The sequence below is a fragment of the Prionailurus bengalensis genome, chromosome B4 (assembly GCF_016509475.1).
Source record: "Prionailurus bengalensis isolate Pbe53 chromosome B4, Fcat_Pben_1.1_paternal_pri, whole genome shotgun sequence".
Lineage (NCBI taxonomy): Eukaryota > Metazoa > Chordata > Mammalia > Carnivora > Felidae > Prionailurus > Prionailurus bengalensis.
In genome coordinates, this window is record NC_057358.1 from 64711225 (window position 1) to 64819950 (window position 108726).

The 108726-nt window shown below is 38.5% G+C and overlaps 2 protein-coding genes across 11 annotated transcripts; one reads left to right on the top strand and one right to left on the bottom strand.

Moving 5' to 3' along the window:
• The first annotated feature begins 12726 nt into the window (after positions 1 to 12726).
• DNM1L (dynamin 1 like) lies at positions 12727 to 60209 on the top strand. Of its 10 annotated transcripts, XM_043562994.1 has the most exons (21): positions 12767 to 12995; positions 29491 to 29638; positions 33217 to 33255; positions 34731 to 34777; positions 35175 to 35246; positions 37592 to 37678; positions 39138 to 39300; positions 42675 to 42795; positions 44547 to 44678; positions 45574 to 45780; positions 48927 to 49047; positions 49278 to 49433; positions 49670 to 49759; positions 51351 to 51443; positions 54046 to 54102; positions 55014 to 55091; positions 55408 to 55440; positions 57198 to 57374; positions 57734 to 57843; positions 57976 to 58135; positions 58392 to 60209. In XM_043562994.1, exons 1-21 carry the CDS (start codon positions 12894 to 12896, stop codon positions 58446 to 58448), a joined length of 2250 nt encoding a protein of 749 aa, XP_043418929.1. In that variant the 5' UTR covers positions 12767 to 12893; the 3' UTR covers positions 58449 to 60209. The 10 variants fall into 10 exon arrangements, with proteins under 10 accessions (XP_043418933.1, XP_043418937.1, XP_043418932.1 ...); XM_043562997.1 differs by lacking the exon at positions 33217 to 33255 and having other exon boundaries at positions 12759 to 12995; XM_043562995.1 differs by lacking the exon at positions 55408 to 55440.
• YARS2 (tyrosyl-tRNA synthetase 2) lies at positions 59462 to 80752 on the bottom strand. Its single transcript, XM_043563005.1, has 5 exons — positions 79939 to 80752; positions 78981 to 79148; positions 63646 to 63801; positions 63174 to 63344; positions 59462 to 61658 (listed from the first exon to the last, which is right to left on the bottom strand). The coding sequence occupies exons 1-5, from the start codon at positions 80715 to 80717 to the stop codon at positions 61499 to 61501; spliced, it is 1434 nt and encodes a 477-aa protein (XP_043418940.1). The 5' UTR covers positions 80718 to 80752; the 3' UTR covers positions 59462 to 61498.
• Positions 80753 to 108726: the final 27974 nt, after the last annotated feature.

A 108726-nucleotide genomic window follows, 5' to 3' on the forward strand; every position in this document is an offset into this window, starting at 1 on the left:
TGTGTGTGTGTGTCTCTCTCTGCCCCTCCCCTGTTTGCACTCTGTCCCTCTGTCTCTGTCTCTGTCTCTCTCTCTAAATAATAAATAAACATTAAAAATAATAATAAATTTAAAAATTAAAAAAAATTTTTTTTGAGAGGAAGAGAGAGATCAGAAGCTGGGGAGAGGCAGAGAAAAAGGAATAAAGAATCCCAAGCAGGATTCACACTGCCGGCGTGGAACCCAACAGGGAACTCAAATTCACCAACCGTGAGATCATGACTTATACTGAAATCAAGAGTCAGACACTTAACCCGGTGAGCCATCCAGGCGCCCCCAAAAGTCACATTTTAAAATGTATGAGGGTTTTTATTTTTTGTTTGTTTGGTTGTTTTTTTGTTTTTTTAAATCTGGAGATATAGGACTCCTAGAGCAAGGAGGTTTTGTCAAATTGAAGGTCAAGAGAGTGGAGTTCGAATCCCGTCTCTGCTAGTAACTGGAGCTATGAACCTGGGCAGATCATTTTACCGCTTTAAGCCTTTGTTTTCTTATTTGTAAATCACTAAATTGGACTAAAATTTAAAATGATGAAATTGTTAATGTTCCTTTAGATTCTAGTACTGTAAGTTTTTTTTCCAAAGTCAGTTTTTAATTTTTGTACGGTTTTTAATTAATGAAATTCCAGCATAATTAATGTACAGTGTTATGTTAGCTTCCGGTGTACAATATAGTGATTCAACAATTCTATACAGTACTCAGTGCTCATCGTGATAAGTGTACTCTTAATCCCCGTCACCTGTTTCACCCATCCCCCACCTCTCCCATCTCCCCTCTGGTAACCATCAGTTTGTTCTCTGTAGTTAGAAGTCTGTTTTCTGGTTTGTCTTTTTTTTAATTTGTTCATTTGTTTTGTTTCTTAAATTCAACATATGAGTGAAATCATATGGTATTTGTCTTTCTCTAACTGACTTCACTTAACATTATGCCCTCTGGATCCATCCATGTTGTTGCAAATGACAAGATTTCATTCTTTGCAAGATTCTTATTATGTTTTTTGTTATTCATTGTCCCCCTGATTCTCCTTGCTTTTTTGAAAGCCTGTATTTGGTATCATATACAAGTATAATTTATTGTATGTATAACTATGCATAGTCACTTCAATTTTTTAAATGTTCTATAGTGCTTCTCTCCATTCTTGGCTTCTCTCTATTCCTGTTCATCTAGAAGTCTAATTTCTCAGCCAAAGCCCCTGGGCATAGTGAACCCTGTGAGCACAAATAAGGTAGCTGGTGGGCTCAGCATTAGTGTTGATAAGCACATAGAAATCTCCACTTCAAGATTCCAAGTTTTATGCAGGCAGATAGGCTGGGCTGCTTGTCAAATAAGACACTGTAAGTGCTGCACTTGGGCACCAAGGAGGCATTTGTAAGGACCATTTTTTTTAAGTGTGCTTGTTTTATTTTATTTTAAATGTTTAGAAAAAGAAATAAAGGGCCAATATATGCAAAATTTCACTAATAATTAAATGCAAACAAAATGATTGCTTTTTTACCTATTAAACTGGCAAAACTAAAAATATGGACACTACCCTAGGGTGGGTATGAGGAAATGGATACTCCCATATACTCTTACTACAATTATAAACTGGCATACAGTAACTATTTAAATTTTAATGATGCATACCCTTTGACTTAGCAATTGCATGTCTAGGAATCTACCCTACTGAAATAATAATATAAATATGAATATAATTGACTCTTGAATAATGCAGGATTTGGAGCACCAACCCCTGCACAGCTGAAAATTCCACATATAATTTTTGACTCCCCCAAAACTTAACTACTAATAGCCACTGTTGACCAGAAACCTTACCAATAAATAAATAACACATATTTTATTGTTATATGTATTACATGATGTATTCTTACAATAATACCTAAATCTTTCTTAATTTTTTCAGTATTTTTAGGCTACATGGTTCATCTGTGAGTTTTTTCAAATTGTCACAAATTTTCTGCAACATTGTCCAGAATAAGAAATTTGAACTGATCTATCATCTGTCAAGAGAAAAACTTAAGTAAACTTAAGTAAATCGTCACACTCTTTACAACAGAAGACTATGCAGCCATTTGAAAGAATATTTTCAGGGGCACCTGGGTGTTCAGTTAAGTGTCTGACTCTTGGGTTAAGAGTCCAACTTGATTTTGGCTCAAGTCATGATCTCATGACTTGTGAGTTCGAGCCCTGCATCGGGCTGTGTGCCAACAGCACGGAGCCTGCTTGGGATTCTCTGTCTCCCTCTCTCTTTGCCCTTCCCCTGCTCAGTCTCTCTCTCTGTCTCCAAAATAAATAAATAAACATTAAAAAAAAAGAAAAAATATGTTGGGATTTGTATGTGCTGATATGGATGATGTCTATAATATAGCAATAAGTGAAGAAAAATTATAGGTATAGCTATAGGTATAGTGTGATCTAATTTATATTATGAACAGTAAAAACATAAACAGTAAAAAATATGAAGAACAGAAAGAAGCTACTAACTCTCCCATCTAGAGAGTATGATCAGAAGAGCTCTCCATATTTTATATTATTCATTCAATGATACTGTCATGGACTGAATTGTGTCCCCTCCTGCCCCAAAGTCATATGTTACAGCCCTAACCCCCAATGTAACTATGTTTGGAGATAGGGCCTGTAAAAGAAATAGCACAGTTAAATGGTCATAAGGGTGGGGCCCTAATCCTATCGGATTGGTACCCTTATAAGAAAGGGAAGGGAAACCAGATGACTTTCTCTTTCTGCTTGTTCCTAGAGGAAAAGCTATGCATGAACACAATAAGGCAGCCATCTCTAAGCTAGGAACAGAGGTCTCACCAGAAACCAATCTTGCTGGCACCTTGATCTTGAACTTCTAACCTCCAAAAGTGTGAGAAAATAAATGTTGCTTAAGCCACCCAATCTGTAGTAACTTGTTTTATCAGCTTGAGCAGACTAATACAGATATGTAGGGATTTTTGTATTCTTCTCCTTGAATATTCTTTGTTGGGAGAGGTGCACCACCCTCCCTCCCCCCCGCTTTTTGGCAGATGCTTTAAATTTTTTTTAATGTTTATTTATTTTTGAGAGAGAGAGAGAGAGAGAGACAGAGTATGAGCAGGGGAGGAGCAGAGAGAGACACAGAAACTGAAGCAGGCTCTAGGCTCTGAGCTGTCTGCATAGAGCCTGATGTGGTGCTCGAACTCATGACCTGTGAGATCATGACCTGAGCCAAAGTCAGATGCTCAATGTACTGAGCCACCCAGGCACCCTGGCAGATGCTTTAAAAAGTCCATTTCAGGACATAAACTGAACTCCAGGATGGGAACTTTTCCAATAATCTGCCTGTCAAGGTTAGGCTGCTGTATTAATGAAGATAACTAACACCAACTGCTGCAAACAGACCTCTAAATCTTAGTGTCTCTAAACCACAAAGATTTATTTCTTGCATATGTTACATGTCTAATATGTTTTGGCAGGGGACGCTATTCTATGTAGACACTCAGGCTGACCAAGGGTTGACCTTTTTGGTTCATCATTCTTTCAACATGTGTCTTCAAAGTCTGTCAAATCAGGAAAACGGAGCTAGAAGGTTGAGCAAGGCTTCTCACTGACTCAGCTAAGAAGAAATCCACACCACCTCTGCTCACAGCTATTTAGAGAAGTAGTCACATGACCTCAACCACACTGCAAAGGAGGCTGGGAAATCAGAACCATGTGAATATTTAAGGAATACTAAATGTTCCTGTCATATTCCTTGTTATGGATTGAATTGTATTCCCCCCAAAAATAAGTTCAAGTCTTAACCCCCAGTACCTCAGAATCTGATCTTATTTGGAAATAGGGTCTTTTTAGAGGTAATCAAATTAAAATTCCTTTGAGTTAAAATCCTTACTCTGTCTTCTCTTAATAAGAGGTCATTAGAGTGAGCCCTAATCCAGCATGACTGGTGTTTTCAAAATAGGAGGACATTTGGACACAGAGACAGACATGCACAGAAGGAGGATGTTGTGAACATATGCAGGGAGCAGATTGCTATGTGAAGATTGAGGCAGAGGTCAGAGTAATGTTGCCACAAGCAAGAAACACTTGGGGTCACCAAAACCTAGAAAAGACGCATGGAACAGATTCTCCCTCACGGCCCTCAAAGGGAACCCATCCTGCTGACAACTAGATTTTGGATTTCTAGCTTCTAGAATTGTGAGACAACAAATTTCTATTTTTCTTTTTTTTTTTTAAACGATTTTTCTAAGTCATCTCTACACCTAACATGGGCCTCAAACTCATGATCCCAAGATTAAGAGTCATAAGCTCTATCAACTGAGCTAGCCAGGCACCCCACATTTCTATTTTTCTAAACCAATGAGTTGGTGGTACTTTGCTATAGCATCCCTAGAAAATGAATACACTCCTCTAACAAGTTTATGCAGAAAGAGATTTGATACATGGAATTAGATGCTTATAAATCTGTTAGAATGACTGGGAAATGGGCTCTAGGCTAGACATCCAGATCCAGGAATTACTCCCAGAAAAATTGGGGCACCAAGAATTACTAACACATTTATCACAAGCAGGAGCTGGCTCTCAGGGTCTGCTTACCTCAGCCACTATCTGAAAATCAGAAAGTATTACCAAAACCATTAACTCCTGAACCATGTCATGCCTCCTATATCTGCACAAGCAAAATGGATGCCTTGTGTAACACTTACATCTTTTCATAATTTTGAACAGAATTTAAGCCTTGAGTGAATGTACCTGTTTTATGGAAATAAAATTATATATGGAACACTTCGTTGAAAAGATATTGAGAAATATAGTTTTTTTTTAGTTTTTAAAAAATTTTTAATGTTTATTTATTTTTGAAAGAGAGAGACAGAACATGAATGGGGGAGGGCGAGAGAAGAAGTGGGGAGACACAGAATCCGACACAGGCTCCAGGCTCTGAGCTGTCAGCACAGAGCCCAACACAGGGCTCAAACTGTGAGATAGTGACCTGAGCTGAAGTCGGACACTTAACCAACTGAGCCACCCAGGCGCCCCTGAGACATATAGTTTTTAGCTTCTGAAGCAAGAGAAGCCCACAAGAAGGAGGTTAAAATACATTTTGGGGGTGCCTAGGTGGCTCAGTCGGTTGAGTGCCCGACTTAGTTCAGGTCATGATCTCAGGGTTCATGAGTTCAAGCTCCACATCAGGCTTACTGCTGTAGGTGCAGAGCCTGCTTCAGGTCCTCTGTCCCCAACTCTCTTTGCCCCTCCCCCACTTGTGTGTGCACTCTCTCTCAAAAATAAATTAAAAAAAAATCTAAAATACACTTTGAACAAGCCATTCTTTTTTATTTTTCCTTTTATGTTTTTTGGTTACTATTTTATGGTTCCTTGTTCTAATATCCTTCTCCTGCTCTCCTTTTAGATGTTCTAATTGCCCATTCTGCCCTTGGCCATTTTTTTTTTCTTCATATTACCTGCACAAGTTCATCTATTCCAAATTTGTCCAGATGTCTCCACCTTCATTATTACCACCCTTGTATACATTACCATCATCTCTGACTTGGATTACTACAGCACTCCCTGTCTGATTTCACATTTTCTGTTACCTTGTCTCAATCCAGGGGGATGTGGCTCATGTTTATACAACCAGTAAGATCATATGTCTCTTTGCCTACTCTTCTGATCTTCTCCCTTGCCTCTAAGATTCATCTCTAGCTCCTCACTCTCATGACTTCACCTCTGACTGACCAGCTATTAGCCCGGCCATTCACCACTCTCTCACAGACCTTTATGCCTACATTTAGCCACACTGAACTCTTTAAAGCACCTAGAATTCATCATGTGCTTTCTTTCCTCTTCACTTTTGCACAAGCTGCTCTTTCTGCTTGGTTTAGAAGTCCTTTCTCTTCCTCTTTGGTCAACTCCTATTCATCCTTAAATCCAGGAAGCCCAGGCTAGGTCTCTCTCCTATGTGCTGATGTGTATGAATTCTGCCCACTTGCCAAAAGAGAAAGAAAAGAAAGGAATTTTGAGGATGCCAATGGGTGTGTTTTGTTCACTTTTGTACCTTTAGTACCTGACATAGTATTTAATAGTTTTTTCTGTTTTCATTTTTATTTTGTTTACTTTGTATTTGCTACTGGTGTGAATAGTGGCACACATTTGAAACTGCTGTTTGGATTTTGTGGCACACCATTTTCTTTTTCTTTTTTTAAAAAATATTTTAATGTTTATTTATTTTTGAGAGACACAGAGTGTGAGCAGGGGAGGAGCAGAGAGAGAGGGAGACAGGGAATTTAAAACAGACTCCAGACTGTGAGCTGTCAGCACAGAGCCTGTTCGGGGCTCGAACACAAAGCCTATGAGATCATGACCTGAGCTGAAGTGGGCTGCTTAACCGACTGAGCCACCCAGGTGCCCCAGGGTACACCATCTTCTATCTTTCCATTAACTTACTAGTACTGCTCATTCTATTTAAAAATTTACTTCTGTTTGGGTAGTAGGTCACATCCTTAATAGTTATATTATTATTCCTATTTCATAGATTAGGGGTTGGGAGTAAGTAAGACTTCTCAAAGAGGTTGATTAATTCAGAACTTTTTCCTCACACTTTTCTAGTTCCAAAGTAACTTGTTAGTCTCTGACTAGCCTATATGAAGTGTATTTAATATGCAAAACATTTATTCAATCATTCACTCATCTGTCCATCTATCTATTGATCTATTTAGTCAAAATTCCATAACTGAAGGAGACAGAATAAAATCCATCAGAAAGAAACAGAAAGTCAGCTGTTGGATAAACCTTTATATATATTATAAATACTTTTTGATATACTGTCTTATTCACTAATTTTACTAATTGTGTCACTAATGTATAAGTTTTATCATCACAATTGTGTGGCATTTTTAGAAAATTGGTTCTTATAACTTAAACTGACTCATCCTACTGACTGCTGGTTAGATGGACCATGGACCGTTTGGGCAATTAGAAAGGAAAGATGTTCAAAGTCTATACTAGGCCTGACTACCAAAGGAAGAAATCCAGAGTGGATGTCCTTCTGTTTACCACAGTGTACTGGTGAGTCTTTGGATATGCAAAGGTAGCTTAACCAAGGGCTGAAAAGCTAAATTCCTCTTCACCAAAAAGTGTGAACTAATTGAGTTGGTATAGGGAAGACACAAAGGAAGTCTGAGAAACAGAGGAAAAAGGAGATTTGCAGAGCATCTAAGAAAGGCAAACAACATCTTGGGGACCTGTGATGCAGTTGTTAAAAAAAAAAAAAAGGCCAATGAAAATTTCCCAGAGACAAGGTAAGAAAGGTAGTTTAAGAACAGGGATGTCTAATATGTAATTTTCAGTTGTTGGCATTACCACGATGGAAAGTCACTCTATATCTCAAACAGTTAGTGATATACACGTGTTTTGAGGGTGAGAGGATTAAAAAAATAAGCAAGTTCCATTGGTGAACGGTATGCAGCAAAGAAAAGAAAACTGGCGAGGGAGAAGAGTCAATGCTATTACTCTTAATTGTGTTGTTACACTGCCCTCTACTGGGTTGTCAGAATCCCCCTAGATTTAATGACTGGCTGTCGAACCAGCTGACCGGCCCCATCATCTGTAGACAATTTCCTGCACCTGCTGACAAAGTATGTGTTAAGCTTGAGGCCTGGGGAGTAGTGCAAATTGATTAAAGCTGTTTACTTTACCATCTTTGCAAACTACAGGCAGTTTCCAAAATATAACAGAGGCTTCCCCATCAGAGGTGTGTGTGTGTGTGTGTGTGTGTGTGTGTGTGTGTGTTTTGTTTTTTGTTTTGTTTTGAGAGGGACTGAGACAGAGTGAGTGGGGAAGGGCAAAGAGAGAGGGAGAGAGAGAGAGAATCCCAAGTAGGCTCCACACTGTCAGCACAGAGACCTATGTGGGGCTCAAACTCACCAACCATGAGCCAAACCAAGAAACCTGAGCCGAAACCAAGAGTTGGATGCTCAACCAACTGAGCCACCAGGCGCCCCCAGAATTGTGTATTTCATGTTAACATTAGATCTGCACGTTCCACTATGATTTGAAGGCATGGATAGTGGCAGCTTCGTTATGATTAGTGATCAAACACTGGCAGAAAATGATACCAGACACTGATGCTATAAAGAAAGTCTGGATGATCTTCTGCGAGAGCTATTAAAATAATTTCTAGTTATTAATTTAATTCAAAATAAACTTTCTTTCGGGATATTAAGTTAGAACAAAGCCAACTCACTCCCTACCAAAATAACTTGGCAGCTATTCTGATGAAGACTTCTGTGTCAGTGTAGCCTCATATGTTTTGCCTGGGTTTAACTGCAAATCCTAGTTACAGTTGTACCAGTTTAGACCTGCTTAAATCCTTTCGAATCCTGACTCTCCAATAAAAGGAAAACGGAAGTTTACTAGAGTGGTACTATATAACCAAGCATCATGCTAGGTAGTGGAGATAACTAGCTACATAAGATGCCACTTCTGCCCTCCGTGGACTCAATGTTGACTACGGGGGAAGGACATGCTATTGTCCGTAGTACCCCCTCCCTTTAGCAAATATAGTGCCTGGCTAAGACCCATATGCCTAATAGGTGCTTGATAAATGTGTGTTGAATAAATGAGGGAATGAATGAAGAAACGAGGCGGCATATGCAAAGGTTAGGAGTCTGCCAAATAGCCTGTTTTGATCACAGCTCTGCTACATATTAGCTATGTAAATAAATCACTTCACTTAAATCCCTGGAGCCTCAGTTTCCGTATCTGTACACCTATCCTGCAAAGCAACTGCAAAATGCTTAGCACACTGCTTCACATCCAGAAAGCACTCAATAAATGTTTAATGTTATAACGTGAAAAGGGCAAGAAGGAAAAGGAGTGATTAAATATGGGGATTAGAATTCCTAGATTATGTCTATATATGTACATTTAAAAGTATAGGACAATGTTGGATTTGGGAAAATTTTTAATGGTGAATAAGAGATTGGTCTCCAAAACCAATTTATTCATGTGGTAGGAAACTTGAACCCTCGTGACAGTGACTCACATGCTTATAGTTCCACAGGCAGAAAGAGAACATTCTCTGGTTAGGTCAAGTTAAAAAATTCTGAGGGAAGGTTTCTAAATGGCCCTGCTTGGGTCAGGTTCATCTTAACCTGATGTGGTACAGACTTTGGGATGGGAGGTTGTCCTGGGTGGTCCAGGTGGGCCAATTTAATCAAGGGTTCTTAAAAGAGAAACTTTCTTGGCTGTAGTGAGAGATATGATGACAGAACAAGGGTTAAAGTGATGGGACATTGTTAGCCTCGAAGATGTTGGATGGGGAACAAGAGCTAGGAATGTGAGCATTCTCTAATCTGCAAATGGCAAGGGGATGGACTTTTCTGTAGAGGCTCCAGAAAGGAATGCAGTCCTGATGATACCTTGATTTTAACCAGGTGAGACCCACATTGGACCTCTGCCCTACAGAGCTGTAAGATAATACATTTTTACTTGTTTTAAGCACAAAATGACTTGTTAAGACAGTAATAGGAAACTCATATACCAGGGAAACGGGGTGGAAACCTACTTTCATTTCATCCCACATATTCACTCAACATCGTCGGCTCTGAGGCAGCTTGCTCAATGAGGTACCTGTAGCTTCCACCACTGCCTGCTCACCTCATCCATAGGAATAGATTGATTTGAGAGGATAAAGTAGATTATGTAGAGGGAAGCAGAGCCAAGAAGTAGAGAGAATTCTGATGCTACCTGAGCCGTCAGTTCCAGTTAATTTTGAGGCCAACGTCATGCTTGCCCTTTGGTTATACAAGCTAATCAATCCCTCTTTTTGAGCTAGTTGGTTTGAATTAAATGTCTGTGACTTGCAACTAAATGATCCTGTCTAAATCATAAATCTATGGTAAGGAAGAGATGACCGAAGGAGAAGAGTGTTGTTTTGTTTGGTTTGGTCTTTAAAAGCCTTTGGAGACAGTACCTGATGATGGCTTAATGCGATTCCATAGCAACCCACTGAGAAACATGTTATCCCACTTTAGATGAGGAAAGTCATACTTCTTAGCTAAGTGGCTTTCCCACAAGCAAGAATATTCTGAATTTAAAACGTGAAAACCCATATTGGTTTGCTTTGTTTGTCTCCAGTGAAACACATTGCACATAGAGTATCCTGCCTTATGTTTTTTCTTTTTTTTTTTAAAGTTATCAAAATAGAGCCACATTGTTTCGAGGCCTCTCCACTTCCTGTTTCTGCAGCCTCAAACGGTTTTCTTTTCCTCTGCATCCGATAAACTCAATGCTCTAGAGTCTAGAGAAGTACTGGACAAAGCTGCTTAAACCTAACTGGTGGCGGTGGTGATAGGAGGACTTCTTGTGCACTGGCCATGCGGTTATTTCTCCTAGAAAAAAGATAGAATTAAAAAGCAGACACTATTATTCCTGAAGCGCATTAAAAGGATCTGGATGTTACCTCCCAAAAGATATTTTATAATTTAAATGGAAATATAGAACGCCACACAAATTCATGACATTTGTCTTTCTGGAATATTGTATGCTTGTTATTTTAGTTTTGCAGATAGAAAAAGACTATGTCTATTGGTGCCACAAATTAGGGAACAACAGGTGTAGTTGCATCATTTTGGCCCCAGGGCACCTTGCCCCTATGAAGCGGTTACTGATTATGCCCATGGAGCTTTACCATGAGCCTACCCCTCTGTCTTCTTGGGTGGAATACGGACTGCTCACAGAAAAAGAAGAGATGGAAATCTCTATCAGTAGAGGGCTGAGAAGCAAAGTGGGTAAACTCTGACTACTATATCATCTTGGTAGAAAATAAGAGGATTTAGAATAAATATCTTGTCTGCTCTTCATTTTTTTTGCAGTTCTGAAGTTTTTGTGTTTAAGAAAGAGAAGATGGGGGTGCCTGGGTGGCTCAGTTGGTTAAATGTCAGACTTCGGCTCAGGTCATGATTTCATGGTTCATGAGTTTGAGCCTGCATCTGACAGCAGAGAGCCTACTTTGGATCCTCTTCCTCTCCTCCTCTCTAAAAAATAAATAAACATTAGGAAAAAAAAAAACAATGTTCATAAAACTTGGTAAGATGTTAGAACACTACTCATGGACCTTCAGGTCTTAGCTTACATGATATTTTACTCATTTGGCCCCAAATATTTATTGAATACTTACCATGGGTCCTACTGAACAAATCAAGCATGTTCCTCGGGGCTACTGTGTAGGGCTGTGCAGGTGAATAGTACCTAGTGCTGTTGTGTAGTGCACAACTTCCACTATTACAGGTGTTTTTACCCTCCTGGAGACTAAATCTGGTGACTTCTAGAAAGTCTTGCTGGAATTTTCACTCTTCCCCCTCAAAGTAGAAAAGGTGCTCCTATTATGTGTTCTAAAATACAGTCAGTCATAGCACTTTACCCATTTATAATGAATGGTGTCATCCTGTTAGATTGTAAACTCAGATGGGACTGAGATTGCATCGACAGAAAAACCTTGGATTGCAAGTAACTTGTTCTGCGAACGTTCCTCAAGACGAGTAAACATTTCTAATAAATGTTAACTTGATAAACAAGCAATGTCTTGAAATACCAGTAGTACATGAGCAGTGTCTTGTAATATGAGTTGTACTTGATGCTGAATGTCACATGATCACAACTGAGCCAATGGTTCTTGAAATTCACTTTGATATACGAGTGCTTTGGATTACAAGTATGTTTCCAGAACGAATTATGCTCGCAAACCAAGGTTTTGCTCACAAACCAAGGTTTTACTGTATCTTGTTTATCACTTTCTAGGGGCTAGGGATGCATCGGTAAATTAAACAGTCAAAAAACCCTGGCTTCTAGAAGCCAATAAACTAGCAAGAGCAGAGAGTAAATAAGTTCAATATCTAGCATGCAAGATGGAAATTAATAGTATGGAGAAAAATAAAGCAAGGGGGCTTTCTTTTCACCTACTTTATGTTTTTGCTCAACTGTCACCTTTTTATACTTTGAGATAGGAAAGATTTGGAGGTTTGGAGTAGAGGAGAAATATGATCTTGCCTAAAAAAGAAAAACAACATTTAGGAATGTAACAGGCACACTTAGCAAAAAGCAAGTAAGGTAGTTATCAGATCTCCACTTTGTCAGGAATCAGGACACAGCAAATAAAGTGTTATACAGAATATAGAGAACAAGGGCTCAGCCTTTCCCCTCCAAAACTCTTGACATAAGCTTCTTCCACGACACGTTTTTACAAAAATCTTGGGAGAACCTGCATGTTCCAACCGGGGCTGGGTGTTGTATTTTTGCAAAATAGCACCCCACGCTTTCTAGTATCAGCCTACAGACCCTTTGCACCTGGTTGGGGTGTCTGAGGCTCTGAGTTATTCTTTAAGTCTCTTCAACCCGTCCTTATTGAGCAGGCAGCTTCATAAGGAAATAACATCTTGGATAATCAAGATACTACGCTCTGCTAATCACATCCATATCTGGCATTTTCACACCCGTTACGCTCTGAATACAGGCGTAAGTGTATTTTCCCTCCTACTCTTAGGGCTTCGCTCCGAGGGCTTTTGACGAGAGCCTGAAAACCACGCCCTCCCCAAGCACCTTCTCCCCGGCTCTCCACCCGCCCAGCGCGGCGTAGCTTTCTGGAATCCGTAGGCCTCTCTTTCCTCTGCCCCAGAACTACAACTCCCGGCAGGCTCTGTTTCTCTCCACCTTCCTCTTAGCGCATGGCCTGCCGGGAGGGGGCAGGTAGCGCGGGCGGGGTCCAATGGGTGCCGGCTCCCGAGGAGAAGGCGGAGGAGAGGAGGAAGGAGGCGGACTCTGGGCCCCGGCCCCATTCATTGCCGCGGCCGGCCGGGCGGGGGTCCTGTGTTTTCGGAGCCATGGAGGCGCTAATTCCAGTTATCAACAAGCTTCAGGATGTCTTCAACACGGTGGGCGCCGACATCATCCAGTTGCCTCAGATCGTCGTGGTGGGAACGCAGGTAGGAGACGAGGGCGGCGTCCGCCCAGGCCAGAGCCCGGGGCGCGGGCCTGGTAGGGGCTGCGGCAGGGCCAGCTCCGAGCCGGCCTTTGCGGCCTGTGGGAGGAGGGCGCTGCTGGGGGCACCCGGGCTCTTCGGGCTGTGCCGCGCCTTTCCGCCCGGGGCAGGTTACTTCGGGCCTGGGAATCCGGGCCGGGTCGGGAGGCGAGGGGCGGAGCCGGCGCGGCGGGTCCCGGGGGCGGGCTAGTCGGGGGACGGACCGGCGAGCGGAACTGGAGCCCGCGGAGACCGGGCGCGGCTTGCCCTGCGGGCCGCTGCTTGGAAGGGCACCTGGGGGACGCGCTGGGCACGTGGGGCCACACTGGGCTCATGGCGGGCCAGCTAGCCCTTCTTCGGTTGGTTTTAGGGCGGCAGGGTTTTTATTCCCCTTCTTGCCTTGCTCAGGGGCTCCGGAGTCAGTTTTGGAACCGCGGGGCTGGGGTTGAGAAGGCCGCTACTGTGTGGTACCTGAATGTTTTGCTGCAGTGCAATCCCTTCATGTTTTGAGGACGCCGAAGCAGTTAATAAAAAGCAACCCCCCTCTCCCCCGCCCCAAACCACCTGTATCTGGGTGTTAGGAAGGAATAACCAGTTTTTCTGCGTTGGCTGTGGTTTTTGTCTTCCATCCAAATTGAGCATCAGGTTCTCTGGTCTTTTCATATTGAGTGTCATAGATAACATAATTTTTTATATGCAGAAAATGTTGAAAAAATAAATTATTTTTAGAGTGACAGAAGTACAAGTTTCATTTTCTCTGCCTGCTGATTTTCTTGGTTTTAAAAGAATCGTAGGACTTTTATTAGAGTTCAGAGAAACGCATCTTAGAGCTTAGTATATTGATTTTAAGTGTTTTCATTTCTCAATGATCTTTTCTGTTGAGAAGGGGACGGTTTCCTCATTTTCTGTCGCTACATCTTGCTACAGTATTTTAGTGTAGAGTATAAATATTATGACAGGGAACTTAACGTTCGGAGTACCATGGAGCATATTCAAACCTTGGAAACCATAGACATCTTGTACTTTTTCTTGCTTTTAAATAAAGTGGTAGAAATTATTTCAGAAACACATATACTTGGTCTGCTGTAGGATTGGTATAGATTCTGCTCACTCCTGCCTACATATATTGTAGTATTTGTAACGTATTTGTAATGATTGGACACTGAATCATCAATATAATATTAGGAGCGGTATTTTTATTTCACATATTTTGTTCACTGCTGCGTTCCTGTTCCTAGCTCTGTAACAGTCCCGGGGCGTGTAGTGAGTGCTCCATAAATACTTTGAATGAATGGATATTGTTCACTGTAACCAGATAATATTTTAAAACACTGGTCCTTCTATCATCAAATGGATCTGTTTTTGAAAATACAATGAAAGGAGACGAACTAAGTCTTCTTTGGTAGTAATTTGGAAGTGTTTCCTATCTGTGAACCAGAAACTTTCCATATACTTTTAAGAGATTCTCCATGCTTTCTAAGCTTGGAGAAGTAAAAGAATCAGGGCTATTGTGTGTCAGCATAAATAGTTTAAAATCAAGAAGGATTTTTCTTACACAAAATTGAGTTTCCCTTTTTTTTCCCCCCCAAAGTTTGTTTATTTAGAGAGAGAGAGAGAGAGAGAGAGGCAGACAAAGAGGGAGAGGGAGTATCCCAAGTAGGCTCTGTGGGATCAATGTGCAGAGCTGGCTGTGTGGCTTGAGCCCATGAAACTAAGATCATGACCTGAGCCAAAGTCAAGATTTAGGCACCTAATTGACTAAGCCACTGAGATGCCCCAAAATTGAGTTTATTTCCGTGAGTAAACCTGTTGGCAGAATTACTCTTTGGAGTAGAGGAGTAAAGATCTCACTGTTAGGAAAATCATTAACGTTGTGCTAGCAGAAACCATCCTAGTAGTGATACATGCCATATTTGCGTGTTGATGTTTGAAATTGCTCAGTAGGGAAATTAAGTTTGTGTGTGTGTTTTAAGTAGGCTCTCTGCCCAACATGGAGTTTGAACTTATAACCCTGAGATCAAGAGGCACATGCGGTACTGACTGAGCCAGCCAAGTACCCAGGGAAATTAGTTTTTAAAGATTTAATGAAGGTTATCTCCATTTGCGTCTTTATTAGCTGTACTTCAGTCCTTTATTATTCAGGTACAGAATTAATAAATAAGGTTAGAAACAATGTCTTCCCCCCCCCCCCAAATCACTTCTGTTTGACTTGAATACTAGTATACCACTACTTTGTCCTCTGTGCCATTTAATGTTTTGTAATATACAGCACATGCATTACATTCACATTTAATGGAGTAGTGTACGATATTATCCAAACATAATAATAAATGTTCTGACTGGTAAACTTCTCAGTGGCAGTGATGATGTCTTCATAATACGGGTAGAGCCTCTCTCTTACACATTAACTACACCTTAAGTGGCTGTAGGTCCCATTTTGTTGAACTTTTTTTTAGAAGTGATTTGCAAACTTAGTATATGTAAGAATCACTTTGAAAATAAGTTCCTAGATTCCATCCCCAGAGATTTTGATTTTCAAATCTAGGTTGGGCCAGGCACTACAGGTGATTCTGATGCAGATGATTCATAGATCCCAATTGAAAAGTGTATTAGTGAGTCTTTGATTTTAAAATGCATGAAACTAGAAAAGATAGGGAAGCTGAGCCTAAGGGCATACCACCATTGAGTAGCATGTTGATATATGTGGCATTCTTGCTAATGTTTTAAATTTTGATTTGTTAAATTGCCCAAGTAATCCTTCTTTCAAGCCTATAGAGTTGGAAGAGTTGAGGAGAAGGAATCATGTTTATAGCTGTAGATCATTCACAACTTTAATGGTTTTAGCTAAATAGTTTCTTGTTGTTGTTTTTTTCTTTAACTGAGATCATCTGTGTGGAAAGAACAGAAGAGGGGAGAGAAAAGGTTGATACTTTTAGACCATGGTGTACTTTGCAGGTGGAGAGGAGATAAGACTTAAACAACTTTTGTGACTCAACTTGGGAAATTTAATCACTATTTTTTTAAGTTGAGAATAAGGGGGTGCCCTCCCAGGTATGTAATCTAAACCAGCACCCAGGGGCGCCTGGGTGGCTCAGTCAGTTAAGCGGCCGACTTCGGCTCAGGTCACGATCTTGCGGTCCGTGAGTTGGAGCCCCGCGTCGGGCTCTGCTGACCGCTCAGAGCCTGGAGCCTGTTTCAGATTCTGTGTCTCCCTCTCTCTCTGCCCCTACCCCGTTCATGCTCTGTCTCTCTCTGTCTCAAAAATAAATAAACGTTAAAAAAAAATTAAAAAAATTAAACAAAAACAAAACACCAGCACCCAGTATAGGAATCCTAGTAACATGACATTAACCTGAGACTCAAGAGTTGCTAGTAATGAACTTTTCACTTTACCTTTCATTTCAGTGATTTCAGCATTCTACCTTTAGGAATTCAGAAAGGAATCTTGGGTTTTAAATGACCAGTTTGCAAACCAACATTTTTTTTCTAACATTTTAAAATATAATTTATGTAACATAAAATCATCGTTATAGAATGTACAGCTCATTGGTTTTTAGTATATTCACAAGTTGTGCAACCATCACCATCTAATTCCAGAACATTTTTTTTTTTCCAGAACATTTTTATTATGCAAGAAAGAAACTCTGTACTCATTAGCAGTCATTCCTCATTTCATCCTTCCCCTGTCCCATCCCCTGGCAACCACTAATCTACTTTCTGTCTCTATGGATTTGCCTATTCTGGACATTTCATATAAATAGAATCATACAATATGTGGCTCTTTGTGTCTGGCTTCCTTTGCTCAGCATGATGTTTTTAAGTTCATCCATGTATTAATACTTCATTACTTTTTTTTTTTTTTGAAAGAGAAAGGGAGCTTGTGTGCATGGGGGGAGGAACAGAGGGAGAAGGAGAGAGAGAATCTTAAGGAGGCTCCACACCCAGCAAGAGCCTACATGGGGCTCCATCTCACGACTATGAGATCACGACCTGAGCCAAAATTAAGGGTCAGATACTTAACAAACTGAGCCGCTCAGGTGCCCCAGTACTTCATTACTTTTTATGGCTAAATAATATTCCATTGTATACATATGCCACATTTTGCTTATCCATTCTAGTTGATGAATATTGGGTTGTTTCCATTTTTTGGTTATGATGGAGAATATGAACATTGTTTGCAAGCTTTTGTCTGGACATGTTTTCAGTTCTCTTGGATATACAGTAAAACCTTGGATTGCGAGTTACTTGTTCTACGAGTGTTCCATAAGACGAGCAAACATTTCTAATAAATTTTAACTTGAAAAATGAGCAGTGTCTTGCAATATGAATAGTATGTGAAGATGAAAATCGCATGATCGCAACTGAGCCAATGGTTCTTGAAATTCGCTTTGATATATGAGTGCTTTGGATTACAAGCATGTTTCCAGAAAGAATTATGCTCTCAAACCAAGGTTTTACTTAGGAGTAGAATTGCTGTGTCATTTGGTAACTCTTGTTTAACTTTGAGAAACTGCCACATTGTTTTCCAGTGCGGCTGTACTATTTTACATTCCTTCCATCAGTGTTTGAGGGTTTCAGTTTCTGCACATCCTCACCAACTCTTGTTATTATCTTTTTATTTTTATTTATTTTTTTAATGTTTATTTTTGAGAGAGAGAAAGTGACAGACTGTGAGTGAAGGAGGGACTGTAGAGAGAGAAGGAGACACAGAATCTGAAGCATGCTCCAGGCTCCTTGCTGTCAGCACAGAGCCCGACGTGGGGCTTGAACCCATGGACCATGAGATCATGACCTGAGCTGAAGTCAGATGCTTAACCAACTGAGCCACCCAGCTGCCCTGTTATCATCTTTTTTAAAAAACTGCTAAATCATCCTAGAACTCTTTTACTTTAAAAAAAGCATGCCCTGCCCCCAGCACTGCTGTCTACATTTTAGTTCCTGAAATCTTGCTCTCTCCTGCTGGATGTGCCTTCATTTGTCCTGTGTTCTTAGAGGTGATAATTTCATGAAGTTTAGTAATTTGGTGCTAAATATTGATCATAGATTTCATTCCTGTATTGTTTTCTTGTGCATGTTCTTAGGTAAACTTATATATTTTCTCTTTTTTTTTTTCTAGTTTCTTTGTATGGTTCATGTGCTGCTTCCCTTTTTTTTTAAACTTAAAAATGAGGTGAAATTTCTGTAACATAAAACTTGCCATTTTAGAGGGTACAGTTCAGTGGCATTCAGTATATACATAATGTTGTGCAATCACCATCTCCTTCTAGTTCCAAAACATTTTTACCACCCAAAAGAAAATTCCATGCCCATTAAGCAGTTACTTCCTGTTCCTCCGTTCCTCCAGGCCCTGTAAACCACCAATCTTCTTTCTGTCTCTGTGGATTTACCTATTCTGGCTATTTCATAGAAATGGAATCATAAAATATGTTACCATTTATGTCTGACTTCTTTCACTACAGATAAAAAATGTTAAAAAGATAAGAAAAATAGGTGCACCTGGGTGGCTCAATTGGCTAAGCATCTGACACTTGATTTCAGCTCAGGTCATGATCTCACTGTTGTGAGATTGAGCTCCATGTTGGGCTCCCCATTAGGTATGGAGCATCCTTAAGATTCTCTCTCTCCCTTTCCCCCTCACCTGCTTGCTTGCATGCTTTCTCTCTCTCAAAAAAAAATATTAAGAAAAATAAAGAAAAATCACATTTATCTGTTGTATTAATATCAAAGAATTAAGAAGCGTCTCTTATAAAATGAAAAGTGAAAACTTAGTAAAAATTGAATCAGTTTTGGGTAATGTGTCATGAATGAATGTTTGCTACTCCCAACTGATGGTGGTTATCAGAGAGAAAACACTAAAAATATGACAAAACCTTTTCAGTGAAAGGCTCAATCTCACAGTATAAATCCAAAGTACTGTAGATTTCAGTACAGTACAATTCGGAAGAAACTAAAAGATGACACTGAGACCAGGCACACAAATCTCTAACCCTTGAATATATAGATATTGCATCGATTTGAGGATTATGTGAGGATGAAAAAAGCAGAAGACATACGGGTGCCAAGTGGATCATATTTTCAGAGTAAGCCACCTGTGACTTGCCATACTGGAAGTTCTGTAGCCACTTACCTTCCTAGAATGAGCGCAGACATTGGTTGTTTAAATCACCAGGGGAAAACACGCACCGATCTAGCCAGTTGTAGAGGAAGCCAATATTATTTATAATAGATAAAAAATGAGAACCTATAAACATGTTTGGTTTGTTTGCGAGTCTGTTGACATAATTTTTGTAATTGAAATATAATTGGCATATAGCATTGTATTAGTTTCATGGGTACAACATAATGATTATTTATATATATATGTATATATATATATGTGTGTGTATATATATATATATATATATATATATATATAGTGAAATGATCACAATAAATCTAGTTAATACTCATCACCACACATAGTTGCATTTTTTTCTTATGAAAATGTAAGATTTACTCTCTTGGCACCTGTCAAATATATAGTACAATATTATTATCTGTAGTCACCATACCGTACATTATATCCCCAGGACTTACTTCATTAGAAGTTTGTACCTTTGACCACCTTCACCCATTTCACTCACCCCTTGCTTCTGAGAGCTGCTAAGCTGTTCCCAGTATGTATGACTTTCTTTTTGCCTTTTTTTAGATTCCACATGTAAGTAAGATCATATGATATTTGTCTTTGGTTTATTTCACTTGGTATAATGCTGTCAGAGTCCTTCCATTTTGTTGCAAATATCAACACTTCTTTCCTTTTTTATGGCTGAATAATATTCCATTGTGCAGATGTATATATATTAGAGTAGTCTTTTAAGATCTTTTGTATTTCTGTGGTAACAGTTGTAATATCTCTTTTATTTCTAATTCGAGTTCTCTTTTTTTGTGGCAGGTCTGGTTAAAGGTTTGTCTATTTTTTTCTTTTCAAAAAAGCAGCTCTTAGTTTCACTGATTTTTTTTTCTTCCTGTTGTCTTTTTAGTCTCTGTTTCATTTATATCCACTTTGATCTTTGATATTTCCTTTACTAATTTTGGATTTACTCTTCCTTTTCTAGTTCCTTGAGATGTAAAGTTAGATTGTTTATTTGCTATCTTTTTTGTTTATTAATACAGGCATTTATCACTATGAAATTCTCTGTTAGAACTGCTTGTGCAGTTTTGGTATGTTATATTTCCATTTTAATTTGTTTCCAGCTATTTTTTAATTTTTTTTTTCATCCATTGGTTAATAGCATGCTTTTTAATCTCCACATACTAGTGAATTTTTCAGTCTTGTAATTGATTCCTGGTCATAGTATTGTAGTTGGAAAAGGCGTTTGATATAATTTCAGCATTCTTAAACTTACTAAGAATTTAATTAGGCCACTATTTTTGTGGCCTAATACATGATCTATCCTGGAGAGTGTTCCATGTATGCTTGAGAAGGGTGGGTATTCTGTTGCTTTTGGATGGAATGTTCTGTGTGTATCTCTTAAGTCCCATCTGGGCTAATGTGTTTTTTTCCTTAAATTTTAAGTCGAAGACACTTAACTTACAGTGTTATAATGTCGTTTCAGGTGTATAATACACTGATTCCACAATTCTGTACATTAGTGCTCATCATGACAAGCGTTCTCTTAAACCCCTTTACCTATTTTGCCCATTCCCCCCCGCCACCCACCTCACACCATGGGTTCTTTATATTTAAGAGTATGTTTCTTTGTTTGTCTCTTTTTCTTTGCTTCGTTTCTTAATTCCACATGTGTGTGAAATCATATGGTATTTGTCTTTCTCTGACTTATTTCATTTAGCATACTCTTTCCATGGCGTGTGTGTGTGTGTGTGTGTGTGTGTGTGTGTACGTGTACACCTCTCTCTGTCTGTCCGTCCTGTCTCTGTCTGTATCCATTCCTCTATAGATGGTCACTTGGGCTGCTTCCATAATTTTGCTTTTGTAAATAACGCGGCAGAAAATGAAAGGGTGCCTATGTCTTTTCAAATTAGTGTTTTTGTATTCTTTGGGTCAATACCCAGCAGTGGAACTATTGGATCATATAGCAATTCTATTTTTTTTTTATTTTAAAAAGTGTTTTTTGATGTTTACTTATTTATGAGAGAGACAGTGCGCATATGAGCCGGGGAAGAACAGAGTGGGGGGACAGAGGATCTGAAGGGGGCTCTGCACTGACAGCAGAGAGCCTGACGTGGGGCTCAAACTCACAATCGTGACCTAAGCCGAATTAGACACTTAACCTATTGAGCCACCCAGGCATCCCTTGCCCATTCTTAAATTGGATTATTTGCTTTTTTTTTTTTTTTGGTGTTAAGTTGTAGAAATTCTTTAGATTTTTTGGATACTAAACCTTTATCGGATATGTCCTTTGCAAATATCTTCTCCCATTCAGTAGATTGTGTTTTATTTTTGTCAACTGTTTTCCTTTGCTGTGCAGAACTTTTTATTTTGATGTAGTCCCAATAGTTTATTTTTACTTTTATTTCCCTTGCCTTAGGAGACATGTCTAGAAAAATATTGCTATGACAGATGTCAAGAGAAATTACTGCCTGTGCTCTCTTCTAGGATTTTTATGGTTTCAAGTCTCACAGTTAGGTCTTTAATCCATTTTGAGTGTATTTGTGTGTATGGTGTAAAATAGTGGTCCAGTTTGATTCTTTTGCACGTAGCTGTTCAGTTTTCCCTACACCATTTGTTGAGAAGAGACTATCTTTTTCCAGCTGCGTATTCTTCCCTTCTTTGTTATAGATCAGTTGACCATCATGGATTTATTTCTGGGCTCTCTATTCTGTTGATCTTTGTATCTGTTTTTGTGCCAGTACCATACAGTTTTGATTAGTACAGTTTTGTATTGTATATTGAAATCTGGGATTGTGATATTTCCAGTTTTGTTTTTGTTTTTGTTTTTGTTTTCCCCAGATTACTTTGGCTATTCAGGGTCTTTTGTGGTTCCATACAAATTTTAGGATTATTTGTTCTAGTTTTGTGAAAAGTGATGGTATTTTGATAGGGATTGCATTAAATCTGTAGATTGCTTTGGGTATATGGACATTTTAACAATATTTGTTCTTCCAATCCATGACCACAGAATGTCTTTCCAATTGTTTGTGTCATCTTCAGTTTCTTTCATCAGTGTTTTATAGTTTTCGGAAAGCAGGTCTTTTACCTCTTTGGTTGTTTATTCCTAGGTATTTTATTATTTTTGGTACAATTGTAAATAGGATTGTTTTCTTACCTTCTTTCTGTCGCCTCGTTATTAGTGTATAGAAATGCAACATATTTCTGTATATTGATTTTATATTCGGCAGCTCTCCTGAATTCATTTATTAGTTCTGGTAGATTTTTGGTGGAGTCTTTAGGATTTTCTATGTATAGAATCATGTCATTTGCCAATAATGAAAATTTTACTTTTTTCTTACCAATTTGAATGGCTTTTACTTCTTTTTCTTGTCTAATTGCTGTGGGTAGGACTTCCAGTACTATGTTGAATAAAAGTGGGGAGGTTGGACATCCTTATCTTGTTTCTGATCTTAGTGAGCTTTTCCTCATTGAGGATGTTGTTAGCTTTGGATTTTTCATACATTGCCTTTATTATGTTGAGGTATGTTTCCTCTAAACCTACTTTGTTGAGGGTTTTTTTTTTTTATTATAAATGGATGTTGTACTTTGTCAAATGATTTTTCTTTCTCTATTGAAATGATCATATTATTCTTATTGTTTGTTTTGTTGATGCGATTGATTGATTTGTGGATATTGAACTACCTTTGCATCCCAGAAATAAATCCCACTTGATCGTGGTGAATGACTTTTTTTTTTTTTTAATTTTTTTTTTCAACGTTTATTTATTTTTGGGACAGAGAGAGACAGAGCATGAACGGGGGAGGGGCAGAGAGAGAGGGAGACACAGAATCGGAAACAGGCTCCAGGCTCTCAGCCATCAGCCCAGAGCCTGACGCGGGGCTCGAACTCATGGTCATGGACCGTGAGATCGTGACCTGGCTGAAGTCGGACGCTTAACCGACTGCGCCACCCAGGCGCCCCTGAATGACTTTTTTAATGTATTGTTGGATTCAGTTTGCTAATATTTTGTTGAGGCTTTTTACATCTATGTTCATCAAAGATATTGGCCTATAGTTTTCTTTTTTTGTAGTGTCTTTATCTGGTTTTGGTATCAGGGTAATGCTGGCCTCAGAGATGAATTTGGAAGCTTTTCTTACTCTTCTATTTTTTGGAATAGTTTGAGAAGAATAGGTATTAACACTTCTTTAAACGTTTGGTAGAATTCACCCTTGAAGCCGTCTGGTCTTGGACTTTTGTTTGTTGGGAGTTTTTATTACCAATTCAATTTTGTTACTAGTTTTTTGAGAGGGGAGGAGGTGCAGAGAGAGGGGTGGGGACAGAAGATCTGAAGCAGGCTCTGCACTGACAGCAGTGAGCCAAATGTAGGGTTCGAACTCAAACTGCGAGATCATGATCTGAGCTGAAGTCAGACACTGAACTGGCTGAACCACCTTGGTGCCCCAGTTCGAACACATCCTTAAAAAGTAAAGCTTTTTTATTTCTTCCTCTATGTTTTGTGTATATGTTGTCATATTTTATGCATAATTTTCTTATTTCTAATAATGTCCTCTCCCACTCCCCCCCACCCCCATTTATAGAAGTCACTTTATCACTTTTTATAAGGCTGGTTTAGTGGTGATGAACTTCTTTAACATTTGTCTGAGAAACACTGTATCTCTCCTTCAATTCTGAATTGACCTTGGCAGGTTGAGTATTTTTGGTTGTGGTTTTTTTCCTTTCAGCACTTTGAATATATCATGCCATTCCCTTCTGGCCTGTAAAGTTTCTGCTGAAAAATCTGCTGATAGCCCTATGCAATTTCCCTTCTACATAACTCTTTTCTTCTTTCCTGCTGTTCTTAAAAGTCTCTTTAATTTTTGCCATTTAAATTGTTATATTGTCTTGGTGTGGCTTCCTTGAGTTCATCTTATTTGGAACTCTTTGGGCTTCCTGAACCTGGATGTCTGTTTCCTTCCCTAGGTTAGGGAAGTTTTCACTTAATGTTTCTTCACATCATTTTCTGCCCACCCCTTCCTTCCTTCCTTCCTTCCTTCCTTCCTTCCTTCCTTCCTTCCTTCCTTCCTTTTTCTTTCTTTCTTTCTTTCTTTCTTTCTTTCTTTCTTTCTTTCTTTCTTTCTTTCTTTCTTTCTTTTCTTCTTCTTTTGGGACCCCCATAATGTGAATGTTTATTTGCTTGATATTATCCAAGAGATCCCTTAGCCTTTACCATTTTTTAAAATGCTTTTTTCTCTTTGCTGTCCAACTTGGGTGTTTTCCAGTACCCTGTTTTCCAGATGCCGATCTGGTCTTCTTTATGTACTCTAATGTGCTGTTGATGTTTTCTAGTGTATTTTCCATTTTAGTTTCTGTTTTTTTCAGATTTGATTGGATCTTTTTTGTATTTAGTTTTTCTGAGGTTTTGCTTTTTTCTTTCATTCAGAGCATATTCTTCAGTCTCTGATTTTGCTTGACTTTGTAGGTGTCAAGCTACTTTTGTAGCTTGTAGGTGTGACAGCTACTTTTCCTAAACTTGAAGGAGTGGTCTTGAGTATAATTGTACCCTGTGTACACTGTGTGTGCCAGGTGACTTTGGCTGGCTGGAGCTGTATCTGGAGTGGGCTGGGGTTCCTGGGGCACTCTGTGCTGGGCTGCCCTGGAAGGATGGCCAGCATGGAAGTGGGCATGGGATAGGGTGGTTCTGGGGCTTTCCACTCAGAGGGTGTCCTGGCAGGACAGCTGAAGTTGAGGGGAGTACAAGCTAGAGGGTCCCAGATCTCTCTTTGCAGAGGGTGCTCTGGTGAGACAACTAAAGCTGAAGTGGATGTGGGCTGGTCCCTGGGTTCTCCACACAGATGGTGCCCTGGCTAGATTGCTGAAGCTAAAATGGGAACAAGCTGGTATGTCTGGGGGTACTTAGTGCCGAGGTGCCTTGGCAGGGCAGTTGGAGCCACGGCTTGTGTGGTCCATGGTGTCCTGTAGTGCTCTCTGCCAAGAGTGCCCTAGCAAGCTGTCTGGAGCCAAAGTGGTATGGGCCTGTAGTGTTTTGCAGTGCTTTGTGCCTATGTCATGTTGACACGACAGCTGGAGCTGTAGTGAGTGCCCAGCAAGGGTTCCTTGCAGTTGTGACACACTGGCGCTGCCTGGATGGGATGGCGATGGTTGGTGTGGGTTAGGGACCCAGTGCTCTCTGAGGCAGTTGGCTGGCTGTGGCACCTGGAACCCTACTCCCTTTTGCACTATCAAGGTGGAGGATGGATGTAAACCGTGGCACTTGCCAGCCCCTCCCAATTGGAGAGAGTTCCGGGAGCTCCTCCATTATTTGGTGGAGTTGTATGCTGGATCTTTTATATACTAATTGCTTTTTTAAACCACAGCTTTTTCCTGTGCCCCAGGGCAGAACAGTCTGCTCTTGTATAGTCCCTTCATACTATCCCTCCCCACTTCAGTTCACAGCATTGGAGGTAGGGGTTCTCTTCCTTACAGTGTCTGGTTTCTCTGTCTCTCTTGTCATTTTCTATGTGTTCTGTGTTTTGTTGTGTAGCAGCTACTCAGTCAGCCCTCAGTTCTTTGGAGGAATTGCTATATAAGTAAGTGTAGATTTGGTGTGTCTGTTGAGGGGGAAAGTTCAGCATCTTCTTAAGTTGCCATCTTGGACAGGACCCTTACTTATTGTCACATTTTAAATTTGTGGTATCTAATTGTGTTTTTTATTATATCTCCCTGATTACTAATGAATATGATCATTCTAAATTTTTTCTTACCCTTTGTGGTGCTGTTTTTGTGAGTTTCTGTTCCTATCTCTGCACATTATTTTCTAATTATTCATCTTTTTCTCACTGATTTGTGGAAGTTACTTACACATTTTGCTTACTAGTTCTTTGTGAGTTAGAGGGATCACAAATATTTTCCTCTAATTTTTTTGTATGAGTAAAATAAATTTTAATTTTACTGTAGTTGGACTGTCACTTTTTTTTTCTTTAGTTTGTACATTTTATGTAGTAAGGAGTCATTCTCTATCTCAAAGTCAGGAAAGTATACTTTAATATTCTCTAATTAGTAAAGTTAGAATTTTTAAAATTTGTAATTCATCTTGAATTTTTCTCCTTTATTTTATTTTTCCATGGTTTTATTGAGGTGTTGTTTTTATAATGTGAAGTTTACCCACGTGAAATGTATAATCACTCGTTTTTAGCATGTCTGTAGAGTTTTGCAACTATCACCATAATTTACTTTTAGGTATTTCGTTACCTTAAAAAGAGACCTTGTATCCATTAGTAGTCATTTCCATTTCCCTCTGCCCCTAGTGCTTGGCATCCACTTAATCCAATTTCGTGTCTGTTCTGGACATTTCATATAATCAGGATCAGATAACATGTGGTCTTTTGACTGACTTCTTTCACTTAGCATAATGTTTTTGAGGTTTATCCATATTGTAGCATGTATCAACACTTTATTTCTTTCTGTGACTGAAAAACTGGGCAGGGTTTTGCACACACAGATAATAGGTGAATGAGAGAGATCTGTGGTAAAGTCTTAAGGGACTGGAGAACCTTCATGAAACTTTGAAAACTAACCAAACAAAGCTCCTTTCTAAGACCAGTTCTCGCAGTGAGAAGCAACTGAGAATACAACTGACCATCCCTGAAGAATACAGACAAAGGAAAGAGAAGATCCAGATAAAAGTGGTAGAGAGGAACAGAGACATGTTACCAGAAAACAAAGAACTATATTTTTGAACACTATATGGAGACAAAAGGGAGTTTTAGAGTGTAGAGTTAGAATTGTTATTCTAGGCCAAGTTTTTTCCTAAAGTTTAGAAAATGACTGTTGTCAAATCTCATACAAAGTTTTTTAAAGAAAAATGAGACTCAGAATAACATTCTTGTTGACAAGAAAGTATACCAGGAAGACATGTTGGCGAAACAGATGAAAACAACTAGATATTAAGACAAAAGGCAAGATAAGGCATTAAATAACAAGTGTGTATAGGAACAAATAAGAACTAGGTGGTAGAACTTACTGAAGTATTAGAAATGAAAGGAAATTTATTTTAGAAATGAGGACAGCTTAGAAGTAAAACAAGAACAAATAAACATAACATATAGTACCTTGAGAGAGAAAGATGTTGAAAAGGAAGAAACATTAAAAATAAAAAGGGTAGGGAAGAGGTGTAAAAAAGAATTTGATAGAGGGGCTCAGTCGATTAAGCATCTGACTCTTAATTTCAGCTTAAGTCTTGATCTCACACACAGTTCATAAGATTGAGCCCTGGGCGGCTGGCTCTGCACTGACAGCATGAAGCCTGCTTGGGATTCTCTCTCACCCTCTCTCTCTTTCTGCCCCTCCCCCACTTGCTCACATACTCGCTCTTTCTAAATATTAGGGAAAAAAATTGGGGGGTGGCTTCTGGGTGACTCAGATGGTTAAGTGTCCAACTTCGAATCAGGTCATGGTCTCGCAGTACGTAGGTTTGAGCCCTGCGTTGAGCTCTGTGCTGACAGCTCAGAGCCTGGAGCCTGGTCAGATTCTGTGTCTCCCCCTCTCTCTGTTCCTCCTCTGCTCACGCTCTGTCTCTCAAAAATAAACATTAAAAAAAATAATTTGACAGACATTGACATATTGAAAACAGGCAAAGAAGATCCAACATGTATATAATAGGAGTCCCCCCCCTCCCCCCCATTATTTAGGATTTTTGCCTTTGTGGAAAATATGAAAGTAAAAGTTGTACTAGTTGTGTCTAAGGAAAAGTGTAGTACAGGAAAAACAATCTATACAGAAAATACTAAATATAAAGTTAAGACGAAATTTATAAGCATTTAAGATGTATAAATAGAAATTAGGGTTTTTATATATTATTTGATTATTTATAATTTTTTTTAACGTTTATTTATTTTTGAGACAGAGAAAGACGGAGCATGAGTGGGGGAGGGGCAGAGAAAGAGGGAGACACAGAATCTGAAACAGGCTCCAGGCTCTGAGCGGTCAGCACAGAGCCCGACGCGGGGCTTGGACTCACAGACCGCGAGACCATGACCTGAACCAAAGTAGGACACTTAACCGACTGAGCCAGCCAGGCACCCCTTGATTATCGATTTACTAGTCTAATATCTGTGTTAAATTTCCTGAGGGTGATCATTGAATATGGTTGTATGGAAGAATGCCCTTGTGCATGCCCTTAGAGACAGATATGCTATATTTTTTAGAGATGAAGTGTCATGGTGTATGTAACTAACTCAGATAGGACAACAAAAGAAAAAGGTGTGTGTGTGTGTGCGCGCGCGCGCACGTGTGTGTGTGTAGAAAGAGACATAAAGCATATGTGTCCAATGTTAATATTCAGTGCATCTTTGTTAAGATATGAGCATTCACTGTTAATATTCTCAAAGCTCTTGTGGCTTTGAAAGTTTCAAAATAAAAAGTTGGGAAATATTCAGAACAAAAGTGAAGTACTTATGGATAAAGAAGCTTTATAAGCTAATAAGAAATGTAAAATGCCAGCATTTGAACAATCACTGAAAAAATACAAAAAACCTTTAAACAAAATGATCCTTGACTTCAATAATAAAGTCATGTAAATTTAAACGAGCTGTCAGTGTTCATCTATCAAAGTAGCAAAGATTCAAAAAAGTGATAATGCCCACTGCTAATGGGGCTGCAGCAGATTGAATGGGAAGTGTAGCTTGGTTCCTGCCTTCTTGTGTGTAGTCTGACAGCATCTGTGAACGCTTCAAATCTCTGTGCTCTTTAATCTTTAGCTCTTTAGCAATTTCATTTAATGAACTAAATCCAGTGAAGTAATAGGATAAGTGAGTAAGGTTATATGTATAAACCATGTGCACTGTAGCATTGTTAATGGTAGCAAAAACCATTTAAATGTCCAAGTCAAGTTTGGCTTTACACACTGTAGAATACTATTTGACCATTAAACACAGATGTTAGTATATTGATATGGAATATTATCTGTGATTGCTACATCAAAAATAAAAGCCGGTTAGAGAAAAATACATGTAGTACTACCCCATTTAAAGTAATATATTCTCATAGACATAACATTACGTGCCAGTATTACAGGTCTTGAAAACCTGGTTGGGAGAGTATCAAAAAAAGTAGGAAAATTACAGGAGAGTGGGACTTTATTTGGGGGGGGGGGTTGGGGGGAGAGTAGGACTTTAATCTCTCTTTTTGGAGTTTTTATTTTAAAGAAATAAAGATCATATAATAGAAAATAAAACTAAACTTTCATTTTAAAAGTCTTTGCAGTAATTTTTTCTTTAATTTCTTTGTATGGTGCTTTGTCAGTGTAGTCTTTTTAAGTTATTTAAAAAATCTATGTAGAAACTCATTTTGCTCTTGTGTATTCTGTTTTCAGAGCAGTGGAAAGAGCTCAGTGCTAGAAAGCCTAGTGGGGAGGGACCTGCTTCCCAGAGGCACTGGTATTGTCACCCGGAGACCTCTCATTCTGCAGCTAGTCCATGTTTCACCCGAAGATAAGCGAAAAACAACAGGAGAAGAAAATGGTAAATTTTAGAATCGGAATAAGAATTATTTAAAAATTCTTCATTTTTGCTTGAATCTTAAAAACACATTAGACCAGATTAGACCAGAAATTAGTGGTTATAACAAAAGCAGAATTCCTGTGAAGAGAGGTGGAATGCATCATTTCTCATGTAAAGAAAAAAAAACAGTAAGTTTTGAGGACCATAAGTAGAGTTGTTTGGAATACTACCTTTTTGGTAGTTCAGCTTATTAGTAAACTGTTGTTAATGTTTATGGAGAATTTAGTGAGATACTCAGTAAATAGAAATCAGTTATTTTAAAGAAAAATTTTTGTGTCTTTTGGAGTGTTTTAAGCTTTTTTCCCCTAGTGTTTAAAAACTGTTTTTACTTTTTTACTTTGATTTAGAAATTTAAATCATTTAGATTCTAGTTTAAAAATTTTAAATACACTTAAAATGATTTTGTTTTTTATTACAGCAGGGTTATCTCACCTTCCCTTTTCTGGTGTCACCATGTACTTGCTAATTTTGAATCTTTTGCCCTTCAAGCTAAGATGAATATTATTTTTAGAAAGAGTTTTGGTTTTTTATTTTTATCTTTTTTACTGTCCTTCTCTTGCCATGCTTACCTACATAGCACATACTATTTCGGTTTTAAGATCCACCCACTCCTCCAATAGCAAATGTGGAATATTAAAATGAGAAAAACATGTACTGTACTTTATAGCAGTTCTTTGGTTAAATTGAAAATATTTTGAGAAATGTGGTGTCTATCAGTGGCTATTAAATTGCTTATTAAGCGTGTGTCCTATTTATATTTATTTATATTAGTGAGGTTGGAATGTTTGACGAAAATAATATATTTAATCTTCCTTTTTAGTTCAGTGTTTGGCTCAGACTTTCTTATTTATAAGTCTGTAAAATAACTAATTACATTGGCAGCAGAGTACCATGTTTGTTACTCATCTGCAGAGATCTATTTTCAATGCAGTTTCATTCTACTTAGATTCTCATCTAAGAAGGGATGATAGTATTGATGAAATTGAAGTTACTTTAATTATTTTTTCTATTATTATAGGAGTATTGGTAGTGATAGCTTGTTTTTTTTTTTTAAGGAGAAAAAAAAAAAACCTATCATGAGCATCTGCAATGACTATAGAAAGTTAATCACTGAAGCAAGTTAATGAAGTTTAGATGTTAACAAGTAGTATTTTTGGATAGACTGCCAGAGGATATGTGGGAGCCTATTAATTAAGTGTATTAGGTAGCTTCTTGGTATATTATTCATCACTTTGTATTTCTATGATATTTGTTTAGTATTGAAATTCTAAGCCTCGAATTTAATCATGTTGAACTAACCTATGATTCAGCTTCAAATATATAGAATAATACTTAAAATTTCATTCCTACTAACTTACATCATGAAGTATACCAGAAAACTTAAAATCAGACATTAAGAAACTATATGGCATTAATTAGGTCTCTTTCTTTTAACCCTTTATTTTCTTCAGTCATCATGAAAAGGGCAAATGATAGATATCCTGTCTCTTAGAAACTGTAGATGTGGGTAGTGTTTGTAGAAAAAGGGGACATTTCAGCCACAGAAGTGTCAGTTCCTCAGTATCTCTGCTCATATGTTCACCATGTTTTGTTGATATCTCTCATCTTAGTGGTTGGTCAGCAAATCTGCACATCTTATCTATATATATATATATTTTTTTTTTCAAAGCTTAGTGTTTACATTTTATGTAAAAAAAAACCGCACAATATTTTGTATTACTTAAGACACACTTAATCCTCACTTAAAATGACAACTCAGCTACCCAGAACACAAACTAGATTTCATAAATTTTGAGTATTAAACTTCATGTGTATTATTAATAATTAGCATAGTTCCTTAGTTTTCTCATCAGATCCTCTTTATACTAAGGTAACCAATCTACCTGGCCATGAATCATTGTAACCCAGAGAAAATTAGAAACAAAGAAACAGATAAACATTTAGTTAGCCAGAAGAGTATGAACTACCTGACAGTCTGACAAACCAGAGAGGAGAAAGTAAGGAAAACATAATCAGACAGGAAAACTTAAAAGAAAGAAAAAATCAGTTTCTAACCATTTTGGATAGGGATTTATAGCCTCAGAGGGCTTTGTTATGTAACAAAGGCCGAAGTTTGCAATAATAGGCTGATTTAGAGCAGTATATTTTAGGATGACATGGAGCAGAATAATCAATCCATTTTATTTTTTCATTTTTTATTAAAATTTTTTTTTTTAACATTCATTTCTGAGAGACAGAGACATAGCATGAGCGGAAGGGGCAGAGAGAGAGGGAGACAGAATCCAAAGCAGGCTCCAGGCTCCAGGCTCCAGGCTCCAGGCTCCAAGCTGTCAGCACAGAGCCCAACACAGGGCTCAAACCCATGAACCGTGAAATCATGACCTGAGCCAAAGTTGGACACTTAACCGACTCAGCCACTCAGGCGCCCCAGAATAATCCATTTTAGATACAGGTCCATCAAAACTGACTAAAATAAAATATCTTAATGTTTAATATGTGTAATTATCAGGAAATTTTATGTAATGTGGAATCCTTCATTCTGTCAGCCAAGTAGGATAATTGAGGTGTCAGTATATTTATATAGTATTTCTCAGCTTGCTCCCCCTTTTGCCAGTGTGAAAGAATTTTCTGATAAAATCTTACTAAAAATAGATTCATACTGATTTAGTTTGAACTTTCAACTTCACATTTATCTTTCATATATTTTTAAGAATCCGTCTTTTTTGGGGCGCCTGTGTGGCGCAGTCGGTTAAGCGTCCGACTTCAGCCAGGTCACGATCTCCCGGTCTGGGAGTTCGAGCCCCGCGTCAGGCTCTGGGCTGATGGCTCAGAGCCTGGAGCCAGTTTCCGATTCTGTGTCTCCCTCTCTCTCTGCCCCTCCCCCGTTCATGCTCTGTCTCTCTCTGTCCCAAAAATAAATAAACGTTGAAAAAAAAAATTAAAAAAAAAAAAAAAGAATCAGTCTTTTTTCAGATTTCCTTTTAGACAAAATCCAAAAATAGCATGTTGATTAAAGACCAAAATTGTTTTTATGGTGTTCTTTTTAAATTCAGTATGTATTTTAAAGAAAATAATCCCTTATAAAAAGCTCATTCTTCATGAATAGGGTAAATACTCATATATATTTACTTTTGAGGTTTTGGAAAATGTGTTTGGTATGCTTTGTAGATTTTTTTGTGCCAGGCAATTTATCTTTTCCTACATATCAAATATTTATGGCAGATTTTTCGAGAGTGAATCAATTTTAATCCGGTTGTGTTAGAACTAGAAACCAGAAGTAATACAATTAGCTGTGATGGAAAATACCAGCAAATTATGGCACGTGGTATGCTTCATTTATATCACTTAAAACATATATATCCCTTTAGGTATTTACTATTAATTGTAATGGGAATTACAGTTGTAAATTTTGAAAAATTGGATGCTCCGTGCATTTGAAATGTGTTCAGGTTTCTGCAGATTTGACTTTTTAAAAAGATTTAAAATACTAGGGTTAAGCATTAAACTTATCATTCTGTGCTGTTTCTCTTTAACTGCAGACCCTGCTACATGGAAAAACTCAAGACACCTTTCTAAAGGTTTCCTTTATCCATTGTTTTTGGCCCTTTTTTTTCTAGTATGCCTGCATGTGTGCTTACGTACTCTTACAGGCTGTGTGCATTATTTTTCTTCCATTTTTATTTGCCTATCCACATTGATTGTAGGTGGTTCTTGTTACCTTTTGGCATTGCATCAGAATGCAGGGGTTTTTTTGGTGGTGAATGTAATTTATTTTATTTTTATTTTTAAAAACATGCTTGTTAAGCCAGACCTCTTTTAAACGATAAGGTAAATTAACCCCCCCCCCCCCCCTTTGGTACGTAGTAGCTGTCTCTGTGAGTTCTGTTCACCTAGATTACTCCAGTCCTCCAATGAGACTTCTTGGAAGAAGGTACTAAGCTTCAAGTAGGTGAGCATTTTATTAGCAAAAAGGATCCAGTTTTATTTACTTATTTCCACCAAAGAATTGAATCACTTTTTCTTCAATATTTATTTAACTATCTTTTAGTCATTTTTATTTTGATTTCAGGTGACCGATAAGAGTTATTCATGAACTCAGTCATTAGGATACTTAGAACTCTGAATTTGGCAAAAGAATAAAAAGCACAGAATAGCTGTGCTTAGGGGAGGCAGTTTGGTTACTTTTCTACAATTAAATGTTTCTAGTTTTTCTGAGAAAAATAAAACAAAACTTGCTCGCCAAGATTTAGACCACTTGAAACAGTGCCCACAGTGAATTATATTTTCCTTTTTTTTTCAAGAAGTGCAGGAAGAACAGACCTATTACTGGAAACTCATGGAGAGTAGCGACTCCATACAGTACATATGCTAGGGTCTGTCTGTCTCCTCCCACCCACAAACACTCATTTCATTGCTTTCTAACCTTCATTTCCAAGGGAAAACATAGTCTTGGCCCTGGTGGGAAAATCACCTTGAAAGTACATATAAGTTACAGGATAATTTTGCACTACTGAGAGAACTCTTTAAAGGAACAGCAAATTGTGACTTTATAGGTAACCAGCAGGAAACCAAATTTAAAAGAAAAACGTTTCATTTACATATTGCAAATTTTTACCTTGAGTTATTTGTGTAAATCTATTACATGTGCTTTTTGCATTACTCAGTAGGATTCTTAGTTTTTCTTCTGTTAGCCATTTGCTTGAGTTACTTTCATTGTATAAACTGCTTTTATGTGTAAGATATTTAAAAACAAAGCATATGCTTTTACCATAATATAATTACATACAAAATATGAAGAGAAATGAACAATTTTATTTTCAGACTCTAGATTTCAAATCTAGATTTCAAAAGGAAGATCTGTGAGTAACTCTCAAAAGTCATTTTTTGAAATATATGATAGTTTTTAAAATATGAAAGTATAATTTAGGAGGTCTTAAAATACTGCTTGTCAGTGGCAAAATAGGAACAAATAATATCGTGTTGCCTTTTTGAATTCCTAAGATAAAAAGGTAATTGCTATAGTTTCCAATAAATGGAGTTTTTCTTTTTCTAGGGGTTGAAGCAGAAGAATGGGGTAAATTTCTTCACACCAAAAATAAGGTAATCAATCACAAGAATATTATGAAGAGATAATATGTTGATACATTTTTTTGTACAAGTAGTTGATAATTTAGTTTCTTACGATTGGCAGTGTGTTAGGTTATCTTGAAGCAACTGCTCCTTGTAAAATAAATCTTATTTCTAACCATAGCAGTTTATTTGGAAGACACTTTATGTTGAGCCTTATTGTAATGTGGAAATTAACTGTTGTGGGGTCAGGCAGCTTTGAAAAGCTCATGTAAACTAAGACTCCTTGGCTTAGAAAATACATGTATATATTAGAATTTACTAATTCTCTGAAGCAGATCTGTAGACATCCTTGAAATTTATCAACCCCTCACTTAAGAACTATTGATCTTATCATGAACGTTGTCCTTTTTGTTTCAATAATTTTTAGCTTTACACGGATTTTGATGAAATTCGACAAGAAATTGAAAACGAAACAGAAAGGATTTCGGGAAATAATAAGGTAGGCATCTTTTTAGAGTTAGAATGTATAAACCTCAGTAAATATATCATTGAGAGTATTCTGTGTATAATGTGTTATGGGCATTGTAAATTCATAGTCCTGGTCTTTGAAACTAATGGAGTATTTTCACAAGTATATAAAAACCTTACTTAAAATCCCTTTTGTTTCTTAGAGCTTTCATATACTATCAAATATTTCATTTAGATGATTGTTTATCTTGTGATTTATATATCACTTATATAATTTTTGTATTTAATATTGCTATAGTAAGTTATTTTTTTCTGATGGATTGATTGTACTCTAACTCAAGAAGCATTATGTAACTTAGGAGATTTTGAACAGCTCTCTTACCTGAGTAAGGCTAGATTTACTTACGAAAGTAAAGAGAGAAGTTTTCTTTGATGAAAATGAAAACTAATGTTAACAACTTAATTCCTGTTTTCTAACATTGTGAAAATTAAAAAAAAAAAAAAAAATGTGTCTAAGATGCCATTAATCTTGACACCAAGCACTATCACTGCTTCTCATAAATGCTCTGTTTTCTCTCCTTTCTTTATCCTTAACTATCTTTCTGTTTCCTTCCTTTTTTCTTTTCTTTCTTTTCTTTTTTAACCTCCATTCTTGTATTATCCAAAGGCTACTTAATCCAGCAAGTGGGCCCTGGCCTAGTACTAATATTCGACAAGTATTCACTGAGCCCTTTGATCTGCCAGATGTTGTGCTGAAGAGGTTGTCCTGACACAAAGGCATTTTTGAGCCACGTCAATTCTTTATGTCTAGTCAGGATATTTATCTCTCTGACTAAGCTTTGTTCATTATTGAACTCTGGCCTGGTAACCTTTGAGTTACTGCTGCTGCTGCTACCATACTTCCCTGAATTTCTAATGATTGTGTTGTATAGAAGAGGTAGAAAAAGTGGCAGCAAACTAGATTAGCTTGTTGTCTGTCCTGTAATTATATCAGGGATAATTTTAACTTCGGGGATGTTATTAATCGTAGTACCAGTCTGAATTCTCTCCTGTGTCCCCATGGATTTACTGAACTTAGGAATTGGTGGTAATTTTACATAGGGCTAGAATTTATAATGGATGTGACTAGTGTTTCAGAAAGGAAAATTTTAGTTAAACTAGACTGAATGTCATGAAAGATGGAGTCTGTATACCAACAAGATGTTTAATTTATGGTGGGGATGTGATATACTTACCTAGCAGGTTTTCTCACCCACAGTGTCCAAAAGATGAGAAGTCCCCTACCCCCAAATCTGTGAAAAATCTCTTCTTTCCTAAATCATGTTTGTAATGAAGTAAATGATATTTTGATCTTATGTAAGTAATTTCATATGTATAAATATCTAAATGATTCCATATGCCTAACATAAAGCCCTGAGGGATTTAAAATATTTATGAGATTGGAGTTGTAAAGGCATTTGAGCAAAGCTTTGTATTGGACATGAGAAGGGAATGCCTGAGAAGTACACAAGCTGGGTAGGTATGCTGAATATCAGCACATGACTTTGGAACACTGATGTGTTTGAAATAGAAAAGTAGTTTGGAGTTATCTAATATAACTTAGAGTAAAGGATGTTTCAAAAAAGCTTTCTGTGAAATTAAAATTTTCAGTGGGTGTGTATGAAGGAAGATAAAAGGTAGGTAGATGAGAGGACATTTTAAAGGATAAAGAAGGGCATATGCAAAGACGAATGCACATTTTCTATGTGCCTTTTTACATGTAGCTGACTCAGCTCTAAAACTTGTAGAGGGCCAGTGGTGAAGAGAAGGCAGTGTGTATAATGATCTCAGTCTAGGGAAATAAAGGTATCTCTCACTATCCAAATTCTACTATTTGAATTCAGGAATCTGAAGATGCAGATAAATTTTCTGAGGAGTCTCTTAGAATATATGTTTTTGCTACCTGATATTCAAAGATTAGGAACCAAGTTGATGTGGATAACTTGTTACCTATGCCTCACTGTCTACTCAAGAACCTCATAAATTTGGATAGTGACACAGTGTTCTTTTGTTCAGCACTAAGTCTATTAAACGTACTTAAGAAATTGTATCTGTCTAGAACCAGAGAAAAGAATGTGGAATAATAAAGGAGAAATAAATTTTGTATATTAATGTTACAGGATTGAGTAAGCTTATAACCTGCTATATGGCTGGCTGGCTGCCTTACTTCCCATGGGTTTCATCAGGTTTTGATTGCTGAAATGTTTTAGGGATCATGGTTTAATTTGTATCTGAAAGCATCTAGAGTCTATCTACTTGAAATGAGATGTACTTTGCATTTTTATATTTCAATGAAATTTTAATGTGATTTTAATGTATTTTAAAACTTATTTTTAGGGAGTAAGCCCTGAGCCAATTCATCTTAAGATTTTTTCACCCAATGTTGTCAATCTGACACTTGTGGATTTGCCAGGAATGACCAAGGTAAAGATTAGTTGTTACTCATCGTGGATTTGGTCATGTTTGTTTTCACTCGAACAAATGTGGTTTTTACTTGACCTTATATGAGAATAATCAGCCTTTTTTTTTTTTTTTCCAGTCACCTTGATCTAGCAGCATTGATATAGTTGAGCCCTCCCTTCTCCTTGAAACAATTTCTTTACTTGGCTTCCACGACACCATACTCTGCAGGTTTCTCTCCAGCATCACTGTCCACTCCTTCTCTGTCTCTTTTGCTGGTTTCTTATCTTCCCAGTGTTAACAGTGAGTGCCTAGAGCTCAGTTTTTAGACCTCTTGTCAAGTGGGTACACTTACCCCCCCCCTTGATGATTTCGTCAAAACTTATGGGTTTAAATACATGAATGTCTGTATGTTGACAGCATTTAAACATCTCCAGACTTTTGTAACTATTTGGCATGTCCACACATGTGTCTAGTAGACGTTTCAAACTTGTTATGTCTCGTGCTAAATTTCTGACCTGTCCCTCAAGCTGACTTGATCCTGCTATAATCTCCCCCAACTAAATAAATGGCAACCCTCTTCTGTCAGTTGCTTAGCCAAAAAGTTTGTAGTCAGCCTTGATACTTTTTTATTCCACACTACTCTGTGAGCAGATCTTTTTGGCTCTCCTTACATTTAAAATATATCTAGAACTCTGTTGTATATACACATTTGTAGCTACATCCTCATCTAGCCACTATCATCTCACCTGCGTTACTGCAACAGCCTCCTAACAGGTCTTCCTCATAATCTGTTAAGTAATCAGCCAGAATGATGCTGTTAAGGTAAAAATTAGATTGTGTCATTCCTTGGCTCAAAATCTCTCCATTGGCTTCTCATTTCATTCACAGTAAAAGCTTAAGTTCTAAAAAGAGATTTAAAGTATCCTGTTACTCTTCTCACTCCTTCTGTTCCAGTGTTCTGACCTTATCATTCATCTTGCTGGAATATTCTTCCACTAGATATCTGCATGTAACTCTCCCTTATCTCCTTCAGTTTCTGGCCATTCTCTCAAATGTCATTATCTGAGTGAGTTCTTCCCTCATTATTTAAAAGCATAATCTGATTTCAAATAATTATCAGTCTCTTTTTTCTTAATGACTACCATGACATATGTGATGTAGAACAGTGCCTGAAATATATTAGGCTGCCAATAAATATTTGGTAATTGAATGAATGAATGAATGAATGAATGAATGAATGAATTTGTCTCTAGGAATTAGCACTGACCAATCCTTCACACAGTAGACTTCTGATATTTGCAAGAGGCACATTTTGAGGCTTTCACCTATTACCAAATGCATACATACCACTACTAGTAGTATGTATATACTTTCTTCATTTTAACTGTAAATGGAGTAATGCCTACATTCTGTAGATTAAGTGAGGGGAGGCTGAGTTGATTTTTATTACTAGTTCCTTCTTCATTTCTCTTCGGTTCAGGTGCCTGTGGGTGATCAACCTAAGGATATTGAGCTTCAAATCCGAGAGCTCATTCTTCGCTTCATCAGTAATCCAAATTCCATCATCCTTGCTGTCACTGCTGCTAATACCGATATGGCCACATCAGAGGCCCTTAAGATTTCAAGAGAGGTAGATCCAGATGGTAAGGACAAATGTTTATATTTAATGAGATATGGTTGGTTAACAGTGGTAAATCTACCCTCAAGAAAGGAATATTTTTAAAAGGAATATCAAACTGTTACTACAGATTTAAAAAACAATGTGCTCCTATTCTGCTTATAATTACAAATAGAGATTCGGATGGAAAATAAAGTTTTAATGGGTTAGTTGCTGTATAGTCAAGGCAAAAATACTTAACATAATGTCCATATTTGTAATGGTTACCTGATGACTTTAAAATTATAATATGAGGGGCACCTGGGTGGCTCAGTCAGTTAAGTATCTGACTTCAGCTCAGGTCATGATCTCACAGCTCGTGGGTTCGAGCCCTGCATTGGGCTCTGTGCTGACAGCTCAGAGCCTGCAGCCTACTTTGGATTCTGTGTCCCCCTCTCTTCTGCCCCGCCCCTGCTCATGCTGTGTCTTTCTCCCCTTCAAAAATAAATAAACATTAAAAAAATTTTTTTTTAAATAATAAGATGGCTTTTCAAGGACGGTTTGTTTTGTAGAAATAAAATGATTTAGATTTTTGACTAGCTGACTTCTAAGAATAATTAACTCATAATTGATCATTGTCGATTATGATACAGTAGCTAATTGTGGTTATCTACATTCTGCAGAGGTAGAAAACATTTAGACAGACATAAGGCAGAGGAAATTCTTAGAAATAAAGGTAAAATCCTTTTATGAAGTATTCATAACCCCAAGGATTAGTTCATACTCTGGATCATTGTATGATAGTTGACTAATGCTGTGATATACATCTCATAGTATATATACAATGGCAGCTTATAAGAGAGTAATTATTATTGCTGCTAATAAATGTAGCTTTGCTCCACATAGGATCTAATTTTTTTACTGTAGTATTTGGGGGTTCTGTGGGCTGTGTCCTGTTTTCTTTTTTCTTGCTTTGAAGAAGAATTTGAAATAAAAATTTGGTAGGAAAAGTTAATGCTAAGGCTACTAATTAAAATTCCCATAAACAGTAATTTTTAAAAGTATTTTTATTTAATTTAAAGCTTTTAAGAAGTTTTTTTTTTTAATTTTTTTTTTTTTTTAACGGTTATTTATTTTTGAGACAGGGAGAGACAGCATGAATGGGGGAGGGTCAGAGAGAGAGGGAGACACAGAATGTGAAGCAGGCTCCAGGCTCTGAGCTGTCAGCACAGAGATCATGACCTGAGCCGAAGTCGGATGCTTAACCGACTGAGCCACCCAGGCGCCCCGCTTTTAAGAAGTATTTACTACATGTTCATTTTAGATTGGAAGATAAGCTCTAGGGGCTCCTGGCTGGCTCAGACGGTGGAGCATATGACTCTTGATCTCAAGGTCATGAGTTTGAGCCCCACATTGTGGGTAGAGTTTACTTAAAAAATAATAGTAAGAAATAAATTAATTAAGCTCTATCAAAAGGTTTATTTAAATTTTACATTTATCATTTAAACTATTAAGCATTTTATATGCATTCGATTTTAAACTGAACTTTGAGCCATAAATAGGATCATACTTTTGATCTAGTAATTTTTTTTTTTTAAGTTTATTTATTTTGAAAGAGAGAAAGTGGGATAGGGGAAGAGAGAGGGAGAGAGTGAATCCCAAGGAGGCTCCACACTGTCAGCACAGAGCCCGTTGCGGGGTCGATCTCACGAACTGCAAGATCATGACCTGAACCACAGTCAAGAGTCGACTGAGCCACCCAGGCACCCCTTGATCTAGGAATCTGAATCCGGTCATATATTGTAAAGAAATAGTCCCATCGAGTATTATTTATAGTGTCAAAAAATTAAATTCAACTTAATATATGGCCCATAGTGGGACTGATTAAGATTATAATAGATTAAGATAATAATAGATTATTAAGGTAGTGATGGGTAGGGAATCATTAAAAAGAATGATTTTGTAGATGTGAAGCAATGTTGAAAATGCCGTATGTAAAATTAGACACTGTGCAGAGCAGCTGCGGTTCTTACACATTACTGGTGGGAATGGTACCGGCCACTTTGAAGCGGTTTGTCAGTTTCTTAAAAAGTTCAGTCAGTACCACTCCTAGACATTTACCCATGTTAAATGAAAACCTATTATTTGTATCTCCTAAAACTGGAAACAACCCAAATGTTTCTCAAAGTACCAAACTATAGTATATCCGTACCATGGAACACTGCTTTGCAATGAAAAAGAATGAATTATTGATATATGCAACAACACGGATGACTCTCAAGTGCATTATGTCAAGTGAAAGAAGCCAGAGTCAAAAGGCTATATATATGTATATGATTCTATTTATGTCATATTCTGGAAAAGCAAATCTAGGAATAGAAAAGGGGTTTGAGGGGCACCTGGGTGGCTCAGTCGGTTGGGCCTCCGACTTCGGCTCAGGTCATGATCTGGCGGTTCGTGGGTTTGAGCCCCGTGTCGTGTTCTGTGCTGACGGCTCAAAGTCTGGAGCCTGCTTTGGGTTCTATGTCTCCCTCTCTCTCTGTGCCTCTCTCTCTCCCTCTGTCTCGAAAATAAACATTGAAAAAAATTTTTTTAAAGGAAAGGGGTTTGATTGGGTGGTAGTACAAATAAATTTGGGGGGAAGTGATACAACTGTTTTGTCTTGAGGTGGAAGTGACATAACTCTTTTGCATTTATCAAAACTCCTGGAACTATACAACAGGAGTGAGTAAATTTTAAATAGATTTTTAAAATACTTATAAAAAATGAGCCCTAAGAGCTAATAAAAAACACTATATGTGAAAAATTTTTTTAATTTTACATGATGATTAAAATAAGTTATTTTTTATAATTTTCTATTTTTTTAAAAGTTTATTTATTTTTGAAAGAGAGAGAGAGAGAAAGAGAAAACAGGGGAGGGGAGGGGTGGAGAGAGAGAGAAAGAGAGAGAATCCCAAGCAGGCTTGAGCCCAGTGCAGAGTTCGAACTCATGAACCACGAGATCATGACCTGAACTGAAATCAAGAGTCAGATGCTTAACTAACTGAGCCACCCAGGTGCCCCTAAAGTAAGTTTTTAAAAAGTATTTGTGGGTTAAGCATCCAACTCTTGATTTCAGCTCAGGTCATGAACTCGTGGTTTGTGAGATGGAGCCCCGATTCTGGCTTGGCACTGACCCCACAGAGCCTGCTTGGGATTCTCTTACCCTCTCTCTCTGCACTTGCCCAGCTTGCCCTCTCTCTGTCTCTGTCTCAAAGTAAATAAACTTTAAAAAGTATCTATAAGCAAAGGCTGGAAAAATACTGCCCAAATGATGACAGAAGTAACATTAAGGAGGGATTATAGATGAGGATTTTTCTTTATTAATACTGAATAGCTTTATTTAATGGATCAATATCTTTTCTTTTTTGCATTTACCAGGTCGCAGAACCTTAGCTGTAATCACTAAACTTGACCTCATGGATGCGGGTACTGATGCCATGGATGTATTGATGGGAAGGGTTATACCAGTCAAACTTGGAATAATTGGAGTAGTTAACAGGTTAGCAATCAAGAATGGGATAATAATTGCAGCATTCCCATTTCAGAGCAAATCTGAATTTTAAAAAGTAATCTAAAATGTGATATGATCCCTCTTTTTCCCTTTTTCTGTAACTGTGGTATTGTTAGGAATTCAGTGCTCTAAAGGGAGAAAAGATCCACTAAAGCCTCCTGTGGGTGTTTGTAATGGAAAGGATTTTTAAAGTAAGCAGTGCTATAAAGTGGAAGAAAATTTAATAGCGAGGCTTGAAAAATTCCTGCCTATTGTGTTATGTATGAGGAGTGCACTGGATAAGAAAAAAGAGTATTATTTAAATTTGCATGCAATCAAGAAAGAGTTTAAGATGGTAGGATTTTAATAAATTGGCTTAACACCTCTGGCATTAGTGATTGATCCTTTGTATTTGCCAGGATGTGACTTGGAGAAATTTTATTAAAGGTATTCTAATAATGAATAGCTGGTATTAAAAATTGTGGAAAGGAAACTACTACTGAGTGTCTAATTATGTTTTAGAGACTTTACTGTGAGCAATTTGCAAATGGTATCTCTTTGAACCCTTACAACATCGCTGTGAGGTAGGTGTTGGTGTCTATTTTATAATTAGAAGGCTCAAGTTTTATATCTCCCAAAGTCACATGGTGAAAGCAGATTTCAAATGAAGCACTCTCTTAGTCCAAAGCCTTTATAAAGTAGGCAGCACTGAAATTAACAGGAGATCTGGGTTCTAGTCCTAGTTTGTCTCTAAACTAGATATATAATGTGGCCTTAAATGACACCTAACATGTTTGGGTTTTAGGCCTTTTAAAATGATACTGCTTTTCTCTTCCTCAAAAAGTAAATAAATAGATAAATAAAGGGATGCCTGGGTGGCCCATTTTGTTAAGTGTCCAACTCTTGATTTCAGCTCAAGTCATGATCTCACAGTCGTGAGATCGAGGCCTGAGGTTGGGCTCCATGCTAGGTGTGGAGCCTGCTTAAGATTCTCTGTCACCCTCTCTCTCTGCCCCTTCTCCACTTGCACTTGCATGCCCTCCCTCTCTCTCTCTCTCTCTCAAAAAAAATAAATAAATAAATAAATAAACAAATAAATAAAATGAAAATGTTTTTACTAAGTGATATCCAAGATCTCTTTCAGTTGTCTGCTTTATTCGTATGTCCTAACTCTCTTATACTTTGATTTCTCTTTTTGTTTTCTGTTCTTTTGTGTGTGTGTGTGTGTGTGTGTGTGTGTGTGTGTGTGTGTGTTTAATTCCCACTCTCTTTTCATGCGAGCTCATGGTATAAAACTGTTGCATTTGTAGTTGACTGCTCTTCAAGTTAATTATTTTTGGTAGAAATCCATTGCCTGTCCATGGATAAAATATACAGCTGGCTATCATGCTTTTACTTTTTTCACATGTCTATCCCTGTTACTTAAGAGTACTGCTTTTGACTATAGTGAATGGTAGTTATGAGTCCTAAACAATTCAGGCATTATTTACTTACAAGTCACAGATTGAATACAGGCTGAAGTACTTAACATGTGACCTTGGGTAGGTTAATGTCCCTGAGCCTCAGTTCCTTTGGCATAAAATGGAATAATACCTACTGCATAGTATTACTGCAAGAATTAAATAAAACAATCCGTATCAGGCATTACAAACAATGCTTGGTGCTATCATCATCATCATCATCATCATCATCATCATCCAAGGTATGTAGAAGACCTCAGTTGACTTTAGTTGAAAGGTTTTGTTATTTTTCAACCTTAGGAGCCAGCTAGACATTAACAATAAGAAGAGTGTAACTGATTCAATCCGTGATGAATATGCTTTTCTTCAAAAGAAATACCCATCCCTGGCTAATAGAAATGGAACAAAGTATCTTGCTAGGACTCTGAACAGGTAACATTTTTACCTCTTGAAAAATGAGATTTTGTTGGTTTGTTTGTTTGCTTGCCAGTAGGTGTCTGAGAGCTCTCATTTTTAGTTCTTTATATTTTCATAATGTTCTTATGTATATAGTTTCAGGTCTTGTTTCTTGTAGGTTCTTGTAATATAGATATCTTTTTTTATTGGGGTGGTTGGCATTAAATTATGGAGTTTAGAAATGCGCAAGGGAATTTTAAGACATCTTAATTATGAAGTTCTTGACAGTCATTTATTTTTGGTACTAGAACTAGATAACAAATGACTTAGTTTCCACTTGGGATTTCAGGAACTTAATTAAAATTTATAATTTTTCACATAATCTAGTCTTATTTTTGGATGCCTTCTATTATTCATAAAAAGAATTTAAGGTATGTACCTTGAATTTCTTAATACCCACTGATGGTAGAGGGACTGGAAGACCTTTTTAGGTAATTTATAAATGACTAAAATGAAAGCTGTTTTTTCTTTTGTCTTACTCTGTAAATAAAGGCTGATAGACTTGGATCTTAATAAGATTGATTTTCACTCTGCTAAGATAAGTCAGAAACAAAAATCATCTAGGTGGAATTATATTGAGTAGCTTACTTTCTTTGAGGTAATTGTAATTAATATAGAAATAATATGTTTCAGTTTATATTTGATTCTCTTAACAACTGCTATAATTTTATGGGTTGAAGGCAAATTTAAAGTGTCAATCAAGTTGTCTTTGTTCAGACTAAGTATTTATTTCTAGCCTAAAACTGCATTATTTCCTGCCAAGACAAATTATTTGACAGCTTTCACCATTATTGGCATTTTAAAAATTTGAGCTGTTTGGGGCTTCAAAATACACAGTTTTACTTTAAATCATTTTTCTAACCTTTGTTAGGTTACTGATGCATCACATCAGAGACTGCTTACCAGAGCTGAAAACAAGAATAAATGTTCTAGCTGCTCAGTATCAGTCTCTCCTAAATAGCTATGGTGAACCTGTGGATGATAAAAGTGCTACTTTACTCCAGCTTATTACCAAATTTGCCACAGAATATTGTAACACTATTGAAGGAACCGCAAAATATATTGAAACTTCAGAGCTGTAAGTAAAAAAAAATTTTGTATGGATTTGGTTACCTGAATTGCTAGGTTACGTTAATTTTTATAATAGTGACTTTAAATCTGAGATGATCTGATTGTGATTTATACTACCTGTAAAGTAGTATTTTGCATAGGATGATGTCTGATGTATGTGTAAAAATGCTCTGTAAACTATAAAGCACAGTAAAAATTTCAGGTTTTTTTTTTTTTTAATAAAACTTGGATAAATCTTTAAAATATTTGGTAACTTCTTAAATGTTCATTTCTTTAATATACACACTGTAATTATTCATGAAAAAAAGGAAGAAAATGCAGATAAAAAGAATATATGACAAAATTACTTAATTCCACTAACTAGAAATACTCCCTGCTAATTTTGGCATGAATCTAGACATTTTTCTATGCATTATAAATGCCTGTATTACACATCTTCAAAAATCAGATGCTATACATGCTATTTTGGAATCATTTTGTAAATCAACATACCACAAACAACTAATATTACTTATACATTTCTATTATCAATCTTAAAATTTACATAGTATTTTATTTTTTAGGTACACTCTCATTTCTTAAACCAGTACCTTACTACTGATACGTTGTTTTCATTTATACACAAATATAAAAAATGTTGTGATGGACTGTTTCCAGGGCATGTATCCAAGTAAACCCTTAGGATAAATTCCTAGAATGGAATTATTATGTCAAAGGTTATAACATCCTAAAAGCCTCTTACTGTTGCCATACTGTTAATAGATTGTATTAGCAATACATAAGAATGTTCATTTCTCTAAATTCTCACTTAAAAAAATCTTCTCATTTTGAAATAATTATAGACTTCCAGGAAGTTGCAAATAAATGTACAAGTAGGTCCTGTTAATCCTTCACCCCATCTTCCCCAGTGTTGATATCTTGTATATAGTACAGTAACAAAATGAGAAAATGGACATTGGTACAACCCACAGAGCTTATTCAGATTTCACCACTCATGAAATTATACATGCACTTTTGTGTGTTCTGTGTACTTTTGTGTGGCCCAGGTGGCCTTATATAAGTGAGTTAATCCCATAAATTGTTGGATGGTTGGTTATTATATTTATAGCATATTGAGGGAAATAAAGATTACTAAGATGAATCTTTAAAGAGCTCAGTGGGGGCGTGCCTGGGTGGCTCAATTGGTTAGGTGTCTGACTTCAGCTCAGGTCATGATCTCATGGTTTGTGAGTTCAAGCCCTGCATCAGGCTCTGTGCTGACAGCTCAGAGCTGGGAGCCTGCTTCGGATTCTGTGTCTCCCTCTCTCTCTGTCCCTCCCCTGCTTGCTCTCTCTCTCTCTCTCTCTCTCAAAAATAAATAAACATTAAAAAAATAATAAAAAAGAGCTTAGTAGGTAAGGTAGATCCAGGTAACCTGAGGCACAATTGTGTGGCAAACAGGAGTATAATCAAGTATTTTTATTTAAATACTTATTAAATACATATCCAGAAACATGCATATAATATATACGGGGGGTTTTATAAATAGTTAATAAAGTAAATACCTGTGTAACCACCTATTCAAGCCTTTAGGACACTGAAAAGACACCATTTACATTTCTCTCAGGGACTGGGAGAATGCCGTAGTTAGAATGTATTTGGGTTGGGCTCTGAATAGAACTTTGGGATGCAGTAAGTAGAAGAGTATTTTAGGCTTTGAACAGCGAAGAATAATGCAGGGTGTATTTGCAGAATGGTATGTACAATGACAAGACATAACAGGAGGTAAGGCAGCAAAGGCATCTAAAAACAAGACTGTGGAAAGCCAGAGATCTTCAGAATTTGGAAGACTTCTTGCTGTAACAGACAAAACACTTCTGGTCAGAGGAGTACCCATTTTAGAAGTATAATTATGGTGATTTTGAAAAATTATTTGGAGAAGGGAAAGGTTGAAGGCAGACTGGTCATTTTAACTGGTAATTTTAAGTATAATTTAATGGCATTAATACAGTCACAATATTGTCTAACCATCAAATGGTGTCTATTTGTAAAATTTTTTATCACCTCAACAGAAACTCTGTATCCATTAAGCAGTATCTCTTTGTTCCCTCCTCCTCCTCTCTAGGAACCTCTAATTTGCTTTGTCTCTATGAATCTGCCAATTCTAGGTATTTCATATAAGGGGAATCATACAGTATTTGTCCTTTTGTGTCTGCCTTATTTCACCTAGCATAATGTTAGGCTAGTTCACCTTCTGCCTAGACAACTGTAAGAAAGTAGTGAATAGTAGAGATTTCTTTAAATTTTTTTTTCTTTTTTTAGTGTTTATTTATTTCTGAGACAGAGACAGAGCATGAGTGGGGGGTGGGGGGGGGCGGAGAAAGAGAGAGGGAGACACAGAATCTGAAGCAGGCTCCTGGCTCTGAGCTGTCAGCACAGAGCCCGACGCGGGGCTCGAACTCCCAGACTGTGAGATCATGACCTGAGCCGAAGTCGGTCGCTCAACCGACTGAGCCACCCAGGCGCCCCAGTAGAGATTTGTTTAAAGCAGGAGTAGGCAAACTGTAGCTCACTGGCTAAGAATGATTTTGATATTTTTAAATAGTTGAAAAAAAATTCAAAGAATATTTCATGACATGAAAATTATATAGAATCCACATTTCTGTGTGCCTGAGTTTCACTGGAATACAGCTATACTTATTATATTTTGTCTGTGGCTGCTTTTGTGCTCAGTGGTAGAACAGAGTGGTTGTGACAGACTGGATGGCCTGAAGAGTCTAAACTACTATCTGGCCCTTTACAGGAAAAGTTTATTTATCTCCCCTCTAAATTGTGAATAGACAGAAACAAATAAGATACCATTCCTGGTCTTTTCAAAAGCTTATAGTTGAAGAAAACTAGGGAGAGAAAAGATGTTCAGTAGTTCTTAGTTGACTGTGTTTTGACAGAACAGCTCTGTGTGCACACACACATACACATGTGAATGCCCTTCTTCTCCATTAAAAGAAAAAAATAGAGAAACTGGTTCATAATGGAGTTAAGAGCACATGAAAATGATCTAAATGTAATCGTTTATCTGAGACGTTCTCAGAAAATAAGACCTTAAAGACTTCTAACTTGCACCTTCTTTCCCTTTTAGTAATAAGAGGAATCATATACTTGATTGCCTTTCAGATGCGGTGGTGCTCGGATATGTTATATTTTCCATGAGACTTTTGGGCGAACTTTAGAATCTGTTGACCCACTAGGTGGCCTTAACACTATTGACATTTTGACTGCCATTAGAAATGCTACTGTGAGTATGCTCGGCTTAGAATTTTTTTAAACAAGAGGTTAAAGGTTTATTATAATTTTTAACCCATTAGCTATATCTTTTTAAATGAACTGTACAGCCTCTTTGCCCTCATACTTGATATTAGGAAGCACTTTTCATGAAAAATACCAAACAATGTGATTTATTTTAACCTAGGCAAGAGCTAAAATTGTCTATAGCTATAATAAGAGCTCAACTTTTTTTTTTTTTAGGGTCCTCGTCCTGCTTTGTTTGTGCCTGAAGTTTCATTTGAGTTACTGGTCAAGCGGCAAATCAAACGTCTGGAAGAACCCAGCCTGCGTTGTGTGGAACTAGTGCATGAGGAAATGCAAAGGATCATTCAGCACTGTAGCAATTACAGTACACAGGTAACAGACAAATGTAACGGGTGTCCGATTCAGTAGTAAAATACGGAAGTGGTGGTTTCATGGGATGGGAGGAAATCTGTAAGATGGGTTAACAGTAAGTTCAAATCTGTAGCTTCCTTTTCTAAAAGTGCTTTGAAGTAGCCAGCTTACATGTAGCTTAAAATCTATTTCATTAATTATTTAATTTTCCTTTAAACAAAGTAGACTTCTGTGTTTCTTTCTTCCATCATATTTAGGAGTTGTTGCGGTTTCCTAAACTCCATGATGCCATAGTTGAAGTAGTGACTTGTCTTCTTCGTAAACGGTTACCTGTTACAAATGAAATGGTGAGCTGTTATTTTCACAAGTCATCATTGTAATCACTGTTGAAGCTTTTTGTACAGCAGTATGAGTATTTTAGAGTTCAGGCATATTTTCCAGTATAGTGGCAGGAAAAAGATTAGTGAACTTCCATTATTATTTCAAAGGAAACTTCAGTAATTCTGGTATAAAGTAATTTTTCTTCATGTTTTCATCATCGTTAGCCTGCAGCCACAGGTTTTCATGAGAATGGAGTTCCTCTTGAGGATTGTGAATAGTTTTGCTCTATTACGTAGCACCACTGATCTAATGGAAAATTAGCTTTGTCTTCAGCCCCAGTAAACTGAGCCTTTAGAGCAAGCTCTTATTTTAACTCTGGCACATGACAATAATTTGGCCACTTCTAGTTTGCTTTTGATGGCCCAGTACTGTAATGTCATGGTTGCTTGCTACTATTCTGTGGGTTGCTGCTATCCTTAAAAATGCTGAAATTGGCAAAAATGTGGGATAAGCATTTGAAATTGCCTTTATGTCTCTATTTGTTGGTTGTTTTATTTACCTTCCTGGTCACTAAAAGTGCATTTGGGATGGTGGTGAGCCCCAGTGGAGGTTTACTAAGAGTACAAGACCATCCTTGGAAGTGGAGAAGGTAATCCCTGCCACTCGGTTGTTTCCCTTGTGAGCGCAGCCCCCAGAATGAAAGGAGTAAAGATATGTAGTTCACCTGGTCTCAGGGTCCACCTAGTGAGATGACAGAATCATTGGAATTTCATTTGAATAGATCCTTTTCACCTGGTTTTGACGTTTTAATGCTGTTCTAATACCTGAGATTTGTTGGAACGGTGCAGATGAAGGGGTTAGTTAAATCTCTGCAATACTGGAGGAATTAATTTCAGCTTTCCTTTTTTTCTTTTTCCTTTTTTTTAAGTTTATTTTGAGAGGGAGAGAGCTAGTGAGGGAGGGGGGGCAAGGACAGAGAGAGAATTCCATGCAGGCTCTGCATGGCCCAAACTCATGAACTGTGAGATCATGACCTGAGGTGAAATCAAGAGTCTGATGCTTAACCGACTGAACCACCCAGGCACGCGCCCCTTAGCTTTCCTTTTTGATTATTGTCCCGTTAGGATTTCAAACCACGTATAATATTTAAACTAGGTTTGTCATAATTAAGGCTCAGGTCTTTAAATGTATCCTTTACTCAAAGTTAACATCTTTGACTTTATCTGATTATGAAATATTTTCTTGTTGAAACTGAACTGAAACGTTGATGTGCAATAGCAGATGATCTGAAGTTTTAATAGCAAGGTTACATAAAGCCTTCGAACTTAGATTTGCATTGGGTAAATTTTTTTTTTTCTAACAAAATACCTCTAACTACCTTAAGGTCACTATCTCACCCCCTTAGAAATGCAGTCTTAGATGATGAAATATTAATAAAAGATAGAGCAAATTCTAATATGGCATAACATGTATTAGTTGCAGTATAAATATTGAGTATTTATTAAGGCATCAGTTTCCCATACTGCCTTTTTTAGAACTATTTAGTAAGTTGTGTTTCCTAAATTAGAATTTGGTTGACATGTTTTAGTATATAGCCTAATTTAATTTTTTTTCTAGGTCCATAACTTAGTGGCAATTGAACTGGCTTACATCAACACAAAACATCCAGACTTTGCTGATGCTTGTGGGCTGATGAACAATAATATAGAGGTAAATACAATTTGAATTGTCTCTTTTGAGAGAGAAAATCCACTGTAAATCAGTTGTATCAAATTTACCAAGCATGGCATAAGTATAAAACATACAGATACCTATTGTTGTCTGTTACTTCCCAGGAAGTATGCTAAGGGCATTACATTGTTATGTTAAATTGAATTCTCAAAACCACCCGGAGGCATTATTCTCATTTTCTCTTTCCGAAGCTGTAACTCAGAGGGGATCTGGGATTCACTGATTTAGTGTTGAAGGACTGCCTGGCTGGCTCTCTCTCAGTAACTGTTGTAGTTTATTCAGGTTGAAGAGTCAAAAAAGTGAATGTTTAAAATTGCTTTTATTTGGCTCTAAAAGCTGGGAAGGAAACATTCCAAGAACTACCTAAATTAATGGTAAATTTTCACCAGTACTGGGGTGGCTGCATTTCATGGCTCTTTTTTTCCATTTGAGGTTAATGTTGCAAGTTGCAGAAGATCTCACATGGAGCCAAGGCTGGTGGATAAAGCAATGCTACTTTTATCCAAGAATAGTAAATTTTTCTGCTATGCCTTAATCCAGTAAGACCTCAGAGTTCCCTTCTATATAAAATTTCCTTTCATGCAAATGGATGGAGAGAAAATTGTAAACATTGAATTTGGGAACTGGAGAGGACCCAAGGTCATCATCAACTTCAGTCCTTTGGTTAAATAGATGAAGAATCTCAGGCTCACAGATGATTGTTATCTTAGTGCTTATTTTCCTGGGTGCTGTTAAAAAGAAACAAGCATCTTTAACAGGTATAGGGAACTATTTTTAGCTACATAGCTGGGGTAAGTTAGTGTCAAAAAAATTTTAAAAATGCACGTAAGTAAGCATTTTAAAGCACTTGGAAAGTGCACCAGATAACTGTTACATGAAAAATGCATGTCGATCTTGTTTTAGGACTAGGATTTAGTCCTTGTAACACTGAAACGACCTTCATGGAAAATTTATGTATGGAACAGTTTTTGTAATACTGACAAGGTAATTTATAATTTTTTTTTTAATGTTTATTTTTGAGAGAGAGAGAGAGAGAGAGAGAGAGAGAGCATGAGTGGGGGAGGAGCAGAGAGAGGGAGACACAGAATCTGAAGCAGGCTCCAGGCTCTGAGCTGTCAGCACAGAGCCCAACGCGGGGCTCGAACTCACCAGCCATGAGATCATGACCTGAACCAAAGTCGGACACTTAACTGACTGAGCCACCCAGGCATCCTGACAAGGTCATTTATGATGGGATTTCAGCTAAGTTTTGTTTTGTTTTGTTTTAAACAAATGAGTAGGTCTCTGTTTTTAATGATTCCATGACAAAGAACTTTATTTGAATATTCTACTTGAATCTTTACAACTCTTTGAGGGTAGATAATGTTAACAAATGACAAAACTGAGGGCTTAGGAAGAGTTGGTAACCTCTCTGGTCAACAAAGCAAATAAGCCAGGATGCTTTCCAGGACCCCTAAGGTCATAACAAGTTGGTAACAGACTAGGATGAGAATTTCTGGGTTCCAGATTCTGCTGCCCCCCCCCCCCTTTTTTTTTTTTTTTGCTTTGTGTCCCTCTTCAAAACGTACATTTTAATATGGAAAACTTTTTATTTATTCTGAAGACTGTTAAAATCCACACATTTTTATCATGTATTTTTTATCACTGGACTACCTCATAAAAAAAAAAAAATGAAAACTGGTCAAGAATCTGTCAAAAGAAAGTCTTACCCATAAAAGGTCAATATGGAAGCTTTGTTAACATCTTTTTTTGCAGGCTTGAGAATGTTCATGAAATGGTTTCTACTTAGGAGCAGTTTTGACTTTATTGAACCTAAATGCTTTTCTGTGTATCTGTTGCTGCTGAGAGAGCCGTTAACACATACATCTCACTCTTGAACCTGTCCTGGTGCTCTGACATACAGTAGGTGTTCACCACCTGTTGATTTGAATGTCAGTTTCTTAAGCTTTGTACCAGAGTTACCTGATAACAGCAAAGTAGAAGAGTGGGTGGTCCATCAGTCTGTTAAATTAGGTTACAGAAAGGACTGTTTTCACTGCTCCATTTATTTCTGGGAGATAGTAGAATGAAGGAAACGGAACATCCTTAAAGGATAACCTCCACCACAGATACCTCTTACGGTTTTGTGTGTGGGGGTTGTGGGAATTTCACATAGATGTGTGCAGGTTAGAGTGAGGTTTAAAGGCTTAAGTATTCTGTCATCTGTGCACTTAAGATTCTACATGGTATGCTGAAGGCTGATGTACACATTTATGTGGGACAGTTTCAATCTGTGATTTTTAGTGGGGAAAGCAAAGATGTCAGTCCATTGCCCCTCATTTGAGAATCCCTGGTTTAGGGAGCCACTGTCACTGACGTTGTATTGTATCCTTCAGGTGTGTTGGGCAGAAAAAAAGATTGAGAAGCATTGGGTTAAATGATTTCTTGTTTGTTTTAAAATAAAATTATGGCATGAGTCCCAACAGTGAGAGGATATACTGTAAGTCATTCCACACTTTTCAATTCAGCTGAACATTTTTTAGTAGGCTTGTATCTCAGTGCTCTGATAATTACTTTGGTTTTGTTTGGTTGTGTTTTCTAGGAACAAAGGAGAAACAGGCTAGCGAGAGAATTACCTTCAGCCGTATCACGAGACAAGGTAAAAAACAGTATTTTTAAAGCATATTCCCAACATGCAAAGATGGATTGGTAAGCCTCAGTTCTAGAGTCATTTTTTTTTCTCTCTTCACTATTCCATTGGAATTATTTCATTGTTTGAGTGAAGGTATTTCAAGTTGAAAAATAGGTTTTTTTTTTTAAAGCCTATTTATATTATGAGTGAGCGAGAGCGCATGTGTGTATATGCACGCACAAGCAGGGGAGGGGCAGAAAGGGAGAGAGAAAATCTAAAGCTGGCTTCACACTGTCCATGCAAAGACTGACATGGGACTCAAACTCACAAACTGTGAGATCATGACCTGAGCCGAAAACTAAGAGCCGGATGTTTAACTGACCCGAGCCACCAGGCCCCCTTAAAAATAGGTTTTGAGTAATTTAAAGTTAATGGTATCTTGAATACATTAGAAAAAATGCTTAAAGTTGGATTTTAAATATCAAGCTTTTAAAAGTTTAAGGTGACTTTCTCAACTCTGTACAATTAGTTGAAATGACCAATGGATGACTTTACTATAAAACAAGAAGGTATTTTAGAGAGGGAAAAATAATATGCATATAATGGGTTCTGGTTACCTGTAATAAGTTGCATACATTAAAATGTGTGTATACAAATCTGTTATCTTAAATCCTTTACCAAAAAAGATCTTACCAGATTCCAAAAATAAAAACGATTTGGATTGTCCTTAGGTACTCATTGCAGAAGGCTTTTAACAAAGTGGTAACAGTATAAGAAATAAGGAAGAATAAAAAATAATTTTATGTCCCATGGTTCCTTTTGTTTCTCATGTTACTTTACTAATTTGATGCAGAGAAGAAAAATTTACATGTATAGAATGTTTTCTGAATGCATTTTTGGCATCCTTGATTTTCTTTCCCTGCATTTTTTACCTTTAGTCTTATAAAGTTCCAAGTGCTTTGGCACCTGCCTCCCAGGAGCCCTCCCCTGCTGCTTCTGCTGAGGCTGATGGCAAGGTCTGTTCTGATTCTTAATCTAAGCCTGCATGCCTGGTTGTTTGGTGCAACATAATCATCTGGAAACAACACACTGTACACTGAATAGAATATTAATTTGGGATATTGTGCTAAGGTTAGATTTAGTCTAACAAGAATTCTGAATTATGTAACTGTATACTTCATAAATTATTGTTGACATGCCTTTGCTTGCCAGATAGCAGAAACACACAGAAAAATAATTTAAAGAGGAAATTATCCTGCAGTTTTGAAATTCACACCATTGGTATTTAAATTTTGCTTGTTAAACTGCATGTTTTAACATATCTTTTAACAGTTAATTCAGGACAGCAGAAGAGAAACTAAAAATGTGAGTCTCTTGCTTCAGAATGGAAATGTACCTTTGGTTCTCACTGAAACACTGTCTTCAAAATCACTGAAGAAGCTGTTTGTGCAGTAGCATCTATCTCTTGTCTGTGTTCCATTTTTTATTGTTTTTCTTTTCTAATCCTTTTAAGATGGCATTCGTTCTAGTTTTAACATTTCTTTAAATAACAACAATAGGCTTTCCTACTAGTTTCGATTTTAATATTGTGGTAGGAAATTAAGATTCCAGAGGTGGAAGTTGTTATATGTTTGGACATTTCCTCTTTAAAAGTTCTGACATTGGTCCAGTACTAATGGATAATCCCCTCCTGCAGCTTCCTTATGCTTCCATTCAGTTTGCATTGTCACCTCAATGTGTAGCTTAAAATGTGCCTCAACAGCTTAAGCAAATTCAAAACAAAGGGGACTGGGAGAGTTTGAGACTGTCAATTCTTGAGAACTTTTTTTGGAGAAAATTATTAATCATTAAACTATTCAGACCCATCCATATTTAGTTTTTTCTGCATTTAGCTCCTTTCCTCACTGTCCAGATTTAAGGTGCTGAACCTCAAAACTTTATAAATGTTTTACCTCTCTCAGCCCCCTGTGCTCAGGTTTTAGAGACCATCTAAATCATTGCTTTGGGTTTTACTTCACTCATGGCATCACCCTGAATTTGCTTAGTTTCCTTATAATTTCTATCATTCATGTGTAGTTAATAGGTATTTAAAGTATAATTACTCATTTTAAAATCAGTGTATAAATATACTGCCTGTATTTAGATATGGCCTATCTTAACAGACATATTAGAGACAAATTTGGGCCAGTGTTTTAATTCAGAAAGATACCCCATTCGCAGTGACTTTTTAAAAATATGTTTCAGGTCTACAAATTATAATTTGACACCTGTATACACTTGTAATGTGATCGCCCCCAAAAGTCTACTTAACCAGTTGTCACCCTACAATTGGTCTTCAGATCTGTTATCTATGAGCTTTAAAAAAAAAAAAAAAAGACATTTTTAAACAGTTGCCATAACGCATTTCTGTTAGAAGTTTGGAGGTCATCTTAACTCCATTTTAGATTAGAAGATCTTTTTAAAGAGCGTCTAAAAACATTGCTTAAGTGTTGATGAGTTACTGTTTTTCCCATTATCCTAAACATTTTTTCTAACATATCCTAGAAAAGAAAGTGCAAGAGCACCTGTGGTTAATGGTAGTGCTAGATTCCTTTCAGCAGATCTTTTCTCAAGAGTATGGACATGGAGGAAAGTTACATTGTGTTTATGTCACATCCTATGTTTTAGGCAGTTTAAAGTCACATCAGCCTAAGAATCGTGAGTGTGTTACAGAGTTTGTAGGTTTATCCTATGGTATTTTGTTGACTGTTAAACTCTGAAGTTTTGGAAACAGGAGTTCACAGAACTTTTGGAGAGATCACAGTTCAACAGTGTGTAAGGTTCCTCTGAAAAAAAGCTGAATGGCAGCTGTTTTGTTTTTCATAGTGGTAGAGGAGTTGGAGAAGAGGAAGAATTTTAAAGTTAGCAAACGATAAAAACTAAATCTCTTGGCTGACGCCTGGAAATTACAACAGAACCTCTTAGCTCAGGGTTCCAGTTATACATGCCACCCGCCATCTCTTTCTGACCCAGTTATCTGTCTGACTAGATGAGATTCCAGATGGGTACAGGATGTGTGTTCTTGACTGCTGTCAAGGTCCGATAGGATACGATTGGAACAGATTTTGGAACGTTTTTTTCAGGTTGCATCTGGAGGTGGTGGGGTCGGAGATGGTGTTCAGGAACCAACAACAGGCAACTGGAGAGGAATGCTGAAAACTTCAAAAGCTGAAGAGTTATTAGCTGAGGAAAAATCAAAACCAATTCCAATTATGCCAGCCAGTCCCCAAAAAGGCCATGCTGTCAATCTGCTGGATGTGGTAAGCCACGCAAATAGGTTCAGCACTAGTGAGATAACCCTGTTATTCGGAGAACACTTTAAAAGACAAAAGAAACTAAAAGTCACAAAAACTGAACTTAAACATTTATTGTTGAGAGCATGCACGCAAGTAGGGGAGGAGCAGAGAGAGGAGGAGACAGAATCCAAAGCAGGCTCCAGGCTGTGAGCTGTCAGCACAGAGCCCAACGTGGGGCTCAAACTCACAAACTGTTATGTTAGATCATCACCTGAGCCGAAGTTGGACGCTTAACTGAGTCACCCAGGCGCCCCAAACTTACTGAACTTTTATTTGAAAATGGCACAAAAACAAAGTTTCTTTCTTCCCTTCACCCCATGTAGCCAGTTCCTGTTGCACGAAAACTATCTGCGCGTGAACAGCGAGACTGTGAGGTCATTGAGCGACTCATCAAATCGTATTTTCTTATTGTCAGAAAGAATATTCAAGACAGGTTAGTACTAGAAATCAGAGCATATGTATACTGCTGGATAACTCCATAATCAGTTTTGAAAATACATGTATTTAAAACATTTTTAGGCTTTGATTTTAAGTTAGTGGATCACCTGATGGTTTTATTTTACAGTGTGCCAAAGGCAGTAATGCACTTTTTGGTGAATCATGTGAAAGATACTCTTCAGAGTGAGTTAGTAGGACAGCTCTATAAATCATCCTTACTGGATGATCTTCTGACTGAATCCGAGGACATGGCACAGCGCAGGAAGGAAGCTGCAGACATGCTAAAGGTATCGCAAATGCTTCTGAATCTTCACACCCGGGGCTGGGTTGTAGATATAAACATTAATAAACATTACATTCTGATCCCTGGAGATAAACAGTCATCACAGGATGGCTAGTCTATTTTTTTGCATAGTACTTGATTAGATTTTTAGACTGAAGGTACTAGTTGTATAGATCTGCCACATATAAAGGGGAGAGATTACTTCCACATAGTTCAAGATTTTTTGATATCATAATTTTTTTTTATCTTTTTTAATGTAGGCATTACAAGGAGCCAGTCAAATAATTGCTGAAATCCGAGAGACTCATCTTTGGTGAAGAGAACTATATAACACTGAGACTTTGTTGACTCGAAATTTGCTAGTTACTGCCTACTTGAGTAGAATTTTATTTATGAACTCCTGTGTATTGCAATGGTATGAATCTGCTCATGTGAAGAGACTGGCTATAAACTGAAAATCGTACTCTGTATCACAGAACAAATCATACATTTAATCCAAATAATAAATGGCTGTTTCTAAAGTTGCCCCGTACATATAAAGTACACATAAAATACATCAAGTCTTTCTTGTGACAGTTTCATTTGAACTTAAAAAGAACTGTTCATGTTCTAGTCGTACAAGCAGTTTGCCTGTGGATAAGATGACCTGTGTTAACCTGTGAGCAGTCTTAAAGCTGCTGCCATAGTCCTTGGAGAAGAACGCACGAAGACAACATTTCATACAACTATAATGCATGCACACTATAAACTGGTCTGGCTTTGAAAGGTGTGAGTTGACAAGTTACTCACAGTCACTGTAGTCCACCTATCCTTCGAGATCTACTTTTACTGAGCTTCTTTGCAACCTCTGATGTGTTAGTAAGAAAGCTGAAGGCACAAGAAGATCTGTAACACTGACGGTGATGTGCATGAGGTGTAGCTATTGCAGCCCTTCCACTTCCGGGTCCACGCTGCCCTAGTGCATTAAACATCTAAATTATCTTTGATTCTTTCTTAAACCTGCAAGCATGAATTCTACTTTCCTGCATTAAAAACAACCATCTAGACTTGATTTTCAAATATAGTAGTAATTCCAATGCATCTTTAAATTAGGTCACTCATAACATGCTCTAAGATTCACTTGGAGGTGAGACTTAAAACCAAATACTGTGCTGGTCATCGAAGTATATGTCTCTATTAGTTGGTAACAGTTACTTTTGCTTCACACCAACGATACATTAGATTACAACAGATAGGAAAATACTGATGGAGCCTTATTATTTAAAGAAAAACATCTGGACAGACACACCTAAAGGCTTTTTACTACTAAAATACATTCAGAGTTTTGGGGTGAGGTTTAGAACATACTCCCATTTTATTAAAATTCCCCAAGCGATTCTTGGTATGAATTACATAAAAATTTTAAGATATGGGTCAAAATCCTTAAGGCATCTAGCTCCATCTCTAAAAGATCATATCAGCAATACAGAATTTACTGAACATGTTAACATTTCTGTTACAACAGTTATGAAGGACTACTGGCAGGAACAACGTGTTGGTAACGTGAGCTTATGGTACCCACGTACTAGCAAACAACGGGCTCAGCAACTGATCTCAAACATAAAAAACCAGAATCAATCTTAATGGTACTACTTTGAATCTGTTCATAGTACCTTCTTGACAGAATACATACTACCTAAATGCTCATTAGCACACACTTTAAAATCACTCTGCCATTATTCAATATCAGTACAGCCATCCCTGATTTACTCACGTCAGATACATCAGATGACTACCATCCCAGTCTTTTGAGTTTGTAAGGGGGGAGAAACTTACAGTGTACCATTCCCCAGCATATCAAACATAATTTCAAATTGAAAACGTTACCTTTACAACTGAGGTGATGGTAATGTACTTGCTGGCACTACACACCTTGTACAAGAAAAGCAGAGGCAAGAAAGGTATGTAAAGTTTCAGAAACCCTTCATTTATTGGCTCAAACTGAGTGAAGCTCTGAAATGTGGCGATGATCTCTGACATTTACCACGGACGCCTGTATGTTCTTGCTATGTAAATAAAATTGCTGGTACGAAATGACATTCAAGTTTTGTCAATAAGTCAATTCTTCCTAACTTTGCTCCCAGGGAAAAATTTAGATCTACTAGCTTTTTAACATATAAATCTAATTGGAACATAAGACAGCTTATGCTATATGAAAAGTTTTGCAACTTTTTTCCTACGCAATCTCACAATTCACAAAGCTACGATTACATCTCCATTTTTACATATCAGGCTACTGATTTGTTTCAAGTATCCCAGGTAGTAAATGGCTAGAATTTGAACACTAAAGCCATGCTTTGCTGCCTGGAAGGTTTTCAGGAAGGAACCGGATTGTGAACCATTTGTATTTATGTTTCACTTGGTCCTCAGGGAAACAGGGATGATAACTACCTTGATTTTTCACATGTAGAAACAGTTCTGAGAATTGAGTTGCCTAATGTATGTACAGCTTAACTAGGTCTTGTTATAAATCCTTTAAGTGTGACCTGAAGACTTCCCTTACCAGAAGAATTACTTTGATATTCTCATATGATGGGGTATTTGATACTATATTTGCCGCTATTTTCTCTCTAGTTACTTTTCAGTTTATCTCAAGTTGTAATCTGCTTAGGGACAGAAGCTGGAACTTAAGTTTCCAAATTTATAAAATACTGCTACCTTAATAATCTGGCAAAACAAGGCTGTGAGTAAATTTATACTGAAACACAGGAAAGAGACTGGAAAACTGAACTGGAAACTTTCTCAAAAGTACTGGTTTTTGTTCTTTGAAAAGAAACTTTCCACTGTAATTTCTACTCCCAACTAGGGCTTTGTGTAATACTTTTCTTCTTAAGGAGAACTGTATCTGCTTCCTAAATGGCAAAAAATTCAGAAATCTACAGTTTCCAATACCGTATTTCACATCTCTAATGTGACTACTGCGGATGCTGCTGGTGTTAGTAAGGTCAGGAAGATAGACACTTGGATATAAAAGTATCCAAGAGTCCTTATTCTGCCCTCTTTTTCACCGTTCTTCCTCATCTCTAAAAAGAGCGCAAGAAGGATACAATAGTTATTTCATGAAATAGGATTTTTAAAAGAGATTATCCTTGGCAATTATGGTTTTCTATGGTAGTCCTTAATACCTGCAGATCAGGAAACAAAATACCCCATCATTACACATTAATCAACCTATATAAATAATGAAATTACTCACACTCTGAGGCCTAAAGTATACTCCATTCTCTGTTGTTTGGCTTGTGTGAACGAAAGTATAAGTTCTGGAGCCAACCTTTGGTACATCTTGAGAATGAGATGGATACGTCTGAACCACCAGAAGGATTTTTCATCATAGCTGAAGCCATTTTATAATGTAGAAATTCCTTTTTCCTATTTTAAGTAATGAAAGTCCATTCTTAAGAATATGTTGTCCAACGACTAAAACACTCTCAGGATTTGTTACTTGTCTGTGATTTATACTGACTCCACCTTCTGTTATCATCCGATACCTAAAAATAACAGTGTTTTAGTTAGATAAATCCATCACCACTCACCTCTCCCAATGATATTTCATTTATATTTCAGAGGCTGTCCAACTAAAACCACTTAGCACTGAATTGTTACCTTTATGTTCACTCTAGATATCTGCCCCCCTTAAATGCTCTTCTAAAGGAGATTTAAGGCACAGTTTCTTACTTAGAGAAAAAGCTGGGATATCCCACAGCTCTATATAGAACTATTCAGTTGGTAGTGATTTAAAAATGAGTAACAGAATCACTTTCTCAAGCCAATTCCCCCCCTCCCCACACTTTGAGTAGGGGCTTACAGAAAAGAAGCCTCCCCACAGAAAAAGGGCAATGCTGCTTTTAATGAGCTTCCATGAGCTACAAGTCACAACTATATATGCTATTACAAAAACCTTTAGAAAACTTGCTTATGAAACTGGAGGAACCTTGGAAATTCTATTCTGAGACTATGCAAATAATAGCACATTTTGTTAAAATGTTAAAAAGCAGAACTTTTTTAGAAAAGTGAAATGGGCTGATTTCAGAAATGGAAAATCAGTAGCTTATCTAATTCCAGTTTAGCAACAATTTTTTGATGGCATATGTAAATAGGTTTTACTCACATTATTTATGGCCCAGTTCATTCAATAAACATTCATAGAGCCTTTACTACTGAAAACTAGTGGGGTAATCCAGACAAATAAATAATTACAGTGATTAAATGCTATAAAGCCCCAGGAAAGGTTGCTCTAGGAGCACACTGGGTGGGTGGGGGTTGGAAATTTTCCTGAAAGAAGAGACATGCAAACTGGAGAGTAGCAGTAAATTTCACAAACGGTGAGGAAACATGGGGAGTAGCTAGAAAGCAGTGAACTCTGAGAAGAAAAGAGGTCTAGAGTATGAAAGGCCTTGGAAGTCCTTGTGAAAGGCAAATGTTCATTTTCTCTTAACGTGTTACCAAATGAAAAAAAATGCTACAACCCATGGTTTTATAAAATTACAGTAAAACATCTTCTGTTTAAGGACAAATTTCTTTCTCTTAGGAAGTGTTATTTTGGGCTATTTGCTACAGTTTACAGATCAATTTCTACATTTTGTTTAAATGTACAAGCCAATCTTACTCAGCTTATACAATGTAAACAAATGTCAGTGTTACTTAAGAACTCTGTCAGAATCAGATACGGTGTCATCTTTAGTGGTACAATTTCCAGTATCAGTAAATAAACCACTAGAAAAGTTCAGTAACCCCTGTGGTCCCTTTAACAGAGTCCTTTCCAATGCTGAGGAGAAACTGAGTTAGACTTAAGGAGAGACGGTATAGTAGTACCAGATTTTATAGAAAATTTAAAGGATTTTCGACAGTAAGTACTCCGTTTTCACTGTATTCTGGGCTTAACTTCTGCCAGAAATGAGACCCCATTGAAGCATTATCAGGAAAACACCTTCTGGAAACACATGCTGTGAACTGTAACATTTACTGCCGAATTAACTGTGAATCTAAAAGTTAAATAATCTTACCCTCGGGGACCATCTGGAATGGCATTTGCTTTGCGGCATGTATCTAGGACACTTGTTCCTGGGTCAAGAACTAGTTCAGAAAACGAAGCTTCTTTAAACAGCTCTTTTAGCTCTTGATCAGACATGACCTCCAGTGCGTCTATGCTACTATGGTAAAGGGCTTGAGTACACCTGAAATACACATTGAGAACCACGTCACGTGAGCGCTTATCCAGACACATGGGCTAGTACCCAGTAACCAATTATGGAGTGCCCATTATGTTCCACACTGAAAGGTTTTGAAACAGCAACGTTTATCTTACATAATTTACACTTAATTCAAGGTGATCTTTCTTTCCAACAGAAGCTATTCTACAGTACTTAGGTCAACCACTGACAATTCTTGTTAGTGGTAAATAACAACCCTAATGAATTTTCTCAAGTCTATTAATTACATTAACTTTATCCACTTTTAGTTATTCTAAAAGGCCACCTTTTAGCAGAAGCAAGCCCTTCTTGTCCATGAACAAGCTTTGTAACTTCTGCAGCAAGTCGTTTCTGAGGATCCCGCTTTTCTGGCTCTTTCTCATGCAGCTGCATTATGTGGTCAATTTCTGGAAGGGGCAGAAAAGTGAAGAGCTTCAGGTACCTTTGGGGCAAAAAATACAGTGTTAGGTATATATAAATAACATATCTAATTTTTATCTCTAACTCCCTTACCCTTTAAAAATCATCCTGCCTACTTTTTTTTTTTTTAATTTTTTTTTTTAACGTTTATTTTTGAGACAGAGAGAGACAGAGCATGAACGGGGGAGGGGCAGAGAGAGAGGGAGACACAGAATCGGAAGCCATCCTGCCTACTTTAAAATTCATTCATTCATTCATCGAGAGAGAGAAGCATCGCTTCTCGGCCTTTTGGCTAAGATCAAGTGAGAGAGAGAAGCAGGTGGTAGAGGGAGGGAGAGAGAATCCCAACAGGCTCCGCACTGTCAGCACAGAACCCAACGCAGGGCTCGATCCCATGACCCTGAGATCGTGACCTGAGCCAAAGTGAGGAGACAGATGCTTAACCAACTGAACCACCCAGGTGCCCCTTTAAATTTATTTTTAATTATGAAAAATAAACGCGAAGAAAAGTACCCAAAAAAGACACCCGTGCACATACCACCCACACTGAGGATGTTACTATTTTGCCATCTTTGTTCCAGACCTTTCTTTTTGAAAAAGAAAAGTACAGCTCTAGATCCCAGCACTACCATATTCCCCTCCTCGCCCACAGAGAGAAGCTAATCTAAATTTGTGCCCATCCTTCCTAGGGATGTTTTAGTACTTTTAAGTATATGTGCCTATAAATAAAAAATGTGTAACTTCCTGACATACTATTTTGTGTATCCTCTTTTTAAAATAAAACACACAGAAAGACATAGAAAAGTATGCAAATCACATAGTTTAATGAATCAGAAAGCAAACATCTACCATCACCTGCCTAGAAATACATCATTGCCTCCACCCACCGAAGCCCAAATTTATCACATCCCCTTCCTCTCCAAATTAACCACTCCTTCGCCTTTCAAAATCATCACTTATTTTTCTTTATACTTTTACCATTTCAGTACCCCTCCGTAAACAGCTTCACTTTGTTTTGCCTGTTTTCAGGCTTTATATAAACAGAATCATACAGAATACATTTTTGTGTTTGGCTTTTCTGGCAGATGATTATGTTTAGTAAGAGGCTCATCCATGTGGTTGTGTGAACAGCTGTCACGTACAGCATTCTGTGCTGTGACCGTTTCCACGATATATTTATTTATTCTGTGTTGTTTCTACTCTTGGACAATTACTGATAATGCTGCTATGAATATTCCCATATATTTCTCTTGGTGCCTGTGTGCACTGATTTCTTTTGGGGACATACCCAGGAGAGGAACTACTGGGTCACAGGTTATGTACAAATACAGGTTTAATAAGCAGAGACACATATTTTTCCTAAGTAGTTCTGTAAGTGTAGCATCGGTACCTGACATTAACCCTCTGACAGCCAAGGCATGCATTTCAAAGCCCTCCACCTCAAATAAACATACTGCCAGCTGCATGCCACAGCTAGCAGCAAGTCAACTAGACAAAGCACCAGACTACTGACACGCATGAAGCTCCTCTTTTAGAAAGCTCTGTGTAAACTAGATAATTGGCCGCTTGAGTGATGCTGTTTCTCCCTTCCCACTTCCTAATTTCTGCTGTTTTAAGTTAGCCAATAAAGAATGAACTCACAAAGTTCTTAGGCACTTCACCCTTCATCCCAATAATGCAGAGCCCCTGGACCACACTCTCTTCCTCTCTCTCTCCCTATCTGAGACCCCAGAATGCCACAGACCCTCCAGAACTTCTGAGTCATAAATCTTGTTTTTCGAAGTTCTCTGATGGTTGTGGCTGACGTGCATCCTGCAATTGTAAGAACCCTTAAGGCAAGTCTAGCCACAAGACGAACTCACAAGAGGCACTCGGCTCAGGGAACCATCTCTAAGCGCAGCCACAAGTAGTCAGCCCAGGTGAGTGTCCCCCGGCATTTCTAACCGCTGGCACCACTATCAATAGGCTGAGAGCCAAACAGTTGGTAGATGGTACAGTCAAGGGGACTGTGTGATGATAGCACTTGTAGTTAACCTACGGGAACGCGTTTAGCTTCAACTATCTTTTTTTTTCTTCAAAGTTTTTTATTTTTTTATTTTTTTTTTAACGTTTATTTATTTTTGAGACAGAGACAGACACAGCATGAACGGGGGAGGGGCAGAGAGAGAGGGAGACACAGAATCGGAAGCAGGCTCCAGGCTCTGAGCCATCTGCCCAGAGCCCGACGCGGGGCTCGAACCCGCGGACCGTGAGATCGTGACCTGAGCTGAAGTCGGACGCTTAACTGACTGAGCCACCCAGGTGTCCCCTTCAAAGTTTATTTTTATTTGTTTTGAGAAAGAGAGAGAGAACGAGCAAGCAGGGGAGGGGCAGAGAGATACGGAGGCAGAATCCCAAGCAGTCTCTGCATCATCAGCATAGACCTTAATGAGGGCTTGAACTCACAAACCATGAGATCCTGACCTGAGCCGAAATCAAGAGTTGGAGCCCCACAGACTGAGCCACCCATGCACCACCCCCAGCTTCAACCACCTTACTAACTGTGACTGGCTAACCCAGATGGTAACACCATTTGGGAAGGCAGCACCACTTGTTGGAGGTCTACTGCACTCTTCCGTGCTTCTGCATATTGCCTCTGCTGTGTGTTTCCTGTCACTGCTACCATAATAATTCACTCTCCAGTGCAATGTGATTTAGACTATATGGACTAATGAGATGATAAGACCACTAATTATAAAGGCCTTTACTGACTACTAATGTACATGAGGGTCCTCCCTGCCTTGGGCCAAGGACAGCTAGTGAAGGCAGAGTGAATCCCAAGGCTGTGATTGCTGCCCAAGATGAGGCTTTGGGCTAATGGTACCGAGGAAAGGGTAATCCAGTAGATAAGGAGGAGTGAGAACTCCCCTAGTGACCACTGAGTGGTGGGTCACAGTGGGACTATGTGCCCTAACCCAGATACACAGAACAGCCTTGTAACAGGAAACCAATGGCACCATGAAAGGAGACATTCACTGAGGCTTGCTGTCCCCACATGGCCGCTACACTCACCATCACTTTGTCTTCCTAACCCCATGGGATATCATAAGTCCAGTCTCCGGTGTGATGTTGCTAAACAATTAATAGACAAACACAAATGTCCTGAACATCTTATGCCAGTGCCTCTTAAGACCCCAGAGGAGGTACATCAGCTCCAAATAAATGCAAAATTTATTTAACAGAGATGAAAGCTTCCTGGGCATTGCTTAGTGCCACTAGGTACCAACATGCCAAGACTCTGTCTGCTATTTGCACCAATAGGAAAGCCAGGGCTTTCCCAAAGATCCCGTGTACACTGCGCTAGTGGAGGCAGATCCCAATCCTGGGGAGGGCAACTGGGACACCCTGGAAAGGAATGCAGCCACTTATGAAGTGGGCTCACAGGGACATTTTCCAGAAACTTTTTCTGGTAACAACACGTAAGATCAACGTAATGAAGAAAATCAGAAAGTAACAATTAAGACATCAGAAATTATGCGTTAACTGAAATTCTAACCTTAAAGACTTTGTGCAGCAGGAGGGATAGAAGGGAGCTAACTGCCTATTACATGTTTGTGGCCTGTGATTGAAAACTGTTACTCATGGCTGAACTGCACAACGGGCCAGTCTCTCTGAAGACCCTAAAATCTATAATCTTCTCAGAGAACAGTCCAGCTACATGTCTGTTTCCTTTGAGATACCACATCCTGAGCCCCCTAGGCTTTCCTCCCCAAATGGGATAGAACAAAGCAACATGTCTCAGGGGGTGCCCCTGGTACCAAAGGAAAAGCTGACCTGGTTGCTGAGGCCACTGATGAGGATGAGGACAGGTAAAGGAAGATGGAGCCCTCAGAGCCACGGATATCTGTACCTATCCCCCCACCCTGGATATTTACTGCCTGGTGCTGTGCTCATCCTTTCCTCACAGAAATCACTAAAGCTAAGGCTCACAGTGAACGGGAAACATTAGACTTGGCCTGTCTCCTGCAGCAAAGTTGGCGTGGTCCCGTATGTTTATCATTTCAATGACCATAGTGACCCGAATGACACCCTCTTCATTTCTAAACCTGACGAGGCCTCAAGTGACCCCGAGTCCAGATTATTACTCTATAAGGCGTTCCCCCTAACTACAGGGCAGTGCTACTAATTTTAATGGACTGCTGAAACCATTTGAAAGGCACTGGGGGGTACGGGCATGGTTGCTAGACATGGAGGAGGTTACTATCCAGGTACCTGGACACTTCAGATCTAGGCCCTTCTACCCCCGCTGCCCCCTTGAACAAATTTCCCTCAACAAAAAGGGCTCCCAACTCCAATAAATCCTCAACTTAATTTTGCCCTTTATGAAAACACACAGGTTAACCTCTTCTGAGAGTTACAAAATCTCAGTGTTCCTGGCCACTTAGTATCTAGATAGCCAGTCTCTAAACTCTAGATCCTAACACTAGCATTCTCCCATCTATAGCCCCCTTCGGCCATCCACCCTCTTGCCACTCAGCTGCCATCCATCCTGACTTGAACCCAGTCTCTGCAACTGCGTCTGATCTCTTCTCTAAAACCAAGGGCTGGCAGCCACCTAAGCCTCTACCGCAGGGAGTTGGTGGCTCCCCAGGACTCATCATCCCACCTCCCAGAGACAGTGGCCCCTATACCACTCTGGTAGTCCCCTGGGTCAATGAAAATGTCCCTAAGGGGGACTCTGTGAGTGAAATGTTGCAAGAACCACAAAGTACCAAAGACATCACTACAAGCATGAAACCTACAGACATCACAATGACTCTAAACCTGTATCTTTCAATAATAACACTGAATATAAATGGACTAAATGCTCCAACAAAAAGACATAGGCTATCAGAATGGATAAAAAAAAAAAAAAAAAACAAGACCCATGTATTTGCTGTCTACAAGAGACTCATTTTAGACCTGAGGACACCTTCAGATTGAAAGTGAGGGGGTGGAGAACTATCTATCATGCTACTGGAAGTCAAAAGAAAGCTGGAGTAGCCATACTTATATCAGACAAACTAGACTTTAAATTAAAGGCTGTAACAAGAGATGAAGAAGGGCATTATATAATAATTACAGGGTCTATCCATCAGGAAGAGCTAACAATTATAAATGTCTATGCACCGAATACGGGAGTCCCCAAATATATAAAACAATCACAAACATAAGCAACCTTATTGATAAGAATGTGGTAATTGCAGGAGACTTTAATACTCCACTTACAACAATGGATAGATCATCTAGACAGAGAATCAATAAAGAAACAAGGACCCTGAATGATACATTGGATCAGATGGACTTGACAGATATATTTAGAACTCTGCATCCCAAAGCAACAGAATATACTTTTTTCTCTAGTGCACATGGAACATTCTCCAAGATAGATCACATACTGAGTCACAAAACAGCCCTTAATAAGCATAAAAGAATTGAGATCATACCATGCACACTTTCAGATCACTATGCTATGAAACTTGAAATCCATCACAGGAAAAAGTCTGGAAAACCTCCAAAAATATGGAGGTTAAAGAGCATCCTACTAAAGAATGAACGGGTCAACCAGGCAATTAAAGAAATTAAAAGATATATGGAAACAAATGAAAATGAAAATACAACAATCCAAAGCCTTTTGGATGCAGCAAAGGCAGTACTGAGAAGAAAATACATTGCAATCCAGGCCTACCTCAAGAAACAAGAAAAATCTCAAATACAGAATCTAACAACACACTTAAAGGAACTAGAAGCAAAACAGCAAAGACACCCCAAACCCAGCAGAAGAAGAGAAATAATAAAGATCAGAGCATAAATAAACAATTTAGAATCTAAAAAAACAGTAGAGCAGATCAATGAAACCAAGAGTTGGTTTTTTGAAAAAATAAAATTGATAAACCTCTAGCCAGTCTTCTCAAAAAGAAAAGGGAGAGTACCCAAATAATAAAATCACAAATGAAAATGGAATTATTACAACCAATCCCTCAGAAATACAAGCAATTATCAGGGAATACTATGAAAACTTATATGCCAACAAACTGGACAACCTGGAAGAAATGGACAAAGACCCTAAGCACCCACAGACTTCCAAAACTCAAACAGAAAGAAACAGAAAATTTGAACAGACCCATAACCAGTGAAGAAATTGAATCAGTTATCAAAAATCTCCCAACAAATACAAGTCCAGGACCAGAGGGCTTCCCTAGAGAATTCTACCAGACATTTAAAGCAGAGTTAATACCTATCCTTCTCAAGCTGTTCCAAAAAATAGAAAGGGAAGGAAAACTTCCAGACTCATTCTCTGAAGCCAGCATCACTTTGATTCCTAAACCAGACAGAGACCCAGCAAAAAAAGAGAACTACAGGCCAATATCCCTGATGAATATGGATGCAAAAATTCTCAACAAGATACTGGCAAATCGAATTCAACAGCATATAAAAAGAATCATTCACCATGATCAGGTGGGATTCATTTCTGGGCTGCAGGGCTGGTTCAATATTTGCAAATCAATCAATGTGATACATCACATTAATAAAAGAAAAGAACCATAAGATCCTGTCCATCGATGCAGAAAAAGCCTTTAACAAAATTCAGCATCCTTTCTTAATAAAAACCCTCGAGAAAGTCGGGATAGAAGGAACATATTTAACATCATAAAAGCCATTTATGAAAAGCCCACAGCTAATTCCATCCTCAATGGGAAAAACTGAGAGCTTTCCCCGTGAGATCAGGAACACGACAGGGATGTCCACTCTCACTGCTGTTGTTTCACATAGTGTTGGAAGTTCTAGCATCAGCAATCAGACAACAAAAGGAAATCAAAGGCATCAAAATTGGCAAAGATGAAGTCAAGCTTTCACTTTTTGCAGATCACATGACATTCTACATGGAAAACCCAATAGACTCCACCAAAAGTCTGCTAGAACTGATACATGAATTCAGCAAAATTGCATGATACAACATTAATGTACAGAAATCAGTTGCATTTTTATACACCAATAATGAAGCAACAGAAAGACAAATAAAGAAACTGATCCCATTCACAATTGCACCAAGAAGCATAAAATACCTCAGAATAAACCTAACCAAAGACGTAAAAGATCTGTATACTGAAAACTATAGAAAGCTTATGAAGGAAATTGAAGAAGACACAAAGAAATGGAAAAACATTCCGTGCTCATGGGTTGCAAGAATAAATATTGTCAAAATGTCAATACTACCCAAAGCAATCTACACATTCAATGCAATCCCAATCAAAATTGCACCAGCATTCTTCTCGAAGCTAGAACAAGCAATCCTAAAGTCTGTATGGAACCACAAAAGACCCTGATAGCCAAAGTAATTTTGAAGAAGAAAACCAAAGCGGGAAGCATCACAATCCCAGACTTAGCCTCTACTACAAAGCTGTAATCATCAAGACAGTATGGTATTGGCACAAAAACAGACACATAGACCAATGGAATAGAGACTCCAGATTTGGACCCACAAATGTACAGCCAACTAATCTTTGACAAAGCAGGAAAGAATATCCAATGGAGTCTCTTTAACAAATGGTGCTGGGAGAACTGACAGCAATATGCAGAAGAATGAAACTAGACCACCTTCTTACACCATTCACAAAAATAAACTCAAAATGGATGAAGGACCTGAATGTGAGACAGGAAAGCATCAAAACCCTAGAGGAGAAAACAGGAAAAAAACCTCTCTGACCTCTGCTGAACAATTTCTTACTTGGTACATCTCCAAAGGCAAGGGAATTAAAAGCAAAAATGAACTATTGGGACCTCATCAAGATAAAAAGCTTCTGCACTGCAAAGGAAACAATCAACAGAACTAACAGGCAACTGACAGAATGGGAAAAGATATTTGCAAATGACATATCGGACAAAGGGGTAGTATCCAAAATCTATAAAGAACTCACCAAACTCCACACCCGAAAAACAAATAATCCAGTGAAGAAACGGGCAGAAGATATAAATAGACACTTCTCTAAAGAAGACATCCAGATGGCCAACAGGCACATGAAAAGATGTTCAATGTCACTGCTCATCAGGGAAATACAAATCAAAACTACACTGAGATTCCACCTCACGCTGGTCAGAGTGGCTAAAATAGACAAATTAGGAGACTATAGATGCTGGAGAGGATGTGGAGAAACGGGAACCCTCTTGCACGTTGGTGGGAATGCAAACTGGTGCAGCTCCTCTGGAAAACAGTGTGGAGGTTCCTCAAAAAATTAAAAATAGAACTGCCCAATCCCAGTAATAGCACTGCTAGGAATTTACCCAATGGATACAGGACTGCTGATTCATAGGGGCACATGTACTCCAATGTTTATAGCACCACTTTCAACAATAGCCAAATTATGGAAAGAGCCTAAATGTCCATCAACTGACGAATGGATAAAAAAGATGTGGTTTATATATACAATGGAATACTACTTGGCAATGAGAAAGAATGAAATCTGGCCATTTGTAGCAACGTGGATGAAACTGGAGAGTGTTATGCTAAGTGAAATAAGTCAGGCAGAGAAAGACAGACACCATATGTTTTCACTCATAAGTCGATCTTGAGAAACATAACAGAAGACGGGGGAAGGGGGAAAAAAGTTACATAGAGGGAAGGAGGCACACCATAAGAGGCTCTTAAATACTGAGAACAAACTGAGGGTTGATGCGGGGTGGGGGGGGGGAAGTGGGTGATGGGCATTGAGGAGGGCACCTGGTGGGATGAGCACTGGGTGTTGTATGGAAACCAATTTGACAATAAATTATATAAAATAAATATTTGGTAGAATTAAAAAAAAAAAGTCTGATTAGACATCAAGGCCCAAGTCACTGTTATTCCAGACAATCTCTCTAAATTCTTAAAAGAGAATTGCCAGTAAAACAATCAAAGGTGTACAAATCCATTCAGATGTAACTAACTACAGGGGCCATTTACTTCAAATGGCTCCTTCTGGTGGTGGCCTCCTTGGCCCTTTCCCTCCCTACTATAGGCATGGATGCATTGACACAATGCCATGCAACATTGAACAGGCCCAAGTTCTTGGCATTCCTAGTGGAATTTACCACGTGGATAACAGTGACTCTTCCTCCTGTGGGCAAGATGGTAAACACCCCCTAATACCAATTTAAACAGGTCATTAAAAGCTTATAACCTGTTATTAAAGATACTGAGATGGAGTCTCCTCGTTCAATAGTCACATTTGGTTGGTATGTAAGTCAGCCTATAATGAATGGTATCTCACCATTTACCTTCAAAACCTTAACGCTCAGATTTCCCCAATTAAGCTATAATTCCTAGTAATACAGAATTAATTGAGAACACATACCTCTGACACAACAAGCATACTAACATTCACATTATATGGGTTCCAAAAAAAAAAAACAAAAAACAAAAAAATACAAACAGAGAGAAAGGGAGAAAACTTATTTGAAGACATAATAGCCGAAAATTTCCCTAACCTGGGGTAGGAAACAGACATCTGAATCCAGGAAACACAGACAGCCCCAAATAAGATGAACCCAAAGAAGTCCATATCAAGACACATTGATAATTAAAATGTCAAAAACTAAAAGGACAGAATCTTAACAGTGGGAAGAGAAAAGCAAACAGTGATGTACAAGGCAACTCCCAGAAAGCTATCAACTGGTTTTTCAGCAGAAACTGCAGGCTCCAGAGGGAGCACACGGTATATTCAAAATGATGAAAGGAAATAAATTACAACTAAGAATACTCTACCCAGCAAGGTTATCATTCAGAACTGAAGGAGGGGTAAAGAATTCCCCATATAAACAAAAGTTAAAGGTATTCATCACCACTAAACCAGCATTACAAGAATGTTCAAGGGACTTTTGTAAGTGGGAAAGAAGAGGCCATAACTAAAACTTAGAATAATTATGACAATTTCAATGGTGAAAGCAAATATATAGAAAAGGTACCAGATCAATCACAAAGCTATTGCGAAGGTTCAAAGACAAGAGCAGTAAAATCAATTGTATCTACAATAATTGGTTAAGCAGTACAAAAAATAAAAACATACAAATACATAAAATGTGGAGGAGGTGAATAAAAATGTAATGCTTTCTAAACATGTTCAGGAGCACCTGGTTGGCTCAGTGAAGCATCCAAGTTCAGCTCAGGTCATGATCTTGTGTTTGTGGGTTTGAGATCCACATTGGGCTCTGTGCTGACAGCTCAGAACCTGGAGCCTGCTTTGGATTCTGTGTCTCCCTCTCTCTGCTCCTCCCCTACTTGTGCTCTGTCTCTCTCAAAAAATTAAAACATTGGGGCGCCTGGGTGGCTCAGTCGGTTAAGCGTCCGACTTCAGCTCAGGTCTCGATCTCGCGGTCCGCGGGTTCGAGCCCCGCGTCGGGCTCTGGGCTGATGGCTCAGAGCCTGGAGCCTGCTTCAGATTCTGTGTCTCCCTCTCTCTCTGCCCCTCCCCTGTTCATGCTGTATCTCTCTCTGTCTCAAAAATAAATAAAAAAAAAAAGTTAAAAAAAAAAAATTAAAACATTAAAAAAATAGTAAGTGCGTTCAAACTTAAGTGACTATCAACTTAAAACAGACTGCTATATATGTAGGGTGTTAAATATGAACCTCATGGTAACCACAAACCTTTGAAAAGAGAATACATACAGAAAAAAATAAAAAGAATTCAAGCATAACACTAAAGAAAGTTATGAAATCACAAGGGAAGAGAGCAAGAAAGGAAGGGACAGAAGAACTACAAAAACAATCAAACAACAAAACGGCAATTAAGTATATAACTATCAATAATTACTTTAAATGTTAAGGGTCTATAAGCTCCAATCAAAAAACACAGGCTGACTGAATGGATAAAAACCCCAAGAAACATCTACGTGCTGTCTAAGAGACACTCATTCTGACCTAAAGACACAAAATGAAAACGAAGAGATGGAGACAAGTATTCCATCAAAATGGAAACAAACAAAAAGTCACGGCATTAGTACTTGTATCAGACAAAATAGACTTTAAAACAAGGACTATAACAAGAGAAAAGAGCATTAACATAACGATAAAGGGATCAATCCAACAAAGATAGAACAATCATAAATTTCTATGCGCCTAAAATGGTAGCACCTAAGTATGTAAAGCAAATATTAATGGACATAAAAGGGAGAAATCAACAATACGATAATAGAATGGGACTTTAACACCCCACTTACATCCAAGGATAGGTCATCCAGGCAGAAAAATCAAGGAACCAGTGGTTCTGAACAACATAATAGACCAGATGGACTTAACAGACACACAGAATATCCCATCCCAACAAAAGAATACACATTCTTGGGGCGCCTGGGTGGCTCAGTCAGTTAAGCGTCTGGCTTCGGCTCAGGTGATGATCTCACGGTCTGTGAGTTTGAGCCCTGCGTCAGGCTCTGTGCTGACAGCTCAGAGCCTGGAGCCTGTTTCAGATTCTGTGTCTCCCTCTTTCTCTCTCCTCCCCCGCTCATGCTCTCACTCTTCTCAAAAATAAACACTAAAAAAAAAAGAATACACATTCTTTTCAAGTGCACATGGAACATTGTCTATGATAGGTCATATGTTAAGCCACAAAACAAGTCTCAATAAATTTATGAAAACTGAAATCATATCAAACCTCTTTTAGGTGTGAAACTAGAAATCAATTACAAAAAAAAAGTTGTGTGGGGCGCCTGGGTGGCGCAGTCGGTTAAGCGTCCGACTTCAGCCAGGTCACGATCTCGCGGTCCGCGAGTTCGAGCCCCGCGTAGGGCTCTGGGCGGATGACTCAGAGCCTGGAGCCTGTTTCCGATTCTGTGTCTCCCTCTCTCTCTGCCCCTCCCCCGTTCATGCTCTGTCTCTCTCTGTCCCAAAAATAAATAAACGTTGAAAAAAAAATTAAAAAAAAAAATTGTGAAAAAACACAAACACGTGGAGGCTGAATAACATGTTACTAAATAACCAATGTGTCAACAAAGAAATCAGAGAGGAAATTTAAAAATACCTGGAAACAAATATAATGGAAGCATGATGTTCCAAAATCTCTGGGACATAGCAAAAGCAGTTCTAAGAGCAATACAGACCTCTCTCAAGAAACCAGAAAAATATCAATCTAAGCTTACAACCAAAGGAATTAGAAAAAGAACAAAGTCCAAAGTTAGCAGAAGCAAAGAAATAATAAAGATCAGAGCAAATAAATGAAAAGCGACTTAAAAAAAAATGAAAAGATAAGTGAAACCAAAACCTGGTTCTTTGAAAAGATAAACAAAACTGATAAACCTTTTGCCAAATTCATCAAGTAAAAAAGAGGACTCAAATACATAAAATCAGCAATGAGAAAAGATACGAATGACACCACAGAAATACAAAGGATTATAAGAGACTACGAAGCTTAGGGGTGCTGGCTGGCTCAGTCAGTAGACCATGCATCTGTCTCTCTCTCTCTCTCTCTTTAAATGTTTTTATTTATTTTTGAGAGAGAGAGAGAGAGAGAGAGAGAGAGAGAGAATGAATGAATGAATGAATGAATGAGTGTGGGAGGGACAGAGAGGGAGACACACAATCTGAAGCAGGCTTTAGGCTCTGAGCTGTCAGCACAGAGCCCAATGTGGGTCTTGAACTTATGAACCATGAGATCATGACCTGAGCTGAAGTCGGATGCTTAACCAACTGAGCCACCCAGGTGGCCCTAAAGCATGCAACTCTTGATCTTGGGGTTGTGGGTTCAAGCCCCATGCTGGGTATAGAGATTACTTAAAAGACTACCATGCTCAACCAAGGAGGTTAAAGTCTTGTACTGTGAAAACTATAAAACACTGATGAAAGAAACTGAGTATCACACAAACAATGGAAAGATAGTCTATGGTCATGGAAAGAATTCTTATCATTAAAATGTCCATCCTACGCAAAGCAAACTATAGATTCAATGCTATCCCTCTCAAAATACCAACAGCATTTTTAACAGAACTAGAGCAAATAATCCTCAAATTTGTAGGGAACCACAAAAGACCCAGAATCACCAAAATAATCAGGAGAAAGAATAACAAAGCTGGAGGTATCACACTTTCGGATTTCAAAATACATTACAAAGCCAGAGTAATCAAACAGAATGAAGTACTGGCAGAAAAATAGACACAAAGATCAAGAGAAGAGAATAGAAAGCCCAGAAATAAACCCACACTTATATGGTCAGTGAATCTATGACACTAGGAGGCAAGACAATACAATGGAGAAAAGAAAGTCTCTTCAACAAATGGTGCTAGGAAAACTGGACAGCTACATGCAAAAGTATGAAACTGGACCACTTTCTTACAACATACATAAAAATAAACTCAAAACGGACTAAAGACCTAAATTTGAGACCTGAAACTATGAAACTCCTAGAAGAAAATATAGGCAGTAATCTGACATGGGCCTTAGCATTTTTTTTCTAGACATTTCCTAGAAATTAGACATTTTGCTAGATATGTCTCCTCAGACAAGGGAAACATAGTAAAAATAAACTATTGATCCTACACCAAAATAGAAAGCTTTCACACAGAGAAGGAAACCATCAACAAAATGACTTACTGACTGGAAGAAGACACTTGCAAACGATAGATCAACAAGATCCAAGATATATCAAGAACTCATACAAGTCAACACCAATAATAATCCAATTTAAAAATTAGCAGAGGACCTGACATTTTTCCAAAGACAAACTGATGGTCCAATATAACAAGATGCTCAACATCACTAATCCTAAGGGAAATGGAAATCAAGACCACAATGAGGGATCACCTTATACCTGTCAGAATAGCTAGTACTTTTAGTACATGTAACTGGTATTCTACTCTTAATGGTGGCTTTTGGAGAACTGTAGATCTCAATTTTAATTGTCTAATTTACCAATCTTTTTCTTTGTATCTCACATAAGAATCTTTCTCTATCCCAGTTATGAAGAGATTTTCCTATTTATGCTCTGAACACATGATTTAGCTTTCGTTACGGATTACGTTGACAATCTACTTGGAATTGATTTTTGCATACAGTGTGAGGTTAAATTTCACCATTTTCCTCAAATAAGGCATCTAATTATCCAAGTGATATATATTGAAAATATAGTCTAGGGGCACCTGAGTGGCTCAGTCAGTCAAGCGTCTGACTTTTGGCTCAGGTCATGATCTCATCGCTGATGAGTTCGAGCCCCGCCTTGGGTTCTGTACTGACAGCTCAGAGCCTAGAGCCTGCCTCGGATTCTGTGTCTCCCTTTCCTTCTGCCCCTTCCCCTCTCATAGCTGTCTCTCTCTCAAAAATAAAGAAACATTAAAAACATTAAAAAAAAAAAAAAAAGAAAGAAAAGATGGTCTTATTCCACTGTTCTGCAGCGCCACAGACATTAAGTGACCATAGATGCTGGAGTCTATGTGGATTCTCTAATTTTTTCCATTCGTCTCTCACCCTTACATTTAAGCTTGTGCTTTAAAATCCAAACATTATTAGAATTAATAAGAGTTTAGCAGAGTTGCTGGGCACACAGTTAATACACAGAAATTAATTCTATTTTTATACATCAGAGCCAAGTAGAAAATGAAATATTCAAAAAGATGTCAGTTCTTGATACATCAAAACTCTAAACTGTATAATCAAATATGTTGAAAACAAACCTGAAGGAAAAAAATCTTAATTATTGTAGTTCATTATAAAACATTTTTCAGTCTGGAAAAATCATTTTTGGTAAAATTCACCTTTTCTTTGTTGCAGGTATATTTTTATCATCAATTACATTCTTTGAAGGGTTTAAGATAATGTGAATGAATTGACAAGAAAATCATTTTTAAAAAAGGATCTTCAAAGTGTGTACTACGTTATGGTAAAGAAAAGAAACTTTAGAGATAAGAGTAAAATAAGGTTTAGTCAAGTTGACCATAAAAGGAGTGAAAAAACCAGACTATGCAACTGATAACATCCTAAGTACTTACTAGAAGTATATCAAAACTTGACTCTAAGTTTTTCAGGAGTCACGGTAGTTCTCTGCTTTAACTAACAAAAAACTTGTTTAGAACAGTTAAAATTGCAATGTTCTGTGTCTTAAGTAGAATCTAAGTGAAAACAAAACACAAAAAACTATAAAAGGCACACAAAGATTCAATGGCTAAAATTATACCATGAGCTTAATATACTTAATTGTTCTCAGCACACTATTAAGAACTCACCTTTCTACCAAATCATCCTGCTGCCTGACAAAGAATTGATACAATTCAAACGGAGAGGTCTTATCTCTGTTTAGCCACACAGCATTACCAGCAGACTTTCCCAATTTTGCTCCTGTTGTACTTGTAATTAGAGGAACAGTGATTCCAAACACGTCTTCTCCAGTCAACCTAAGCATAAAGGAAAACTTCATTATACGCTTCAGTCACAAGTGTTGGTAGGTTTTGCTAATCGTTCTTCAGATTTCATTCTGGTCTCTTGCTCTGAGAAAACTTCCTTTACCTTCTAAATCTGAATGTTTGTCCCTTGTTTTCAGAGCACTCACTGTTTTGGCATTTGTCATTCTCAACTACAATGGAACCAGTGACTCTGGGGGAGTTTCTGTATAACTAGGGCCTCAAAACTTTAAAGGCCCAAGAAAACAAGAAAACTGGGTAAGGAGTCAGGTAGAGACACTAAGGATGCTTTAAGGGATTTTAAAAATGAGTAGCACATGGGCTAGGCTAGAACTACAGAGTTCATCTCCCTTAAGAAAATGTCATTAAAATCTACATTATTTGCCAAACATTTGGAGTTGAAAAACAATTTTTTTGCGATGCCAACCAAAAACTAATACTAGCTTCATGGAAGGTGCAGCTAAAGCAGAAACTACTCACCGAGGCACAATCCCATTCAAGTATAAACAAAGGAAAGCAGTTTCTCAATTCAGTAACACAGAATCCTGGCTGGTGGTGTATTTCCTGCAGAGTTCTAGAATATGTTCCATACCTAATACCATTAATCCAGCCCGTTAGTTCTCATTATCAGCCTGTCACATCGACACCATTTCAGACTCTTAACGGGGAGAAAACCAAAAGGACTTGAAAAGGGCGTCACTACCCAATCCCAATAGTGAATCGTAGGATATTCGGGTGTAAATTATTTGGTCACACGATTTCTCCTGGGTCTAAAGGCGCTTACTTGTGGATAAACTCGTATCCGGACATGATATTGCCCAATTGATCAGATCCACCCAGCTGGACCCGGCATCCATAATGTTGGAACAGATAGTAGAAATCATAAGCCTGGAGCACCTGGTAAAAAAACTCGGCCAAGCTCATGCCCTCGGGACTCTTGAGTCGGGTCTGGACGCTCAACCGGCTCAGGAGCGTCCCCATGCGGAAGTGGCCGCCTACGGCGGATAGGAAGTCCACCAGGTGCTGCTTCTGGTACCAGGCTGAATTATCCAGTACCGTGAAGCTTCCCCAAGGCCGCCCATCCGCGAAGAGCTGCTGGTGATTAGCACCCATGGCCTCGAGGCCTTGGCGCAGGGCGCGCGCATTGCTTCGCACGCGTTCTGCGCCCAGGGCCTCGCGCTCCTTGGTGCGGCCGCTCGGATCTCCCAGGCGCGCGGTGGCACCTCCCACCAGCGCAATCACGTTGTGGCCTGCTCGCTGGAAGTGAAACAGACCCAGAAGAGCTAGCAGGTGCCCCACATGAAGTGAGTCGGCCGTGGGGTCGAAACCGCAGTAGATGGTCTGGGGAAAGTTGCCCGTTCCACGGTCGAAAAGCTCTGGGAGCTCTATCTTCGTACCCCTCTCGGGGAAGAACTCCTTGAACAGACCTCGAGCCTTTTGCACCGCCAGCAGCCCCTGAGCGCCCGAATGGGCCTCACGCAGTCCCAGGAACAAGACTCCTGACGTGCCTGGGCTCCCAAACCACTTGCCCCGGGAAAAGCACCGGAACATGGGGGCCGCCATCTTGACACCGGCACGATGCGAATGCTGGGATTTTGGAGCCCTTGCCACACCCCCAGTGTCAGACTCCCATAATTACTATGGAAATTGCTTCCGTGTTTTTCTGCGCATGCGCGGGTGGGGCGAGCCGGTCACTTAGCTACGGAGCTTGAGTTTTCAGCAGTCATTGGAGTTCTGACGGCGTAAACGGGGGTTCTCAGCTTGCAGTCTAACTTCGCTAATATTTAATTTCCTCATTCGTACCGCAGGTGTGCCTGTGATAATAGTTCCTACTTCAAAGGGCTGTTGTGAGGACTAAGAATTAAAGCCCTTGGCACCTACGAAGCGCTCTACAAACATCAGAGTTTGTTTAAATTTTAACATGAAATTGTGATGCGCAAACTGGTTTGAATTCTTGGCTCATTGCAAAAACTTGTTCACAGTTGTGATGGGTTAGAAATTTTTTAACTTAAAGGAGAGAGAGAGAGGGCGTTGGGACGCAAACAATTTTCGGAGTGATTCCCCAAGTAGATGAGAGCACCAGCTTCTCCAGGAGGTGGCAGTCTTGTCCAAGCTATAGGGAGAGAAAATTCAATACAATAAATGCAGAAAGCCCTGTTTTATGATACAGTTACAGGTAACCAGGTTTAGTATAACTGGAATCAAATAGGTGATCACATTTTCACAGCATGGCGATTGCTATCAGTACTCCTCACCATGGATGGGGTTCTCATTGCCAGTTGGCTGGTATAGAATCCAGCTCCAAAACCCTATTTATTGTTGTTGTTGTTGTTGTTGTTGTTGTTGTTGTTATTGTTAAGTGGGCTTTACGTTCAGCGAGGAGCCCAACTGTGGTGCCTGAACTCACATCCGGAGATGAAGACCTGAGCTGAGATCCGAGAGTCTGATGCCTAACCAACTGAGCCTCCCAGGCCCCCCAAAATCCATTTTAGGGTCTTATTTTAGGACTACTTTCAATACGAACTGTGTAAGGTCGAGTTAGAGATTTGTGTGCAGAAGGATTGTGTATTCTTGGAACAACATCTGTAATGCAGCGATGGAGGTAGAGGGTGAAGTTTTAATATGAACAGTTTGCAATAGCAGCCTCAAATAATCCTATTGGGTGCTCTGAGGCTGGGATTTCCTTTCCGATTCATTCTAAATTGAATCAAGGGGCAGGCCTTTGTACTTTGTTATTGACCAGCCATTAAACGTGGGATGCACTTGGAGAGTAGGCAAAATGTTGATCAAGGCTTTGGCAGAGGGCAAGATGCAAAAATAAGCTCAGCTGTGAGCCATCACCAACCTATATGCCCAGCAGCTAGGGGACTGAGTGCCTTGATCCTGAAACAGGTGTCTGGGCCATGTGCCAGACCACTCCCTACAAGACATTTCCATCTCTTTCTCTCTGTTTTTTAAAATGTTTATTTATTTATTGTGTGAGAGAGAGCAATTGAGAGTCAGCAGGGAAGGGGCAGAGAGATAGGGAGACAGACAATCCCAAGCAAGCTCTGCACTGTGAGTGTGAAGTCAGATGTGGGGCTTGAACTCATGAAGTGTGAGACCATGACCTGAGCCGAAATCAAGAGTCAGACATTTAACCGACTGAGCCACTTCCATTTCTTAACATTAAGAAATCATTTAACAAAATGAAATGCTATTTAAAAAATTAGTTTCTTTGCATGTATAGTTATCAGTGAAGTGAGATTCTCATTATCAAATGTTAACTGTGATAGGATTTGAGATACTTATTCAACAGGTTATGCAACTGAATCCCAAATGCTGAAGAAAATAAGCAGGTGTGTTCTCTCATGTTGCTCATCAAAATATCTTCAAATTTGTAATAATAACCCGTTCACCTGCAATCTTATTTTGTGACATTTTGATCAGAGATATATATAAGTATGTGTAGCAGGAAATTTTCCTGAGCACACAAAGATTTGAACATTTTTAAAAGGTATCTTTCATTCTTGAAGTTTCTGGTTAATATGATAAGTAACTATCTGTGGTTTTTACAGATATGTTAGTAATCTTATACCAGAAAGTATGACTTCATATTGTCGTTTAATTACTTAGTCATGTTGAGAAATCGTACTTCTCCTTATACATGTACCTGTTTCAGTATTACTGAAGAACTTTTGAGAAGCACTTTTGTGGATAATGAAAAACAGAAAATTTCTATTTGAGATTAGAATTTATTGTAAGGTCTTTTAAAATAGATTTGGGTTCTGGGATTGGCTGGTTCAGTCAGTAGAGCATGCAGCTCTTGATCTTGGGGTTGTAAGTTTGAGCCCCACATTGGGTGTAGCGATTACTTTAAAAATCCTTAAAAAACACACACAACAAAACAGATATGGGTTCTGCTTGATCTCTTCTTTTTAGGTTTAGTTCTATTTCATGAACAGGTAGTGAAGTCTGGTACAGATGCTACGTGAGACTTCCAGTAGCTCAGCGACCACAAAAATTATTTTCCTTTGTAATATGTCTTGGTGTAATAGGAAAAGTGGGGCTCTGACCAACGGGAGTGATAGAAAAAGGTGGGACATTTAAACCTTTGGAATTATATACATGGCTAAAATTTTCTGGGCCTGGACCTATGACCTGAGGTTGGGGTGAGAAAAGGTGCATAAGTTGATTCATGCTGTTTTTATTGGCTTAAAAAGGAAATAAATGGTGTTAAAAAGTATTTTAGAAAGTATGACTCAACTGTGATAATTTGCAGTTAGCTGACCTTGAATTAGCATCGTATCAATCTCACAATTACCCTTTCCTGCACAAAATGCCACATAAATGTTCACTTTTGAGAGCACCCCTGTTTTATATGATTTGGTTTCAAAATGTAAAAAAAAAAATTGTAATAGCATTCAACAGGCACAAAAAGGGGTGCCTGGGTGGCTCAGTTGGTTAAGCGTGTGACTTCAGTTCAAGTCATAATCTCGTGGTCCTTGAGTTCCAGCCCCTTGTTGGGCTCTGCTGACAGCTCAGAGCCTGGAGCCTGCTTTGGATTCTGTGTCTCCCTCTCTCTCTGCCCCTCCTCTGCTCATGTTCTGTCTGTCTCTTTCTCTCAAAAATAAACATTTAAAAAAATTAAGAAAAAAAGGCACAAAAAGAGTAAAGATTAATACTGTTTTTTTTAAGTATTTATTTTGAGAGAAAGAGAACACTTGCGAGTGGGAGAGGAGCAGAGAGAGAGAGAGAGAGAGAGAGAGAGGGAGAGAGAGAATCCCAAGCAGGCTCCATCCTCAGTGCAAAGCCCCATATGTGGCTCAGTCTCACAACTATGAGATCATGACCTAAACCAAAATCAAGAATCGGACGCTTAACTGACTGAGCCACTCAGGCACCCCTAAGATTAATACTGTTTTAAATGTTTTCTCACAGGTTATGCCCAGCAGTTTAAAGTTAGGCAGTTCTGCTTAAATCTGAAGCATTTCTCTATCTATAGCATGGAACATATTCAAATTACAGCAGAGATCTGGCTGGGGTTAAAATATAAGCTCTTTAAAGGTCATAGAAAAATCACAGCAGAAAGGAGCCTGAGGAATTCTGACCACCATAATCACTATAAAATATTATTCCTACTTATATTTTCTTTTCTCTCTTGAAGACAGGTGGCATAGGTTTCTTCTGGAACATACGTCGTGGCACAGGATGCAAACGGAGTGGATGGGAGCAAGAGCTGACAGTTGTATGTCCCTTCAGGGATTTAGCGATGGCCTTCCAAATACTTCCAGATGAAGTATTTCCATTATGTTCCTATTTCCTACTACTTGAGAAAAGATAAAGAATCACTTCTAAAAGCTAGTTTCAAGCCTTTGTTGTCTTTGTATAGTAACCAATAAATCAATCTGCTTCATAATTTCACCCTCTCTCCTGACTTCATAGTTGCCAATATTCGTGAAACCCACACCATAAATCATTAAGAATCCTCCTACGCTGCCCATCCTTATCTGCAAGAAAATCACTCCCCTTCCATTCCAAATGAATTCCTTCCAGGAAGTTCTTCTGCATTAGATGGGATAGGAGAAAGATGCTTTTACTCCCCAAGTTCATCATATCCCTAAAATATATTAATATGTGAAACTAATAATGTTCATCCTCCTCACAAGAAAAGAAAGCCCATTAAATTTAATTGAAAGTATAAATTTATGTGAGCCAAGTGCCTTGAGACCTAGTCTATGTCCTTTTATTGAAGTGTCACTGATGCTTTTTGAGCTGGTGGTCATCTTAACATTCAAACAATTTTTAGAAGAAATTAGTTTCTTCAAAGCTGTTGGTTACAGGACGATATTAGACCAAAAAATAAAACAAAACCAAACAAACAAAAAAAGAAACCTGTTACTAAGTGTGACTTTCCTCTCTACCCTGGACCTCAGAGAAGGATACACACAACTGTTCTTTCTTTTAAACTGCTTTTTTGGTCAGTGGTATAACCTGTAGGACTCATAGTTGCCGTAACTGTATGCACCTGGTCTCGTACCCATATGGCTGGATAATATTTTGAGATATTTATGGGTTTTTGTTTTGTTTTGTTTCCCATCATTTTCCCCTTTCCATTCTACCATTTAAGCTGGTAGTAAGCTCTGTGCCTGGGGGAAGTCAGGGAGGAATGCAGAGTCAGTCTGGAACATTTTTTGGGTTTTGTTTACAAAAGTTGAAAACCTAGAGACAGGATAAAGTTTGAGAAAATAAGCTTGGAGAACAAGAAGAGAAAGAGCTAGTATTCTCCTTGTTAATGAGGGCCCCAACCCAGGCAAGAGAGCCCAGGCTGTTGGCCCTACTTTCAAGAGGAGCTGGGCATTGCTCCCCAGACTCAAAGAGCTGCTCTCCTGATGCACTACAGGCCTGGGGTTCCTGGCTTCACCCAAGATTCCCCTGCTTCATTTGAGGCAGTGCAGTATCTGAATGCCTCAGAGAACCACTGTGGGCTTGGTCAACAAGGATGGCTAGAGTGACCAGAACAGACTGGAGATTATTATTTCCTGGGCATCATGTAAGATGATCAAATTTTAGAAATCCTGGAAGAGGGAAGGAGCCCAATAATGATGGAGAAGTAGTTTGCCACCATTATAGTGGGTTAAGGACTCAGAAGTTTGTTCATTCATTTAAAAATTTATTTAACAAATTTTACTAAAAGCACTCGATGAGTCAGGCACTGTTCTGATGGCTTAGACACATTCATGAGCTAAAGGAAGATCCCTGCCCTTATGGAGATAAAACTATTTTCTGAAGTTCTATTTCTCTGACTAGGCCTGTTCTTCACTCACTTTCTCCTTCTGACCCAGGGCCCTATGCCACCCCCAGCCTTGGGGCAGAGAGAGGGAATGACTTCAAGGTGATTGTCCAGGAGCACGCAGGTTGGGATGGGGCTGGTGGGGAGAAACACTATGGAATATATGACAAGGGAAGTCTACCCCTGGTGGAAGAGTGCTATGAGAGGCATACAGATAAAGAAAGGGGTCCTGGGCCATAGAATTTACACAGCTCTTCCCCTTTCGATCTGTAATTTTGTCTTCCTTCACAATTGTTGCACTGAATTTTGTCCCTCAAGTAACTCTTTCCCCAACACTCTCCCTTTCTGCTCCGAGTTTTGTGATAGCTGGTGTAGTCCACACCAGTATTTTGTTGCACAGGCTCTCTGCCAGGATCACACTTCAGGAGCTGCTTGTCTGTTTGTTACTGTGATGAAAACAGCAGACTTGTCTCCTAGAAACAAAAGAATCTTGGAGACACCAGTTGTGACTGTATTTTGCAAAGCTTAGTTCAAAAGGATAATGTGTTCAGACAAGATAATTTCAGAATTTGCCTACTTCTCAAGTCACCTTAGTGTTTTCCTGGTCTCTCTGACATAGTGCACAAGCGAACCAATCAACTTATCATTCTCCTGCCATCAAGGCTAACCGAATTCGTGTCTCCATTGGAGAAGAAGTAAAACAATAAGCAATCAGTCTACGTTTTGGAAAGCATTCCCACTGTGATTCAATTTACTTTTGTCTTTTTTTGTGTGTGTGTCTCCAATAAAGGCTTTATGTGCTCCTATCTTAAGCACTGAATATATGGTCAATTATCTAATGAGAAGCAAATCCAGAAATATCCTCTAATATTCTTACTCTTCTATCACATTATTATGGGAAAAAATACCTTTCATTTACTTGCCCCACACAGAAAAGTCGAATATTACTCCTTCATTATCACAATAGCAACAAAATGTGGGTATGAGCTGTGGTACAGGAGCACTGAAGTAGGAGTCATAAGACTAATAGGTCTTAGTTTTCTCAAACTATTAGTTTTTCCCCACTATCTGTACTCCTTAGATAACACACCTAACACTCTCAGCCTCAGTCCTCATTTTATGGACAAATGGGCTATATTAGGCTATCTCTAAAATCCCATCCAGCTCTAAAATTCTGAGATGGCTGTCTATCTTTATTATTTATGCTGCCACACCAGAAAGGAGGTTTAAAAGGATGTTCATCTAGCTCCTCCTCTATTTGGTTTGCTTAAGTAGTAGAAACTGTTTTAAGTAACACCTACATGGCTGACAAGGTTTAAAAAATGAAGATTTGCTAGGTCACCTGGCTGGCTTAGTCAGTAGAGCTTGATCCTGGGGTTGTGAGTTAGAGCCCCATGTTGGGGATAGAGTTCACTTTAAAAAAATGAAGATTTGGAAAGTGACAGTTAACGAATGAAACATAGATCCTGTTTCCAGAAATATTCAATCAGGACCCAAGCAGCTATGTTCAAATTCGAGCAGTTTTGGTCCTTACTGATCTTATTAATAGTTGCCCATAGGTGGAGACCAAACTGGAAGTCTCAGCAACAGAGAAAGCAAATGAGAACAATTCCTCTATATGCTTATAGCTATTTTCCTTGAAACCAGAGAAAATCTTACACACCTGCGCCTCTCTTTCCATTATACATTAACATACCTGTTCTTCAAGCATGGAGTTCAAGGAAGATTTAAGGGAGCAGGAATCAAGAACACTTTTGTTGATGTCAGACTGTGACCAAATACATAGCACGTATCATCAATTGAGACACCTTCCCTTTGGACTGCCAATATTATTCACACTACACACTTGAGAATGCCCCCTGTTAGTAGGTGACCATAAGCCCTGGTTTAGCTGTGTCTTGTCTCAGCCTAATTATTTTTTTAAATATTTATTTATTTATTTAGGGAGAGAGAGAAAAAAGAAGCATAGCAGGGAGGGGCAGAGAGAGAGGAAAAGAGAGAGAATCACTATCAGGCTCTGAGCTGTCAGTGCACAGCCCAATGCGGAGCTTGATCCCATGAACCATGAGATCGTGACCAGAGCCAAAATCAAGAATCTGATGCTTAGGGGCGCCTGGGTGGCGCAGTCGGTTAAGCGTCCGACTTCAGCCAGGTCACGATCTCGCGGTCAGCGAGTTCGAGCCCCGCGTCGGGCTCTGGGCCGATGGCTCAGAGCCTTGAGCCTGTTTCCGATTCTGTGTCTCCCTCTCTCTCTGCCCCTCCCCCGTTCATGCTCTGTCTCTCTCTGTCCCAAAAATAAATAAACGTTGAAAAAAAAAAAAAAAAAAAGAATCTGATGCTTAACTGACTTAGCCACCCAGGCACCCCTCAGCCTAATTCTTTTTTTTTTTTTTTTTTTTATTTTCAAGTTAGTTAACATGCAGTGTAGTCTTGGCTTTCAGGAGTAGAACCCAGTGATTCAACTCTTACATATGACACCCAGTGCTCATCCCGAAAAGTGCCCTCCTTAATGTCCGTTACCCATTTAACCCACCCCCTCACCCAGCAACCCTCAGTTTGTTCTCCGTATTTAAGAGTCTCTTATGGTTTGCCTCCCTCTCTGTTTTTATCTTATTTTTTCCTTCCCTTCCCCTATGTTCATCTGTTGAGTTTCTCAAATTCCACATGAGTGAAATGGTATGATATGTCTTTCTCTGACTTATTTCACTTAGCTTAATACCCTTCAGTTCCAACCACATTGTTGCAAATTCAGCCTAATTCTTTTTTTTTTTTTAAGTTTATTCATTTATTTATTTTGAGAGAGAAAGAGAGAGCATACAAGCAGGGGAAGTGCAGAGACAGAGAGGAGAGAGAATCCCAAGCAAGCTCCATGCTGTCAGTGCAGAGCCCCATGAAGGCCTCAAACCCACAAACTGTGAGATCATCATCTGAGCTGAAATCAATAAGCTGCCACACTAGATTAATATTAATTATATTAATTATATTATATGTAATTATATAATTATATTAATATACAATATATAAATTTATATAACATAATCACATATGATTATATTATGTTATATTATATTAATTATATATATTATTTAGCAATACTAATATTAATTCTTAATATGACCCTTTTTACTCTCAAAAGGGTCCAGTTTTGACAATAAATTATATAGTCATTCTATCTAAAATTTCTACAGTGGAAAACCAGTATATCAAAACCTTTTTCTGAATTAAGAGGTTTTTTTTTTTTAAGTGTATTTATTTTTGAGAGAGAGAGAGAGAGTATGCATAAGGAAGGGGCAGAGAGGGAGAGAGAGGGAATCCCAAGCAGATCACCAGTGCATAGCTTAATGTGGGGCTCAAACTCATGAACCGTGAAGTTATGACCTGAGCCAAAGTTGGATGCTTACTTAACCAACTGAGCCACCTAGGTGCCCCCTGAATTAAGAGTTTTTAATATGTTTTGTGGAGGGTTCTTAGCTATGAATTGATTCTCCTTAGTAATATGAGTTTTTAAATAAAGTGGTAGGTTGAATGGGCAAAGAGACCTGGGACATTGAAATTAGTAAGACAATACTAAAATAGCAACATGTATAAAAACAATGAAATGTTTGTATATTTTGGTCCTGATCATATGAAATGTGGGAGACAGGCACAAGGATGCATGCCAAGTTATTATGGGAAAATTAAATATCCAAAGATAGAGAACTGATTAAATATATTTTGGTACAACCTGTACTAGTGTATAATGTAGCCATTAAAATTGTGGCTATGAAACATTTAGTAAAATCAGAAACATATTTCATATTGAGGTGGAATAGACTTCTCTAAAAAAAAAAGTGGGAGTATACATAAAGAGATTAAGAACTTCTGTTTGTAAAAAAAAATGCTAAAAATGAAAATATTTATAAAATATACAAGAAACAAATAACTTAAACATACCTCAGTGGCACCTGGGTGGCTCAGTTGATTAAGCATCTGAGTCTTGGTTTGGTCTCAGGTCACCATCTCATGGTTCGGTGAGTTGGAGCCGGTGTCATTGGCCTCTGCACTGACATTGCAGAGCCTGCTTGGGATTCTCCTTTTCTCTCTCTGCTCCTACCCCACTCATACTCTCTCTGTCTCTCTCAAAATAAATAAATAAACTTAAAAAAATACCTCAATTATATACAGAGTGCTTAATAATTAATGAGAAGAAGTCTGATATTCCAATAGGTAAATGAATAGACAAATCACATTCGCACACGCACACACACATGTATACAAAGCCCAATGGCCAATAAGACATTTTAGAAAATGCTCAGGCTCATGAGTAAATAAAGAACTATAGTTTAAAGCCATGTTTTCCTCATAGAAAATGATTTGGTGTTTGAAGTGACTGGCTTATAATGCAGCAGGAATTGATCTTATAAAACTAAAGATAACAAAAGATCTAATGCATATATCTATACGAATGGGTCAATGATACTACTCAAACGAGGGGTTGGGCAGGCTTGGAAACACAGAAAAGATCCACAAGGAGAAACTTGGTGATACTCGCCAAACTATTGTCCAAGGAAGAGAGGGAGTTGTAACCTTCTGACTTGGAAAACATCTGTGGTGATAACCGTCAAGTTGATCCCTAATGCAGAATTAGAGACAAGGGGCAGGAATAATAATAATAATAATTAAAAATAATAATAATACCAATAATATCAACAAACATTATTGAATGCTCTGTGCATTTTGGTAAGTGCTTTACATGAATTATTTAATTCTTTCCAAAAACTCTTAAGAGAAAGTTTACTATTTTTGTCTAGTTCACAGATGAGGAAACATCAGTACCTGAATCCAGATCTTTCTGACAACAATGAACATCTTTGTAGCTGTTCTGTACAGACTTTTAAGTAGTTTTTCATTCAAGAGATATGTACTGGACTTATATTAGGTTCTGAAAATTTAACTGATAGGAAGACTGGTCTATTGTCCTTACAGAGCTTATAGTTTAGCAGTACCTTATGGTCTGACGATGCTGCTGACAAGCTCAGGCTTGCTGTGAGATGAACACATTAGCTCTTTTAGCCTGATGCCATTTGTGCTAATTATATTGGATTGACATTTATTCCTAACTCCTTCTATATGTCTTTCTGTGCAGCAGGGGCTGGAAAGCTAAAAGCTGTATCTCCCAGAATCTCTTGCAGCTAGGGTTCTAAAGGAAAGTTGGGTTCCTCTAATTAGACATACTCATGAGAGATAATGGAGGCAAACGTCAGGTGGAGGCCATCAGTCTTCCTTCCTTCCTGCTTCCTCCCTGCCTTCATCCCTCTCTTTCTTTCTTTCTTTCTTTCTTTCTTTCTTTCTTTCTAATCTTCCTTTCCTTTCCTTTCTTTTCCTTTCCTTTCTTTCTTTTCTTTCTTTCTTTCAGTGAGAATATTTAAGTTCTACTCTTTTAGCAAATTTCAACTATACAATATAGTGTTATCTATCACCATGTTATACATTAGTTCCTTAGAACTTATTCGTCTTTTAACTGAAAGTGTGTACTCTTTTACCAACCTCTCCTTATTTTCCCCACTTCTGAGCCCTGGCAACCATTTTCTACTCTGTTTCTAGGAGTTTGAATTTTGGGGGGTGATTCCATATATAAGTGATACCATTTGGTATTTGTGTTTCTCCGTCTGGCTTATTGCATTTAGCACAATGCCCTCCAGGTTCGTCCATGTTGTGGAATGTGACAGGATTTCATTCTCCTTTTAAGGCTGAGTAACATTCCTTTTGTGTGTTTCTGTAGGTGTGTGTATATATATATATATATATATACACATACACACACACACACACACACACACATATGTATAAATATAGTCACATCTTCTTTATCCCTTCATCTGTTTCCATACCTTGGCTATTGTGAATAATGCTATGAACATGTGACTACAGGTATCTCTTTGAGACAATGATTTCTCTTTGGATATATATCCAGAAGTGAGATTGCTGGATCATATGGTAGTTTTATTTTTAATTTCTTGAAAGAAACTCCCTAATGTTTTCCATAGTGACTGTATGAGTTTATATTCCCACTGATAATGCACAAAGTTTCCCTTTGCTTCACTTCCTCATTAACACTTGTTCATTTGTCTTTTTGATGATAGCAAGTTTAATAGGTGTGAGGTGATATCTCACTGTAGTTTTTACATCATTCGCATTATCCTGATGATTAGTGATGTTGAGCACCTTTTCATGTATCTGTTGGACATTTCTAGGTAGGTCTTTTTTGGAAAAAGTTCCATTTAAGTCCTTTGCCCATTTTTAAAATTGCATTATTGTGTTTTTGCTATTGAGTTGTATGAGTTCCTTGAGTAATTTAGATATTAATCCCTTATCAGATATGTGCCTTCCAAATACTTTCTTCTTTTCCATAGGTTGTCTTTTCATTCTGTTGATGGTTTGCTTTGCTGTCAGCTTTTTAGTTTGACGTGGTAGCAACTGTTAATTTTTTGCTTTTGTTACCTTTGCTTTTGATTCGAATCCAGAAAGCATTGCCAGGATTGATATCAAGGACCTTACTCCCTATTTTCTTCTTGGAGTTGTATGGTTTCAGGTCTCACATTAAAGTCTTTAATCCATCTTGAGTTAGTTTTTGTGTATGGTGTGAGATTGTGATCCAGTTTTGGATCTTACATGTGGCTGTCCAGTTTTCCCAACACCCTTTATTGAAGAGACTCTCCTTTCCCCACTGTATGTTCCTTGAAAGCCATCCCTCTCATGCTGTTTCTCCTGGCAAGCAAGTCATGGAAAGGTACCAAGAGGTGAAAAGGTATATATAAGGGACCAGAGTCACTGTTTCATGTCTTGTGTCCATCTTCACGGGTTTTGAGAGGCAGTTATGGAGGTAGTAGAAGCAGCTGACCTTCCTTATTACGAACACAATCATCCCATTAGCAGCCTCTTGACTCCTTTGTCTTTGCCTCTTCCAATGGTCATGATTCCTTATTCAATCCTTTGCTTCTTCAATACCTGGAATTGTTTGTTCCCTGCACTAAATCGTCATTGATATTCCAATTTGCATTTCATCATATTTAATTCATTTCACTTTCCTGGTTCTGATTCCATGCTCCCCAAGCAGCCATCCTATTGTGGCTTGAGATGCTGTTTTGTGTAATGGCTCAGAGTATAAACTCTGGAATCAGATTTGGAATTAAATACTCTATGATGATGAGCACTAACCTTTAAGAGTCTCAATGTCCTTACTATAAAAGATGAACAGTTATGCTAATGTACCTCACAGGATTATCATGAAGATTAAATACCATCTTGTATAACAAGTGCCTTGAACACAGTAAAAGTTGATAAATGACAGTGGTGTTATTCTTGTTATTCTTGTTGTTATTACTGCTGTGTGTCCGACTTTCACAGATTTTCTTTGGACGCTCAAGCAAAGGGAAAGTTCTCATGACCTAATCAAAGCTCTGTTCTTAGACATCACTGTTACTACATATCTGTAAGATGATATCTTTTTAAGTCATTAAAAATCATCTTTTATAACAAATTTTCACAACATTCATAATGGGCCACATTCACATGTATGACAAACACATGAAGTGAGGATATAATGCATGTTTTTATCTCTTATTCCAGAAAGCATATTAGAATTCACGAGAATGACATTATTATGACTATATAGTTGTATATATTTATGTGCTTTGTAATTTATGCTATAATTTGTTAAATAAAAGTAAACGAGGAGCCCGCGGGTAGCTCAGTTGGTTAAGTATTCAAGTCTTGATTTTGGCTCAGGTCATGATCTCACCATTCGTGAGTTTGAGCCCAGTGTCCTGCTCCATGCTGAGAATTCAGAGCTTGCTTGGGATTCTCTCTCTTCTCTCTCTCTCTCTCTCTCTCTCTCTGCCTCTCAAGAAAGAAAAAAAAAGCAAATGATTCGTATAATTTATCCATTGCCATTTCCCACTGCTCATATGATGATGATGTTTCCTCACCCTCCCTGGAGGCTACTCTTTCTCTTGTTGGGGCTGCAGTTCTCTGCCTGGACTCCTCTCTGAGGCTGTGGTCTGAAAATTCCTCTAGGTAGAAAGAAGCTGAGGTGGTCTTAGAGCTCACCTCATTGTTTTTTCCTCATTCGGTGATCAAACCACCTGGAAGGTCTCTTGCCTAAGGCTTAAAACAGTTGTTTCACATATTTTTGTTTACTTTTCCATTTGCTTACAGGGAAAAGACAATTCTGGTACCAGTTACTCCATCTTGGTGGAAGTAGAAGTGCCTCAACAAACATTTTTTTTTTTTTAATTTATTTTTGGGACAGAGAGAGACAGAGCATGAATGGGGGAGGGGCAGAGAGAGAGGGAGACACAGAATCGGAAACAGGCTCCAGGCTTCGAGCCATCAGCCCAGAGCCTGACGCGGGGCTCGAACTCACGGACCGTGAGATGGTGACCTGGCTGCAGTCAGACGCTTAACCGACTGCGCCACCCAGGTGCCCCAACAAACATTTTTGATTGAAGGGATTATACAGTGTGAGGGGAACCATGAGTTAGAACATGATCTCTGTTTTGCTGCTAGATTTCTTTTGTGGTCCTTCATGTATTAAGATGGTCCTTTGGAGCTAAAATTTCAAGATTATAGCTTTTGTCCCTTTGACCTTGTCCCTACAGTTCCTGGATCCCAAATCATAGCCAGGATGGTACTAAGTTGCTTAGGGTGAAAACACGTAAATTGTTTTATGTGGGGTTTTAGGACATACATATATGTGTAGTTTACTCAATTACAACCAAACCATCAAATTCTGGTTGATTTAGAATTTGTTCTTGGCTTCCTAAATGTCTAGTGTCTTATTCTAATATAATCTTCCACCGTCAGTCAGCAATCCTGGACCCCAATGAAACAAGATTCTTCCCATCTAGTTTCTCTCATTCTTAGCCTTGAGCACCGGATCAGTGGTTTCCAAATCATTTTGGCCATGCACCCCAAAGAAAGTTTGAGCATCCAATATCTCAGTGTGTGTGTAACATGTACTACGGAAATAATATATTATGTACATCATAAAACATCCACAAGTTGAACTAAAACATGAAAAAAAAGACTGTTTTTCATCTTGTATCCCATTGTATGAATTTGCATCCTCCACTGGGGTACACATACTACATTTTAAGATGAATGCCTTGAAGTTCAGAGCAAAGTTCAAAGGAGCCAACCTCCTGCAGTGATAAATCTATGCCGGCTCCTCCCATAGGAATATTTTAGAGCTAGTTTTTAATGGCTTTTTAGTTTCTTAATGTGCACGAGTAGTCCTTCTTATGTCAAGCCAGAACTAACTTAATCCTTGATTTTTCTTGTTCCTTTCTGACTTGTTATATTTCTTTTCCTTTGTTCACTCTCTGTATTTGCAGTTTGGCTTTCTCTCAAGCAATCTATTTCCTATCATATTTTAACATTGAAACCACATGCCTTTATATTGACTTTACAAAATATTGTTTCTAGTTGACAGGATATAAATGCAAACAAGGAGGGAGGGAATGATTTCCTTTAGATTCCGCTTAGATTCTGCCCAGGATGGAAAGGACCTGGAAGCCAGTCAGAGACTAGATAAATTGCCAGTTGAATGAAAAATTATAAAGTAAATTGGGATTCCCCACAAGTAAAAATATGTAAAAAGAGAACATGACTAGAAATAAAACCTGTACTACTTTTCACTAGAAAATAACTATTCATCTAATACATGATAAGAGTTATGATCTCAGCCATTTGACCATCATATCCTGGATCAATGTCAAAAGTCCAGAGGTCAGTCAGTAAAAAGCGGTATATTGTTAAAAAAAAAAAAAAAAGCTTAGGGGTGCCTGGGTGGCGCAGTCGGTTAAGCATCTGACTTCAGCCAGGTCACAATCTCGCAGTCCGTGAGTTCGAGCCCCACGTCGGGCTCTGGGCTGATGGCTCAGAGCCTGGAGCCTGTTTCCGATTCTGTGTCTCCCTCTCTCTCTGCCCCTCCCCCGTTCATGCTCTGTCTCTCTCTGTCCCCAAAATAAATAAACGTTGAAAAAAAAAAAAAAGCTTATGGGTCATATTTGAGGCATTTAAAGATACATTCAGTTTTCTTTCAGAAGACAACCATTGTTACTAGTTCTTTTGCATTTTTCAAATATATCAAATTAACACTAATAATAATATACTGTATAGACTGTCCTATATCTTTCTTGTTTTGATTTAAAATTATATCTTGGCAAAAATTTTTAAAAAAATTTTTAATGTTTATTTATTATTTAGAGAGAGAGAGAGAGAGAGTGGGGGAGGGTAGAGAGAGAAGGAGACACAGAATCCAAAGCAGTCTCCAGGCTCTGAGCTGTCAGCACAGAGCCTGATGCAAGGCTCGAACCTGCAAACCCTGAGATAATGACCTGAGCTGAAGTTGAGCGCTTAACCAACTGAGCCACCCAGGTGCCCCTATCTTGGCAAAGTTTCTAGTCAATACAGGAAGAGGACTCTCATTCTTTTTTATAGTTTCATGAAAAACTGTAACTTAATTTATTTAGTCAATTATTTATTTAACTAGTATTGATGATCAATAGCACTCATCTTTAGTTATTACAAATACTGCTGCATGAATAATCTTACATATGCCATTTTACATATATACTAATGTATCTGTAGTATGAATTCCTAGAAATTCAATTGCTGGTCAAAGAGTATGTGATTTTTAACTTTCATAGGCATTGGCAATTATTGCCAGCAATAAATGAGAGTGAGTAAAGTGTTCTTTACAATGCTAACTATAGTGCTTTATAATTACTAAGCACTCACATGTTCATTTGGTGATCCAATTAATTGTTGTAAAATCAAAGCAGCATACATGACAGAAATTGGAAATACATTACCTTTAAGATTCAAACATTATGATTATTCTCAATGATGAATTCAGAATCAACTCACGTTAGACAAATGAGTTTCGAGTTTATTGCTTCCTTGTCCTAGGTTGGGAAGAGAGTGATAATTCAGAGGTATGTTTTCCATCTAAACTCTACCCTAAGCCTATAAACTTGCATCATTTAGCTGCCATGGATGGCTCTGACTTAAAAAAACTTTCAGCTTAAGAAAGAAGGATAATGTCATACTTATAAACCAAAAAGCAAGAATAAATCATTTTCATAGGACTGTTTACATGAGGAACAAAGCTTGCTTTGTTCTTCCACGTGTGTTTCTTTGGATGAAAAGATATTCCCATTAATGCCCCAGTTGAAGTCAACTTGCTGAGCAGAGGATGCTGTTGAGCATCATCTCCAGTTGAAAGCATTCAGGATATACATGAAATCCTATTGGCAGGAAAGATAGTGTCAAGATGCCCATAACTCTGAACTGAACACAGACAAAGACTAAGGAGTCAACAGCAGATGCTACTGTTGGGCAGGAAGGTTGGTGCTCTGGCACTTGGGTTTTCAGATTTGCATGCCAATTTGCACTCTCTCTATCTTTACCTCAAATGGTGCAGATTATAATAAGTGCCACTGCCTTTTTTGGTTACACATCAGCTACTAGAACTGCAAAAGCTCTGGGACACTTGGGTGGCTCAGCTGGTTAAGCGGCCAGCTTTGGCTCAGGTCATGATCTCATGGTTTGTGAGTTCTAGCCCCATGCTGGGCTTTGTGCTGATAGTTCAGAGCCTGGAGGCTGCCTTGGATTCTGTCTCTCTCTCTCTCTCCCCCTCCCCTGCTCACGCTCTGTCTCTCTTTCTCAGAAATAGATAGACATTAAAGAAATTTAAAAAGAACTGCAAAAGTTCTGCAGAAGACCAAGTCTTCCGCTCTAAAGGACGCACACAGAACCTTGCCATGCTCTGTGAGCTGAACACTGACGTGGCTGTATTTGCTGATATATAAATTCAACATAAAGGGAGAGCAGAGGGCAGACAGGCTGTTCTGAGATAATGACTCAGTCTGGCCCAGTGTTGCCACTCTGTGATTCTGTGATGCTGACCCATTCTAAACAGGCCTAAACTCAGTTCTACTCTCGTTTTTTCACAGATGGCTTAAGCCTCGAATCAGCCTAGACCACAATACTTAGCTAAGGCCACTGCACATTGACCTGTTATCCATGATCTTAGTCCTAAGTGCCTTAATTCTTCACTTTGACCAGGGTTTGAATTTTGCAGGGGGCCTCAGGCGCGGAGCAGCTCAACAGTTGTACCTTAATCTCTGTTTTGCTGTTACAAATTATGGTAACCATGTGCTTCCTTTCTCTGACAGCTGGTGTGTGCTGACCCCCATAGCCTTTTCCTTCTCCAGCAACTTTACTGGCCTTCTGGGGTCCTGATTAGAGTCCCTCTGAGTGACGGGAGCCACAGAGTGCAGAAAAATACAGGCTTTGGAGTAAGATGAATAGTTTTGAATCACCACTTGGTTCTGTCACTTTAAGTCCTTCAGCCATTTTGTTTCAGCTTTCTCATCTGTAATATGACCATAGTGTCAATGTCATGAGGTTTTATTGACCATAGTGTCAACATCATGAGGTTTTATTGACAAGAGTGGAAGAATAATGTGCATAATATTTTTGGTATGGCTGACACATTCTATGCACTTTACTTTTATTGTTCTATCCTGAAGGCACCTTTAACCAGAGTCTTTCTCCCTCCAATCCATGAGGACTGTGGCAGTCTTGATGACTTGTATATTAAAGAGATGAGGGGGAAACATTCCTTTGTCTTCTCTTCCATTATGATAGGTATGTGGATTCTTCCTCTTCACGATCCTGAGTAAAAGACAGAAGTGTTCTTAGGCTTGCTGTTGCAGTATGGCCCAGCTAACCTTCTCCTAAGTTGAGAGGGAGGGTCTCCTATGGGAGGTCCCAGCCTGACCTCTTCTTTTAGTCCTAGAAATGGCCTTTAACAGGAGTCGTGCTGGCTGTGAAAATTCAGGCTTTCAGCATAGAGCTCACATAACCACAACCCTTATATAATCCTTATAATTATCTTTGGATTTAATAATAGTGTAAGAGAAAACCACATTAGAAATTACTCTTTCATGGTGAATATCCTCACGTTGAGAAGGCCCATAAATGTTAATGTACAGACCAATAAAACTACAGATAAGGAAGTGTGAGACTCTTTTGTGCAAAAGTTCATAAGGAAAAGTAACAGGTGCAACTGTTGACACCAAGCACTCTAAAGGGGAGTTTTCTTGCTCTGTGCCCAAGAAACATTCAAAATTGTTAGTTACTATTCTTTGCAAAAACCTTTCAAGTCTGAAGACCATTACTAAGTTTGTCTTCTGGTACTTCTTACCAAGTTAAATGATTCAAATTTTTTAAAAAAGCTTTTAGATAGTCTGTTTTTCAATTGCTTGATTCTACTTGGAATTCTTCTTAAAAATCTCCTTATTTTTAAGCAGGATAACCTAGTGATCACAATTTTCCAGTGAGGTTTAAACCGTTGTTGATTATAGTTGAAGTTGTCCAATGCTTCATCACCTGGAAGACTAGAAAACCATGTTTCTAATAAACTAAAAATAATCTTCCTTTTCAACTTAGATTCAGGAATCCCCCTATCCAAAAGCAGTCCAGCTGCTTTGAGAGTTGTTGGAAGGCTATAAATAGTTCCTATGCACGTGCCTGGCGGGATTTGGAGTTTGGGTAAAGAGGGAAATGTCAATCAATGGCAAACCTAAAAGGCTGGCAATAAACAAGGATAGTTAGCTCCTTTTCTCTTATAATTCTAGGAAGGGAACCAAGAAAAGATATACAGAACTATATGAAACAACAAAATCACAGGTCAATTTAGACCTGGAAGAAACTTGCTGATCTTCTGGTTTAAACGCTTTACTCAACAGGTGATGATCTAAGACCATGATGCTAGAAATTGGCAGGTACAACAACTCTTTGACACAAGTTTAATTTTAATACAAATTTTATGGATGATGAAATTGAGGTAACTCAGTAAGCGTAGAGCTGGAATTTGGACCTAAGTTTCGTTGGCTTTGGGGCCTAAGTTTTACCTCTGTGCTACCTCACACACATACATCTATGAGATGTTTTCTTGTATTGATTCAGTTGTGTTTGTACATGAGTGACTGCATTTGCCCCATCGTGTTTTGCTTACAGTCCCTAAAGGAGTTATGTGGTTTTAGTGTGAGGAAGAGACATTCTCTTATGTTTAAGAGACTTGGACTAACATTTGTACTTTTCCCCTCTAGAAAATTTACAGCCTCCAGTGTATCCCAAGAGATAAAACTGGCGGAGGAAAAGGGGCCAGGGGTCAGGGAAGAACACAGAAAGGCCAAGCTGAGGATCTTACACACACAAAAAAAACCCGTTATTTGTTTACAAGTAAAACTTATTTACAAAAAAACCCTTATACTTAAAAATATAAGTGTTAAATCTTCACCACTTCACCCATCCAATGATTAATGTTTACTGAGCACCTATTCTGTGCCAAGCCTTGCATGAGATGCTACATATCTATGGCTGAGTAAGGCACCACTCCTGACGTCAATCAATGTACTGCCCAGCAGGGGAGACAGACAATTAAGCAGATGTTTGCAATATAATGAGCAGGCGATAGGACCATAAAACTTTAATACAACAATTTGAGCAAGCAACTCAGCTTGGGGTATCTGCGATATCACCATAAAAATTCCTTTTGAGTTGCAGGATCCTTTTGAAGAACATGGGGAAGTTTGCCAGATGAAGAAATAGGGGAGAAGATATTTCAGGTGAATGGTACTGCATGAGTAAAGATATGGAGTTACGAAAACACATGCACGGAGAGTCTGGAGAACTATGCAAAGTTAACTTGGCTTTCACTGGGTGGTGGCTATTACAGGTGACCTCAAACAATGCAGGGGTTGGGGGGCTGCAGGGGGTTGGGGGTGGTCAGGTGGTGGTGGTGGTGGTTAAGAGGGAGTAGTGTCCCCTCTGCAGCTGAAAATCTGCATCTAACTTTTGACTCTTAAAAACTTAACTACTAATAGCCTACCACTGACCAGAAGCCTTCCCGATAACATAAACAGTTGATTAACACATATTTTTCATGTTGTATGTATTATATACTGTGTTCTTACAATAAAGCTAGGCACAAGAAGATGTTAGGAAAATCAATAGGAAGAGAAAATACACTTACAGTACTGTACTGTACATATCAGGAAAAGTCCACACTGAGAGTGGACCTACACAGTTCAAATTCATGTTCAGCTGTATTATGTTAGCTAGTTATAATGAAAGTGTCAATGGTTATTATAACAAGTTAGTTCCATCTATGCTAATACTAGACTGGAATGCAGGTTAGGCAAGGCTGGGTCTAAGAAAGTTTCTGTATATGATAGAGATGATTAAAGATAAGATAAAAAACAACTTCATATCAGAATGATGGACAATACAACCCAAGCTTATCATTTCCAGAGTTTAAGAATGTCTTGAAAAACAAAGAGATATGGCCAAGTGGACTGGTTCAGCCTGAGATGGCAGTGGTAAGTGCTTTCTTGAAGGCTAGATGAAACCTGGGAGACTGGGCAAAACCACATAAACAGAAGAATCTGTGCAATCCCCTTGGATTTCCTTTTAAAGAACATGTCTAGAGAAAAGAATATGGCATTTGGAGTCTCAAAGCCTGAGGTTTGAAATCTGGCTCCACCATTTATTAGCTCCAAAAGCAACTACCTCCTGTGGAAAATGGAGACACAGAGTGGGGACTTGCAGAGATGCTGCAGTGAAAGGCCTAGCACAGTGCCTGGCACCCAGTGTGAACCTCCAACTTGAGCATTCCCATTGCTGTGATCTCAGGGGTCTTGCTTGGACACGTAATTAAAGTTCCTGCCTTCTCAGGGGTTGCCTGGATGGCTCAGTGAGCTAAGTGTTGACTTCAGCTCAGGTCATGACTCATGGTTTGTGAGTTCAGGCCCTGCATGGGGCTCTCTGCTGTCTGCACAAAGACTGCTTTGGATCCTCTGTCCCCACCCCCCTCTTTTTCTGCCCCTCCCCCCTTCCTTCTCTCTCCCCCTGGCAAGCTTATACACTCTCTGTCTCTCTCAAAAAATAAACATTAAAAAAAAGTTGTTGCCTTCTTCAAAACAACTCTAGAGGCGAGTCCTTTGAAATAAGCTATGTTCTGTGAACCATCTATGTGGAGAGTTGTGGGTGGTGGTATATCTATGGATAGGTGAGCAACTGTGAATAAACTTGGGAAGAACACATGTAAGGGTTAAATTGTACTATAGGGCTAACGCTTAGCTTGAAAGAGAACAACTTTGTTCTGACACTGAAGGTCAAAAGATAACAACCTTGCTTTTACTCTTGTAAATCATACTTCATACTCTTGTGAATCAGGCTTTACCAATGAAGGAAACAAAAGCTCAAAAAAGAGCATCAGAGACAAGGTCAAGGAGATCCACTGGTTGCAACTTAGCGGCAGAAAGTCTAAAATAATCACCTCATGCGATAACTGTTTCTGACTCATCTGGCAACTGTTTCTAACTCATCTGGGAACTGTTTCTCTGTTCTGTTCCCAGATAATGATAAAACGACGTGATCGGCTTTAAAAACTCTGTACCCCGGCTGTTCGGGGCCACACTCTTATCAAGAGTGTTGGTCCCGATCGGCCGGCCTTGCCTCTCATTGTAATAAACTTTGTTGTGACTGTCACTGGTGCCAGTAGCATTCTGTTTCAGGAGTCGTGTGGATGCAACACACATCTGTTGAAAATCAGTGTTCAGTGTGGATCAATGCTTTGATCTAAGGCCTCTACAGATATTTGCTTGTACTTTACTTCTGTGGGGGATGTTCGAGCCACCTGGAACCATCCCTGTCAGTCCAAATTCTTCTTTCCTAGGACTTCTTGGAGTAGGCTTTCCCTACTATAATTTTGTAGCACTCTAGGTCGTGGGGAAAATAAATGGCTTTGTAGCTTTCTCAGGCCAGCCCATATAGGTACATTCTGCGATTTTAGCTATGGTGTCAGGTTCTTCAGGTAGAAACTAAAACCAGTGCTGGTTCATTTTAAAGGTATAAGAGAGAGTTTTTTCATTGAAATAGTTTTGGAATAAAGAAAAAAATCCACTTTATACAGTGGGTGAATGATAGTACAGAGACTGCCAATTCTCCATGAAGCCACAAATCCTACAAAACCTAAGTTCCACAAGGTCAGGGTCATCATACTGTTGTTCATCATACCCCTAGCGCTGAGCACTGTGTCTGACACATAGCAGGCAACAAGCAAGTATCTGTGAAATGAATGAAGAAAGAAAGGAATCATATTGAAAGGCATGCGCAAAGATAGCAGAGCCTTAACATGATCCAAGGGCAAGCTGATGAGTATTTTAGGGATACACTGGCTTCTTTATGTTGACACTGAGGTAACAACTGTCATACTTTCCCACTAAATATTCCTTAGTGCCATTTTCGGAGAGAAACATTCACTGGAGGCATCCTTAAGCAGATGAAGTTCTTAGGAATTCCAGATGGGTAGGTTGATAAGAGTTCACATCTGAATGGACATTGTTATACAAAAAGTTCGGAAGAACCCAAATGATTGTGCAGTTTTATACTCCTCCTATAACATGAAACCCAGGAGCCTTCAGATGATTCCTGTACTCTTTTCCATTTTCAGCCAAAATAGATTCCTTCTGCCTCTCTCAAACTTTCCCATTATTGCATAATCTAGGAGGGCCCACAGAGCTTCCCTTGTTGTTCAGCAGAACTGACAGAAGACTGATATTTTCTATTTAAGGCAGAGCTTGGAAGTTACCAGCTGATTCTCAAACAGCACCGAGAGACGAATGAGGGTATCATGCACAAGATGTTCTGTCCCTTTGACTTTTACTTTCTTGCCTCTAAATATCAGCCCTTAAACAGCAGCCTAGTGATAACTGATGTGGGATCATTGGCATTGGTATTCATTCTTTAGAAGGCAAGATTTAGGCTTTTATATATTTTGTTTTCATTACATTTAAGAAAGAATGCCTCACATTCACATAAACAAAACTGGAAATTCCATTTTGGAGTTTCATATTCAAAATGTTACAGTACCTTTGTTCCTTTAAGAGGTCTCTGATGAAAACAAAAACAAAAATAAAACAAACAAACAAAAACCACCTCAAAAAGAAAAAAAAATACATCTCACAAGTTGAAGAGGTTCTGGACGGCATGCAATTTTGATAGCATGCCATTTTATAGAGTGAGTGATATCTGTTTTCAGTGATATCTTGTAAGGGTTAAATTGTAGTGTAGGGCTAACCTGTAGCCTTAAGAAATAACAGCTTTGTTTTAACACTATAGGTTAAGAGATAACAGCCTTATCCTATCAATCAAGGGATGGATTAGTGTTTGATTGGATTGGAGCAAGGGTCTGTTTGAACTGTTTCCACCTGGGAACTATTCCTTTGTTCTGTTCCCAGGTGATAATAAGACGTGGTTGGCTATAAATACTCTGTACCCCGGCTGTTCAAGACCGCACTCTAGTCAAGAGTGTAGGTCCCGATCCATCGGTTTGCCTTACCTCTCATTGCAATAAACTTTGTTGTGACTCTCACTGGTGCCCGTAGCATTCTGTTTCAGGAGTCGTGTGGATGCAACAATCTGACTGGCATTTTTTCTCAATTAACCTAAATTATTTCTAATATTTTTCATAATTATTTAAAACATGTCCATGTCATCATATTTAAATCCTCTGAAGGGCAAAGGGACTAGACCTTTATACAAGCACACCTCAGAGATACTGCAGGTTCGCTTCCAGACGACCACAGTAAAGTGACTATTGCAACAGAGCAAGTCAAATGAATGTTTTTGTTTCCCAGTGCACACACAAGTTAGATTTACACTATACGGTAGTGTATTAAGTGTGCAATAGCATTATGTCTAAAACGAACAATGTACACACCTTAATTTAAAAATACTTAATTGTTAAAAAATGATAACGATCATCTGAGCATTCAGAGAGTAGTAGTCTTTTTGCTGGTATAGGGTCTTGCCTGGATGTTCATGGTTGCTGACTGATCAAGGTGGTGGTTACTAAAGGCTGGGTGACTTTAGCAATTTCTTAAAAGGAGACAATGAAGTTTTCCCTATCAATTAACAAATTTCTTTCACATATTATTTCTCTGTAGCATGTGATGCTGTTTGATAGCATTTTACCCACAGTAGAATGTCTTTCAGAATTGGAGTCAATCCTCTCAAATCCTGCCACTGCTTATCAGCTAAATTGATGGAATATTCTAAATCCTTTGTTGTCATTTCCACAATCTTCATTGCGTCTTCACCAGGAGTAGATGCCATCAAGAAACCACTTTCTTTTGCCCATCCAAGAGAAGCAATCCTCTTCCATTAAACTTTTATGAGGAGATTGCAGCAATTCAGTGCCATCCACAGGCTCCACTTCTAATTCTAGTTCTCTGGCTATTCTCAGTTCATCCTTGGTTATTGCATCTACTGAAGTCCTGAACCCATCAAAGTCATCTATAAGGGTTGGAATTAACTTCTTCCAAACTCTTGTTCATGTTATTTTGACCTCGTCTCATAGATCAAAAATGTTCTTAATGGCATCTAGAGTTGTGAATCCTTTCCAGAAGATTTTCAGTTTACTTTGCCCAGATCCCTCACAGGAATCACTGTCTGTAGCAGCTATAGCCTTATGCAATGTAATTTTTAAATAAGACTTGAAAGTCAAAATCAGCCCTTGAATGATGGGCTGCAGAATGAATGTTGTATTAGCAGGCATGAAAACAACATTAATCTTGTATGTCTCCATCAGATCTGCTGGGTGATTGGGTGCATTATCAGTGAGCAGTAATATTTTGAAAGGAATCTTTTTATCTGAGCATATCTCAACAGTGAGCTTAAAAAATTCAGTGAACCGTGTTGCAAACAAATGTGCTGACATCCTGGCTTTGTTTTCCATTGATAAAGCACAGGCAAAGTAGGTATAGTATAATTCTTTTTCTTAGTGCGTATTTTTAGAGAGAAAGAGAGAAAGAGAGAGAGAGAGAGAGAGAGAGAGAGAGAGAGAGAGCACGCGAGCATGCGTGAGTTGGGGAGGGGCAGAGAGAGACAGAGAGTCCCAAGCAGGCTTTGCACCGCCAATGCAGAGTCTGACATGGGGCTGGCACTCACAAACCATCAGATCATGACCTGAGGCTGAACCAAGAGTCAGGTGTTCAACCGACTGACCCACCCAGGTGCCCCAGATTTAGTATAATTCTTAAGGGTCCTAGGATTTTGGAAATGGTCAATGAGAATTAGCTTCAACGTAAGTCACCAGCTGCATTAGTCCCTAACAAAAGAGTTTTTTGAAGCTAGGCATTGGCTTCTCCTCTGTAGCTATGAAAGTCCTGGATGACATCTTGTTCTAATATAAAGCTGCTTCATCTACATTGGAAATCTGTTGTTTAGGGTAACTACCTTCATTAATGATCTTAGCCAGATTTTCTGGATAATTCGCTGCAGCTTCTCCATAAGCACCTGCTGCTACACCTTGCACTTTTATGTTATGGCTTCTTTCCTTAAATCTCATGAACCAGCCTCTGCTAGCTTCCAACTTTTCTTCTCCTCACCTTTCTTAGATTCTGTAGACTTGAAGAGAGTCAGGGCCTGGCTCTGGATTAGGCTTTGGCTTAAGGGAATGTTGAATGTTGTGGCAGTTTGATCTTCTATCCAAACCACTGAAACTTTCTCCGTATCAGCAATAAGTCTGTTTTGCTTTTTTATCAAGAACTTTTCCTTTGCATTCACAACTTGGCTAATTGTTTGGTGCAAGAGGCCTGGCTTTTGGCATCTCTTGGCTTTCAACATGCCTTCCTCACTGAGCTTAATCATTTCTAGCTTTGGATTGAAAGTGAGAGACGTGCAACTCTTCCCTTCACTTGAACACTTAGAGGCCACGGTAGGGTTATTAATTGGCCTAGTTTCAATCTGTGTCTCAGGGAATAGGGAGGCCCGGAGGAGAGACATGGGGGAATGGCCGGTTGGTGGAGCAGTCAGAACACACACTTTTACCAATTAAGTTTGCTGTCTTATGTGGGTATGATTCACGATGCCCTAAAACAATTACAATAGTAACATCAAAGATCACTGATCACAGGTGACCATAACAAAGATCACCGATCACAGGTGACAAAAACTTTGAAATATTGTGAGAATTATCAAAATATGGCACACAGGCATGAGGTGAACAGAATGCCGTTGGAAAAATGGCATCGATCGACTTCCTTGATGCAGGGTTGCCAAAACCTTCAATATGTAAAAAAACACACTATCTGGAAAGCGTGATAAAGCCAAGTGCAGTAAAAGGAGATATGCCAGTAATCTCAATTTAACCAGTCTGTGGATATGGGCTTTTTCCGGGAAGGGGGTGTTATCTTGGGTTTATGGCTATCTTTAGCCAAAAGCAAGTCCCAGAGAGGGACTCAGCTCACAGGCAGCGTTTGCTAACACTCCCAAAAGCTGGGGGTGTGTGCTCAAAACCTGGGGTCAGGGATCCTGGTGGAACACAACAGCCTCTAAGGAGAGATGGGGATGGGACAAATGTGTGTGACTCTGCTCAGAGTTCTGGTACATTTTTAAAAAAATTTTTAATGTTTTTTTTTTTTAATGATTTTTGAGAGAGAGAGAGAGAGCGCACGCGCGCGAGTGGGGGAGGGGCAGAGAGACGGAGCTTCAGAATCTGAAGCAGCTGTCAGCACAGACTTTCGTTTTTTAATCATGGAAGCTTATCTTTAATTTTTAAATTAGTTTTAAACTTTTAAATCATGACATATATCATACTAGAGAACTCACAATATATGTATACCAAATACACCATTTCCAATACCTTGGAATCCCCCACATAAATCTCCTTACTTGTATCCTTCTCTCGGGAGGTAACTGCTGACCTAAGTCTGGTGTTAATCATTTACTAGCTACTCTTTATAGCTTTTTTTTTTTTTAATTTAAATATTTTTTTAAAATAAGGACACCAGTCAGATTGGGTTTGGGGACACAATTCAACCTACAATATGATTTTTTTTTCCTCATAAACATCTTTATTTCAAGCGTTCTTAAACACAGCTCTGCGTGCATTACAGAATGGTTGTCGTGTCCATTTACTGATATAGCACTGTGCTCAACACGGCAAGCAAGGAGCAAATATCTTCTTTACGTGTGTTCTTAAATACTTCTTGACATGCATTCTTTTAATGATTTTTAAAGACACAGAAATATCTATTCCTAATCAATATTTTTTTAGTTTAGTTTTTGAAATTTATATAAATGGAGTCATCCTACTTCAGTGTTTTTCTGCCTAACAATGCTAACCAGAGCCTTAATCTCTAATTGTTGACTTCCAGGCAATGGCACAGACCAGATATAAATATCCTCTTCAATTAGGAACTTTTTGTTTTGATAGAAATGTCTTCCACCTAATCAGACTCTGTTGGCCTACAATGACTGGATGGCTTTTGTCAGAGCATAATTAATATTACAAAAATTTTTCAAAAATAAAATGCTTTATTATTGTTTAATAAACTGATTCTACAGTAGAAAGACTATATGGGGAATTACTGTCTTTAAAAATATTGGGAGGGGTGCTTGGGTGGCTCAGTCGGTTGAGCATCTGACTTCAGCTCAGGTCATGATCTCACGGCTTGTGAGTTCAAACTCGAGCCCCACGTCAGTCTCTGGGCTGACAGCTCAGAGCCTGGAAAGCCTGCTTTGGATTCTGTGTCTCCCTCTCTCTGCACCTACCCCGCTCACACTCTCTTGCTCTCTCAAAAATAAATAAAAACATTAATTCTTTTTTTAAATAATGGGGTTAAAAGGATAAGCAAAGCTAATAATAACCGTGGTATACAGAAACAAATTTTGTGTATA

Excerpts from the sequence above, each read along its gene's own strand:
- DNM1L (XM_043562998.1), top strand. The coding sequence starts at position 12,738 with ATGGCCTGCCGGGAGGGGGCAGGTAGCGCGGGCGGGGTCCAATGGGTG. Across the intron at positions 35,247-37,591 it reads GGATTTCGGGAAATAATAAG|GGAGTAAGCCCTGAGCCAAT; the intron begins GTAGGCATCTTT and ends ACTTATTTTTAG. Across the intron at positions 49,760-51,350 it reads TACCTGTTACAAATGAAATG|GTCCATAACTTAGTGGCAAT; the intron begins GTGAGCTGTTAT and ends TTTTTTTTCTAG.
- YARS2 (XM_043563005.1), bottom strand. The coding sequence starts at position 80,717 with ATGGCGGCCCCCATGTTCCGGTGCTTTTCCCGGGGCAAGTGGTTTGGG. Across the intron at positions 79,149-79,938 it reads GGATACGAGTTTATCCACAA|GTTGACTGGAGAAGACGTGT; the intron begins GTAAGCGCCTTT and ends CTTTATGCTTAG. Across the intron at positions 63,802-78,980 it reads CAGGATGATTTGGTAGAAAG|GTACCTGAAGCTCTTCACTT; the intron begins GTGAGTTCTTAA and ends TTTGCCCCAAAG.